At 39.7% G+C, this 144,179-nt stretch overlaps 8 protein-coding genes and 1 pseudogene across 18 annotated transcripts in view; 4 read left to right on the top strand and 5 right to left on the bottom strand.

Moving 5' to 3' along the window:
- LOC106822670 (cationic amino acid transporter 3-like) overlaps nucleotides 1-1,952 on the top strand; it is a 7,948-nt gene extending 5,996 nt beyond the window's left edge. The window contains exons 10-11 of the mRNA XM_014827951.3: nucleotides 1-98; nucleotides 250-1,952. The exon at nucleotides 1-98 is cut by the window's left edge and continues 11 nt beyond it. Coding sequence (XP_014683437.1) covers nucleotides 1-98; nucleotides 250-362 — 211 coding nt within the window. The 3' untranslated portion in view covers nucleotides 363-1,952. The remainder of the gene's footprint in view (nucleotides 99-249) is intronic.
- Nucleotides 1,953-11,185: 9,233 nt separating this feature from the next.
- Nucleotides 11,186-24,631, bottom strand: ZNF331 (zinc finger protein 331). 11 transcript variants are annotated; one of them, XM_070499555.1, is made up of 8 exons: nucleotides 24,416-24,620; nucleotides 23,302-23,374; nucleotides 22,225-22,337; nucleotides 19,822-19,956; nucleotides 19,485-19,665; nucleotides 16,827-16,911; nucleotides 15,446-15,572; nucleotides 11,186-12,989 (listed from the first exon to the last, which is right to left on the bottom strand). In XM_070499555.1, exons 6-8 carry the CDS (start codon nucleotides 16,833-16,835, stop codon nucleotides 11,668-11,670), a joined length of 1,458 nt encoding a protein of 485 aa, XP_070355656.1. In that variant the 5' UTR covers nucleotides 16,836-16,911; nucleotides 19,485-19,665; nucleotides 19,822-19,956; nucleotides 22,225-22,337; nucleotides 23,302-23,374; nucleotides 24,416-24,620; the 3' UTR covers nucleotides 11,186-11,667. The 11 variants fall into 11 exon arrangements, with proteins under 11 accessions (XP_070355656.1, XP_070355658.1, XP_070355659.1 ...); XM_070499557.1 differs by lacking the exon at nucleotides 19,822-19,956 and having other exon boundaries at nucleotides 19,485-19,668; XM_070499558.1 differs by lacking the exons at nucleotides 19,485-19,665; nucleotides 19,822-19,956 and having other exon boundaries at nucleotides 24,416-24,621.
- A 33,169-nt stretch (nucleotides 24,632-57,800) lies between these two features.
- On the top strand, nucleotides 57,801-58,715 carry LOC106822665 (vomeronasal type-1 receptor 4-like). The gene has a single exon (XM_014827945.1). The coding sequence runs from the start codon at nucleotides 57,801-57,803 to the stop codon at nucleotides 58,713-58,715; it is 915 nt and encodes a 304-aa protein (XP_014683431.1).
- Nucleotides 58,716-62,213: 3,498 nt separating this feature from the next.
- On the bottom strand, nucleotides 62,214-62,813 carry LOC139042153 (zinc finger protein 675-like). Its single transcript, XM_070498765.1, has one exon. The coding sequence runs from the start codon at nucleotides 62,811-62,813 to the stop codon at nucleotides 62,214-62,216; it is 600 nt and encodes a 199-aa protein (XP_070354866.1).
- A 13,222-nt stretch (nucleotides 62,814-76,035) lies between these two features.
- On the bottom strand, nucleotides 76,036-79,419 carry LOC106822621 (KRAB domain-containing protein 5). Its single transcript, XM_070498764.1, has 3 exons — nucleotides 79,405-79,419; nucleotides 76,726-76,852; nucleotides 76,036-76,202 (listed from the first exon to the last, which is right to left on the bottom strand). Exons 1-3 carry the CDS (start codon nucleotides 79,417-79,419, stop codon nucleotides 76,036-76,038), a joined length of 309 nt encoding a protein of 102 aa, XP_070354865.1.
- An 11,466-nt stretch (nucleotides 79,420-90,885) lies between these two features.
- LOC106822663 (vomeronasal type-1 receptor 4-like) lies at nucleotides 90,886-96,040 on the bottom strand. The gene has a single exon (XM_044759588.2). It carries the CDS (start codon nucleotides 93,077-93,079, stop codon nucleotides 92,150-92,152), a length of 930 nt encoding a protein of 309 aa, XP_044615523.1. The 5' UTR covers nucleotides 93,080-96,040; the 3' UTR covers nucleotides 90,886-92,149.
- Nucleotides 96,041-98,091: 2,051 nt separating this feature from the next.
- Nucleotides 98,092-106,580, top strand: LOC106822662 (vomeronasal type-1 receptor 4-like). The gene has a single exon (XM_070499561.1). The coding sequence runs from the start codon at nucleotides 103,849-103,851 to the stop codon at nucleotides 104,788-104,790; it is 942 nt and encodes a 313-aa protein (XP_070355662.1). The 5' UTR covers nucleotides 98,092-103,848; the 3' UTR covers nucleotides 104,791-106,580.
- Nucleotides 106,581-110,392: 3,812 nt separating this feature from the next.
- On the bottom strand, nucleotides 110,393-132,156 carry LOC106822660 (zinc finger protein 677-like). The gene is made up of 5 exons (XM_070499560.1): nucleotides 131,971-132,156; nucleotides 128,979-129,494; nucleotides 121,885-121,976; nucleotides 119,428-119,554; nucleotides 110,393-113,597 (listed from the first exon to the last, which is right to left on the bottom strand). Exons 2-5 carry the CDS (start codon nucleotides 128,995-128,997, stop codon nucleotides 112,288-112,290), a joined length of 1,548 nt encoding a protein of 515 aa, XP_070355661.1. The 5' UTR covers nucleotides 128,998-129,494; nucleotides 131,971-132,156; the 3' UTR covers nucleotides 110,393-112,287.
- A 172-nt stretch (nucleotides 132,157-132,328) lies between these two features.
- On the top strand, nucleotides 132,329-138,125 carry LOC139042152 (vomeronasal type-1 receptor 4-like; annotated as a pseudogene).
- The last annotated feature ends 6,054 nt before the right edge of the window (nucleotides 138,126-144,179 follow it).

Here is a 144,179-nt window from a genome sequence, read left to right as displayed (position 1 = left end):
GCCTGTCGTCCCACTGATGAGCATCTTTGTGAATGTTTACTTGATGATGCAGATGACCTTCAGGACCTGGGCCCAATTTGGTGTCTGGATGGTGATAGGTAAGCGGCTTTCTCAGGACAAGAGGCCTCTTGGGTGACTGAGCCAACCATCTTCCTACTATGTTTCCTCAAAACTGTCTCAGATGCCATAACAGGAGGCCTACTGAGAGGGTGCCTACTTTTCCATCTCACTGTCTCACTTCTCTACTAGGATTTGCCGTATACTTTGGATATGGGATCAGACACAGCTTGGAGAAGAACAGTGATGAACAGCCACCAGCTTTAAATTCCCAAGCTCTTGACAGAAACATCCCTAGTGCTTGAACGAGTTTAACCACAGGAAGTGGATGCTGGTGGAATCCTTCCATACCCGGGAGGGATCTTCTGGTTCAAGGAAAGGTTGGAGCCTGTGTGGGGCAGGAAGATGGGATGCCTTTAGAGCCCTGTGTTTATTGCCAGTGGACAGAATGCCTTTAATGTTGTATAATTTTAAGTAAGTTTTAAAAGCATAATAAACATAGAGAAAAGCACATGCTTTGTAAGAATGTGGCAAGATGAATTTTCACAAAGAAAGGACAACAATGTAACCAGCATCCAGAGGAAGAAATACAGTATGACTTGCACATAAGAAGCGCCTTCTTGTGCCTACTTCCAGTGAAAAGATCGTCAGATAGGAAGAAAGTGCAGGTTTCAACTATATCAAGACTTGTATCAAGAATTGCAATTTAAATATTAAGACACAAATAGGTTGGAAGGAAAGGAAAGGAAGAGAGACATCATGCAAACCATAACAAGAAAGCTGCCACAGCTCTATTAATGTCAGACAAAGACTTTAGGACAGGGTCTAAGAACAGATAAGAATCATTTCAAAATGGTAAAGTGAAATGATCATTTCTATTTCTCCTCAGCTTTACTGAAATATAAATGACATAGAACATTGTGTAAATGATCATTTCTCTTCACTTTTCTGTGGTAGACTCTTTTTGAGTTACGCAACAGAATTAATGAAGAAAAGTTCTAATTGGAAAAAAAATTAATAGATGGAAGAGGATTAACAGAATTAGAAAAATCACCATCTTGCAAGCCCTAATGAAATTACAGGGTTAGGAAACATTAATTAGTGGAGACTGAAACTATTAGGTGAAAGTTTGATGGAAAAAGTTGGTGTCACCTGATTAACATTCTTAACGTGCTAACGTGGGACAGGCAGATATGATGCCTGTGCTGATGCACTGTAATAGGCCATACAGAGCACTTGCCATGATACTTTCTTGATGAAAAATGGAATCAGAATGTAATCAAGCCTCTAGGTCAGCTATCAGTTCACAGAAGATAGGGGACAGTCACATATAAACCGAAAACAACAGTCAGCCAAAACCAGAACGTGGGCAATTCTCCAGGAAACAGAAGTGGTGCACTTTCTCTAACAATGAAATGACATGACCAGAACTGAAGAGACCATGGTTGTAGAGTAAATGCTATTTACCAGACACAGGAGCCAGATGCTGACATTTGGAGGAACAATCTACCATCTCTTTTGCCAGACAGAATTTGCCTTCTTTCCCCCGATTTCGTTAGGTGTGGTAACGGCACTGTGGTTATGTTTTAAATATTAAAGATGCATATATTAGTATTTAATGGTAAAACTATGTAAGACTTTGGATGTGCTTTAAAATACCTCAGCCAAGGGGGAAAAAAAAACAACCCTGTTTGGATTTGATTCAGAACAAACCATCCGTATAAAAACAAGACTGTTGTGAAAATCTGAATTAGAAGATATTAAGGAGTTAGTATAAACGTATAAGAAATATATACATTTTTAGGGGCTGGCCCCGTGGCCGAGTGGTTAAGTTTGCACACTCCGCTGCAGGCGGCCCAGTGTTTCGTCGGTTTGAATCTTGGGCGCGGACATGGCACTGCTCATCAAACCACGCTGAGGCAGCGTCCCACATGCCACAACTAGAAGGACCCGCAACTAAGAATATACAACTATGTACTGGGGGGCTTTGGGGAGAAAAAGGAAAAAATTAAAATCTTAAAAAAATATATATATATTTTTAAAGATTGGCACCTAACATCTGTTGCCAATATTCTTTTCTTCTTCTTCTCCCCAAAGCCCCCCAGTACATAGCTGTATATTCGGGTTGTTGGTCCTTCTGGCTCTGTTATGTGGGATGCTGCTTCAGCATGGCCTGATGAGTGGTGCCAGGTCCACACCCAGGATCGGAACCGGCGAAACCTGGGGCTGCTGAATCGGAGTGTGCGAACTTAACCACTTGGCCACAGGGTGGCCCCCTATAAGAAATATTCTTGTACAACAGTGGTTCCTGGAGGTCAGTAGTGTCTTGAGTAATGGTAATATGCTCCTCAAACATGAATATTAGATTTACTCACATGGATCTGGTGGGTGGCACTGCCTACAGTGGTCTCAGTGCTAAGTTCTGCAGGTACCAGCTGGTTTGCAATGGGTGGAGGAGTTCATAGGTGCTGAGAAAATAGGATGGAGAGTAGATGACTGATGCAAATTTAGCCAGAAGGAAAAGATGGTCCCAGCAGCAGTTTTCCTTCTGATTAATACCAGGTATGAATTAGCTGCTCCCATGTTCCAGCCACATATTAGGTGCTGGGAACACAGTGGTGATCTTGAGAGGCATAGTCACCCACGACAAGACAGGGTTACTCAGAGGTGATTCGATAGAATGGTCAAATGCTCAGATATATGTTCAGAATTTGTGGCTCCAAATTGAGGCCTACCTTTTAATGACTTATTGTTGGACCTGTCTGTGCCTTGGCATTTTCATCAGAACGTGGGGACAGTGATATCTGCAACCCAGGGCTGTCTCAGGATTTGCTCACACGTACAAAGCCCCCGTGTGGTGTCTTGCACATGGTGCACTCATCGTGGTCCCTTAGTGTAGGAGCTGACTTGATCTCTGAGGCGGGCTGGCTGTCTGGAGCTCAGTTTCACCATGCAGTATTGGTGTGACGGTGGGCAAGTTACTTAACCTCGCTGTATCTACATATCCTCATATGGAAAATTTTGGAAGAATGGGGCTACTTCCATCATAGCATTACTGAGTGTGAGTTTTTAAAAAATGACAGCAGGGGCAAGTAATGTGGATTTGGGTATCAGTGTGGTGCAAAGCAACTGAAAGGTCTTAAGAGATATAGGTAACGCCTTGACTTGTAGGTTAAAAATATGTTCAAGATTACTGTCCTAGGAGAACCAAAATGATGAGGGGTTGTGCTGAGGATGTGGATGTGATTAATTTGTTTAGTTTATGGAACACTTGAACATTGTAATGCTACAACTTAAATTGTTATTTTCCTTTTTACTTTCTGAAGATTTTCTCTGAAACCTTTCTCTGAGACATCTGTATCTAGTATTTATTCAAAAGTCACATTCTCAGGGAGACCTTCCCCGTATATCCTGAGAAAGAAAATCTCGAACCCTGCAGACACGCTCTAACTCCCTTCCCCTCTCCAGCTCCACCTCTCTTCTGTTTGCCTGTAAGGCTTGAGGCACAGTTGCACCCTAATTCTTCCTCTTTGTGTGTCTTCCATTAGAATCCCTGCTTGTGGGCGAGTGGGCTTAATTTCACAGCTGAGACTTTTGTCAAAGTATGTATATACTCTGATATTGTTTCCTTATTTGAAATTTCACAGTTGGCTAGTTCACTCATTACACAGCAGTTGAAAGAATATGAATTCTGTCTAGCAGAAGACAGATGGCAGATTGTTCCTTTAATGTAACCAAGTGCAACCAGATGTGAAAGTTTTCGATGGACTTGTCCCTCAGTTTCGCCTCATGGTACTAGCACAGCCTTCCCTCCCCCACCCTGCCAAAAAATCTCACAGAAAGTCAACGATCAATGTCATTTCCACTAAGGACCTCCTGAGAACAAGAGGAGGTTTTTTGGGAAAGGTGATATGTGTCCATGTATGTGTTATAGGAAAAATTTCACTTAATGGTATAAAAATTACCTTACAAGTGGAAATGTTAAAAGGCATATACATTTAAAAGTTTTGGTGAATATTGCCAAAGTGCAGTCCAGAATAGTGCTGTGCCAACATATATGGTGAGGGCTGACACTGACCCTGATATCAGTTTCCCTCCATTAAACCTAGCATATATGGGGTTAAAACCAAAACACTCATCCCCTGCTTACTCCCTGGCTTCCTGGCTCTAGAATCCACTATCATCCATGAGACAGACAGCACCAAGGACAAGCACCTGGATTCATTATCTCCTTCCTGCAAAGAGACACAGGCTGGTGGGAAAGCTGCTGACCAGCAAGGTCACGAGTCCCCTCCTCTCTGCAAGTAGTCTCAAGGCCAAAGACAGGCCAGTGGGAAAGCTCTGACCAGCAAGGCCATATGCTCCCCCTCCCCTGCCTAAAACCCCAAATAAAAACCCTTCCTTTTAGCTTTTCAGGTAGTTTTGCATTTCAGTGTTAGATGCCCTCTCTCCTTGCTCAGTGCTGTGCAGTAATAAAATTCCTACTTTCTCCCACTATATATGGTTGCTGTGCAACGGGTGAGCAAACTCACTTCAGGTTCGATATCAGGGCCAAACAAATAAGTTAAAATTTTCTAGTATCACATTAAAACAAAAAGAAACAGGCAAAATTAACTTTCATTATTTAGCCCAATATGTACCAAGTGCTATTTCAACATGTAATATTTTACTTTTATTTCTGGATGAAGTCTGTAAAACCCACCATGTATTTTACACTTATGTTACCAAATGTCCTGTGCTCATAGCTATATGTGGCCAATGGCTGCTATACTGGATAATGCTGTTCTAGAATTTTCTCCATGCTTACCAGTTGGTTAAATGCAGTGGTCAGGTAAGCTATGGTCTACGGCCCAGATCTTGCCTGCAGCTCTGTTTTGGTACAGCCTAGAAGTTAAGAGTGGTTTTTATTTTTAAAAAGTTCTAGAAAAAAAAAATGACACAGAGCATACGTGGCCTGCAAAGCCTCAAGTATTTACGACTTGACCCTTAAAACAAAAAGCTTGGCAACCTCCAGTTTGGTGTAACTGAATGTGCTCAGGTTTATTCTGTTTATCTGCTGCTATGTGGAGGTGTTCAAATTTGCCTTGGTTTTTGATGAGTTTCACTTAAGGCACATATGCCTAGAAGAGACTGGAAGTATCTTTAGTGATCTCTGGCTTCGCTTTGTCTAATTACTTTTTTTCTTAGTCTAGCTCAAAGTTTGTCAATTTTGTCTATCCTTTAAAGGAACCAATTTTTGGTTTCATTGATTCTTTGTATCATTTTTCTATTCTCTATTTCATTTTTGTCCATTCCAATCCTTTTTATTTTATTCCTTCTGTGAGCTTTGGGTTTTTTTTTTTTTTTTAAGATTGCCACCTGATCTAACATCTGTTGCCAATCTTTCTTCTTCTTCTTCTCCCCAAAGCCCCCAGTACATAGTTGTATATTCTGGTTATGGGTCCCTCTAGTTGTGGCATGTGGGATGCCACCGCAGCATGGCCTGACGAAGGGTACCACGTCTGCACCCAGGATCTGAACCAGTGAAGCCCTGGGCCGCCGAAGCAGGGTATGCGAACTTAACCACTCCCCCACAGGGCCAGCCCTTGCTTTTCTTTTTCTAGTTTTTTTTCTTTTTGAGGAAGATTAGCCCTGAGCTAACATCTGCCACCAATCCTCCTCTTTTTGCCGAGGAAGCCTGGCCCTGAGCTAACAATCCGTGCCCATCTTCCTCTACTTTATATGTGGGACACCTGCCACAGCATGTACATAGGTCCACACCCGGGATCCAAACCAGCGAACCCCAGGCTGCCAAAGCAGAACATGCGAACTTAACCACTGCACCACTGGGCCAGCCCCTTTTTCTAGTTTCTTACAGTGTACAGTTAGTTTATTGATTTGAGATCTTTCTTCTTTAATGTAGGCATTTACTACTAAAAATTTCCTTCTGAGCACAGCTTTCACTGAATCCCATAAGTCTTGATTTTCATTCTTAATGTAGTCTCCAATTTCCCTTTTCAATTTGTTGAGACTTGTTTTGTGGCCTAACATACGGTCCATCCTGGAGGATGTTCTGTGCGCACTAGAGAAGAATGTGTATTCTGTCGCTGGTGGAGTGTTCTGTGCATGTCTGTCAGGTCTAATGGTTTACAGCATCAAGTCCTTTATTTTTATCAATCTCCCATCTAGATGTTCTATCCACTATAGAAAGTGGGGTACTGAAATCTTTATTACTGTAGCTCTTGGCTCTTCAATTCCGTCAATGTTTACTTCATATATTTTGATGTTTTGTTTAGTGTATATAATTGCTAGATGAATTTTATTAATGTATGATGTTCTTCGTCTCTTGTAAAAGTTTTAGACTTAGACCCTATTTTGTCTGATACTAGTATAGTCACCCCAGCTCTTTAAAGTAATGATTCATGAGGAAGGACTTATTTCAGATATTTTGCTATTGGCCTTTTGTATGTCTTGTGCCTTTCTTGTTTCTCGTCTCCTCCATTACTGCCTCCTTTTGTGTTTATTTTTGTAGTGAAGTGTTTTGATTACCTTCTCATTTCCTTCTGTGTCTACATTTTTAAAGATATTTTCTTAATGGTTACCATGGGGATAATTGACACCCTAAATTTATAACTATGTAGTTTGAATTGACACCAACGTAGATTCAATGACACACAGAAACTGCTGCTACCTAGCTCCAACTCCTGCATGTTAGTGCCACAAATTACCTCTTCATACATTTTGTGCCCATTAACATAGAATAATTTTTTTTTCCTGAGGAAGATTAGCCCTGAGGTAACTACTGCCAATCCTCCTCTTTTTGCTGAGGAAGACTGGCCCTGATATAACATTCATGCCCATCTTCTTCTACTTTATACGTGGGACGCCTACCACAGCATGGCTTTTGCCAAGCAGTACCATGTCCGCACCCAGGATCTGAACTGGCAAACCCCAGGCTGCTGAGAAGCAAAATGTGCACACTTAACCACTGTGCCACTGGGCCCACCACTGACTGATAATTTTTTTATGTATTTATTTTTTTAAATCATGTGGGAAGAGATGTTACAAACAAGTGTAATGTTACTGGCTTTTATAATTGCCTATGTAGTTACTGTTTCTTTGTCTGTTTTCAAATTACTGTAGAGTGCCCTTTCATTTGAGCCTGAAGGACTCCCTTTGGCATTTCTTGTAGGGCAGGTCTGCTAGCAAGCAACTCCCTCACCTTTTATTTATCTAGGAATGTCTTAATTTCTGTTTCATTTTTTTTTTAAAGATTTTATTTTTTCCTTTTTCTCCCGAAAGCCCCCCTGTACATAGTTGTGTACTTTTAGTTGTGGGTCCTTCTAGTTGTGGCATGTGGATGCCACCTCAGCATGGCTTGATGAGCAGTGCCATGTCCTCGCCCAGGATCCGAACTGGCGAAACCCTTGGCTGCTGAAGAAGAGCATACGAACTTAACCACTCGGCCACGGGGCCGGCCCATTTCATTCTTGAAGGATAGCCTTGACAAAGAATTCTTGGTTGGCAGCTTTTTCTTTCAGTACTTTACATATATCATCCCTCCCTCTTTTGGTCTCCATGGTTTCTGATAAGATCCCATAAGTCCTTGCAACAGCTCCTCAGACATATCTTAAAGTATTACTATATCTATGGTGATATATTCAAGAAAGGGATCATTAATTAATGATTATTGAGGCTCAATAAAATTCATTCACTTAACAGACATTTCTTGACTGCCTACCATGTACATGGTACTGTTCAAAGGGTCAGGATTCAGAGGTGAGCAAGCCCAAAAAGATGACAGGATTCAAGAACTCACATTCTACTGGAGAGCACAGACAATAAAGCAGTAAACCAGTAAAAATTTCAGTTTGGGATACGCACCAGAAGCAAGTAACAGTATGTGATAGGGAGAACTGCATGGAGATGCCTTAAGCCTTATTTTCTCAAAAAAAAATGAGCCTGAAGCAAGGATTATGTGCTGACACTTTGTTGGGCAGTGAGAAAGAACTTGTTAGAACTACTGTGATGCCAGAGTGGCAGTCAATGGGGGACTACACTACTCAAAATGAGAAGGTTAACTGTCCAAAGAAAGCAGAGTTTGAAGGTTTTTAAATTTGAAATTGTGCAAGAAAGAGAACATTTCTTGCAAAAGGAGTGGAAGTTTGAGATAGAAATATGGAAGAGGCTGAAATGCTGACCTGGGACAGGCTACCAAGCAGGAAACGGAAACAATGGTTGAATAGCACATTAGTGGAAACCATGGCAATTTTCAGGCAAGCAACACCAAGCACTGGAAAAAAGAATCTGAATTGGGTGCAGAACACTAATGAAATAGTACAGTGTGCTGAAGCCCAAGAAGTGAGGACTAGACAGATACTTAAAAGTGTATATAAAGTATGGTATTAGAAATTATATATGGCATTAAAGTCACATATACTTATTTTTTGATGGACTATTGGAGAACATATCAACTGTTTTGTGTAAAATGGAAGTTGCAGGCAATTTCAGGACAAACTTTTGAGCACTAGTAAACAGAAAAGCAAGCCAGGCTGAGGTTGCAACATGTCATTAGCAACTTACCTTAATAAATCTCTGTTTCTATGGACCCCTTATCCCCGCCAAAATCCAGAATTTTATTGCTCTTTGTGATGGTAATTTTAAAACTGAAAAAGGACAGCAAGGCTTGAGAGGCCGCCCCCTGTCCCCTGCCCCTACACACACTCAGGTGGGGCGCCTCTGAAACCACGCCCTCACCTGAATGGTGCGTCCTGGCTCCTGCCCTGGTGCGGACAGCTGCTGACTCTGCCCGTGCAGCAGCTGGTCAACTTCCACGACAGCTCCTGATGTTCCTGTCGACGTCCTGAGCCCCACACTCTGCCTGCGAGCCTCAGGGGAGCTCCAGGGTGGGTATGAGGCGCAGCTGGCACCTGAGATGTTTGGAACCCACCTTGCTGTGGGGACAGTTTCCAGGACGGACTCATGAACCAGTCAGTCAGTGAGACCCCATTCTGCGAAACCTGTGCAAGTGTCTGGGAGATGTTTTCTTCCTGGTACCGCCAACTTTAAGAATGACGGATCCTGGCATGGTCAGGACCACTGTGTGCAGCCTCAGCATAAAAGCTACTCTAAGAAAGCAGAGACAAAACTCAGGGCAGACATCTAGGTTTTGTGCGAGCCCTGGGTCCACCTGAGGCTAAAGTCCCTGACACTCTGCATGAGTCAATCACTTCTTATTGTCTCTACTCTAAACCCTCTCAGGCTACTCTGAATTAGCTTTTTCTTTTTAAAGATTTTTTGTATTTTCCCTTTTTCTCCCAAAGCCCCCCAGTACATAGTTGTCTATTTTCAGTTGTGGGTTCTTCTAATTGTGGCATGTGGGATACCGCCTCAGCATGGCCTGATGCCATGTCCGCGCCCAGGATTCGAACTGGCGAAACCCTGGGCTGCCGAGGCAGAGTGCATGAACTTAACCACTTGGCCACGGGGCTGGCCCCCTGAATTAGGTTTTTGCTCCTTGAACTAAGAGTCCTGACTCACACACTCTCTTCCCCTATTTCCTTCTGTCCATCATCCCCGTCCATCCAGGTGGTGTCCCCACATCTCAGCTTTGTTCCCCAGACGACTGCCCAGCACGGCCTCTCTCCACGTGGCTTCCACCTTCTCACTTTTATCTCCACTGTGATCCTCACTGTCCTCTCCCTCCTCACACCTTTCAACTTCCTTTGGGTCCTCCTCTCCCTAACACTAATATTCCAAACTTCTCCTCACACGTCCTTCCCACCTCATACTCCTTCCCCTGCCCCCCCATCTCCCTGTTTATGCAGAAATGTTTGGAAGGACAGCACCCACCCATGTGTGCAGTCTGAAGCAGGAGGGGGTCCTGGGCTTGCTCTGGTTTTGGCATAGGGTCCACAGGAGAGGGGGTGCTAAGGAAGGTAACTCCTAATGAGGAAGATTATCAGGGGTACTGAAGCCTAGTCCAGAAAGACACCCAGCTCTGAAACCTGGGTCTGGCACCACACCCCCCAAACATGTTCATGTTCCCTCATTCTCTGCCTCCAGAGGACTAAGATCCTCAACCCAGCCCTACCACTATGGTATACATAACACAAGAACTAAGGAGGTTTAATGAAATATAAGCCTAACTCTGAGATTCTAGGTCCTTTGTCAGCCATAATAGGACACTGCTCTGGACTCGAGCACCATCGACCTCTCAGGCTACACTCATGAGCAGCGAAGCCCTCCTCCAGCTCTCAGAGGCTCCCTTCCTGCACGCTCCCCTTTTCTTTAGTCTCCCAGGACCTGTCCCCAAGCTGTTCCTTCCTCATGCACCAGGCTCTCTCCCACCCATCCCCAGCTTTTCAAACTCACTCCCATGGGCCCCAGTCCCCCACTCCCCCACCGCCATCCCTCCCCATATTCTCAGATCCCCACCCAGGGCTCCAGTCCTTTCCCCAACACAACCCATCCCCTTCACTCTAGGACTGACCCATCTTAAGACAGCTCAGGTCCCTCCTGAGTCTAACTGCTCCCTCCACTCTCCCAGGACTCAATCTCGGGCCTGTCTCCTTCCTAAGGACAAGTCCACTTGCCTCCCTGGAGCACCACATCCCAGTCCCTGCTGTGGGACTGCCAGGATCTGGAAGAGGTCAGTTTGCTGGCCCAGTTCCTTCCGGAACAGGTCATGTTTGAATGTCCAACAAACAGACCGGCTCTTCGCGATGTTAGTTTTAGCCATTCTGGTGAGCATCCAGTGACATCACATGGTGATTTTATTTTGCATTGCCTGGATGAGTAATCACGCTGAACACATTTTCACTGACTTACTGGCCATTTGGTGATCTTAAGTGCTTATGCAAGTCTGTCCCCTGCCCCTCCTTTAATTGATTTGTTTTTTCATTATTGAAGGGTTCTCTCTATTTCCTGTGTGAGTCCACTGTCAGTTGTATGTAGAGTGAGCATCTTCTGGTCTGCTTCCTGCTTTTCCACTACTTTCTTTTGTGTACCAAGAAACACTGTGCACCCCGAGACTGTGACAGTAATCTGTATTTTCTTCTAGAAGTTTGGTAGTCTTTTCTAAACTCATTGCGCCCACAGGGGTCTTCTTGTAATAATTCCCTACGAGCAACACTAATGGGAATAATGATTAAGAACAGCAGCAGCTACTGTTTATTGAGCTTACACGATATTCCAGAGACACTTTCAAGGAGGTTACATGTACCAAACTCAACCACAACAGCAGGAGCAGGTAGGTGTGCTTCTCCCCACTTCACAAATGACGCACAGGGGTAAGAGGTAATTTGCCCAGTGTCTCACAGGGAGGAGAGGTGGGATGGTGATAATGGTGGCGTATGGACCACGACAAAAGGCTTCCCCACAATACATCAGCACAGTTATTCCCTAGAATGAATCTGAAATGCGACAGAGATCGAATGGGACTGGAAAGCTTCTATGCATTTACTAAACTCATCTACCCAGTAAAAGAAATCTGCACTGAGTATGCTGTGATCGTTAAGAGTGATTTTCCCATTCTTGAAATTTGCCTTTAGCATGACTATTCTGATATTCGATAAGCAGAAGAGTGACCAGTGAAGGCTTTCTGATGTTAATTTATATCAAGAATTTTCCTCATGTTGTGGAAGGAAGGAATGTTGTGTAGGCCTCCGTACGCTCTTTGTATTCACAAGGCTTTTCAACAGTAGCAACCGTCTGATGTTCCCTAAGATGGTTTACATGGTTACACGCCTTTCCACACTCCTTACACTCATAGGGTTTCTCACCGGTATGAATTTTCTGATGCTGTGTAAGTTGATGGCCGTGACTAAAGGCCTTCCCACATTCTTTACATTCATATGGTTTCTCCCCTGTATGAATTCTCTCATGTTTAACAAGGCTTGACCCATAAATAAAGGCCTTTCCACATTCCTTACATTTATAAGGCGTTTCACCAGTGTGAATTCTCTCATGTTGAGTAAGGTGATAGCCACAATTAAAGGCCTTCCCACATTCTGTACATTTATATGGCTTCTCACCTGTATGAATTCTCTCATGTTTAACGAGACTCGAACCCCAACGAAAAGCCTTCCCACACTCCTTACATTCATGAGGTTTCTCACCGGTATGAATCTTCTGATGTTGAGTAAGATAATTGACACGAGTAAAGGCCTTCCCACATTCTTGGCATTCATAGGGCTTCTCACCGGTATGAATTCTCTTATGCTGAATGAGGCTCGAGCCACAAATAAAGGCCTTCCCACAGTCTTTGCATTCATAGGGTTTCTCACCACTATGAATTCTCTTATGTTGAATTAGTTTATACACGCGGCTAAAGGTCTTCCCACAGTCCTTGCATTCATAGTCTTTCTCGCCAGTGTGAAATCTCTGATGCTGAGTGAGTTCATCACCACGTCTAAAGGCCTTCCCACAGTCTTTACATTCATAGGGTTTCTCGCCCGTATGAATTCTCTTATGAATAACGAGACTTGAGCCCCATCGAAAGGCCTTCCCACAGTCCTTACATTCATAAGGCTTCTCACCAGTATGAATTTTCTGATGTTGAGTAAGTTGGTTACCCCAACGAAAGGCCTTTTTACATTCTTTACATTCATAGGGTTTCTCACCAGTGTGAATTTTCTGATGTTGGGTAAGTTGATAGCCACGACTAAAGGCCTTCCCACATTCCTTACATTCAAAGGAATTCTCCCTATTATGAAGTCTCTGATGCGGTCTAACAGAGGTATTTTCTCTGTAAGTGGGTGTTTTCCCATAGTTGACTATCATTTGATTGAAATATCCCTCTGGAGGGCCATGTGGTCCTTCAAACTCACCTTCACACATCCAGTCAACGCCAAGGGATTTACGTTTTCCATTTGAGTTCCATTTGGAAAAATTTATTTCATAAATGCCCTTTTCTATAGGTAAACTCTTGGTCTCATAGGGTGACTCCAAATCTGGAAAAAAATAACATATTTTGTTTCCTTTTAAGGAAAACAAAAACAACCCAACCTAACAACAAACCAAAAACTTCTCTAATAGACATAAAACCTATCTAGTGGAATAAATATGAGGCCCCCAGGGCTCCTGTTAAAATGTACAGTCCACATCCGGCACCACAATACTTAATGAGGAAACACTGCAGCCAGTCCTGCTAAAGTCAATTGAGGAAAAGGTACTGACTATTAGTCCTACTATTTTCTATCAGCTGACACTAGTAAGCAAAAGAAATCAGAGGGACAAATATCAAAAATAAAGATGAAAAAGAGCACAATTTGTAGGTGATGTGATGACATATGTGGAAAACTCAGGAAAATCAGATATAAAACTACTCGAAAAAATAAAAATACACAGATAGCTGTATATAAAATTAATATTCTGACATGGATATATGTACATGTAAGTAATATAATTAAAAGTAATTCTGGATAAAAAGACCCAACACTCAAAAGCAATAAAAACGACAGTGTGCAGGATTAAATTTAATAAAAATGTAAAACACCTAAGAGGAAAAGTTTAGAAAATCTGAGCATTGATAAGTATGGTAACTGCAAGGGACTGCAAAACATCAAATATATTTAGATCTCTGAGTTAGTAACGACACTAAAATGTGTTAAATGACCAACCTTGGAGCATGTGAGGAAACCTGCCCTTTATAATAAAAACTCATAATTTCTTCTTTAAAGAACAACCCTTCTTATCCAATATGGAGAGTGCCACTACATACCCAACTAGCAGATGGAGCAGGGTTCCTCTTTACAGAGTTACTGCAGTGGGTAAATGAAGAAGTGACAGGCTCTCACCGTTCTGAATCTCCAATGAAATATGAATCTAGGCAGAGTGACAGAGACTGCTAAGAGCACAGACGGCCATTGGAAGAACAGAGCAGCACCAGGAAGCAGTGGGCCCCAAATTAGATGAGAGGAAAAGAAAAAGAGCACTCGAAGCTAGGACACCCGCCAACTTTGAGGAACTACAAAGGGCACAGGATCACGTCATTGACACCCTTTCTACTCAAGGCGTGGTCCAGAGACCAGCAGCATCAGCAACACATGAAACGGATGAGACATGAGAAGAAAAACAAGCTGAAGAGGGTTGGGGTGAAGATCAAGCTCATGGTGGTGACCTCTCCCCCAGAGCCCTTGGGCAGACCTTTGTGGGAGCTTTCCAAATGTGTCAGGGGTGCGCCTGCTCCCTGCCTGGCTAGCCGCTCTAACACTGGCTCACCGTAGCCAGACTGGCTCTCACTCTCCCCTGCACTGTCTTCCTGCCTTTTCCCTCACGACCATCAAGGTGCTTTCCCCTTGCTTCCAAAAGACAAGTGCATCTGGCCTAGAAATGAAAGGTCCTGCTTTTAAAAAAAAAAGCCACATGACATAAAACTTAGGAAAAAACGCTAAGTACAAAAGTTTTTTGATTGAGCCTTAGTCAAAGAATTTACGACAACCTAAAGTCAAAATGATAAAGACTTCAGAAAAGAGAAAGGATTAAAGACCAAACAGGACCCCAGATAGGGAGTGGAAAGGTCTTATTCTTGAGGCCTTATCCCTGTAGGAGAGTGGAGCATGGTAGCTGACAGAATGGATTATGGGCCAGAATTCTCAGGTTCACTTCTTGCTTCTGCCTCCTCTGTCTGACCATGTCACTTCGTGCCCCAGCATACTCATCTACAAATCGGACATAACAATAGTGCCTATCTCATGAACTTGTGAGAATGAAACGACATGTATTTATACATACACAGACACACGGTGCTTAGAACGATTCCCGGTTTAGAGTAAACACAATATTAGCCATTAACATCATGGCTGTTTTTTCGCTAACAGAAAAATAAGAGATTTCCTGAGATGTTTACAAAAGATTATCATCCAATGTTTAACTCAAAGTTCACAGGTTCTAACTTTCCACCTCACTTCAGGTACACTGTGCAGGACATGGAATGTGCTCAGTTTGGTTTTACGTGGATTCTGTTCCTTCAATCCACCTCTACATCACACACACAGGCTGCTTTACTAGAGAAAATCAAGTCACCGTATTGAGCCGCTATCCCTACAGATGGGTCCCCAAAGTACCAGAGGCCCGACAGCAATTTGGCTGTAAACATGCCAAAGTAGGAAGCTTGGTTTCCTTGAAGGTGGCCATGAAATAAGTATTCCAGAACTCCAATTTGTCCTTTGTCATTATGGAAGAGAGGTAATTACAAGAAGGGCCAGACAAAGGTGGCAAGATCCCTGATGGATGAGGAGATGAAGGTGCGTAATGCCCATTTCCAACTCAACTAGGCTCAAAACACTCCTTGGGAACAGGAAGAAGAAATTAAACCAGGTTCTTGAAACACAGCCCTGATATTCACAGCGGAGGGAGCTGACATGGCAGGGGGCAGAGTCTGAGTTAGCGGAGGCAGGCGACTCACCCAGAGAGACCAAGTTACTGTAGTTCTCCAACATCACATCCCAGTACAGGTCCCTCTGCGTCGAGTCTAGACACGCCCACTCCTCCTGAGAGAAGTCTATGGCCACGTCGGAGAACGTCACCAAAGCCTGGAAACAGAAACCCACACGGCCCTGAGGAAATGCAAGGACGCAGTTCTAGGATGAAGGGAAGGAGAGGATGGGATACCCGCTGGGTAGGGTGGAGACAGAAAGTAGACTGACAGGCTGTGACTTGGGTGGGGGCAGAGAGGACATGACCGGGACTGAGGCAGAATCCCCACGTTACTGAAGGGCCCTATGGCTGCAGAGAAAACCCTGGACTTGTGAACCACCTCCGCCTGTCAGGAAACAGACAAAACAACCCGTTTTCCTCCTGTTGACAAGCACAGAGTCCGCTACATGCGTGCCTCATAAATCCTCAGCAAGCATAGATTCCTACAGCATCCTTTTCCCTTTATGGGGAAAGAAACAAATTCCGAGGGCTGTGTTTCCCAAACGTAATATGAGATCTCAAGTTCAAAAATGGGGTTTACATGTTCGAATGCTTTTGAGCCAGGTTCTCTCTTAAGCAGTCTCCCTTTCTCATGACGAAAGCATATTTTTATTCCATCGTACGGATGGGTTAGACTTAATTATTATGGTTTACACGTAGGTTGAAGACAACGTCCAAGTTGTCCCCTAGTTCTGGGAGCATATGCTCATCTGTCACTTGTACTGGCTGACCTGTTAATTGTTACCCTCCACCACCCTGCCTTTTCTTTGTTCCTGATTTAGAGGATGCTGACGTCAAATAATGCAGAAGCTTACAGAGGTCCGGCAGGTCTGTTCAACAATGAAATTTATGTCTTGGGTTCCCTGGTAAGAACATGATCTCTAAGTCCACAGGACCTCATCACGGCCCTATCTAACTCTAAAAGCTTCATAAAGTTGGAGCTCTCACCACACACTAAGACTCAGACCAAGAGACATGAACACCTTTCTTATCTGCTTAGAAAAAAAATTAGCGGAGAATTTTAGTTTTCTCTTGTGGTCAAATAGGACCAATGTCTCTAATGCATGAAACTGCAAACTCAACTCAAATATTTCTCCCAAGGCACTTTCTTCCTCCATTGTCCCAACAGTACTTGTGACAAAAAAGTGAGCACAAAGGAGATACTGCATAATCAGCTCAATGGTTAAGTGAGCACTGGCCACACAGCTGGGCATGGGGCTCCGTGGCATCATCGTTCACTGGAACAGGACGAACAGGGAGGCAGGTAATTAGACGGGATGTGCGTGGGCAGGAGGCTTTGGGATAATTCATAAACCATCAACAGGCCCTAATGACCACATTTCAAGAAGGAAAGAGAAATACATACTTACGTGAGCCATAGTTTTAGAATTCAGGAACTGATCAGTCCTTTTGGGATTTCCTTCACCAAAGACACAAAATCCAGAGAAGCCAGAACTAGACGAGGAAAAAGAATTATTAAAATAAGCACACCTTGGTCCCAAATGACTTTATACAACATTTTTCTCCTCCACCTATGCTTTTAAAGAAGTGCCCAGCTTCTTTCACCACAACACGCACACATAAACACAACACATCTGGAGAAGATGAAAAGGATTCTGGAACAAAACAGGCTCTCCCTGAAACCCCAGGAAACCTAGCTGCACAGACAGAGCAGAGGAGCTGGTATTATCTATGTTTTGCCTTGAAGTCAGATCGAGACACTTTAGGAGGAGGATTTCTGGCCAGCTCCCTGTTGGGGGCATGTATTACGAATCCGGCCTTGACTGTCTGGCCGTTGCTCTCAGCTCCTGAGAGGTAACCTACATCACACCTGATACGAATGTCTTTGTTCTGGGAAGGGGCTGGCCACATCCAATAGTCTCAGGGTGGCAGCTGACCACGCCAGAAAGACCAACCAGGTAATTCGGGTGGGGGCTTTTGATGACCCGGAGACCGAGATTAACAACTGGGCAATGAACCAATCAACTGTGCCTACATGATCAGTCAATCTATCATGCCTTTGGGATGAAGCCCCAGTGAGTTTCCCTGGGTGGCAATACTCTGAGCATCTTGTTGTACATCGATGTCAGCAGAAACACAAGCCCTGACTTGATATGGAGAGGACGCTGGAAGCACCCTGGTGGGAACCCTCCTGGACTTCGCCTTATGTGCTGTTTCCTTGGTTGACGGTAATCTGTATCCTTTCCCTGTAATTATCTGTAACCACGAGCAGCACAGCTCTCAGTGAGTGCTATGAGTCCTTCGAGTCCTGAATTACTGAACCTCAGGGTGGTTTCAGGAAACTTAACTTGCAGTTGGTCTCAGAACTGAGGGTGGTCTTGTGTGGAGACTGTGCCATTAAACCTCACAGTGTGGCCAACTCTGGGCAGAGGGACTGCGATCTGGACCTGAGACTAGGTGTGTTTAGGGTGCTCAGTCTCACTCTGAGCACATCCTGCTTATCGAAGGTGAAGAGGGGCTGCATCATTTAAACTCACACTTATTCTGTCCTCTAGATAGGGAGATGTCAGCTAAGACACGGCAGCTGGAAGGGGTGGAGAAGCAACTGCCCAGGCATCGTTCGGCACTCTGAGTCCAAAAAAGCTAACTACACAAATACATGCAGAATATCAGAGTAAAACATTGGTATCAGCAGTTATTAAATGCCAAGTTGGAAGAAATACGTAAAGAGATGAGAAACGTTTCAGATATATTGTGTAGGAAAAGCAAGCTACCAAAATGATACATTTGTAAAATGCTATATATAAATATATGTACACACATATATACATATATACATACATAAGATATATGAATATATCCATCTACACACACACACACACACACAGACAAGCCGAAAGACATCAATAGAAAGAGAGAGAGAAAAATAAAAATAGAGAGAGAGAAAAATTCTGGAAAGATCCTTTGTGCAGAAAAGACTTAAGAGAGTGGGTCTGAAATTACTATCCTTAGGCCTGCTTGCAAGACTGGCCCTTGGCTGGACTTCCAGATTGTTTCCACCACTTCCTAACTGATGACAGTGGCTCATTGTTCAGTGTTTTTTTTAAAGGAAGACTGGCCCTGAGCTAACACTTGTTGCCAATCTCTCTTTGTTTTCTTTTTCTCCTAAAAGACCCAGTACACAGTTGTACATCCTAGTTATAAACCCTTCTAGTTCTTCTATGTGGGATGCTGCCACAGCATGGCCTGATGAGCGGTGCTAGGTCCACACCCAGGACCTGAACTGGTGAACCTGGGGCTGCCAAAGTGGAGCATGCTAACTTAACCACTATGCCACGGGCCGGCCCCCTCACTGTTCTTAAATTGTTTGTACAATGCGGTTTATGCCGAACACCTGCTTTCCTCTGCGAGTCTGGAATTTTGTCATGTGTTAGGCACAGGGTGGCTATGTGACTGACCCCTGATAAAAACGCTGGACTTAGGCTCACAGGAGTTCCCTGGTAGACTGCACTGTCCATGTGCTGTCGTAACTCGCTGCTGGAGGAATTAAGCACACCCTGTGCAGCTGCACTGGGAGAGCACTCTTGGAAGCCTGTGGCTGGTTTCCTCTGGACGTTGTCCCATGCGCCTTTCCATTCACTGACTGTGCCACGTATCCTTTCGCTGTAATAAATCTTAGCCAGGAGCAGGACCATGTGTTGAATCCTGTGAGCCCATTTAGAGATCACTGAACCTGGTGGTGGTCTCGGTGACCCTGACACATCCTTTGACCTTGCTTTTCTTGTTTTAAGTATACGTCACTGGGCGTTTCAACAACAGCCATGCATTGACTGGACATATACAAATGTGTGTGCATTCTTTGAAATTTATTAAGAGGCAGCCACACTCTCAAAAGACAGAGAAACTTTCTCTCTCTTTTTTAAACAGTCTCCTCTTGATCTTACAGAAAAAGCTGAAACTATATTATCTTTGGACTATTTTACTGAATAACTTGTTTCCTTTCATTTCTCAACACCTAAACCAACTCTTTGATGTCTACATATTCCCACATATGCTGGAGCACTGACCAGAAAAAATGGCTAAAATTCCAAACGATGCCCTCGACGCTGGCAGTTGTCTTGAAGTTGCTTAGTTTTATGTCTTGATGGGAGGGTGGATTTGACTTTTGAGCTTGCCCTTCCAGCCACGATGTCCTGGAGACAACTGCTAAATCATCTTACCCTATTAGTCTTCACTTTGCATCCAACACTACTGGAAAAAACATGTCAGGTATAAAACTCAGGCAGTAAATTCCATTTATCTCCACACAGAGCCCGTGCCTTCAGAATTATCTGGTCATGACCTGACGTCAGTGGCTACCGGGGACATGATATCCCCTTCCTAGCACCTCTCAGGGCACGTCACCTGGAATCCTCCACAGGCTGTCTCGTGCTTCTTCCCTTCCTTGCTGGACTGTAAGTGATGCACAGGTAACAATGTCCTTCTAGTCCTCCTGTCATTCCAAGTACTAAGATCACAGGGTCAGGCATACTGCAGGTACTTAACAGAAGTAGGATTTTGACTCAAAATTCCACTTTTCCGAATTTATCCCAAAGAAACAGCTATAGCAGTATACAAATATATGTACAAGGAGGTTCAGAGAAATTTTTTTCTGGAACATGTTTTTTTTAATTGAGATAACTATAGATTCACATGCAGTTATAAGAAATAATACAGAGGGATCCTGTGTACCCTTTACCTGGTTTACCCCAAGGCTAACACACTGCAAAACTATAGCACAGTATCACCACCAGGGCATTGACATTGACACAGTTCATCAATTTTATTCAGATTTTCCAGAGAATCATTCTAAAAAATGAAAAAATAGAAATATAAATATGTCACAGTAGAGGGTAGATTAAATCAATTATGGTCTGCTATAATGGCATATAATACATTTACTTATAATAATATTGATTCATATTAATTGAGAAAGAAACTTAAGATGAATATCAAGTGAAGAAGGCGATTTAAAAGGTCTGCACAATTTGGGAGGAGAGGTCTTGGGAAGGTAAGAACAAGGCCCCGTGGTCTGACTTCTAGGATGTGATCTCAGCTCTGACAGTTACTAACCCCACAGGGTCTGTTCCCCCCAGGACAGACTGGGATAAAACTGGTACCTACCAGGTAGGACTGTCTCAACTATTAAGAAGATACGCTACATAAAACACAATAATACGGAACAATTATTTAATACAAGTTAGCTATTGTGATTGAAGATCAGTAACATTACACATTCCTTAATCTGTTTTCATAAAAGAAACTCAAGCCTGCTGTTTTCTTTTTAATGCTAAAATATGTGCTTCTCAAACCTGCTGAAAACTAAAAACTTTCAGAGCCTCTTAAGAATGAAGTTCTGTTTAATTAACAATATAAGCAAAAAAGAATTCTAAGGTGTATAAGGAGGAAATGTTCCCTCCTCACCAGCAGCAAGAAGGACAGACATGATTCTGCATCAAAAATCCAGCTCAAAGAACCTCAACTGAGAAGATGCCAACTTGAGAACATTAGTGAGAGGCTGAGTCTTGTCTTCTTTGTGATACGGGATATTTATGTGAACATTTTAAACTACTGCCATCCTATACTTTTCTCACGTATCTGCCCTCGGAAATGTTACTTGTACAGTCCACATTGGTACTGTCTCAGTGATTACTGTCACGTTCTGTGAGAGAAATATTAAAATCCTAGAGAATCCAATTCTGAAGGGCTGCCTTTCTTGATAATTTGTTGCCCTGGGATCAGTTCCAAATGATGCGTTTCTAATCCTTTCAGGTGTAAATATGGGAGAGATTTTTTCCAAAGCAAGAAGGGGATCACCGTGTGCCTCTCCCCACCCCGCATGCACACAGGTATAAGGGGACCCGTGGCTGAGCTGGATTTCTTTTATAAATGAAGATTTGGAGAGTCTCTGGCTCGTTTACAGGATCAATTAGCAGGATTCAATGCTCCAGAAACCAAACCACATATGTATGCTTAGCAGGGGAGGGGAGGGCTGGAAACATACATACCTGGATGGTACAGTTATGGGGAATTTTGAGTTTCTTCTTTATGAGCTTCTTAGGGGACGGAATTTTTTTGCAGCAAGCCGACATTAATCCCATTATAAGAAATATAACTTAAGGTAGCCCAAATTAAAAAAAAAAAATTAACAAAGAAAAGGACCACAGTTAAGGGGAAGCTGGTATATTGGTGCCATTAAGGGAACTTTGAATGGATAGGTTTGTGGTCAGCAGAACAACAGTCTCCCACAGAAGTCCATGTCCTCATCCTGGCACCTGTGAATATGTTACATTCCATAGCAAAGGGGCGTTAGGTTGCAGATGCACTTGAAGTCACTAATCAGCTGAGATTTACACAGGGAAACGATCCTGAATTATCCAGGTGGGCCCAATGTAATCACAAGAGTCCTTAAAAGCAGATGAGGGGGGTGAGAAGGAGAGCGAGTGAGATGTGATGACAGAAGCAGGGTTAGAGTAACCAGGCTCTGGTAATTGGAGTTCTGAAATATGCGGCTGTCACTCAGGGTGACACAGTCTTTGAAAAAAAGGAGTAACTGTACGGTGGAGAAAAGTGACAAACACCAGCTCAGCCAGGTGATCAAGGTCAACAACAATCATCAATCACATGGACAGCTACTCTTGCCATGATGGGAAGAAACTGGTGATTTACTTCTGTGATCTTCCAGTCCCACACCCCGAATCCCAGCCTAATCAGAGAAAAACATCAGATTCCAAGAGAGGGACATCCTACAAAATACCTGACCAGTACCTCTTAAAACTGTCAAGGTCATCAAAGCAAGGGAAGTCTGAGAAACTGTCACAGCCAAGAGGAGCTTAAGGAGACATGACAATGAAATGTAATGTGGTATCCTGGGTGGGATCCTGGAACAGACGAAGAACATTACATAAAAACTAAGGAAATCTGAATGGGCATTAGTTAACGATAATATAGGAAAATTGGCTCGTTAATTGCAACTAATATCCCATACTGACATAAGTTGCTGATAACAGGGGAACCTGGGTGCAGGGTATCTGAGAATTCTCTGTACTACCTCTGCAACTTTTCTGTAAATTTAAAACCATGCTAAAAAATAAAATCTATTAAAACAGAACAACAATATGCAACCATAGGTAGCCCACGAAGCGTAAAATATCTAATACCTGATCCTTTACAGAGAAAGTTTGCCAAACTCTGCTCTAGGTCCAAAACTCATACTCAGCATCAAACCATATTGCCTCTCACAGTTCATACAAAGATGCAGCTGAAACCAACTGAAACTGTCAGACCTCAAGCAACACCTGGCTGATACAACAAATTTCTGCTTATTAATTACTGAAAAACATCCCTGCCTTTGATGACAAAGACCTTTGCTCAAACCCCACTCTTAAAAGCCTCACAAAGCTGGTAACTTTGCCATTTACTGACTAAAACAATCAAACCTCCTTCTTTCTTACTGTGCTCTGAAAGTCAGGCCTGTGGAAAAGACCCAAGATAAGTAGCGTTTGACTCCACCTAAAAACTAAAAAATCCAAATCACACTCTAAAATAAAGCACAAACATCAACCTCCCAATAGAACCCTTCTTATACCATGAGTTTCTTAGAAAAGGAGGGAACATCGGGAGATGGGAACAATTTGCCAAATGAATATGTGAGCGCTCACTAGAGTGGGCTGGTCAACAGGAAGCACACTGGAGAATTCACCTGCGTGGCCCGTCACACCTCTTGGGAAGGAATTACTGAGAGAAATCGCTCTTAGGGAAGTCATTTGGGGCCAAAGAAAGCAAATATTCCTAAGTCCTGCACACTCAAATCATTTATTGAACAAAAAGGTAACTCATCTGAACCTTGATTTTAAGATGTGTAGCGATTCTTTCTCCTCCTCAGTCCACAGGATGCTTTTTCTGGAGGACGGCTGGCCTGGGGGAAAAAGGATAGAATGAGACACTAGGGCTTTGCTGGAGCACAGACTATATCAGAAAACACCCTCCAAGGCCACACCTGTCCCCGTGTCACATCTAAAACCAATCAGAAATAAGGGGGAACTGAGGCCTGGGTATTTCAGAGATTCCAGGGGACCAGGCTCTAGCAATCGGGGTTGTGAATTATGTAACTATGTCCCTACCCCCACCTCCAAGTCAGGGACCTCTCCCCTCCAAAAAAGGAGTCTTATTCCTGAGGCCCTTCCATCCTGTCATTCCGGGAGCCTGTATGGAGAGCCCTTCCAGCTCTCAAATTGCCATCTCAAGATCACGTCTGCGCCCTCCTTGGCCATTTTCATTACAGCGTTCAGGCTGACTTCCCTTTGGGGGCCATCGCGTCTACACAGGTGCACGGTTAGAAAGCGAAGGCAGAGGGAGCAGCCGGGACATCAGAGCTACGGCTACACTGTCACACACACCTGTGCTCACTCAATCCGTGGCCACACAATCACCCGAGCACAATCCCGGTCCAGTCGCAGCCGAACAATCGCACACACCGTTAGGAGACACACGTTGGCCGCGTCACACCCACTGACGCCCACGTCGGAGACACGGTGCCCGGCCCTGCCACCCCCGCAGCGCCCACGCGCGTGGAACTCACACGCAGCACAGCCGCGGAGCCACAGCCCGGCCGCGTCACCCCGGCAGACGCCCCCGCGCACGCGTGTCACCGCCACGGGGACGGGGCCCGGCTGCGCCACCCGCACACACACTCACGCGCAAGTGCGTCACAGCCACGGGGACAGGCCTGTCCCGTCACCCACCGACGCTCCCACGCACATTTCGTCCCGGGACACGGCCCGGCCCCCGGCCCTGACAGACACACAGACACATACACACACCCGCACACACGCTCGCACTTCTCTCCGCAGCCACAGGCCGAGGCTCCACTTCGGGCCTCCTCGCCCGGCGCGTCTCTGTCACCGCCATCCCGCGCCGCATCCCGCGCTAGCCCGGTCCTGGGATGCTAACAGCTCACCGGTTGGGGCCCAGCGACCAGCACACCGTCGGAAAGCAGCGAAAGGGTTGAGCTTAACTGACGACTACGTCTCGGGAAACGCGGAGCGCCCAAAAAAATCCTTCGCGCAGTAAGCGCGTCTCCCAGCATGCAACTGGGCGATTCCTAGGAGGGCCGAGCCTCGGAGACCTCTGGGAAATGTAGTCCAAAAACCCGGGAATCCAATGAGCTGGAAGCGCAGCGGCTCAGTTCTCCAGCATGCAACTCTACACGGCCTTAATACCGGTATGCCTCACAGACTTCTGGGAAACGTAGTTCAGAGTCAAGGAACAGCCAGAAGATGGGAGTCCGGCCGTGCTCCCAAGGTGCATTTCGGACCTTTCCAGAAGGTTGGCTTGGTCGCAACCTGTGTGATGTTACTTAATAAATTATTAAGTAGTTGATTTTAAGAGTAATTGAGACTTTTCCTTTAGATTATTTCGTTTTAAAAACCTTGTTTTTCTAATTCTGACATTACTTCTACATCTATTAACTGGAATATTTCTACACAGTAAGGCTTTCCCTTATAAAGTGAGACTATGTGGTTACATCTAATATTGATCTCGTTGTAAAGGCAGGATGTTTGCTTCTTTAATTAATACTTGCTAAAGTAATCAGTCATTTAAAAAAATACCTGGGGGCGGGCCCCGTGGCCGAGTGGTTAAGTTCGCGTACTCCACTGCAGGTGGCCCAGTGTTTCGTTGGTTCGAATCCTGGGTGCGGACATGGCACTGCTCACCAAGCCACGCTGCGGCAGCGTCCCACATGCCACAACTAGAAGGACCCACAACGAAGAATATACAACTATGTACCGGGGGTCTTTGGGGAGAAAAAGGAAAAAAAAATCTTAAAAAAAAATACCTGGAATGTTGATAAATAATTTTGGCCTTTTCTTTTTAGATTATTATTATGGAGCCATAGATTTTAATTGAATCAGTGTGCTTCAAATTACAGAAGTCAATATCCCTTGTATTGGTCCAAATGTTCACAATAGTAGCAATGATATCCTCTTTACAGTACTTTGTTTTCTTCTGATTTGATTCCATCAGTTACTGAAAATTTCCATGTTTTTGGAACTAGCCAGCTCTCCCAGGCTCACTTTATTCTTTCTCTATTCCAGATGTAAGATCAGCCACTTCTTCAAAGAGCCATGGTTCCTTTTGTTTGGAAATGACAATAGAGACACAATCTGGGTACTGTTGGGCTGACACTGCTTTTAGGCATTTTCAGTGGACAGAAGTAGGAAAAGAATGCTTGCGTTCCTGTTCTTATTTTCAAATCAATTTTAAACTTCTGGCTTTTTTCTCTCAATTTACTGAATCCCTTTTTTTTTTTTAAAGATGGGCACCTGAGCTAACACCCGTAGCCAATCTTTTGTTTTCTTCTCCTCCCTTATGCCCCCCAGTACACAGCTGTATATTCTAGTTGCAGGTCCTTCTAGTTCTGCTATGTGGGACCCTGCCTCAGCATGGCTTGATGAGTGCTGCCATGTCTGTGCCCAGGATCCGATCTGGTGAAACCCTGGCCCACCAAAGTGGAGCATGCAAACTCAACCACTTGGCCACCGGGCTGGCCCCTGAACCTTAACTTTGCTAACATCATTATTTCCTGTTGCCTACAATATAAAGGAAATACTTTCAAAATAACAATGGCAATGGTACTAAACATGGTATACAACTAAAGGAAATCTGAAATGTTCTTTGTAGTCCCGTTTTTTTGTTTTGGTGAGGAAGATTGGCCCTGAGCTAACATCTGTTGCCAATCTTCCTCCTTTTGCTTGAGGAAGACTGTCGCTGAGCTAACATCTGTGCCAATCTTCCTCAATTTTGTATGTGGGATGTTGCCACCACAGCATGGCTTCATGAGTGGTGTAGGTCTGTGCCTGTGATCTGAACCTGTGAACCCTGGGCTGCCGAAGCACAGTGCATGAACTTAACCACTATGCCATCGGCTGGCCCACGTTGTAATTCCTTTTGTCTTTAGAATGGATCCCATTAAGTGTGTGAAGTTAAGACACTGCATTGTTTCTTCGTCAGTGATGAACTATTTAAAAATGGTGTTGAGATGACAGGGTAGTTATTTGGAAAAAGAGGAAATTCATTCAATACCTCAAACTATATGTCAGAATGAGGTACAAAAGGATCAGAGATGTAAATGTAAAAAAACCCTCATAAACATGATAAAAATGTATTGTCTATAATATAGAAATAAGGAAACCTTTCTAACTATAACTCAAAATCCAGAAGTCATAAGAGACACATTTTAGTTAAACTGCTAAAAGCCAAGGCCAAAGAGAAAATCTTGAAAGCCGCAAGAGAGAAATGACTCATCACATAGAGGGGAGCAGCAATACGATTAATGCCTGGTACTTTATCAGAAACAGTAAACAAAAGGAGGCAGCGAAATAAAATATTCAAAGTACTAAAAGAATAAAAAAATCAAACAAGAATGCTATATCCAGTAAAACTATCATTAAAAAATGAAAGCAAAATAAAGACATTTCCAAAAGAACAGTATGAAAAGAACTTTTACAACTCACTAAGAAACGAACCCAATTAAAAAAGAAATAGGAAAAGGACCTGAATAGACATTTCACCAAAGAAGATTTATGAGTGGCTCATAAGCAAAAGAGAATATGCTCAATATCACTGGGCATTAGAAAAATGCAAATCAAAGCTATAACAAAATATCACACCTGCTAAAATACAAAAGAGTGAAAATATTGCTATGCAGGCTGTGGAGAAACTGGAGCCCTTATATAGTTCTGCTCAGAATGTAAAATAGTACAGCAACTTTCCATTATAAAAATCTATATAATTAAGGGAAATGCAGTATTGTCTAGGAGATTATGTTACAAATACTGACTGAAAAATAATCTGAATAACCAATTTTAATGTACAGATTAAAAGGGATTAGAAGCCTCTAAATCCTAATAAGGTCTGATCAATTTTAAGCCAGATATTGTTCCAAAGTGATTTTTCTTCTAAGGAAGAAAAATAAGTTTGTTCAATTATTCTATTAGGTTATTAAAATAAATGAACAAAATGAAAAAAAAGAGAATTTTAACTTGAATCTCCATTAAATACATAATATAAAAATATACATATGACTTTAGTCATTCAGATTTAGCCAGTTAGTAATTAACATTAGCCAAATTCAGTTTATTCTGGTAATTTAAAAAAGATTCAATATTACAACATTGACTGACGTTATACATTAAAATAAGACTTAAATAGAAAAAAATATTTGAGCACTGCAGTAAATCCTTGAATAAGATATTTGATAAATCATGATAAATATGAAATTTTAAAAATTCTTTTTGTGAAATGGAGTAAAGGAAATCTAAAACGGAGTCAGGAGGCCTCATGGGGGAGCTCTCATTACCACTCCAGGTCAATTACATACCCCAACAGGAGACACTACCTTGCATTCCCAGCAGGAAAGTGCCTCTACTTTACCACTCAAGCAGGAGAAAGGAAGATTTCTCCTTGCCTGGAAACAAGCCCAGCCAATGGGAACTGTTGCACCTTAGCCAATGAGAAGGCATCACCGCCTTGAACTCTCACTTTTCTCCAATGGACTTTCCTTCAAAACACCACCTCCCAGGTAACATTCCTCTCCTGTGTTTGTTGGACTTGCCTATAGTTTTTGCTATAGCATGCTTGTCCTGAATTGCAATTCTCTGCTACTTCTAAATAAACCCATTTTGCTGGTGAAATAACTGGCTGTTTTATTTTTACGGTCAATATTTTTAAGCAAGAACGTTTCAGCAAGCATTATAACCAGCAGTAAACACTGGGAGCATTTCCATGAAAGTGAGGTTGAGACTAGGGGCCGGGTCAGGGCTCTAGCCATTCACCACCGCACAGGATGCCTGAGCCAGGACCCAGAGAAAAAGCAAGAGAAGGAAACAAGAAGAGAGAATCAAATAGCTGGAACTATTACTCAAAGATGGCATGATTACAAACCTGAAAAAGCAGACCATTTATTTTAACTGTTAGGACTAACCAGAGAATTGAGGACGTAGGGCAAATCCTTAATATACTGACATCGATCTTTCTTCTTTAGTAGTGGTAATTAAAAAACAACACAAACAAACAAAAAGAGAAACAGCCTGCATCCCCATTAGCAAATAGACTGTGACCTCTTCTTACGAGGCATTTTCAGATTTGTGTGAAGAATCCATAAAACTTTACTGAAGGACATAAGAAAGACAGGATTAAAGACTGAACCACATCGTTATTGACATTGAACAGACACCATAAAGGAGCAAATGAAGGTGTTGAACATTAGGTGATCTGGTTAAACTAGTTTTCGTTAGTATAAAAGATAGTCAATATCCTTACTATTACGGGTTGAATCTTGTCCCCTCCAGAGAAGACATGTGGAAGTCCTAACTCCCAGTAACTCAGAGTGTGATCATATCTGGAAATAGGGTCATTGTCGATGGAATTAGTTAAGATGAGGTTATGCTGGAGTAGAACGGACCTCTAATTCAATATGACTTGTGTCCTTATAGAAAGAACACCATATGAAAAGACAATCACAGAAAGAACACCTTGTGAGGACGGAGGATTGGAGTGATGCATCTAGAAGCCAATGCACCTAAGATTGCCAGCAGGGGCTGGCCCGGTGGCACAGCCCTTAAGTGTGCATGTTCCGCTTTGGCAGCCCAGGGTTTGCTGGTTCGGACCCCGGGTGCGGACATGGCACTGCTTGGCAAGCCATGCTGTGGTAGGCATCCCACATATAAAGCAGAGGAAGATGGGCACGGATGTTAGCTCAGGGCCAGTCTTCCTCAGCAAAAAGATGAGGATTGGCAGTAGTTAGCCCAGGGCTAATCTTCCTCAAAAAAAAAAAAAAAAGATTGCGAGGAAACAACAGAAGCTACAAGAGGCAAGGCAGGATCCTCCCCTACAGGTTTCAGAGGGAAAGTGGCCCTGGCAACACCTTGATTTATTGGACTTCTAGCCTTCAACACTATGAGTCAATAAATTCCTGTGCTTTTAAGGCACCCAACTTGTAGCACTTTGTTATGACACCCCCAGGAAATGCAACCATGAAATAGTGTAAAGTTATTTACCAGACACTGAACAATACTTTCAACATATAATGACTACAAAAGCATTGAATCTCATCTGAACCTGACCCAATATATTTAAAAGGAAAAAGTAATTTGGAAATTGAAAAGTTAATAAATTTGGGATCAAATTTAAGTCAAATCTGAGGATACACGAATGGAATAAAGACGTCCCCTGCGTGGGAAGAACACTTTCCGGTGGGCCATTGGGACTGTAAACACACCACGACCAGCACCGTCATGGGATGAGCCTTGGGTTGGAAGAAGCACGAGGTTTCCTAGGACAGGAGCCTGTCACCCTGCCCAGTGGGGGACTCCCCGGGAGTAGTAACTGCGAAGGGGAGGCCAGGGGAGAGGCAGGTCCCGCCCCAGGAGAACGCGATGATGGGAGGCGCTGTCTCAGGACAGGGTGAGGTCTGCGGAATCCCAGGACCAGCAAGAGGGCAGCGACCCGGGCTGCACGTGGAGACGCGTCCCCCGATGCCAAGGGGCGGCCACCCGCCGGGGCGAAGGGCGCGAACCCACGTACCGAGGGAGGGCTTTACACGGCACAGGGATGGGTGAGGAGGGCCAGTGAGGGGTTTTCAGCAGGAAAACGACCAGGCAGGTGGTGTCCTCAAGGCCGGAAGGCAGAAAGGGAGCAGGGACGGGCCTTGGAGCCATTTTAACCGGTAACGGACGCGGATCCCAGGACTCGGAAGGTCTCACGGCGACACCAGGGCTCACCACAGTGAGAGGGACGAGAGCGTGCGGGGGTTTGAAAGTGCGCGGCGACCCCCAAACCCCAGCTGTGGGGACCTGCGGACTGAACGGCCGCCAAGCTCAAGCTTGAACCAGAAATGAATCTCCCTCAGCAGAGCGTGACCTCTGCTCCTCTGGATCCGCTTCCGGGTCTGCCGGAAACTGCGCGGACGCCAGTGCTGGAAGGTGCAGGGGGCGGGGCCTGGGCGGGGCCGTGGGCTGCGGGGGGCGGGGCCTGGGCCGTGGCCCGGGCTCGGCAGGGAGCATCTTGGAATCCGAGAGAAGCGGGTGTAGCCGTGGGGTCTGGAAAGGGGCGGGGCCTGAGCCTACCCTCCGAACCCCAGGCGTTTCAAGATCTGCGCTACGGAGCTGGAACGTCTGGGTTTGGATCCGTTTTTATTTAGTTGGTGTGATGTGGAGCAGAATTGCTTCCTGCCTCTTTTAAGTAAATGTTGCAGACAATTTAAGGTAGAAGCTTAGGGTGATGTGGGACACTTACGTTGGAAGTTGAGGTGTTTTCCTCTAAATAAGCTGAAAACGGTTTAAGTCAAAAGCTGTTTTTGCTAGCGGTGCGACACGTTTCCTGGGAACGAGAGAGACAAGCAGGGGCGCTGGGACCTGGGTGGGGCTGGGATGTAGGGCGGTGGTTTGATCCGGGAATATCTATAGCTTGGACAATTGGAATGGCTTATTTGATCAATCAAGGACTGGAGTTGGCTGTGAAGGGTATAGAAATTGCAGGGTGAAATGAAAAACTTTGCTTGTCCGGAATGTGCAATTTTATACCAACTTCCATCAGAACATAATTGCTATATCCATTTGCCATGGACCCGTAAGGCATAGACAAAACTCCGGGCTCAGGTTCAGGGTCGTTCGTGGGACAAGGACCTGGGCACGTGGGTGGAGGGGAATCTGATAATTTAGGCCACCAATCCATTGCTTTAAAACATTTTTTCTGACAATCTGGTGTGATATCGGCGTGTTAAATATCTTTAAAATAATTAACTCTATCCAAACAATGAAAAGAGAGCGTATTGTGTAAATTACGAAAGCATGAAAACAGATAGGGAGTATAATTCATATTAATACCGAAATGGCCCAAATTTTACATTTTCTTATAAAGCCACATCCTAATTCTTTTAAAACTTAAATATTCATAGGAACTCCACACAAAATATAACAAGATATATTCGAACTTGACAAGCACTGAAGTCCATAGGATTTTCCATATGGTCATCTAGGACAGTGCATCTCAAAAACCCTGATGTCAGCCACCTAGAGCAATTCCATCGGAATCTCTATTAATTTTTAAGCTCCTAGGTAGTTCTAAAGTGCTGTCACATTTGAGAAATAGCACTTAGGATGTCTTGAAGGAGATTCAGTCATGGACTGAGCTTGTCTGAAATTCACTTGAGTACAATCTTTGATCTGCAGGAAACCACAGGACGTTCCTCTCAGTCCAAGGTCATAGATGGTCTGTATAGAAATGTGACAGCCTGTTTTTTAACGGTTGCTTATGTCTACATCAGGAGCTGTAGGCTCCAAAGGGAAATTCAGAGAATAGAGAATTCTGAGTGCTGGGGTAGGAGAGCCCATCTTCCTGCCTCCACGTAAGAGGCCATCTACAGGGATTCCCTCCAATTGTGGAGTGGTTTAATATCAGTTACTGAGTGAGAGGCTATGAGGACAGAGGAAAGGGTAGTGTGTTTGGGGGACATTTTGAGACCTGGGTGGGCCTAGTTTCTCATGACTATGTTCTTCGTACCCAGGAGTGTCTTTTTTTGAATTCAATTAAAATTTTTTTGAGGAAGGTTGGTTCTGAGCTGTCATCTGTTGTCAGTTTTCCTCTTTTTGCTTGAAGAAGATTGTCGCTGAGCTCACGTCTGTGCCAGTCTTCCTCTATTTTATGTGGGACACTGCCATAGCATGGCTTGACTAGCAGTGCTAGGTCCGCGCCCAGGATCCGAACCTGTGAACCCTGGGCTACTGAAGCAGAGCACTCAAACTTAACCACTACGCCACCCGGCTGGCCCTTCTAAGGAGTGTCTTTTTAGGATTCCCAGAAGGGTATACTTCCAGTGCAATGTTTAATAAATAGAATGGGCAATCTTGTGCTTATTGGTGTTGTTCTTGACTTTAGTAGGACTCTCTCTAGTGCTTCCCAATGAATAGGCGAAGACTTTGTTTCATCAGGTTATCAAAGATCCACAAATTCCTAATTTTTAAGTGTTTTCACTTAACATCAATGCATGTTGAATTCTGCCAAATAGAGGTCTTTACATTGATGAACATTGTCGCAGAATTTTTATCTTTATCTCTATAAATATGATGAACTACATCACTATGGTCACTCTTGAGTTCCAGGAATAAACTGCACTTGGTTATCATTTACTTTTTTTTAAGGTTGGCACCTGAGCTAACATCTGTTGCCAATCTTCTCTTCTTTTTTTTTTTCTCCTTCTCCACAAAGGCCCCCAGTATATAGTTGTATATTCTAGTTGTGAGTGCCTCTGGTTGTGCTGTGTGGGATGCTGCCTCAGCGTGGCTTGATGAGCGGTGCCATGTCTGCGCCCAGGATCTGAGCCAGTGAAACCCTGGGCCTCCGAAGTGGAGCGAGCAAACTTCACCACTTGGCCACAGGGCCAGCCCCCGTTTACTGTTTTTTAATGGGCTGTTGCAATGCATTTGCTAGTATTCACTTTACATCTTTGCGTCTATAGACAGATGTAAAGTTTTTCTATTGTATTCTGTTTGGTACGATTTTGGAAGTTTTGGTATCTGTGTTCTATTTAATGTCCTAAATTATTTGGAAGTTTTACTTCTTTTTCAATGCCCTTGAATTGGATAGTTAGCATGGGCTTATCCAATCTTTAAAGTAATGGTAGAATTTCTGTGTTAAGCCATCTAATATTGGTGATTTTATTTGTGCAGGACACTTTTATAAACTTCTCCTTTCCTTCTGTCAATATTGTTCTGTGTCGACTTCCTATCTCTACTGGGATCAATATTGGTAAAGTATATTTTCCTGGAAAATGTTCATACTTTTAAGGTTTTCTAATTATTTGTTTTGGGTTATACAAATTAACCCAATTATTTCAATGATCAATTATTGACATCATGTTCTTCCCATGACTATTACTAAAGTAAAAATCCTTCTGAGGAATTTTGTGAGTGATTCCATTTCTCTGCCCATAACATAAAATATGGGGCAGCTCAGGGGTCTGAAGAGAGATTTTGGGTAGAAGGACTTCTCAGGGAAGCAGATAGTTCAGCAAGGCCAACATGCTACACAGCCAGTCCCTCAAGTGTCAGCCCTCAGGCTTTCCTGCTCTCTCCTGTGAGACCCTGTCTGCCCCCAGGGATCATGGGAAAGAACGAGCCTCTCCTAATCTCATCGGCCTCTTCATAAGTGTTCACTAGATACTTGTAATTGTTTCTGACAATTGGTAACTGGGACAAAGTTTTTCAAAAATATTCTCAGCTCCCCAAGGCTGCACTGTTATTGCTGCTATAGGTGAAAAGATAATTGCAGTTCTGAGGGGAGAGGTTACAGAATCACAACCCTGTACCTGAGGGTCTGTTTGCCTCCTTCTTATACACGCTTTGGCTGTTGTGATCATCACACTGAGCCCACAATCCTGAGAGCAGGAAAGAACTTGGTGAATATTTTCTATTTCACTCTGAAAGGCAGAGTCTGTGAGGGAAGGAGGACTTATCAGGAGACTGGGTAAGTGCTCATGTCTGGAAAAGCAATTCTTCTAGGGTAGAAACAGCTTCAGTGCCAAAGCCACACAGGAAGGAAGATAATTCTTGAGGCACGTGGAGACTGACCAGTGGCTCTAGACCCTATCTTAATCTTGGCTGCTCCTAATGTAATTTATTGCAATCTGTGTAGATTGTAGAGATTGATTTTTAATCTCTGCAACAATGAAATATATATAGATTCTTCAAGGAAATCTTCATTTAAAAAATCCTAGGGGCCAGCCTAGTGGTGTATTGGTTAAGTGTTTATGCTCTGCTTCAGTGGCTGGGGGTTCACAAGCTCGGATGAACCTATGCATCACTCATCAAGCCATGCTATGGCAGCATCCCATGTAAAAAATAGAAGATTGGCATAGATGTTAGCTCTGGACCAATCTTCCTCACCAAAAAACCCCCCACAAACCTATAGCATGGTGATTTGGAAATTATTTTGCTTATTATTCAATCTTCCCTGCAAGAAACAAGGAAACATTTCCAGGATTAGTAGATGTACTTCTAAAATAAATGTTTGCCTGTGATAATGGGTAAGATGGAGCTAATTGAATAATCTATTATATAGAATAGTAGCAGATATCGTTTTTTTTAACTTACTCTAGGTGTGTAATATGTTTAATAGAACTACCCAAAAATGGATGCTTGTGTGTTGACAAAAGCCTCTTGTGTCTGTTGATTATGGTAAGACAATTTTCCATCTGGAAGTCAGAGAAGGAACGTCCAAGGAAAAGATAGCTTCATGACTTTAGATTTTTCAATAGTAGAAAAAAAAGTCAGGGGCTTCAGTGGTTTCCAATATTAAATTATTTTGTGGTATTTTCTCTGGTTTCAAAAAATAGTTGTAATGCCACTCTCAGGCTTACTTCTCATCTTCCTACTATTTAAACTCACTCAGTGAGGAAATTTCTATACCTCTGTATTCATCTTTGTATAACCAGCATATGTTTTAATGTCTTTAGCAATTCTGACATTATTACAGTAGAGTCTTATTTAATAATCCTTCACTAACAGGCGTGTAGTCATGTGCTGTATATTTTCAACAATTTAGGGTCTCATGTCCAATGTTTTTTCTTCTGTTCATGTTTCATGTCCCATTACTTAGCACGTAATTATTCAGTTGTACACTTCCTCGTGGTGGGGAGGCAGAAGTCTCCTCTTTTTATTCCAACACGGAACCACCTGTGCATTCAATAACCTTCACTTTGTCTCAGATGGTTATTGTTTTAGGATTATGCTAAGATCAGGGCATCTATATTCTATCTGGATCTCTGAACATTTATAGGTGATATTTGCCTATGAAATAAGCAACCAGGCATAAGTGGTAAATTGCTACAAGCACAATTATAAAAGAAAGCACAATCTGTCTTTTTAGAAAATGAACAAAATATACACATGAAAATGCATTTGTGTGTGGAGTGTTAGAAAAACATAACTAAGTCTGAGGTTGTGCCAACAGAGCGATTAAGCTCATTGTCAGCTACTGAAGCTGCCCCTTATGAGAAAGAAGGTAAGCTAGTGGCAGATTTTAGAAACATCACTTAGCTTCTGTATGCCTAGGTCTCCTTGCCTGTAAAAGGGAAATTATATAACTCATATAGTTGTTGTAAAGTTATAAATAAAACATGAAGAACATCGTGTGCATAGATTTAGGTCTTAGCTAACAAGAAAATATTTAAAGCTAGCAAATCTCTTAGGGAAAGGAAAATATGTGTTAGTAAGAATTTATAAGTGGAAATTAATGGTCAGTGGAGAATATTGGATTTCACTTGCTAAGATAAGACAGCACTCATGTTTCTATGCAGGATCCTCTGACTATGAATGCATGTTCGTGGGGAAATGGCACAATTGCCACCAGGGATTTGATGATAGGAGTCGTGTTCTTATCACAGACTATATTTGGGATTTGGGGGAATTGCTCTCTTCATTATCGTTATATTTTCTTTTACTTCACTGGATGCAGAGCAAGGTCCACCAGCTTGATTCTCAAGCACCTAACTGTAGCCAACTCCTTAGTCATTGCCTTTAGAGGAGTCCCCCAGACAGCGGAAGCTTTTGGGTTGAAGATTTTCCTCAGTGATTTTGGGATGCAAACTTGTTTTTTATGTTCTCAGACTGGGCAGAGGTGTGTCCCTTGGCACCACTTGCCTCTTGAGTGTCTTCCAGGCCATCACCATCAGTCCTTGGAACTCCAGGTTGGCAGAACTTAAAGTACAAGTTCTCAGGTGCACTGGTCCCTGCATTACCGTGTTCTGGATCCTGTACATGCTGGTAAATATCGTTTTTCCTCTTTATGTGGCGGGTAAGTGGAATAACAAGACCATCACAAAGAAAAAAGATTTGGGATTCTGCTCTGGGATGTGGAATGACACGATCACGCAATCACTCCTTGCAGCAGTTTTAACCGCTCCTGATGTTGTGTGTTTGGGGCTCATGATCTGGGCCAGCATCTACATGGTTTTCACCCTGTACGGACATAAGCAGCGAGTCCAACACATTCACAGGAACGGCATCTCCCGCAGATCCTCCTCTGTGACTAGAGCCACCCAAAGCATCCTTGTTCTGGTGAGCACCTTTGTATCTTTTTACACCCTCTCCTCCATCTTTTCAATTGACTTGGCTCTTTCTGATCATCCTAGCTGGTGGCAGCTAAACATCACTGCTATGTTCGCCTTATGTTTCCCATCAGTCAGCCCCTTTCTTTTGAGTCATGAGTCCAAAGGACTCAGGATCTTCTCTGCCTCCTGCAGAAGGAATGCCTAATTCCATAAACTGTTTAGATAGCTGTAAATTTTATTTTCCTTGTTCTTTTTGCAATGTGCATACAATGAGTAACTCATTTCTTCCAGATGTTTAAGCACCAGAATGGGCATTCACAGAGAGAGTGTGAAAAATAGATGGAATCCATAATGTAGTAGGCACAGCAGGCACTAAACTAAATATTCTGTGAAATGCTTTTTGAATTTCCTTATTATTAAATGTTGCACTGGAGAAGCTTAGAGTCTAAGAATCCCTTAAAAATGGGGTATTTAATAAGTTGGAGATAATGGAAAGTTTATGAGTGTGTAGCTTTAAACCCAACAAATTAAAATTTACCTGGAATTAAAAGTGTGAGAAGAGTTTAGTAAAGTGGAAAAGAAGAGAAATCAATCAAGAACATGAGAAGGAAAAATGATTGCTCTGTGGCAAATGACCCTGGATAGAGCCGGAGACAAAATAATTTGTCACACACTGCGAGTTATTGAAGACCAGGTTGTGTGTCTTACCTCAGGTCTTGAAATAAAAAAACATATGTATATGTTTGGATATAGCTTTTTTTTTTGGTAGCGTATTTAAAAAATGCTTTTAGGTAAAAAATGGGCAGAATGCCCTGGTTGGGGCAATATGTGCAGGAAGCAGGTGAGGAGGTTTTAATAGAAATTCAACTCCGAGCTGATGAATATGACAGTCAGAAAAAAAGACTAGGTTTTTGGATTTTAGATGGCAGAACCTTCTGGATTAAGCAATGCTACCAATGAGCCTGCTGGGAAGACAGAGGCTTCAGAGTGGACTCCGTGTTCCCAACATGGGGTCATGGGTCTATGTGCAGGTGTGCACCATTGATAGAGGAGCTAAGGAGGAGGACTCTGGGGGTGAAGTCCACGGAGTTGTTTTGTTTGTGGAGGGGTGTTGCTCCTTTGAAATATCCAAGAGTATAAGACTTACAGAATCGAAACCTCAAATCGAGAATCCCATTCCTGGGAGAAGTCAGCACTGTCCACGACGACTCCACTGGGAGAGGAAAACTGGAAGCTTCTTGCTTTGGAGCTCTCCTGGACCCTGCCCTATGTGCCCCTTCCCTCGGCAGATTTTAATCTGTAGCTTTTCATTGTAATAAACCCTAACTATGAGTATAACAGTGTTCGGTGAGTTCTTTGAGTCCTTTTAGTTAATTATTAAATCTGATGGTGGTCTCGAGGGTTCCTGAATTCTGCAGTCACATTTAATATTAAGAATAAATAGTAGAAAAAAGAAACACCGATAGTGTAGAGATTTTAAAAACATCTTGAGACAAATATAATCAACCTTATACCAATAAATTAGAAAGTTAAAAATAAAAAGGTGATTTCTCTAAAATATCAAATATTAAACCTGAATTTAAAAGAATTGTAAAGGGGCTGGCCCTGTGGCAGAGTGGTTAAGTTTGCTTGCTCCACTTCTGAGACCCAGGGTTTCACTGGTTCAGATCCTGGGTGCGGACACAGCATCACTTATCAAGCCATGCTGAGGCGGTGTCCCACATGCCACAACCAGAAGGACCTACAACTAGAATATACAATTATGTACTGGGGGGCTTTGAGGAGAAGAAGAGGAAACAAACAAACAAAAGAGTTGTAAAGCAGGAAACCATAAATAGCATTTAAATACTGGAAACATTAACACAACTTTCTGGTTGCTTTTTAAATTCCTTTCTCCATATTTTCAAGGTTTGGGTAGGCATCTTTCAAATCTATTTTACAAAACAGAAAAGAAGAGAAATCTATTAGAAAGATTTTGTGACTATTATATCCTGATACCAAAAATTTTAAAATAAACCAAAATAATTTATTAATTTACATAAAAAATTCTTAATTAAAATATTAATTTTAATTATTATTATATTATATTATTATTATTTAATTAATTATTAGAAGGGTTTATTTCAGGAATACATGACATACCAATGAGAGGATCTACTAATGTGACCCAACAGATGAAACATTGGATGAGAAAACTGGTCACCGAGTAAATAGACTTTTGTCCTTGGAAGTTTTTTGATCAGTAAATTAACTTAGAAAACATACTCAATCAGAGAACATTTCATTTATTAACGATCACTACACATTACAATATAAGAGTAAATGAAAAAAATTTAATAGGTAACTAAATGTTTGTTGGATATTCAAAATTTAGGTTTTATAATTATCTTAGTGAATCCTTTCATTTCCTTACATTTATGTCTTTTTGATCATGAGCTTCTATTTCCTAATCTGATAACATAGTGATTTTCTGACATGTTCCATTGTATTTCAGAGAATCTAAATAGGTAAGGCTCATTATTTGCTGTGAAGCTAGGGTTAAGAGGAAAACTGAAGGTCTGCAGCCAAGCCTTGAGATGCCAGCAGACTTGGTAGGCAGTGGGGCTGCTACTTCATGAAAGACACTGACCCAAACCCACCTAGCAAAGCTGTTCCCAGATTTTTCTCCATCAGAAATTGTTCGATAATAGAAGCTTGTGGTTTTAAGCTGCTCAATTTAAGTATAATTTGTTGTGTAATAAAATATAGCTCACGCAACCTATGAGCCATCAATTCCACTTTTCAGAACCACCCCGATAATACTCACACATGTTCAAAATCCAGAAAGTACAATGATCTTTGTAGAAGCGTTGCGCATTCTAGACAACACAAAAACAAAACGTTTAAGTCTGAAATGAGAAAATATAGATAAACTGTGGTACATTCATACTTTTTAATGTTAGGAAATGTCTTCAAAAGTAGTCTTGATTAGTAAAAGCAATTGGTGGTATAATATTGCAATGTAATGTTTGTGTAAAATATTATCAAAAAGTAGCAGTGCACTGTATGTTATTACTCTATGTATTATCCTGCATCTGAAATGTGCGTAAGATGGTCTGGAAAGATATAGCTTGCACTGGTGATTGATTTATGCTGTACTAGGAAACTAGTATAGAACAAGGAATTATCAAGGAGAACCTGTTATCATCCATATTATTTTATGAAAATTTCCCTAATGTGTGCTGTGTATTTTATTAAACAATGTGAAAAAAAATTTGTTTTGGAACGTATTTCCTCATACTCTTAACTGTGATTCTCTCACTGGGTTATTTACTATAATTGATGGGGTGGGAAAACAAAGACTGTCAATTCCTACTTCTGGATTGTTGTGTTTTCTTCGTTTCTGACATTGTCTCACTAGAAGATTAAAATACACATCAATAAATAATGTAATTTTATCATGAAAAAATTGAGATGTTGATCATCTCAGGGGCATGAGCATCCTGAAAATCTCATCAGAAACTCAGAAGCAATTCCTGTCCCATGTTGATAACATTGACAACCATGGTATTCACAAACTTCCCTCCTGACAGCCCTACCTATGTGGTCACAACTGTGTACAGGGAAATTAGAGCACTAGCTCATTGTTACATCAACATAATCATCCCCAGAAACGGATTCCTTCCACAAAATGCTACTGGTTTCCTTCACAGGAGAGGTCTCTGGGAATTTCTGTCCTTGCCAAATTTCTTCTGTCAGCCTGAAAGGCCAGGTAAATATTAGGACACTCAGGCTACTTGACAGTAATGGTCCAGGTGGCATCTTGAGGGAGGAAGGTCAGTTATTCTCAGAGAATGATGTGGACATAGGCTCCCTTACACACATTGCACTCCTTCTTAGAGGGACCACCTAGTCCTTTAGGCAACCTCACTGATTCTCGTGAAACCACTATCTCACACCCATTGTGTTTACCTATGGCTGCACTTTCTCCTGAAAAAGTTCTTTACTGAAACAAGCCGCTTTTCTAGTGAGTGCCTGGATACTCTGATTTTTTCTCATAATAATATTCATAAAAATAAATTGAGAATTTATACTAAAATGCACTCTCATCTTTTTCACCCCTCACCTGTTATAAGATCTAACTCCCAGCCATGAAAACAGAGACTCAGTGAGATGGTGGATGGATGTCATGCAAGTGGCATCTGTTTCCTTTTATCAGGAGAAGAAGTCTGAACACTTTTTTTTTTAATTTAAAATTTTTTTTTAAAATTTGTGAAAATAGCTTCTTGGTATGAGGAGATGATAAACAATGTAAATAGAAATAAATCAGTGTTTGGGGGCCAGCCTCCAATTCCGTGGCCCACTGTTTTCAGGTTCGGATCCCAGGGGTGGACCTGCTCCACTCATCAGCCATGCTGTGGAGGCATCCCACATACAAAGTAGAGGAAGATTGGCATAGATGTTAGCTCAGGGCTAATCTTGCTCACACTCACACAGACAAAGAAATAAATCAGTGTTTTGAAGGATGAACTGGAATGCCAATGGACAGAAGTTCTGCATTGTATACGAAGATGGGGCTGTGACAGTTGTTTCCGTGGATGCTAAGGTGTTGATTGCACACACAACTAAGATCAAGATTTAGCAGACTTTCGTATCTTTAGAGATTTAAGTTCATTATCCCATATGAGCATTCTGACAGAATGAAATTTCTGCTACCTGTAAAGTTGTGATCTGGCCAGCTCAGACTCCAGCCAATATCACCTTTAGAATTTCCACAAAAAAAGAGATATTAACTCAGGTATTTCAAATTAAAAATCTAAAGAGGATAAATGATGCTACCGAATATGTGAAAATCTAGTTTTACTATTTTTATTGTTCTATAAAAGAATAAATATCCCTATCAAATGTCTCTGGAAATACTGCAAAATTAATTTTTCATTATTTAAAAATCAAACCCACAGGGCTATCCCAGTGGCGTAGGGGTTAAGTTCACATGCTCCACATTGGCAGCCCAGTGTTCACGGGTTTGGATCCCGGGTGTAGACCTACATACCACTCATCAAGCCATGCTGCAGTGGCATCCCACATACAAAATAGAGGAAGGTTGGCACAGACGTTAGCTCAGCAACAATCTTCTTCAAGCAAAAAGAGGAGGATTGGCAATGGATGTTAGCTCAGGGCCGATCTTCCTCATCAAAAAAAAAAAAAAATCAAATCCAAGTATCTCCAAATGATGATACCTTTTGTGGCCTCAACAGCCAAACTGAACACAAAACATATGGAAATAGAAAACAAAAGCTTAGATTAAAATATTTTACAATTTTCAAGTTAAAATTATTTTTCCACATAAGTCTCAGAAGAAAGATAAAGAAAAATTGAATACAGTGAAAACATATATTTAGAAATTAATTACTGAAGCAAACACAGGATAATATCCAGTGCCTAGAACTGAGTCCAGGGCTACATTTCTGCTTCTTAGGTGACTGGGCAATACAAATAGAATTATGTTCTGATGAGAGTCAGTAGGAAATTGAGCATTCTGCACAAGCAGAGTTTTGCATTCCACATTTTACTCTTTGTCACCTACACAGACAAATGCAGTCCCTCCTCTTGGATAAATAAACTGTTCTAATTGGGGGAGACTCTAATGTTCTCAGATCCAATTGTTGCCTCATATTGGTCCTTCCCTGAGGTTCCTGAGCCCCCAGCACCTGGATGGCTGGCAGTCTCTTGCAGGCAGCTCACACCTCCATGGGATCACAAAGAGCTTTGAGTTAAATCATTTTCAATTTGTTAAGAAGAAAACATCTCAGCTTCCAATAGAAGTGGTCCACAAAACTCTAAGCTTTTACCTTACATTTTTGAAACATTTAACTTAAAATAGCTAGGAAGCAAGCCTGGTCTACTGTATACCAAAGAGGTTCAACCAGTGACAAACAGGGAGAATCAATGGTTGGTCAAGAGTGTGCTATTTAGTCGCTATGTACTTGTGAATTTTCTTGTTTTCTTGCTGTTACTGGTTTCTAGTTTCATTCTATTGTGGTTGAAAAAGATACTTGGTATGATTTTGATCTTCCTAAATTTGTTAAGACTTGTTTTGTGATCTAACACACAATCTATCCTGGAGAGCATTTTGTGTGCACTTGAGAAGAATATGTATTCTTCTGCTGTTTAGTGAAAAGTTCTTGATACATTCACTATGTTCACTTGGTCTGTAGTTTTGTTTCAAGTCCTTTGTTTCATTAGTGATTTTCTGTCTGGATGTTCTATCCATTATTGAAAGTGGGATACTGAATTCTCCTACTATATCATATTTCTGTCCCTTTTTCCTTTCAGATCTGTCACTATTTGTTTATTATACTTTGGTGTTCTGATGTTGGCTGCATACACATTTACAGTTATTGTATCTTCCTGTTGAATTGAACCTTTGTATCATTGTGAAATGGCTTTCTTCGTCTCTAGGGAGAGTTCTTGACTTAAAGTCTATCTCATCTGACATAAATACAGCCACTTCTGCTTTCTTTTGGTTACCATTTGCTTGGAATGTCTTTCTCCATCCTTTCACTTTCAGCCTATGTGTGTCTTTGAATCTGAAGTGAGTTTTTTTGTAGACAGAGTACAGTTAGATCTTGGTTTTTCCATCCAGCCACTCTGCATCTTTTCATTGGTGAGTTAAGTCCTCTGACATTTAAAATAATTATCGATAGGGAAGGATTTATTATGGCCTATTCCCTGGAGAGAGTGACCATCATGAAGCTGATGACCAACCCCAACTCTGTCTCTGATGCAGAGGCCATCACTGCATGCAAGACTTGTGGTTTCCTAGTGAAAGGAAAACAAGTTCCTGTTTGTTATGCTTGTATTACTGTTGGGAAGGCCCTTGACCCCTCCACTGGAACTTTGACTTGCCTCTCGAGGCTATCAGTCGTGCCTCACCGTTGTTGACATCTTCAGCATGACTGTCAGCTGACTCTGGCTACACCATTGCGACCCTTGGAACTAGTCCCTGTCACCTTTTATACTCTCTGGACCATATGTATTCTGACTTCTTAAGGCATGTCCTGATGGCTTATGATATTTATTCAGCTGGTTGAGTCTGAAACCCTTGGGTGCATTACTGAGGTCAATACTGGGGCTGGCCTTGTGGCGCAGAGGTTAAGTTCCCACGTTCCACTTCTCAGTGGCCTGGGGTTCACCAGTTCAGATCCAGGGTGCGGACATGGCACTGCTTGGCACACCATGCTGTGGTAGGCGTCCCACGTATAAAGTAGAGGAAGATGGGCATGGATGTTAGCTCAGGGCCAGTCTTCCTCAGTGAAAAGAGGATTGGCAGTAGTTAGCTCAGAGCTGATCTTCCTCAAAAAAAAAAAAAAATGAGGTCAGTACTGCTGGTTAGCCTGATCCTGCCACATGGAGTCCCATTGATGGTAATCTCAATCCAGTGATGAATGAAATTGATCTCAGGCTCTGTTGCCTGTGATTAATCAGAACATCCAGTGGAGTGGTGTATTTGTGGGAAAATTTTCCAAAAGCCAAAACAGTATAGAAATGAAGAGTGGATATCCATGGGATTTTCAAGTTTCTGCATCTTGTGGACAGAATCATTTATAGATTTTCTGCCTGTTTTCCCAAGGATATCTGTGTAGAAAACAGCCTTGGAAGGTAGATATAGTATCTCCTTCTGGGATAAAGAACAGATTTGTTTGCCATGCAGGAAAATAAATACAATGTTTTTGGGCAAATGCTGGGAAGGTGTGAGGCTTGGGAGGCAAAGGGAATCAATGCAAGTATTAGGCTTATGTTACTTTCTGTGCCATTAATAACAAAGTCCCTTCCTCTGACTCAGGAGTCTTGTATCTTCTAACTGCATCTGGGAAAACTGGGCTAACTTATTTGCTAGCAAATCAGGTAAAATCTTGAACTCTTCATACTTCCTGAAATTATCTGTATGTGTGATTATATACACATGTATAAACACTCACATATATACATACATATATACACACAAACACACTTCCACCCCCTCTTAATAGGTTGAATTTTGCTAAGAGAAGTCTCACATACTCTCTTAGCAAGGATGGGTTTAGGTGCGCAGGTAGGGTGTAAATTTTGGAAAGCAAATCGATCACTATAAACACGGTAAAAAATGTAAAATGTTGGGCAGGGAGGTGACCTTGGAGAAAGCAGAGAGTGATCAACAGGGTGGGACACTGCATAGTTGGAAAGGGAAGAGCTGAGAGTCCTTAATGACAGAGGAGCACAGAAGGGACTTTACAAGAAAAGCAATTACTATAAGAGGTTATTAAGTCATTTGCTATAGGGTATACTGACATCTCTCTCTCCATGTGTCATCTTACAGTGTCTTTAATAAAGGCCATATGGCTCACTGAACCTTCTTAAAAAAAAAACAAACAGATTCCTTTGTGAGGTAATTAAAAGGGGGACTGAATTCTCTGCTTGGGTTGGTAGATTTTGCAGGGAAAACTAAGTTTAGGATGGTAGAGATCCTGAGAGTGCAAATCTATTGGAATTAGTAAAAATGCCCGGGAAAACTTCAGACTTTTAAGGCCATAGATTTGATGGTGTCACACCTGAAATTTTTAAGGAGCGAAGCTATTCACAGGTGATATTTGGGTCACATGTGGATGAACATAAGTGGAAGAACTAGAGTGTCATTCCATAGCGTAGGTGAGATGTGATGAGAGGATGGAGATGGAAGGTAGGGAGGCCCAGAGAAGAGCAGGGCAATCATGTTGGGCCAGGAAGGAGTTAGTAGGAGAGAGACTGTGGGTTCTTTTCTCCTTTTGGTCTCCATCCTCACCCTTAAGAATGCTTCAGGATTGTTCCATTGCTCTGTGATGCAGGCGTGGAATTCCAGTGAGGATAATGCATTCTCAGTGCCAAGATTTCCGAGGCCACAGTGTGCCTCAGATGAAGAACTATTATTTTTTTTCTGGGGATGCTTGGCACACCATGGCTGAACTTAACGTGGATTCCATACAACATTGATCCCATTTTCTACTTCTTGTTTGTTCTGAGTTCCTCTTGTTTTTCTTCCTCCTACAAATGAATCTATCAATATTTGGGTGAATCAGAGACATACATCAGGTAAGGAATCCTAAACTCAATCCCCAGGATAGCCTGATCTTTGCCTGTTCTTCTTCCCACTTTATTCCTGGACACATTTCTAAGATCTGAGTCCAGGCTGTGGTCCCTAGGGATGGAACAGGTCCCCCTGTGTTTGCTTTTTCAGGGATGGGTGAATCTAGCCCAAATCCCCATTGCTGTAGCAGAATTTTGGGGCATGACTGGGAGGACACCTGACACAGAGGAGGAGAAACGTACATTTTGGCCTCCATGTAGAAGCCCGCTGTCTGTGAACCACTCTTGTAGCAGAGGATCACACAGAACAGTGAACTAGGAATTTAAAGTCTTCCAGCCCGTACTGTGGTAGGAGCAGAAGAGAGAGTATGTTGATGCCATGAAAAGGGTGTATTCTGAAAACTCAGGAGTGACTTATCAAAATCATCTCATTTGAGTAGGAATCCCAAAGAAGGGGTAGGAAGAGGAGGAAGTGGCTGATTTTCAGGATGAATCTCAGGTTCCAGGTCAGTTGCAGTATCCTCCCTTTCTCCCAAAGAGACAAGTTTTGAGAACTTGTGATTGGTCTATTTAAATTGTCTATTTTTTATTCATTCTGTTTTGGGAGGTTGTATGATTCTAAGAATTTATCGATTTCTTCTGGGTTATCTAGTTTGTTGGCATATAGCTTTTCATGGTATTCTCTTATAATCCATTGTATTTCTGTGATGCCCATTGTAATTTCTCCTCTTTCATTTCTGATTTTATTTATTTGAGTCTTCTCTCTTTTTTTCTTAGTGAGTCTGGCTGAGGGTTTTGTCAATTTTACCTTCTCAGAGAAACAGCTCTTAGTTTCGTTGATCTTTTCTGTTGTTTCTTAGTCTCTATTTCATTTATTTCCACTCTAATTTTTATTATCTCCTTCCTTCTACTGAATTTGAGCTTTGTTTGTTCTTCATTTTCTAGTTCTTTCAGGTATAGGGTAAGCCTGTTTATTTGAGATTCTTTTCTTTGTTCAGGTAGGCCTGTATTGCTATAAATTTCCCTCTTAGTACCACTTTTGCTGCATCCCATAAGTTTGATATGTTGTATTTTCATTTGTCTCTAAATATTTTTTGATATCTCCTTTGATTTCTTCATTGATCAAATAGTTGCACAGTAGCGTGTTGCTTAGTCTCCATGATTTGTGACATTCCCAGCTTTTTTCTTGTAGTTGATTTCTAGTTTTGTAGTATTGTGGTCAGAAAATATCCTTGATATGATTTCAATCTTCTTAAATTTATTAAGGCTTGGTTTGTTTCCCAAAATGTGGTCTATCTTTGAGAATGGTCCATGTGCACTTGAGAAGAATGTGTATTTACCTGTTTTTGGATGGAGTGGTCTATATATATCTATTAAGTCCGTTTGGTGTAGTGTTTCATTTAAGGCCACTGTTTCCTTGTTGACTTTCTGTCTGGATGATCTATCCATTGATGTAAGTGGGGTGTTAAGGTCCCCAACTATTATTATGCTGCTGTCATTGTCTCTCTTTAGGTCTGTTAATAGTTGCTTTATATGCTTATATACTTTGTTGCTCCTGTGTTGGATGCAACAGAGATTGGATTGGTGGTTACTATAGGGGAAGGAAGGAGGGGGGAGGGCAAAAGGGGTGATTAAGCTCACATGTGAGGAGCTGGACTATAATTAGTTTTTGGGTGGTGAACATGATGTAATCTACACAGAATTCAAAATATATCACGATGTATATCTGAAAGCTATATATTGTTATAATCCAATGTTACTGCAATTACAAACATAATAATAAAAAATAACAAAATGAAAAAAAAGGTAGACAATGTGGAAATTAATAAAGAAACCTTAATTAAATTAGACTTGGGAAGCCTGTAGAGGGAGCTCTGACACACTATCACACTTCATCAGTTACAGCAAAAAGGATGAGATGGATGCTTGTATCTTGGACAGGAAGTAAAACTACCTTACTTCTGAAGGAAGATTTTTCTCTCACCTAGTAATCACCCAGCCAATTTGAAATGCTGTAGTTCAGCCATTGAGAAGCCTTTGTAGCCCCAAACTCTTACTTCCCCAAATGGATATTTTTTTTAGAACAGATCCCCTTTTCTTTCTAAAAGTAACTTTCCTCCTTATTTTGCCGTATTTGCCTCTGGTTTGCCATAGCATGCACATCCCAAATTGCAATTATTTTGGCTATTCCACAATAAAATTTTTTTGATGATAAAATAACAGATGAATTTGATTTTTAAATTGACACAGGGGAGACTTGATTCTATGTTTCTGTTGACTGATTTTGCCAAGAAGACTAAATTGAAGATAGTTGAGACCCTGAGACTATAAATACATAGAAATTATAAAAATTCCATAAAAGGGAATTAGGAGAACCTTAGACTTTCAAAGTCATGGAGTCAGTGGAGTCAGGCATGAAATTTTTGAGGAGTTCTGATAGGCACAGTTGATATTTGGGCTAGGTATGGATTAACATAAAGGGAAAAACTTGAGTTGTTATAAAATGTAGGTGAGATATAGTGAAATGATGGAGGTGGGAAGTAGGGAGGCCCAGAGAAGAGAGGGAAGACCATATTGGGTCAAGATGAGAGTAGCATCAGTTAGACCAGAGGTTAGGGCAGACTGTGGCTTCATCTTCCCCTTTTGGTCCCCTACTTTACCCTTAAGGATTCTTTGGGTCTGTTCCACTGCTCTGTGATGCAAGCATGGGATTCTAGTTATGAACACATGCTCTTAGTGTCCAGCTGTCTGAGCTTACATTGTACTTCCACAGATGAAAGTTTTTAGTGAGTAGAGTTAATACCATATGGCTAAGCTTATGCTCAATCCCATGCAGAATTAATTCTATTTTCTACATCCTGTTTGTTCTGGGGTTGCTTCTCTTTTTTGACCTTTGAGAAACAAATCTCTATTTATCAATATTTGGATAAATTAGAGATATTAATCAGGTGAAGGAATCCTATGTCTCGCCCACAGCATAGCATTCCTCTTACTTATTCCTCTTTCAACTTTACTAAATCAGTAATATTGGCATGGGGAGTTACCTTGAGATGGAGACTCTCAAGAGAGATGAGAACATCCTACTTCTAGAGAAGCTGGTTCGACAGAGCAAGGGTCCCAATGAAGATCAAAGCTTCTCTCCAAACCTAGAAGTGTATCTGCACAGGGTAAATGGCTTGAGGACAAATCCTAGTGTTTCTGTGCCTCTACAGGATCATTGACAGAGCACAGATCTGCTAGAAATCAGTGAATTGTGACATGTTCATCTGTCATTTGGTGTCATATTCTCAGGGCTAAGCCCGTGTGGAAGGTGTGGTTTGAAGAGAAATGCAGAGCCTGTGAAAGCCTTTGATCACCTGTGAATGATGAAGCTCTGGCCTCAGGGAGACGTTTCCTATCTGGCTGAACATGATGCTTCTGTGGGTCTGAAATTCAGTGCCTTTCCTCACTTACGTCCACTGACGGAATAATTTGGGCATCCTGTGTAGATAGGCATCTTTATTTTTAGTTTCTTAAAGAAAGAAGCAGACAGATTTTTTGTTCACATTCTAATTGGGGCTCAGGAGGAGCGATATCACTGAAAATGTCAGGGTAGGGAACCCTGGGGGTGTGCCCATCCTTAGAAACACTAAATCTGGTAAAACCTGTCAGAATTAACCTTATCAGAAGATGTGAGGTGTTTTTTTGTTTGTTTGTTTTTTTTACCAAATGTATTTATCTTTCATTGGAACTTTATCTTGGCATAGAATGTGAAGAATAAATTTTTTAATCTTTCTGATAGGAATATCACGTTCATAAATACAAGTATTAAAGATGTTAATCACATTCTAGTTTTATTTCTTATTAGCTCCTTATGCACCTTGGTATCTTTATGAATATTTATCTCCCCTGATTTATAAGTCTATTCATGAAACAAGACATGTCATAGAACTACCCACCCTCACCTTTTTTTTTTCCAGAATTTTTTCACTATCCTTATTTTTATTTTCATCTGTAAGATTTTACAGTCATATACCTAGTTACAGTAACTAACTGATGGTATCTGCGCTGAGGCCAAATTCAGTCTATACTTTAGATTAAGGACAATTGGTTTTAGTATATACTGAGTTTTCCTATGCAAGAACATGATGTGATTTTCCCTTGTTCATGTCTACTTGAATATATTTCAGGAATTTCTTCCATCCTTTTTCTTAGATATACCTTACATCTTTTGTTAGATTTTTCCTTGATAGCTTATTTTATTTTATTTTATCCTTTTGTAACTGCATCATCGTATGCATTTGTGAAATTATGATTCTTTGTCTATACGTAATCTGCTTTCTGTATATCAATGAACTATTCTATTCGTTTAATGAATTATTTTTGTAGTGTTTTTCTTTCAATCCCTTTGTGTTTCCAGATGTGTAATACTTTTCCCCTAACAGATTTTACTTCTTTGTTTCAAATCTTCTGCCACTTTAAATTTCTTTGGCTGTGCCTTCAATGCAATTCTAAATAATATAAGTGTTCGTGTCTGTTTTAGTTTTATTCCTGTCCTCAGTGCGAATCTTCCTACTTCAGCCTCATGATCAAGATGAAGACTTGTTTTGTCAAGTTAGGAAAGATCCTTCCGTCCCTAATTTTGAGGGTTTTAATAAACCGATGGTGAGTTCTGCCAATAGCTGCTTTCATATCTATGAACGTGATCTCCTGATTTTTTGTTTTGTATCTATAAATGTGATGAATTCTACCAATGGATTGTCTAATAGTACATCCCTCTTGAATCCCACATATAAACTGCACTTCACAACTGTTTTAATCTGAATCATGTCCTCAAAAAGATATGTTCAAATTCTCGTTCCCACCCACTGTGAGTAGGATCTTCCGGGAAGTTGCAGTGGGACTAGCTCTTACAGCCGCTCTTCTCCGCTCTTGGGAGATGTTCAAAACCTCAACTTTTTATCAAGAGGGAATTTTCGAGTTTGGTGATATACTAGTTGTCCTGAAATGTTCTTAGTACTTTGTAAAAAGATTTGAAAAACGCTGTGGACTCCTTTGAAATGGAAATTTACATTTCAATCTAAAGAGTAAATTACTTCAAAATGTAATTTTCTGAATATAATAAACAGTTCAAATTTAAACTAAGAAATTTATATCACCCAAGAAGGATATATGGAGTGTTTATTGTGACATAGGGTCATCTTCAAAGCTTGAAAATACCTAAATGTCTAAGGATTGCTGGACAGGTAAACAAACAGTGGGAAATCCACACCATGGAATCCCAGTCAGCAGTGAGAAGAAACAAGCTATTGAGATGTTCAGACAATATGGATGACTATCTAAGGCCTTACGCTGAGTGACAGGTCCCTTCCCTCCAGTCTGGGAGGGGAAGGAACATCCTTGGTCTCTGCTGGTGCCTTCCCGTGCCTGAACCGGCCCAAAGGCCATTATTCTGGGGAGTCTGGAAATACCTGACCCTGTGTCCACAGTACAGCAGCTGACAGGAGGAAAATGAGTTGCAGAGCTCACAGAAGACATCAGGCAGAGCTTCTGAGAGAAAAGAGAAAAACTGCTGTCAAATCAACCCTCCAGGTGGGCAATTTGCCCGTGACCTAAAACCAAAATACATGAGTCCTCTCTTCAGTAGGATTTTCCCTGTGACTTGGAAGACTCACACATTTCCTGTCCTGGTCAATCCTGGGGCTGCAGTTACTTCCCCAAACTCTGCAGCCAGGATCTGCTTCAGATGGTCTCTTATTCAAGGGTGGGTAATATTCTCTCTCTCTGTTGTAAAAAGATTTCTTGGAACTCTGTGATATCATTGAGAGGAAAATTAAAATTTGAATCTAAAGAATTATTGCAAAAATATAATTCTCAAAATATCTTAAACATTTACATTTTAAAATGAAAACCTTGATTCAAAAATAAAGGCTTTCATGACGTGTTTATTGCATTATGGAGTAATCTCTCTCCAAAGATGCATGTATATATACACATCCCTTCAAAGTGCAGAGGATGCGTATCCAACTCTCCTCCCGAATCCTTACACTCTCGCCTCCCTGACTTGAGGTAAAGGAGCCGCCATCTTCCCTCCGTTATACCACACTGCAAGTCACAGAGCCTCACACATTCTCGTCCAGAAACTCCGTAAACTTTCCTCTGAGTTTTTCCCCACACGTTTATGAATACTCATTGTGGTGAAAATTAGAATAGTCCTCCAGCTGGGTGGTGACCGCCTGTTAGGAATTTGGTCCATGAGTCAGAGCCCTCATTGACGCTGCTATTGAAAAATGCTCCTGTAGGCGCAGCACCTCTAAACTTGGATGAAATAAGGAACACACCTTCTAATAAAAATTCATCTAAATCATAATACAGCAAAGCTACAGATTGTTAACTTTTAGCTTTGCGAAGTCTAATCATAGTTGGTGGCATAGAGACCCTCTCTGTTCCAAAACTCCCTGCACCTAATTGGTGAATCCGAGGTCTTTTTGGTACCATTTGTCCCCAGCTGCCCCTTGGTTTCTGTGCCTCCTCCACATCCATAGCCCAGTTTCCTTATGACTCGTTCTCCTTTTATTCAGAGTCCTGATTCAACTTGATTTCATTTTTGATGTACACAATGTTGTACATATTTAATGTATACATCTTGATGAGTGTAGAGATACATATGCACTTACAAAATCGTCACCATTGCTACCAAATTAAGCCATTAACCTATCCATCACCTCCAAAAGTTTCCTTCTCCACTCTTATTATTATTATATTTTTGGTGATAAAGACACTTAATATAAGATCTACCCTCTTAGTAAAATTGTAAGTATGAAATACAGTGTTTTTAACTATAAGCACTATGTTGTACAGTGTTGGTACCACACAGATGTGTAGATACGTGGGACTTCCATATCTTGTGCAATTGAAACTTTGTACCTTTTGGCCGATACCTCTGTGGTTGGCCCTCCTTCCAGACTCTGGCAACCACCATTCCACTTTCTGCTTCTATGAATTTGATTATGATAGATTCGTCACATAAGTAGTACCATTTAGTATTTGTGTTATGTGTTTGGCTTATTTCACTTAACACAATGTCCTTGAGGTTCATTCATGTTGTGGCAAATGACAGAATTTCCTTATCTTTTTTGACTGAATAACATTCTATTGGAAATATATATACAGAGGAAGTATACATGTGTGGGAATACCTCTCACACATTTTCTGTCTCCATTCCCCTGTCAATTGCCATTTAAAATGCTTCCATATCTTGATTCTTGTTAGTAATGCTGCAATAAATCTGCGAGTACAGATAGCTCTTTGGGATTCTAATTTCAATTCCTTTGGTTCTATACTGAGAAGTGAGATTGATTGCTGGGTCATACTGTAGTTCCGTTTTAGGAGACTTGATAGTGTTTTCCATAGTGGCTGCAACAATTGACGTTTTCACCAACTGTGTACCCGCCTTCCCTTTCCTCCACATCCTCACCAGCATGTGCTATCGTTTGTGTTTTTTATAATAGCCATGCTGATAGGTGTGAGGTGGTATTTTGTTATGGTTTTGACTGGCATTTCCTTGATGATGAGTGATGTTGAGCACTTTCTCATAAACCAGCTGGAAATTTGAATGACATCCTTGGAGAAATATCTAATCGATTATGTTGCCAATTTTTTTAGTTATTTGTTTTTTGCAGCTGAGTTGTCATGAGATCCTTGTGTGCTTTGGATAGTACCCTCATATACAATATATGGTTTGCAAATATTTTTTCTATTCTACACTTTGCCTTTTCATTACGTTGACTGTTTCCTTGCTGTTCAGAAACTTCACCTTTTGCAGTTCCGTTTGTCTATTTTCATTTTCGTTGCTTGTATCATTTTGGTGTCATATCAATGAAATCATTTCCAATATCAAGATCACAAATCTTTCCCCCTATGTTTTCTTATAGGAGTTTTGGAGTTTCAGGTGTAAGTATTTAATCCATTTTGAGTGGATTTTTGTATATGGTGTGAGATAAGTGTCAAATTTTCTTCTTCTTCACATGGATATTCCACTTTCCCAACACCACATATTAAAAGGACTATCCTTTCCCAATTATGTATTTTTAGCAACCTCGTCAATCATCATTTAGCCATAAATGCATGGGCTTCTTTCTGGGCCCTCTCGTCTGTACCATTGGTCTTGAACTTTTTGTTAATGCCAATACCACACTGTTTTGATTATCCTAATTTTGAAATATATTTTGAAATGAGAAAGAAGAAACAGGGGTCCCTGGTGAGAGAATCACTGTGCTGCGTTTAGAGTCCTGGGTTTTGCCCCACTTACCATAAGTGTAAGAACAAAAGGAGACACTTCTTTTTCATAAATACAGGTCTACAGTTTCTTAGTTAAACACAAACTAACAGATACAGACTGGGATTTATTAGAACTGGAGTATACTTTCAGTCCTGCCTGTGTTGAATGTGTCAGCCTAACCTGCTACCTGACTCCATTGTACTAAGTTCCACAACTGACGAAATCCTTCCTTCACTCCTCACAGGCTACTGGAAAGACTGCATGGACCCAGAAAGAATGTGTGGATTTCTCTTCTTCATACTGGATGGACTGGATTTGAGGCAGAAATATACGCTGCTCCTGACTCACCCAGGGCAGCTCCACATTTCCCAACCCCATTTAAATGAGCGAGAGAAATATCACCAGTTTTGCTAGTGGGATAAAATTGGAAACAGAAGGAGGTCACTGTCATGTGCATTTCAACTGTCTTAGGGGGTTTTCTTTTTCTTTGCATTTAGCTCCTGGGATATTTGGGTTGTTTATGCCCCCAGGGCATGACTCCCCCATTCTGTCTAAACAGCTTTACCCAAATTTCTTCATCTCCCACAGCTAGTTGAGCATGAGTATTTTTAAAACTATGTTCTCAAGTGGCCTTATCAAACATTTTCTCCATCCTCAGTGTCACTGCTCTAGGTTCCAGAAAGTACAAGAATCTCTGTGTCCCCAAAGCATCTGGTCCTCAATGCTACTGAAAAATGCCCACATATCACAGGGTAGGGATTCCGCTGCCATGATCCTCAGAAATGTACTCATATGACCCAAGCCGCCATTTCATGCTTATCCCTCTTTGCTTATCAGACGACAGCAATCGAAGTTACTCTGACAGTAGGGGAAGATAAGGGAATATATATTTGTGTTTGTGTGTGTGTGTGTAGAGGTAGTAGTTGCAGGGGATTTTGAACATATGGCTCTAATCTCTGACTGGAAAGTTGGGAGGGTTTGTGTAGTGTAGGAAAGGAAAAGCAACTGTTTGGTAAGTAGAACTTTGACAAGAGTGGGATTAGCAAGGATCCCCCCAGTCTACCAGAACCCAAAGTTATCTATGGTGATGACCTGTCCTGATGACAGGCCTTTATTTTAAATTTCTTCTAGGCAGTTAGGGGGGAAAGGTCAAACTTCTTGCTGAGTCTGAGCCTTTATTGTCTTCAGCTCAAAATAATCCGTGCGCCGGAGTGGCGCATGTTGGGGTGGCCTGCCCTGAATCCCATCAATGGGAATCCCAGATGAAGTACAGATTTGTATTTTTAAAAAAGGATTAATTGTAACTCATATTTTATATGACTTCTTTATTTACAAAAGGAATAAATTTTGTGGAAATTTCAGCAAAAATGAAGTGTAAAGGCTGGTGGTAACCATTTAATGCCCTGGGGTTGAGAAAGTAGCATTGACTTATGTGAAAGTTATATGAACTGTAGAATCTGTTAAACCTTCCGATCCTTTCCTTTGGGATACACACATAAATTTCTATGGATATTGTTGAACTTAGACTTTCTATAACCACTGGGCAGAGGGTCAATATTAACTTATTTTACTAAAAAGTTGATCACTCAGACTTCCACATTAATTGGCATTGAGTTGTGCAAATAAATCCAGTAAGTTTTCCATCATGTTCTTCCTTTGACTCGTAGGGCTTTGAAAATCCTTCTAAGGTGCTTTGGTTCTACTTGCCTGCTCAGAATTTAAACGATGCTGACAATAAGTAGTCTGAAGTTTAGGAAAGAACACACTTTGCATAGAAAAACTTCTGAGGGGAGCAGAGAACTCAGCAAGACCCATGAGCTTCATTGCCAGTCCCTCGCGTGTCAACTCAGTATTTCCTGGGGCCTCCACGTGCAGCCCTGTCTGCCTCCATGGATCAAGTGCCTTTCAAAACACTGCAATTGTCTCTCTGGAAATAAGTAGTAGGTTGTAATTGCTTTTTGTACTTAACAACTCGGAAAAAGTTTTTGACAAATATCCTCAGTTCCCCAAGCCTGTCCCCCCATGGTGGTTGCAGTGGAAAAGATAATTGCTGTTGTAATTGGGAGTGAGGTCAGAGAATCACAAACCCATATCTAGTGGTCTGGCTGGCTGCCTCCCTCTAATCCAGGCACTGGCTGCCATGATCAGTACACTATATCCAGTATCCTCGAAGATGTCTGGTGAGGTTTTCTATTTCAATCTGAGAAGAAGAGTGTGCAAAGAAGGTGGGATATGAGGAGCCTGGGTAAGTGATCGTGGCAGAATGAAGGCATTCTTCAGGCTTTGAATCTGGTCTAGTGCCAAAGCCAGACAGGAAGGAGGAATAATTCTCAGGCATTGTCTGAGGTAGTAGGATCCTACACCAAACACTGCTGGCTCCTAATGTATTGTAGGGTAATCAACTATGACCTTGACTCTTGCTGTTTAATACAAGTGATAGTGAAACCTGACTTTTTAATGTATTAAGTACTGTTGTTCTGAAATCAGTCTGCTCTTCAGCCTAATTTACAGGAATCATAGATGACATTTTTAGGATTACTGCAGGTGTGCCCACAACACCTCTGTGCTTCTAAGAAAGAATAGGATGAATCTACAGGAATCGTGTAGTCCTGTTCGGGAGTGGTGTATCCAAATGGCAATTGTTGGGGTAGAAATGTTTTTTGTGACTCTGGGTGTATGAAGTGCTTAATGGAGGCAGTAATTTTTTCCTAGTGAAACCTCTGTGGTCTGTTCATTTTAATGAGACTGTTTTCCCTCTCAAAGAAACGGAATCAGTACTGAGGGAAAATATAAATGTATAATGAGGAGTTTCAGATAGCCACAGCCAGGCTCAAAGGTATCTTGTGATATTTTCTCTGTTTTAAAAATATTCTTCTATTACTTTAAAAAATGTATTATTCCAATTTAATAAAATGTAAAAGATTTTACACTTGACTGATTCCTTTTTGCGTGACTGTCTTGAAAATATAAGACAAATCTCACTACCTTGGTAATAGTTTTACTTTACTCACATATTTATAAATTCATGTGATCTGAAATTAGTAACTTTTTTCCATACAAGTTTATGACATTAGTAATTCATATAAAATAATTTATGGCACACTATCATATTCACCATTTATGTGATAGGTAGTACTGTCTTGTTCCTGGCACAAAAGCAAATGACTCTTTGTGTTGCCATTCTAATATTGAGCCAATCTTGTATTTATGAAATCTAGCTTGGTCATGAGACAGGTGTCCTTAGTATTACAATCAGAGCATCTACACTTAATTGCTACCTCAAAAGCTTTATGCACAATTGATATTGGCCAATGAAATAAATCTTTGCATATAAGTGAAACTTGTTACAACTGCAATGAAATAGTAAATTAACCACCAACTTCAAATATAATGACAAGTTATGAAAACAGCTAAATATCTATGCAGACTATTAGAAAGACTAAGTTCCTTTGTCAGTAGATTACAGCGATTAAACGTGCTTGCTTTGTTACCAGCCCAGCCAGGTTTAAGTCACATCCTGCCTGTAACTAGCATGTGAATTTAGTCAAAATGCTTAATGTCCCTGTATCTAAGTTCTGCTGCTCTTTAGAATGAAAATAATCGTAGTTCCTGGAAAATAGTAGGTTTGGGAAAAATGAAGAAGTGAGCCAGTACGTGTATAGCCTTCATAGACATGATTATGTCATCATACATGCTCTTTCAAAAGTTATACGTTCAATCCTTGGAGACCTCTTAGTAAAAGAACAACATTAAGTTAATATTTCTTCATGGGAACTAATGGTAAGTGGACAATATTGGATTTCAGTTGATATGATACAAGTAGCACATGCCTCATATTTCCACGCAGAACACTCTGGCTAAGAAGGCAAGTATCTTTCACGGACACCGGACAGGATGGCTACCAGAAATTTCGCAATACGTATGATCTTCTTATCAGAGAATATAGTTGGAATCCTGGGGAATGTCTCTCTTCTTTACCGTTATCTCTTCCTTCACTTCACGGGATGCAGGCTGAGGGGCAAAGACTTGATCGTTGAACATCTGCTGGTAGCCAACATCTTGGTCCTGCTCCCTACAGGAATCTCAGATACAATGATACCATTTGGGTGGAAAAATTTTCTCACTGATATTGAATGCAAACTTGTTTTCTATATTCACAGAGTGGCCAGGGGTGTGTCCATTGGCACCACCTGCCTTTTGAGTGTCTTCCAGGCCATCACCATTGGCATCCTGAGCACAAGGTGGGCAGAGCTTAGAGTGAAAGCTCCCAAGTACATTGGGTCTTCTATTTTCCTCTGCTGGGTCCTACAATTGATGATAAATATAATTTTTACTATGCGTGTGACTGGTAATTGGAGCAACAAAACCATCACAAAGAAAAAAGATTTGGGATTATGTTGTTCAGTATTTCATGGCAGAATTACAGTCTTACTGAATACAGGATTGTCATTATTTCCTGATGTTCTTTGTTTGGGGCTCATGATCTGGAGCAGTGGCTCCATGGTTTTCATCCTGTACAGGCACAAGCAGCAGGTCCAACACATTCATAGGAACCAAATCTCCCCTAGATCCTCTGCTGAAGCCAGAGCCACCCAAAGCATCCTTGTGTTGGTGAGCACTTTTGTGTCTCTGTACACTCTCTCTTCCATCTGTTTCTTGTATGTGACTCTTTCTGATAATCCCAGCCAGAACCTGGTGATCTTTATTGCACCAGTTACTGCATGTTTCCCAACTGTAAGCCCCTACATTCTCATGAGCCATGATCGCAGAGTATCCACATCTTTCCTGTCCTGGATAAGGAGTAGATAATCACATAATCTTATGAGAAATATGCAAATTCTCTTTGACTATTGTTCAGTTATGCATTTATTCATCCCCTTCTGAGTTCTAAACAACTATTAGACAGTCATTTCCAAGACAGTGGCAAACAAGGCAGGCTGAGATTATGCTCTGAGAGAAGCAATAAATCATAATGCAATTGTAAATGAACTATTGTGTAATTATCATGGAAATATCTATGTAAATAAAACTTTATTAATGCTTATAGGGCAGCGTCAGAATCTAGTCATTATTAAGCAGGAGTTCCTGAAACAATATGAGGATTACAGAAATGTCTTTGAATGCATAAATATCAATCTGAAATAAAACATTTACCCCAAAATAAATTAAGCATGGAATGTAGGTAAACCTCTATGAAACAAAGCACCGTGTGAAATGTTCATTCAAGAAAAAAGGAATTTCCCCACAGATTAATGAACACTGGGGGATTAAGCTGATGGGTCAATGCGGATTCAGAGAGTAGAGCTTTTGGACGCCTAAATATGAGTTCCTCACAGTTCATCTTTGGAGAGATGGTAGTCTTTTGAAGTGTGATGTTATGAAGTGACATTGGCAGACTTAAAATATTTTCATTTAGAAATGTCCAATTAGAACCAGAATAAGTGAAAGAGAGCACAGAAGTATGTTTCTGCCGATTTTCAAAAGACATCAGGTGAGTATTGATGATGAAACAAATATATACTGTCTGGGAAAGACTTGCATGGATTTTGAAATCTGTAAAAAGCAGTTTTCTCTCTAATAGGTATGGATGCTACTTGGGCATTTTGACAAGAAAGAGACTTCAGGATGCAAATACCATGTCTCTAACGTGGGGAAATAAGTTGATGGTGGCGATTTCCATTAAACTTGGAAGAGTAGAGGTGTAACCATTTTGAGGGGAAAACTCATAAATCCCATGGCTGAGATGCATATGTAGCAGGAATTACAATGAGGAGAAACAGAAGAACTGGGGACAATTAGGAAATGAAACAAGTAGATATATCCCCTAAATTTAAAGAGGCAGTTGTGCAGCCAGGGAACAGGTGTCTTCCTCAGATGCATAATTCAGTCAACTTCCCTTATCCATTTTCTGTCTCTTACCTGACACTACAACCACACTTCTATTGGAATATTTTTCTAACTATAGATTGACACCCGTCACTGTCCTGTGTGTTTGGTCACTTCACATAAATGTTAAAATGACTCCACGTCTTATGAAGTCTCCAAGTTTTCACCTGATGAAAACATCACAGAAAGTAACTTTGTCGATGTCCCTTATAAAAAGTGAAAAAATATTAACAAATGTTGAGTTGTGTTTTATTCCACTCAAGAAGAAATAGTATATATATTAATTTTTAAAAGATCAACTGAATATGCTAACTGTGGAATTACTCTTATCTTCAAATCAATTTCTAATCACCAATAAATTTAAGGAAAACCATTATTAAAATCCCTGAGCAGGTCATTTAAACAATAGTTCATAAACTTTGGAACAAATAAATCATGTAGTAAGTCATACATGATTAACAGGTAAGTAAAAAAAAGACAGGATTTGAAGGCGGAGATTCTCAAGCCAATAGAAATGAGGCTTGGGAGAAATTAACTCAATGTAGAGTAGACAAAATAGATTTCCATTGCCAATCTGAAAGTTTTCTAGTTTGTTAGTAAGTCACCAACAATTTTGAAATTACTTGTTTTGAGCCAGTATTTCCCTTTCTTTTGAAGTTATGTGTACACACACACACACAGACACACACTTCTCTCTCCTTTGCTCTCTTACTCCTAAAATATATATTCAGCTTAATATATTTACCTATTGCATTCAATATCTATCAGAATCATGAAAATCAACTTCTGTTCCATACGTGAAGGACATGTGTGAAGAAATTTACAGGGTCAAATTTTATAGTGATTCAGAATCCAAAAGTATGGCCCCAATTATGCCTGTGAGACTTTATTAAATAAGCATTTGTTAAATAGAGGACCTAAAGGATAGATGGTGAATTGTAGTTCAACGTCAAAAAAATTGAAGCAGAAAAGGTTATTACTCACAGGTCCTGGAAGAAGTACATGATAGGCCTTAAGAGCTCACAAGGTGAGGCCAAGGCAGGATGTACACAGAGACAGTAGCAGCGTTTAGGGCTCATGTCTTTATTATGATCTTTGGGTGGAGAAGTGGGTGGTGTCAGTTCAAGGACCTCCAGGCTGCTTGGCTACACAACACGAATGGCAAGGCAGCAATATCATGAAGTAGTTTAGCTAAACTCTCCACTGAATCTTTACTATAACCTTTAAAATGTCCCAGTAGCTACAAAAAGGAGGAAAAGGAACAAGACATACATTGTGGGAAACATAATTTCAAATTATTTGACTTTAGGGCAACTAGGTAAAAATGATTAGTAGTGATGTTTCACTGCAGTATCATAGACGTTATTGTTATCATCTCTTGCCTATGCCCTTAAATAAAGTGGGAGAGGTTAATCGTGGTGTGATAAGATCTCATTCATTTCACATGAGTTTTAACACATTAAAAACCATTTTTATTTATTAAAATATAGTAAGTTCATACATAGTCTTAATAAAGCATTTCAAAATCCACTGTATGATCCCTGGTTAAAATACAGATTACAAGCATTGAAAAAGAGTTCTTGTTCTTCTAATACAAGGATCTGAGAATCAGCTTCTTTTTATGATTTCCAATACTGTGTCTAATTATGCAGGAAACATAGATGTACATTAACTTTATGTCCTTTTAGGGAAAGGTTAGTGTAGTTCTCTCAGACATCTGTAAAGATTTCTTTATTTCAACCATGTCGACTAATATTTATCACTTCGATCTATTGCTATGATAAAGAGATTGGGATTTCAATAAACTCACAGTGTTCGTATCTTTAAAAAGCAATTGGTAAAACTCTTTAAAATTCAGAATGTTCCTGTGTCTTATCTTCATACAAAGAATGATGTCCTGAACACCTACCTAATGGTGACATATCAATGTGATAAGTCAAGCAAAAGCAGAAACTGCAATAACTCCATTTATGTTTTCTTCATACATTGTACCTTACAGCGTCCTTAATTTTCTATGGAAAGGAAATATGATGAATCCCACCTAGTTTACAAGGGTCTCTCATATCAGTGAGGCAGCAGACAGCAATCACTTCATTTCACAAATAAACTAGGAATAAAGACATAGTGTGAAATGATATGAAATTTGAACTGCCATAACTTTGACTTTTAAAAAATTCCCAAGTATTGTCAATACGAAAAGATACATACATCATTGGCATACATGTCAAAACATATATCCCCTTGATTATTTGAAACATACTAATTAATTAACTAAATGTTGTAACTTTGGATAATTCTGAATAAATATTTTGATATAGAGTACTATCTGAAACTACTATTGACTGCTTTTTACTATGAATTCTGATAATGTTTTAGGTCTTCAAATAAACACTGTCACAAATTTTTACATAATTCAAGATTTTACTTCCCAGTATGAACTTTCTGATGGTTTCTAAACTGTATATTTTTTACAAAGGTCTTTCCACATGTAATACATTTGTAGGGTTTCTCTCCAGTATGAAGTCTCTGATGTTGTGTGAGGTTTGAACACTGGTTAAAAGCCTTGCCACATTCTATACATTTGTATGGGTTCTCTCCAGTATGAATTCTCTGATGTCGAGTAAGGCATGAGTACTGCTTGAAGGCTTTGCCGCATTCTTTACATTTGTAAGGTTTCCCTCCAGTATGAACTCTCCAATGTTGAGTAAGATTTGAGCAGTTGTTAAAGGCTTTGCCACATTCTTTACATTTGTAAGGTTTCTCTCCAGTATGAATTCTCTGATGTATAGTGAAGTTTGAGTACCGGTTGAAGGCTTTCCCACATTCTTTACATTTGTATGGTCTCTCTTCAGTATGGATTTTCTTACGTCTTTTTAGAGTTGATGATTGATGAAAGACTTTCCCACAGTGATTACATGTGTTTGGTTCTGCTTCAGCATGATAACTCTGGTTTTGAGTAAGTCTTGAAGACTGATAAATAGCTTTGCCACATTTACTATATTTGCAAGTCGTTGCTCTCATATGGATTCTCTGATGTGAAATAACTTTTGACAACAAGCCATGGGTGTCATGAGAAGACACAGCTGAAATATATCAAATAAAAATTATGAAATTTCTCCACTCAGAAAATATACTTTATAATTTTATGCAAACATGACAAACCATAATGGGATTAAGCCCAAATGGGAGAATCACCACCTAATATCAGCAGTGAAAACAGAGATACTGTGCATGATACCATAGAAATGAAAGTAATTAGGAGCCTACAATGAATACTTATACACAGAAAAAATTTGACACTTAGAAAAACATGGATTTCTAGAAAGATACAATGTATTTAGACCTTAAATGAAGGAATAAAAAAATCACAACAAACATAAAACTAACAACTTGACTAAAACAGTAAAATAAAAGTACCTCTGACAAAAAGGTGCTCTGGAACACATCAATTCACTAAACCATTCTAGCAACATTTAAAGAGAAATGAACACCAATTCTGTACAAACATATTCAAAGAGTGAAGAGGAGAGAAATTAACAAAACACTTTTTATGAGGCTAGCATTTCCTGATATCAGAGCCAAACACAGACACTATAAATAACAATGCAAGCCAATATCTGTGATGAACATTGATGCACAAATCCTCAAAAAACACCAGCAAACTGAAATAGAAACACATTAATATTACCACACACCATATGCAAGTACCACGTCTTCCTGGATCTCAAGGGAGTTTCAACATACAGAAATCAAAACAAGGAAGATCGCATTAACAGAATGAAGGTCAACACTACTGTTAATATCAAAAGATGTAGAAAAAGAAAATGACAGTATTCAACACAGTTTTATGATAAAAACACTCAAATGACGAATCAAAGGAGAATACCTGAATATAATGAATTTCACATATGAAAAGCTGAGAGTTAACATCATACTGATTAGTGGAAGACTGAAAGCTCTTCTCGTATAATGAGGAAGAAGGCAAGGATGCCCAATCTCATCACTATGATTTGACATAGAACTAAATATCCTGGCCAGAACAAGTAGGTAAAAAAATGATATCAGAGGCATGCAAATCAGAAAGCAAGATGTAAAATCATGTGTGTTGACAGATGAAAGGTTCTTATATGTAGAAAACTCTAAAGAATCCCCATTAAATAAAATAGAGAATTCATCAACGAATTTAACAAGATGTAGAATACAAAATTAATACACAAAGATGTGTTGAATTTCCTTACAGTAAAAGGGAATAATGGAAAAGAAATTATGAGTGCAATTACATTTCTAATAGCATCAATGAGAACAAAATATTTACGTGTTAACTTAAAGAAGGAGGAGAAAGAGTTGTATGATTTAAACAAGAAAATATAGCTGGAGGTAATTAGAGAATAAAATAAATAAATGGAAACATATGCCATGTTCCTGGTCTGTAATCCTTAATATTGTTAAGCTGTCAATTCTGCCCAAGACGATCTACAGATTGAAAGCAATCCATAGCAAAATCTGAAAGACATTTTTGGCAGAAATAGAAAAGTCCATCGTAAAATTTCTATGGGTTGTCACACTGGATATCCAAAACATTCTTGAAAAGGAAACATAAAAGTGGAAGCATCATACTTCCTGATTTTAAAACACAGTACAAAGCTATAGTTTTCAAAGAAATGTAGTATGGACATAAAGACAGACGTAGAATGATGGAACAGAAGAGAGAGTCCAGAGGTAAGCTCTCATGTACACAATCAAATGAACTTCAATGATGGTGCATATACCACAGTGGGGAAAGGACAATCTCTTAAACAAATAATCTTGGGAAAATTAGATGTCCAAATTTGAAAGAATGAAGTCAGACTCTTACCTAACACTACCTCCAAACATTAATTCAAAAACAGATTGAAGATTTAAACATCACACCTATAACTATAAATCTCCTAGATGGAAACATAAGGAAAAGGTTCCATGACATTTGATTTGGCAATGATTTCTTGGTTGTGACACCAAAAGCACAGGCACAAAAAAGCAAACATAGTCAAATGGGATTCCATCAAATGTGTAAACTTGTGCATATTAAAGGAGACATTCAATGGCAGGAAAAGGAAACATATGGAATGGGAGAAAATTTTTGCAAAGCATATATCTGATAAGTAGAGGATATCCAGAATATATAAACAACTCCTACAAAACAACAACATCAAAAATAATTAACATGAATATTAAATGGGCAAAGGGTTGAATAGGCATCTCAGAAGATATACAATTGTACAGAAGACATGTGAAAGATGCTAAAATCAGTAATCAGGGGCTAGCACCATGACAAAGTGTTTAAGTTTGCACACTCCACTTCAGCGGCCCAGGGTTTCACCGGTTCAGGTCCTGGGCATGGACCTAGCACCACTCATCAAGCCATGCTGAGGCAGCATCCCACATAGCAGAGCCAGAAGGAACTACAACTAGGATATAGAACTATTAACCGGGGAGCTTTGGGAAGAAGAAAAACAGAGCGAAGATTGGCAACAGATGTTAGCTCAGGTGCCAATCTTTAAAAAAAAAAATCAGTCATCATTAGAGATATACAAATCAAAACCAGAATTATGTATGACCTCGCATCATTAGGATGACAACTAATAAACCAAAAAGAAAGGAAATGCTGGCAAGGATGTGGAGAAAAAGGAACAGTGAAGTTGGTACCAAGATGGGAGTGTAGGTGAACTCCGAACTAACCTCCTCTCATGAACTCAACCAAGTTACAACTATTCTTGGAAAACTTCAGCCTAACAGAGAACTGAACACTGGATAAAAAGAATAACCATAACAAGGGACAGTCCTGACTGAGGCAGAAGAGGCAGAAATTCCTTTTTGGAGAGAAAAATGGCACCTGATGAGATGTGGAGCTTCAAGGCCAGCCAGGAGCAATTCTATCATACGAAGCCTTCACTGTAGGAGTGGGGACCTGAGTGGGGGAGTGTTACCACTATAAGCATCCTTTGAACTCAGCACAACTGAGATGAGTGTCATAATATCTGGCTTTGCTGGCTATTGACTACAATAGTGAATACCCCTAGAAAAGCTATCAGACATCAGCAGAAATAATCCAGCTCTTAAAGGGCCCATGCACAAATTCACCCATTTCAGAAAGCAACCTAAAATCAACAGAAAGAAAGGTGCACAGCCCTTTGCTGAAAACAGACTCACCTGATAGACTCTGGATGCATTTTGGTGAGGGGTGAGACCTCTCCAGGGACTGAGACATTGGTGGCAGCCATTACTGTGACCTAGTAAGATGTGCTGACACTGATGATGCCAGAAGCTATTGGAATATATCTTCTGGCCTGATCACCCAGGGACTGCCCTACCTACTAGAGCACTGATTTAATCCAGCTTAGCCAATGCAGGCAGTCCACCATAGCGACTGGCCCTACCCGACAGCAGGCCACCAGGCATCCTTTCAGCCTGCATAGACTGGGTGCCTGGATCCTCTGCAGGCTGGTGAATGGGTCCACTTCTGTGGGGAAGAACATGCATGAGGAGTGTGTAGAGTGTGTGGGGCATTGGTCAAATGTGTGGGGGCATTTGCAGTGGGGTTGATGTGTCCACTCCAAGGGGTTGGGACCTGTGCAAGGGCAGGACTGTATTGATGGTGGGTGTGGACCTGTGGGCCTGGGGATTATCAGTGGCAGAAGATCTGTACTACTCAAACAGCTACATGAGAGATCAGCCTCACCTTCTAAATCCTTCGTCCAGCCCCACACAGCTGCAATGCTGAGAGAGCTGAGAATAGCCTTGCAGGCTGGAGTTCCATAACAATGGTAAGCCCTTGAGCCTAGCAACCAGCCATGCCAGGGGCTTACTCATTTAATAGAAAAACTGCAGCAGAAATGTGATGTTAGACATTGCAAACAGCTGTCCTGGGGCTCTACTATCTCAATCAAGTGACTGATAGATCCATACCAGTCACGTGCAGCTGAGAATTACAATCAACTGGCCACAGGGACAGCCCAGACTCCCTGGGAACCTACAGCAAGAGAAACCCTGCCATCCAAGAAGGACACATTTAGCCCACCATGTATCACTCTTGGAACATTGGGAACTGATGACAAGAGGGAAGTGCACTGCTCGGCCTCCAAACTCGTTTCTTACATAAGGCCACTTCTCCAAGATAAAGAGATGTACCTCACCCACCTAATAGGTAGATAGAAGCACAAATAAAGAGACTAAATGGGGAGGGAAAGGAATGCATTCAAACAAAGGAACAGGGCAAAACAAATAAATGAAACAGACATAAACAATTTATCTGACAAGCAGTTCAAGCAAAAACGCATAAGGATGCTCACTGATCTTGGGAGAAAAATGGATGAACACAGTGAACACATCAACAAAGAATTGGAAAAATATAAAAAGAACCAATCAAAAATGAAGAATACAATACTGGAAATGAAAAATTCTCTAGAGGGTTCAATAGCAGAGTAGATGATACAGAAGAATGGATCAGTGAGCTGGATGAGCAACTTGAGAAAATCACCCAAGCTGAACAGATCAAAGAAAAAAGAATTAAAAGAATGAGAACAGTCTAAGGGAATTCTGGGAGACTATCAAGCACACTAACCTTCAAGTTATAGGTGTCTCAGAAGGAGAAGAGAGAAACAAAGGGGCAGAAAATCTACTTGAAGAAATAATAGCTGAAAACTTTCTGAACCCAATAAAGGAAACAGACTTCCAAAGAGAGGAAGTGCAGAGAGCACCAAACAAGATAAACACAAAGAGGCCAACATCAAGACACATTACAAGTAAAATGTCCAAAATTAAAGATAAAGAGAGAATCCTAAATGCTGTAAGAGAAAGGCAACTAGTGACATACAAAGGAAATCCCATAAGACTGTCAGCTGACTTCTCAGTAAAAACCTTCTAGGCTAGACGGGAGTGGCACAATATATTTAAACGGCTGAAAGGAAAAAATCACAGACAAGAACACTCTACCTGGCAAGGTTATCATTCAGAATGGAAGGAGAAAGAGTTTCCCAGAGAAGCAAAAGATAAAGGAATTTATCACCAAGAAACCAGTTTTACAAGAAATGTTAAAAGAACTTATTTAACTGGGAAAGAGAAGACTACAAAGAAGAAGCAGCAAATTATCATTAAAAACGCAATAAAGTCACTGCTAAAGGCCAAAAAACAGTAAAAGTAGCAGATCAATCACCTATGAAGATAATATGAAGGTGAAAAGACAAAAGTACTAAAATTACTTATTTGTATGATAAGAGGATAATAGATACACACACATGAAATAAGAGGTTAGATATGCCATCAAAACCAAACCTCACAGGAGGTAACTAAAAGAGTAGAGTTTTTAGAAGGAAGTCAAACTAAAGAGACCGTCAACTCAATTCAGATAGCTATATACGTAGATCATTATACATGAACGTCATGGTAATCAAAAACGGGACCCCGATAATAAGTACACAAATAATTAAGAGAAAAGAATCCAAACATAATACTAAAGAAAGCCAACAAACCACAAGGGAAGAGTGCAAGACAAGAAGAAAGGAACCAAGAACTCCTAAAACACACAGAAAAAAAGTTAGGAAAATGCCAATAGATACATACATATCAATAACTACTTTAAATGTCAATGGACTAAATGCTCCAATCAAAAGGCATAAGGTGGCAGATTGGATAAAAATAACAAGAGCCATATATATGCTGCATACCAGAGACATGTTTCAGAGCTAAAACCCTCACAAACTGAAAGTGAAAGGATGGAAAAAGTTACTCCATGCAACCGCAATGAAAGCAAAGCTGGGGTAGCAATATTTATCTCAAACAAAATAGACTTTAAAATGAAAACTGTAACAAGAGACAAGGGAGGGCACTAGAAAACAATTAAAGGAACAATCCAAGAAGAGGATATAACACTTGTAAATATCTATGGACTGAACATAGGAGCACCTAGCTATATATAAATATAGATATAGACAAAGCAATTATTAACAGACATAAAAGGGGAAATAGATGGTAACACAATAATAGTCGGGGACTTTAACTCTCCACCTACACTGCTGGATAGATCATCCAAACACAAGATCAATAAGGAAACATTGGCCTTAAATGATATATTGTACCAGTTGGGCTTAGTAGACATATACAGAACATTCCATCGAAAAACTGAAGAATACTCATTCTTTTCAAAAACACATGGAACACTCTCCAGGAGTGATCACATATTAGGCCACAAAACAAGTCTTAATAAATTTAAGAAGTTCGAAATAAGACCAAGTATCTTTTCTTACCAGAAAGGTATGAAATTAGAAATTCACTACAGAAAGAAAATCAGAAAAGCCACAAACATGTGAAGATTAAGAAAAATGCTACTGAACAATGATGAGTCAATGAAGAAATTAAAAGAAATAAAAAAAAATCCTGGAGACAAATAAAATGAAACTATGACATGATAAAATCTATGGGATATACCAAAAGTGTTTCTAAGAGGGAAGTTTATAGCAATTAAGGCATACCTAAACAAACAAGAAAAATCTCAAACAATGTAACAGTGCACCTATAAAGACTGGAAAAAGGACAACAAACAAAGCCCAAAATCAGGGGAAGGAAGGAAATAATAAATCAGAGCAGAAATAAATGAAATAGAGACTATAAAAAAATAGAAACAAATTAATGAAACTAAGAGCTGGTTCTTTGAAAAGATAAGCAAGTTGAGAAACCTTTGGCTAGACTCACCAAGACAAAAATAGAAGGCTCAAATAAATAAAATCACAAATGAAAGAGGAGAACGTCCAATGGACACCCTAGAAATACAAAAGATAAGAGAATACTATGAAAAGCTATGCACCAACAAGTTGGATAATCTAGAAGAAATGGATAAATGCTTAGAATCATATAACATTCCAAAACTTAATCAAAAAGAAATAGAGAATCTGAATAGATCAATCACAAGTAAGGAGATTGAAAGTCTTATCAAAAACCTCCCAAAAAATAAAAGTCCAGGACCAGAAGGCTTTCCTGGTGAATTCTGACAAATATTCAAAGAAGACTTAATGCTTATCCTTCTCAAACTCTTCCCAAAAATTGAAGGGGTGGGGAAACTTTCTAACTTGCTGTTCTACACTAGCCTGATACCAAAACCAGCGAAGGACAGCACACAAAAAAGAAAATTACAGGCCAATATCAGTAATGAACATCCATGCAAATATTTTCAAAAAACTACTAGCAAACAAAATACAACAATACATTAAACAGATCACAAACCATGACCAAGCTGGATTTATTTCCGGGATGCAGGGATAGACCAACATCTGCAAAACAATCAACATGATACAAAACATTAACCAAATGAAGAATAAAAGTCACAGGAGCATCTCAATAGATGCAGAGAAAGCATTTGACAAGATATAGCACCCATTTATGATAAAAAGAAACTCTGAATAAAATAGGTTTAGAAGGAGAGTACCTTAATATAATAAAGGTCATATATGACAAACCCACAGCTAATATCATTCGCAATGAGGAAAAATTGAAAGCTATCCCTCTAAGAAAGAATACTCACTTTCACTAGTCTTATTTAACATAGTATTGGAAGTGTTAGCTAGAGAAATCAGGCAAGAAAAAGAAATAAAAGGATCCAAACTGGAAAGGAAGAAGTGAAACTGTCACTAATTGCAGATACATGATATTCTATAGAGAAAACCCTAAAGAATCCACTAAAAAACTTTCAGAAATAATAAATGAATATGGTTAAGCTGCAGGATACAAAATCAAACAAAAATCACTTCTGTTTCCATACACTAACAACGATGTAGCAGAAAGATATATTAAGAACATAATCCCATTTAGAATTGCAACAAAAAGAATAAAATATCTAGGAATAAACTTAACCAAAGAAGTGAAAGATTTGTACACTGAAAACTATCAAACATTGTTGAAAGAAATAACTTACTTAAAATGTCCATACTTCCTAAAGCAATCTACATATTCAGTGCAATCTCTATCAAGGTTCCAATAATACTTTTCACAGAAATATAACAAAGATTTCTCAAATTTATATGGAACAACAAAAGACCCAGAATAGCCAAAGGAATCCTAAGAACAAAGAAAAAAGCTACATGTATCATACTCCTTGATTTCAAAATATTCTACAAAGCTATAGTAAAAAAAACCAGCATGGTCCCATCATGCAAACAGACACACAGATCAAGGGAACAGAATCGAGGGCCCAGAAATAAACCTACACATTTACGGACAGCGAATATTTGACAAGGGAGCCAAAAGCATACATTGGACAAGGTAAATTCTCTTCAATAAATGGTGCTGCGAAAAGTAGACAGTCAAATGCAAAATGATGAATGTATACCACTATCTTACAGCATATGCAAAAATTAACTCAAAATGGATTGAAGACTTGAATGTAAGACCTGGAACCATTAAACTTCTTCAAGAAAACATAGGCAGTACGCTCTTCAACATCAGTCTTAGCAGCATATTTTCAAGCACCATGTCTGATCGGGCAAGGAAAACAAAAGGAAAAATAAACAAATGGGACTACATCAGATTAAAAAGCTTCTGCACAGCAAAGGAAACCAACAAGAAAGAAAAAGACAACCTAACAACTTGGAGAAGACATTTGCAAACCATATATCTGATAAGGGGTTAATATCCAAAATATACAAAGAACTCATACATCTTGACAACAAAAATACTAAGAACCCAGTTAAAATAATGGGCAAAAGATGTGAACAGACAATTCTCCAGAGAAGATATACAGATGGGCAACAGTCACATGAAAAGAAGTTCGGCTTCATTAACTATCAGGGAAATGCAAATCAAAACTACAATGATATGGGGGCCAGCCTGGTGGCCCAGCAGTCAAGTTCACACATTCCACTTCACCAGCCCGGGGTTCGCCAGTTCAGATCCCGGGTGCGACCCTACACACTGTTTGTCAAGCCATGCTATGGCAGGTATCCCACATATAAAGTAGAGGAAGATGGGCATGGATGTTAGCTCAGGGCCGGTCTTCCTCAGCAAAAAGAGGAGGATTGGCGACAGACGTTAGCTCAGGGCTAATTTTCCTCAAAAATCCCTACAATGGGAAGGGCCCACGGCCTAGTGGTTAAGTTTGCGCCCTCTGCTTCATCAGCTCACAGATTCACAGATTCAGATCCTGGGCGTGGACATGGCACTGCTCATCAGGCCATGCTGAGGCTGCATCCCACACAGCACAACCAGAGATAATCACAACTAGAATATACAACCATGTACTGAGGGGCTTTGGGGAGAAGAATTAAAATAAAAGAGGAAGACTGGCAACGGTTGTTAGCTCAGGTGCCAATCTTTTAAAAAAGAGAAACTACAATGAGATATCACCTCACTCCCATCAGAATGGCTATAAATAACAGGACAAGAAACAACAAGTGTTGGAGAGGATATGGAGAGAAGGGAACCCTGATCCACTGCTGGTGGGAGTGCAAACTGGTACAGCCACTATGGAAAACAGTATGGAGATTCCTCAAAAATTAAAAATAGAGCTACCATATGATCCAGGTTTTCCACTACTGTTTATTTACCCAAAGAACACGAAAACACAAATGCATAAAGAGACATGCACCCCTATGCTCATTGCAGCATTATTCACAATAGCCAAGACTTGGAAGCAACTTAAGTACCCATCAAGGGATGAATAGATAAAGAAGATGTGGTATATATACACAATTTAACAGTACTCAGCCATAAGAAACGATGAAATCCGGCCATTTGTGACAACATAGATGGACCTTGAGGGTATTATGCTAAGTGAAATTAGTCAGAGGGAGAAAGTCAAATACCGTATGATCCCTCATAAGTAGAAGATTAAAATGACGACAAACAAACACACACAAACTGAGATTGGATTGGTGGTTACCAGAGGGGAAGTAGGGAGGGATGAGGGCGAAAAGGATGGTTAGGGACGTGTGTTGTGATGGATTATAATTAGTCTTTGGGTGGTGAACATGTAATCTACACAGAAACTGAAATATATAGTGACATATATCTGAAATTTGCATAATGTTATAAACCCGTGTTACCACAATAAAAAAAGAAAGAAACTGGAGAAAAATTAAAAAATAAATAAAAATTTAAAAAAAGAAATTGGAACGCTTATGCACCAATGGAGGAAATATAAAATGGTACAACCAGTATGAAGAACAGTATGGAGGTTTCTCACAAAATTAAAAATAGAATGAACATATGATCCAGCCATCCCACTTCTTGGCATAAATTCAAAAGAACTCACAAGAAGATCTGCAAGAGATATTTGCACACCATGGACATTGTAGCAGTAATCACAAAAGGCAATAATAGTTGGAAATAACCCAAATGTCCATGAATAGATTAATAGATACAGAAAATGTAGCATACACATACAATGGATTATTATGCATTCTTAAAAAACGAAAAGATCTTTCTCATGATACAACATGGATAAACCTTGAGGACAATGTGTTAAGTGAAATACATGATTCACAAAGAGAATGAAACTACATCACTCTAGTTATGTGAGTAACCTCATGTAGTCTTCCTCATAGAAAAAATAAAAAATGTGGAATGGTACTTTCCAGGTGCTTGTGGGAGAGGGAACAAGAAAGTGATTGCTTAGTGGTTAATAAGTCTGTTTTGCAAGATGGAAATTTCCAGAGATCAGTGGCAAAACAATGTGAATATAATTAACATTCCTGTGCTGTACAGTTAAAAATTATTACGATGCTAAATTTTATATGTTGTATTTTACCACAATTAAAAATTAAAAAATAATACTATCTAAAAGAGATGGACCTAAAAAGCTTTTCCAAAATTACCTTTAATTCAAAAAGTGTTTCTCTCACATGAAGAGAATATAAATTCAATGATAAAATGATGTGAAATCAAGACTACTTACTGAGGCAGGATAAAAGAACCATTGATCAATAACCAAGAAAAGAAATAAGATTAAAAAAAGAAATAAGAAAATATCTTATATTTCAGTATATAATTATAGTAATAAGTAATAAGACAGTAATATATTGCTCCTCTTATAATACAAAATTTAAAGGCTGTAGCCCATCACTCAGAAGAAAAAAAAGAAGCCCTTCATTTCTTATCTTATTTCAATATCTTATTTCTTTTTTTAATCTTATTTCTTTTCTTGGTTATTGATCAATGGTTCTTTTATCCTGCCTCAGTAAGTAGTCTTGATTTCACATCATTTTATCATTGAATTTATATTCTCTTCATGTGAGAGAAACACTTTTTGAATGGAAAACAGTATGGAGATTTCTCAAAAAAATTAAAAATATAAATACTGTATGACCCAGCCATTCCACTACCAGGTTTCTATCCAAAGAGCTTGAAATCAGCAATTCCAAAAGTCCCATGCACCCCTGTGTTCATTGCAGCATTATTTACAATAGCCAAGATGTGGAAGCAACCTAAGTGGCCATCAACTGATGATTGGATAAAGAAGATATGGTATATATATACAATGGAATACTACTCAGCCATAAAAAAGGATAAAATCGTCCCATTCACAACAACATGGATGGACCTTGAGGGTATTATGTTAAGTGAAATAAGCCAGATAGAGAAAGACAATCTCTGTATGACTCCACTCATAGGTGGAAGTTAAACATGTGGACAAAGAGAACAGATTAGTGGTTACCAGGGGAAAGGAGGGGTTGGGGGTGGGCATAAAGGGTGAACTTACTACAACATGACTGACAAACAATAATGTACAACTGAAATTTCACAAGGTTGTAAACTATCGTAATCCTAATAAAAAGTTAAAAAAAAAAAAAAGAAATAAGATAAATCATTAACTAAGTAGGGGTAATCGTTGTATAGATAAACCCTGACTCAATTATATTGGCAAAAGACATATAGTTGAGTCATATTTGAATTAAACTCCACATAGTCTTAAGCGTACTGAAATAACTGTCATTCATATCCAAAATATATAGATTAAAAAAAACAACTAATTTTCGGGAATATCTCATAAAAAAGGAAGCACCTTCTTATGGGATTGCAAAACAAGAATAAGAAAATTTATCCTCCCCATTTCTGAATACAACATAGATGTACGATTTTAGAAGAGTCCTTTTATGTATTTATCATTTTCAGCTGTGACTGTGCACCCATGAGGAGCGAGCACTTTGAATCATTGTCATGTGCAGCAGAAAAATGCATTACAATCATTCATAAAAATTTCTAACGGAAAATTTGAATGAATATGCATTTATATGTCCCTAGAAAAATTTATTATGACAGTAATATATTGCTCCTCTTATAATACAAAATTTAAAGGCTGTAGCCCATCACTCAGAAGAAAAAAAAAAGCCCTTCATTTCTAAATAAAGGAACAACATGAAACTTGTAATGTACACATAATATCACCGATATATAAGATATGAAAACTTTTGAATCTAAATTATAGATGAATTTGATATAGAACTAATAAGAAGATGAAATCTTCCAGGATCCAGTACTGGGAAGCTTCATACTAAACAAGATGAAATTACAAAATTTTTCTTATTAGGAAATAAAAATTTAGATTTTATTATATGATGGGCCATGTTCTAAGCTCCCCTATGGCATTAACTTCTTAAAAATTCTATGAGGTAAATAGACACATTAAACTATTTTACCTTTCGGAAATTGTAACATATAGACTTGAAATTTCTAATGTTTGTTCATACAAAGAAAAGAAAATATTGATGCGAATAGAGGATTACGTTTTTTGCATTTTAGGTAGGTGGTTTGAGCTGTGATGAAATTACTTGGTCTGACTTTTGTAGGGGTCATGTTGAAATCTCCATACGATTGGAAATTATAAGGCAGAAAACATATGGTATCTGTGCCCAGTGCTCTTGGCATTTCTGCACTCAATCCCAATATCTCCACCACTTCCCTCACACACTTCTGACATAAAGTAAAACCGAACTTTAAAGAAGGCGTAACATAGAGGCCCTCAGAAATGTGTTCAGATTCTCCCAGGGCCCCAAAGCAAGGAAAGGGCAGCCACATCATGCAGTCCTTCAGAGTTCAAGGAGGGGACTTGGCCTCTCACTGTCAATGTGATGGATGATCACTGGAGCGGAAGGAGAATCCTTTGAGTATTTAGGGCCATGACAAGAATTAGGCAGGAGATGTCCCTCTATGACAGCAATGGAAATAAACCTAGGATTCTCAAAAATATTTTCTATTGAAGTAGAGGTTCCCAAACCACGCTTTAAGATCTGGTCTCCTTCTTGACCTTTGCACCTTTCACCTGTATCATCTGCTTCATCCTTTCCCACCTACCTGGGTGTATGGCTATTTTCTTCTGTCTCTTCACCAACCAGGGATCTTTCTTCTGCTCCAAAAAAGTGACCAGCTCTGGCTTAGAGGCAATTAGACCTGGTCATTAGAAAAAAGAAACATAGGTTTGCTGGAGATTTTCCAATTCCCAATCCAGTATTGTGCTCAAGTGAGAAGGGAAGACACTGAAGAATACTAGAATATTCTAGAAAATAATTTCCCAAATTACATTTTTCTGACATCACCTTTACCACAGTACACAATACGTAAAATTTATTACAATTTTCACATCCTGAGTTCTGCTTCCAAATACTGAGTCAAAAATAAAGGTTGAAATTGGATTTTAAAATAAGAAAAACACTGCTTTCTAACACTGAGTTTATATAGTTATCAATAACATAGATTGAAGAATACAGGTCAACTCAAGAAAGGGGATGGTTAACATCACATTGAAACATCATGAAGCCTTTGTTTTCTACACAAACATCCCCCCATTATTTTCCATGAAAGCAGTGATGGAAGCTGTATCTTAGTCAGCCAAAGCTCAAAGGAAATACCCTACAAAGAAAGAAATCAAAACTCTGAGAGTGGATTATGAATTCTGGATGGTTATTATCCTCACCCAGGGAGAGCAGGTTCCTGCAGTTCTCCAGCATCACGTCCCTGTACAAGGCCCTCTGAGCGGGGTCCAGGCTTTCCCACTCCTCCTGAGAGAATTCAATGGCCACGTCCCTGAAGGTCAGCAGTTCCTGAAATGGAAAACACGCACACACACACATTTATTACATGGCTTTGGGCAGAGTTCATAGCTTGACCCAATAGGAAATGAGAGAATAAGGATTCAATTCTGACTTAGGAGAGTGATCTGAAAAATGCAATTGATAGTTTTTAACAAAGTAATGTTGGATAATATGATTTCTAACTGTGAGCAAAGAGGATGACGTATGATCCACAAAGCCACTTTAGAGACTACACTCCTGTGGTAAATTATAAAATTAAGGCATCAGCACAGGCATTTGTATTTTTGAGTGCTGTATTTATATCACGTAGGATAAGTTGTGAATATTTCTCACATGGAACACTGATAGTGAGTTAGAAGTATACTTCTCAAATTTTGACTGTTCCTCAATGAACGGGAGTTTTTTTTTCTTTTCTTTTTTTTTTTTTTTGAGGAAGATCAGCTCTGAGCTAACATCTGCTGCCGATCCTCCTCTTTTTGCTGAGGAAGACTGGCCCTGAGCTAACATCCGTGCCCATCTTCCTCTACTTTATATGTGGGACGCCTACCACAGCATGGCTTGATGAGCGGTGCCATGTCCGCACCCGGGATCTGAACCAGCGGACCCCGGGCTGCCAAAACGGAACGTGTGAACTCAACCGCTGTGCCACTGGGCCGGCCCCAACAGGAGATTTCTTAAAATGCAAATTCAGAATCCGGAGTTCTGGGATGTGACATGGGTTTCCTCATTTTTAATAATCTCATTTTTAACATTTGAGGGCAAAGTCGTTGTCACAAGGGCCACACATTGGAATAGCACAGAGGTAGAACAAGAAGCGAAGAATTTATGGATGACATTGAATTGAAAGAGTGGTGGAAATTGTAGGTTCTGTTACCATAATAAGTGTGGCAACAACAAACCTTTTTGAAAATCTACAATGTGCTAGATATCGTTGTAGCAGTATGTTATGTATCATCACAAGAACCACATAAATAATCTTCGAACAATAATGTTCTTCTTTTTGGAGAACGTCTTGTCAAATATCCGTTAAATGGTAGAGTCTGTCTGGGCTGTACTAAAATTTAATTTGAACTAGAATTTATTTCAACAAAACAGTCCAATGCACAGAGACAACTCTAATGTGTGTTTCCAGTGATTCTGTAACATAGAAGAGTAATAGAAACGTGTTAAAAAGGAAACAAAAAGAGGGGATCAAATAATGTGAGCATTTTATGCTCATGGGCACGCATACAAATGGGAACTACGGACACACTGAAAGTGATGGAGAAGAAAATCTTTGTTCAATGAAATCAAGATTATCCTCACTTGTATAAGTTCTATAAACCGATGTGTATTTTTTAAATGCATTAAGGAGACAACACAGAATGACACAAAGTAAGTTAGAGCTATTTTGGCTGTCTTATCACTCAAAATTTGCTTTTCATTTGTGTTGAGCTCTATTTTAGAAATTTAACACACTTGAACACAAATTACCATGATTCTTAAAATTTCTTTGAAAATAAAAACAGCTTATAAAGCAGAACACGTTTGTGACATGAATGTGAAATGAACTGGACTCCTAGAGAAGTGAGGTCTCATTGATTGTAACCTATCCTTACAAAAGCAAGTGTCTTCAGTAACCAAAGGCGAGAGCTTTCTTTTTTCAAAGCTAACTGAGCTAAGAAGCTAAGAAGAGACACTAAGAAGAAAAGGGAGTTTACAGATTAAACGTCATGGTTTATGCACATCTCTTGAAAAACCCCTCCAAGATCCTTACTGATGATAAAGGGAAAATATTAACTTTAATAAGGCAGAAATCTGGCAGAGAGAACCAAAACCAAGTGAAAATCAGGTGAAATGGGACAAACTGAAATCAGGTGACTGAAGCACACAGGACACATCATTACTGCTGTGATATTTTTGGCAAAAATAAGTAAGGAAATCATAATCTAAATTTGATTATGAAAAACCATCCCTTTTTTTTTGCAAATTTCAATCCACATGCAGCTCTCATGTTTTGTGACTCTAATAGCGCATTTAAATAGTAAGAGTTTCTAACCAATAGAGTAAGCAATTCTCTTCTAATTACTCTTTAAGAAGTTTGAGTTTTCCTGGGACACTAATGCCACCCTATTTAAAAGTGCATTTTGTTAATACTGTTCTACAAAGCTTATGTTGCATCCATATAGAAACTAAAACCTACATTTTCCCCTCTTTCACTGATATCTGAGCATCTGAACCCACCCCAATGGAATCTTGGGTATCAACACATTCCCACATGGATCTGTTACAAAGAAATATTTTCCTTAGTTAAAAGTCATTAATTCATTGTGAGAATTCTTCATGCTATATAGGGAGTTTGGATGCAAAGTATGAAGAAACGGGAGAGGTAGAGAGTAGGGGAGAACAATTCTAAAGAGTAGACCTTGACTATCATAAGAAGAGAAGGAAAAACTAAGTAGTTGGAAACAACCTCCCTGGGCAGAAACAGCAGAAGTAGTGAACTGAAAGTCTGCAGGTTCTAAACGCATGGCATTTCAGGAGAAGTGGACACAGCCACTGGCCGGGGATAGGACATTTACCTGAGAACCTGCCATCTCGTCCTCTTCCTCCTCCTGCTCTGGATTGTCTTCTCAGCTGATATTATGTTGAGGAATCACATCTGTGTCTTGAAAATATGCCTTCAAGGGTAAGCGCAGCCCTTTCATCTGCCCACACCCACAGCCAGAAGGGACTTGAAATGCTGAAAAGGCCACCCTTTCCCATCTTTGGTCACAGGAGAAATTCAAGAAAAATTAGTTCCTACAGGTAGACTAAACTGTGAGGTTTTCTATCCTATCTTCACTTGCTCTTCTCCTCAAACTGATGTCCAAAAATTCTGCTACAGATGGGGAATGTGGGCTGCACTGACCTCTGCTTCTAAATTCTTGTAGAGCAGACTCTTTTATCTCCCCTAGAACCGAATCCTGGGCTCAACTCTCACAAATACACACAGAAGACCTCATGCTTAATGCTGGCCTCACCTGGATCACTTAATTAAAACAATACTGACGCTCCCACCAAGGACAACAGACAGACCGTGGGGGAGGCCACAGGTGATGTTACTTCTTAACACTCCACATGTGATCCCAATGGAAAACCAGATAGGAACCAAATGGCTAAGCATTTCTTCTTATGTTTTTAAGTGCATACAGATCCCTTAGGGATGAGGACCCTATTCTAAGAAGTTATGAATCTGCAGGTTTGCAGTGGGACCCATGCAATGGCATCATGAACAAGTTCCCTGCTGCTGGTGACGCTCCTCTCCAGACTGGTTTTCAGTAGCACTGAGCTAGAGATATCAACACAGCACACCTGAGACCTCTGAGTAGTGTGAGTGTTTGGGGCAGGAATCTACAAAAGCTACGGGCCACTTGGGCCAGATTCTTTGGGGCTGAGCTCTTCCAGGAATGGGCTTGGCCACATGCTTACCCAGTGCACTTGCCTGGGGTGTAGAAGGCCTGGTGGGGATCATGAGGTGGCATCAGGGTTGTGTGAGGAGTCTGCCTTCAGTATTTTTCTGAAAGCTCTCCTGAGTCCTCAGACCCTTTTAGCCCACTCTCTTTCCGGGTGGCATGCAGATTCACAGGACAATCCAGCATGTGATGGCCCATCCCAGTTTTGTTTGAAATAGACCAAAAGTAGCGATGGAGGACTGATTAGCAGTTTGTGGTGGGAATTGATAAAAACTTTTGAAAATTATGCCATAATTTCACATTTAATAATATGCAAAGTAATTCATGGTGTATGTTAAGTAGTACAGATAACTGAATTAACAGATCAGATTTTCTTCCTCTGTTGCTTGTCTGTGCGTGTTCATGTTTTATAAATTTTGGTACCACAGTTTGTTCTTCACCCCCGAGCTCAGGTATTATATTTTCTTAATTGGGGAATTTATTTGGGTAATATGACAAATCAGATACAAAAGGACAGTAATATATAATAATCTTTTACATATTAATCAGAAACATATAAACAGTTTAATATAGTACTGCATTCTGAGCCAGGGGAAGGTAAGCCAATGAAATAAAACTGGAAGGAGAGAGAAATGAAGTGATACAGAATGGACATTCTGTGGTGAAATCAGGGCACTTTGGAACTTAGAATGGAGAAGCTGAGTTTGGGTGGCACATCTGACCACATGCAGCACACACGGCCCTCACTTTTCCCCGGCTATGCGGGACTTCTTGAGCCGACACACTTCCTCAGCAACAGAATTTTTGTTTTCCTCGTTCCCCCTGAGTATAATGGTCCTCCACTGTTCTTACATCCTCCATTGTTTGCCTCGATTATAATGCCCTGAAGTGTTTTTTTTTTTTTCATGTTAGACATCTTTAAAATAGTTGGATCCTTATGATTTATTTGCTTCTTTCTTTACTTGCTTTCTCTGTCTCCCACAGGCCTATGAGCTCAGGAAAAGCATGGATCTTCTCTCTCTTATTCACAGTATATACTCACATCAGAGCAGAAATCTTTAAAGCACATTGACTAAGGTAAATCTTAAGAAAAACATATCATTTTTCAAATATTCTTTGAGAGCACTGAATCTTTTCAAACATCTCACATAAGTGTTTCATGTTCCATACCCCAAAGTATATTTCTAGAAACCTTTTTTAAAGAATATTTTCAGGTTCGCAGCAAAATTGAGAGTGCGGTACAGAGACATCTCGGATACTTCCTGCTCCCACACATGCACACCCTTCTCTGTTGTCAGCATCCCCCACCAGAGTGGTACCTCTGTTACCATTGATGACTCTACATTAACACGTCACAAATACTCCAAGTCCACAGTTTACCTTATGGTTGACTCTTAGGGATGTATATCCCATGGGTTTGAACAAATGGATAATGACATGTATCCATCATCTTAGTGTCATAGATCATTTTCAGAGTCCTGAAAATCCCCTAGGCTCAGGCTATCCACTCCCCCTCCTCCACCAACCCCGGCAACCCAGATCTTTTTACTGTCTTATACATATGGCTTTACCAGAATATTATATAGTTGGAATCATACAACATAAAGACTTTCATGTTGGCTTCTTTCACTTAGTAATGTGCATATAAGGATTCTCCAAGTATTTTCATGGCTTGATAGCTTAACTTTTTTGTGCCAAATAGTACTCAGATTCTGGAATGTCTGAAATTTCCTGTGTACTTATGACCTCTGTACATGTCCTTAGTTGTTTTTTAATACATACCATAATACATACTGAGAATTTTTATCAAGAATGAGTTTTGTGTTTTACAAAAGTTACTTTTGCATCTTCTGATATGATCATATGATTTTTCTTCTTTAGGCTTTTGTGGTGGATATGACTATTTGATTTTAAGTGTTAAAACAGTCTTGCATCCCTGGGATAAATCTCACTTGGTCATGGTGTACAATCCTTTTAATACAATGGTGGATTTAATTTGCTAATATTTTGTTGAGAATTTTTGCATCTATGTTCCTTAGATATACTGGTCTGCAGTTTTCTTTATTAGTAATGTTTTTGTCTTGTCTAGGTTTGGATATTGTGGTTTTGGTGTCAGACATTGATTTGGGAATTCTCAGTCATTATTATTTCAAATATTTTCCATTCCTTTCTCTCTTTATTCTCCTTCTGGACTATCCATTACACATAGGTCACTCATTTATTAGTTGTCCCAAAGTCCCTTGGATATTTCGTTCTGTTTCTTTTTTTTTTCCAGCCCTATTTCTCTTTATTTTTTAGCTTTGGAGGTTTCTATTGATATGTCTTCAAGCTTAGAGATATTTTTCCTGCAATTTCCAGTCTGCTGATAAGCCTATCAAGCACATTCTTCATTCTGTTACTTAATTTTTTTTTATATCTCTAGCATTTCTTTTTGGGTCTTTATTAATATTTACATCTCTCTTCTTACATTGCCTATATTTTCTTGCATGCTCTTTATCCATCAGAGCTTTTAGCATATTAATCATAGTTGTCTTAAATTCCTGGATAAGAATTTTCCAACTTTTTAAGTTTTGCTTCCCTTTTGATTACTAATTCCATAGTCACATTGTTTCTCTCTTCTTCTTTTTCTGCTATAAGTATTCAAGTGAAATCAGGCTGCCTCTTCAACATGACTTTTAGGCATTTCCCCAGCCAAAGATCCAATTACATTGCTTACTAGGTGTATCCTGCACAAAACACTAAGACAGGAGCACAATTCAGCAACGCTCTCTGCCACATTATAACAATGATCACCTTTTCTCAAGTTTCCGATAACATTTCTCATTTCTCTCTGAGACTGCACAAGAATGGCCTTTAGAGTCCATATTTCTACCCCATTCTGCTCATGACCACGTACATATTTCCTAAGCATGAGGTTCTCTCTACGGTCTCGTCTCTTCCTTCTGACTTCTCACCAGCATCACCCTTCACAGATCTTTCATGGTGATGTAGGACTTTTCCTCATGCACTTCCAAACACTTTCAGAGTCTATCCATTGTTCAGTTCCGCTGTTCAGTACCACTTCCACATTTTTATGTTTCTTTACAAGTGTACCTGTACCTCTCAGTATCAATTTGTGACTTAGTTTTTTGGGTGGCTGCTAAAATAAACTATCAGAGACTGGGTAGTTTATAACGACAGATTTTATTTTCTCATCATGGCAGAGCCTGGGAAGTCCAAGATCAAGGCACCAGCAGATTGTGTCTGGTAAGAGCCCACTTCCTGGTTCATAGTCAGAGGCTCCTGGTTATGTACTCAAACAATGGGTCAAACAAAGGAGCTCTATGGGGATACTTTTATGAGGCCACAATTTCAGTTTATAAGGTCCCCGCCCTCATGACCGAATCACCTTCCAAATGTCCCCACTCCTAATACTATCAATATGGGACTTAGGTTTCAACATATGAAAATTGGATGGACATAAATATTCAGACCATGGCAGGGAGCAAACAGAAGATTACTTTTACTTTACTGCTGGAAGATTTCAACATGTAAGTTGGCTTGCATCATCCCAATAAACCTTAATTGGTAAGCAGAACTTTCGATGTTTTCATGTTTTATGAGCTACCTTTACTGTCAGACATGTGATAACACTTCTGAAGTAGGGATACTAAGACCAAGCCTTTTGAATTGCCAACAAGAAGAACATCATCTACACGTCAAAACTTTGGACATCAAAAGATAGAGGCACTCAGCCTAAATCCTCGAGCACCCACTGCTGGCAGATGTCAGGAGAGTTGGTCTCACTAATACTCCTTTACCTGCAGTTCTCCCTGGTGGGGATAAGTCCCTCTAAAACTTATAAGGCAAGCAAGTACAGTATATAACACATCATTTCTTACTAAAGATTTTGGAGGAGCAGAAACAACAGGATGTTGAGTTCACCCAAAGTGTTGTATCTTCATTGTGATGGTACATTCCTTTCCCAGTGTACAATATTCCCAAACACTATCCCTTATATGTGGGTTCTATTTTCCAAGGGAACACCAAGGATTTTACCATCTGAAGGAGTCAGGTGCTCTAGCAATATTATACCATCCCCTGGCAAGTAGGTAGGAGAATTCAAGGGGCTGTGGGAGGATACCGTGTGGAGCTTCTTAACATAATAGAGAGAATTCATTCCCTTTTGGCTCTTCTTCCTAAGACTCCTGCTGCTTTTTTTCGTAGCTGTCAGCATTTAGAGAGTGAGTAAGCTCAGGAGCTTCTCTCTTTTTGCCCATGAATGCAACCATGCCTAACCCTATAGACATTGATGCTTCCAGACTTTCCTGTACCTACTGTCCCCTCCATCCACGGCATCAGATAGAATAGTATGATGATGTGTGTACCTGTGCACAACATGCTATAAATGTTTCAGCTCTTCCCTTGCCCCAAATTTCCGAGAATTTATTTGGCTTTTTATTTAATGCTACTGAAGTCAGTGGATAAGCAGAAGGAGGGATCAGGACGCATCAAGGAAGAGAGTGACTGCACACAAAGTACCAGTGAGGTTCATTTCTGTTTAGTTCCAAGCAGCTTACAGACTATTTGCAGCTGAACTAATGACACTAAAAATGACATTGTTTTTGTAGTACAATATTTTATGCCATTGACTCTCTTTAAATATTCCTAATCTAGACAGAAGGATTCTGACCAATTCACAAAAGGGGATGGTTAAGGTCAAGACGAAACATCATGAAGATTTTCTCCTTTAAGCCAACCAACCTCCTTTATTTCCTTTAAAGCAGGGATAAGAAATTCACTCATGCACAGCAGAAACTCCGAAAAGACATTCTACAGATAAAACAATCTAAACCCTAAGCGTGGATTATAAATTCTGGAAGTTATCTTCCCCCAAGGAGACCAGGTTCCTGTAGATGTCTAACGTCATATCCCTGTACAGTTCCCACTGAACAAGGTCCAGGTGTTCCCACACATTGTGAGAAAAATCTATGGCAACATCCTGAATGTCAACAGACCCTGAAATAAATAACAGCTTTGTCAAGTGGGTATGAACAGAGTTTATTATCTGACCAAAGGTGAAAACAGAGATTTAAGAGAACTGGTTTGGACTTAGGTGAGTGATCTGAAATAAACAATTACATAATTTTCAAATAACATAGACCCAGAAAACTACTATGGATAATACACTTTAGGGAAGACAAAACATGTGATTAAGTCATCAACACAGTCATATATAAATATATGTAAATACGTATATTTGAGAGTGATATACATCATATGTTGCATTTATATCTTGTGGGAAACTCATTGTGAGTTGAAAGTACATTTTTTTCTCAAAATTTAACGTGTACAATAATAATCCGGAGATCATGTTACAATGGAGATTCTAATTGAGGAGTTCTGGGATGGGACCGGAGTTTCTGCATTTCTGTGAAGCTCTCCCCTTATGCTAATCCTCAGGTCCAAGGGCCACATTTTTTTTTTTTTTTTAAAGATTTTATTTTTTCCTTTTTCTCCCCAAAGCCCCCCGGTACATAGTTGTGTATTCTTCGTTGTGGGTTCCTCTAGTTGTGGCATGTGGGACGCTGCCTCAGCGTGGTCTGACGAGCAGTGCCATGTCCGCGCCCAGGATTCGAACCGACGAAACACTGGGCCGCCTGCAGCGGAGCGCGCGAACTTAACCACTCGGCCACGGGGCCAGCCCCTAAGGGCCACATTTTTTAAGAGCAAACAGGCAGAACCCAAGGGGAAGAACTCATGAAGGCTCTGAACTGAGAGTCTCACGGCAATTGTAGGTTCTCATCTAACAGCAACAATGACGGAACAATCCTTTCTGAGCATTTACTATATACTAAATATCATCCTATGAGTTTTTAATAAATTAATGCATAAAACCACACATAACATAGTCCATGAGAGCAATAACCTTATTTACCTTTTATAAGAATATTGGCCCAATATTCAGTAAATGATAGAGCCTGGCATTTAACCTAGTTTCTCTGACCTAGAATTTATCTAAAAGGAAGACACACACAAGGTCCATATATAGAGACAATCCTAAAATAATCATCACAGCAGAATTTGCTACTGAGAAGAGTAATGGAAACAATTTAAGGAGCTACCACTCCAGTTTGATCTAATAAGTTTTACATTTTAAGCACACACCCATATATTGAAAAAGTAACTATACCTGTTAAAAGTGACACGGTGGAAAAAATTTAATGTTATTGAAATGAAGAAATATTTTCAACTGCAAAACCTTATAAATATATTTGTGGATGAAGTGTTTTATGTCTTTTAAAAACACTAAGAAGACAAACACACAATGACTAATAGAAGAGTTTTTGTTTGTGATTGTGTACTTCACCGACAATTTTTATTTCATCTATCATTTGTGTTGAGTTATATTTTATAATTTTAACACATTGGAACATATGTTAATTACAGGATTATTTTCTTCTTCCAAAAATAAGCAAAGTCATAATGAAGAGTATGTCTGACGTGACTGCAATAAAATGAAAACTTACAGAACTTAGGCTTAACTCATGTAGAACCTCCACACGCAAAAGCCAATACCTCTCATAAACAAGAGTAAGAACCTATATTTTTCAAAGCAAACTACAAGTAGCGACAAACTCATCACAAAGGGAGTTTCCAAATTAAATGCCATGGTTTACGCACGTCACTTACTAAATCTCCCCAAAACTTTTATTAATAATTGGAAAAAATATTAACGATATAGAGGAGAAATCTGGCAGAGAGTACCTGAACCAAGAGAATGAAGTTAACATCAGCTGCAACGGGAAAAATTGATATCAGGTGCCTGAAGCATGCCAAAGGACACATCACCACTCCTGTGTTATTGTTGGCCAACAAAAAAGAAAGTAAATCATAACTTGAATCTAACCATAAGAAAACAGCAGCTTATGAAAATCTTAAGCCATATATAGCTCCAGTGTCCCATAATCTTTAGTGTGTTTTAAATAGTAAGTCTCTGTAGCATTCTAGTGAGCAAGGCTCTCTTCCTTTTTCAGAAATTTCTCAGTAATTCTGGGCCACACAGTCATCTTGTGTATTTGTGCATTTTCTTAATCTGAGTCTACAACAGAGCTGATGGAGCATCCAGATAGGATGTGAACATAAGATGTTTCTCCTTCACTGATATCCAAGGTCTTGACCCCAAAGACAATGGGAATCTTGAACATTAATGCCTCTCCCTCTTCATCTGTCACACTGGGAACATTTTCAATGGATGCAGGGCATTAAGTCATGGTGAGAATTGTTCATGTCATATAGGAAGCCACAATGGTGAGAATGGAGAGAAGGATCTGGCATATAGGAAAGACGTATTCTAAGGAGCTAACCTTGATTGTCATAGAAGAAAATAGGAGAAAAAAGTACTTGAAAAATTTGTTAAGTAGGATCATCAGAAGGAGAGATTTAAGGTTTACAATTTCTAAATACATGTCATTTCAGGAGGAAAAGAGGATGCCACCCCTGACCTGGGGCATGACTCTTACCTGAGAAGCTGCCATTTTCTCCTCTTCTTTTTCCTGCTCTGGGTTTCTTTCTTGGACTATATTATGCTGGGAAATCACATCAGCACCTGGAGAATATATTCTCAAAAGCACCAGCAGAGGCTCTTCACCAGCTGTCGCCATATCCACAGCCGAAGGACCTTGAAATGCAGGAAGTCCGCACTCTCCTCTCCTTTGTTTCAAGAAAGATTCAGGAACAATGAGCTCCAACATGGTGACCAATGCGTGATTTCTCCTTCCGTGTCTTTGGGGACCCTCCCCTCCCACAGATGTCCACTAATTGTATTACAGCATGGGCAATGTGGGTTACACTGACTTGCTTCTACTAAACACACAGAAAGCAGACACTGTTTCCACCCCTTGGACCAAAGCCTGCACTCCACTCTCACAAATTACCGGGAAGCCCTCATGCTTAACCTTAGCCTCATTTAACAATCAGCTGGTGAACTTAATTAAAACAACAATGGTTCTCCTACCCAAATGGAATCTGGGAGGAAGGACACAGGTGATGATCATTCATAACTCCATATGTGATCCTAATGAGACCCCTGGGTTGAGAAACAGTTAATATAAGTCTTGCTTCTCCAGCTTCAATATGCATACAGAGCTGGGAAAAGATGAATAGTATATCACGATTATATAGTATTTGCACCATACAGACAAAAGAATGTCAATGACATTTAATATTGATAAAGTCAGCACTGTAATCTGTATGGCTTGTTTGCAATGGTGTTACTATTGTGCTACACTCTCATAGCTACCTGGCTGTGTTCTTTAAATAATCCATATATATGTATATAAAGATATATATATGCATACAAAATTGTAAATACATACATATGTGTAGATTTGACTTGATTAATTTATGTTTGTGCTATTCTATTTTATGTAGATATTTATTATATAGACAAATATCACTTGTCAATGAAGATCCGAGTGTTAGCGGCTGGCCCCGTGCCCAGCGGTTAAGTTTATGTGATCCACTTTGGCGGCCTGGGGTTCACCGGATTGGATCCTGGGCATGGACCTACACACCACTCATCATGCCATGCTGTGGTAGCTTCCCACGTAGATGAACTAGAATTTCTTACAACCAGGATATACAACTATGTACTGGGGCTTTGTGGAGAAAAAAAAATAAGGAAGATTGGCAACAGATGTTAGCTCAGGGCCAATCTTCCTCAAAAAGAAAATGTAAATAGAACCTTTAAAAAAGAAGATTCAAGGGTCTTAATAAAATGTAGATGTGCTGAATAATTTTCCTTAACCAAATTGGGCTTACAGAATATGGATCAATATTTGGATAGCAATTCTATCCCTTTTTTGTCGATGAAACTAACCAGAGAAAATATGTATAATATTAGTTTTGCGCTAAGCTATGATATATAATGTTTAAATGGGATAAAATATTTTATAGTAGAAACTAATCACTAGAGAATATACAATTACATGTTTATTTAGAAAAAATAACTGAATATAACAAGTGATTTGGGAACGATAATAAAATACAGGACAATAATAAACAATGGAAGTAACACATTACATTTTGTACATTGACTAAATTGAAATGGGATAAACATGAGAATGACCCTGAAATTAACATTAGAGATTTTTTAACTGGACAGACATTACAAGACATTTTTAAGCCTGAAAAGTGCTGAAGTTCTTAATTTTTCTCCAGTCCATCCAGATGTCTCCTTCCCTAACTTTGCAAAGGGAGATTGTCCCACCTTGAGCAACAGACTACAGATGTTCTCAGGAGAGACATAACTACCATCTCCAATAACACATCAAGTCCAATAAGAGGAAAAGAATTACATTTCAGCAATGGCCAGTCAGTCACATTGTGTACACAGAGAGATGAATGATTCAGTTGTCTTCATCAAACTCGTTATCACATGCACAGGAATTTTGTGAAATAACTATAATAATCATGCAAGTTTCTCTGTGATTTCTGTAGAGCAGATTGAATAGCAGATTAATTTTGAATTACAGCCTTAAGGATCATAAAAATCAGACATCATTACTAATTGGAATAAACTCCAACAATCATCATCAAGAAAGGTTATATTAAAATATGCACACACAAATGCACACTTACCCCACACAAATATGCATGATCACAACATATGCACACATGTAAGGACATACAGGCACACATATACACACCTACACAAAACACAGAATTTAGTATATAAAAGAAAAAATTTAGAGTATAAAAAAAGTAAAGTTTAAAAATCTAATTATATTAGAAAAGAGCATTATATGTTTGTAAAATGATGTTATAATGAAGATACTAAATGTAATAAAACTACATAAAACACCTATACACTGAATACCTTAAACAATGTTCATTGCTACTGTAAAAGAAAATGATTTTATTAATAAAAATGAGGTACTATACACTAATGTTTTATTTCAATATTTACATTTTACAGAAATGTAAAGGCATGAGTTAATTAAATAGTATGAACAACTGATTAACAAATATGTATTTTGATATATATATATCGTGTAATTTTACTCACACTGTAAAACATTTCATAGCAAAATCTATCATGCCACATAATGCTGTATCTTGTGTAAAATGTATAGCATATTTATATTTTTATGATGTGAAAACATTAAATGAAAGGAAGCTAAAACTACACCTTAATAAGTTAACAATTAATTCAACTGCCCCAACTCCTTCGTGTATTGACTGGGCTTAGTGAGTCCTGTCCAAATAAGAGAGGACGGTAATGGACACATAGTAACTTCATTGTGGAGACCTGGAAAACACTACCTTCACTAACTGATCAAGGTTAACTCTCCAGTGATGTCATATTAACTGCATGAATCCTCTGATACATGACTTGATGACGTGAGATATTCTTATAAAAACCTATAAACCTACTCTAATCATGAGAAAAATATCAGATAAACCCAACTTTAGAGATATTCTAAAAAGTGCCTGACAAGTCTTCAAACCTGCCAAGGTGATGAAAACTTAGGAAACACCGAGAAACTGACATAAAGCAGAAGAGACTGGGGGTGGGGCAGTATGACTAAATACAGTATAAGGTATTCTGCAATGGATCCTGGAAGGAAAAAAAAGACATTAGTGTTAAAACTGGTGAAATGGAAGTCTGAGGTTTGGTTAAAAGTCATGTGCCAATGTTGTTTTTTTAGTTTTGTCAAATCTACCGTGGTGATTATGATGTTGACATCAGATAAAATGGATGAAGGGCATATGGAAACTCTATTATCTCTCTTCACTGCAAGTCTGAATTTATTCCAAAATAATATTTACATTAAAAATTTGAATTGTTTATAATTTGATCATAGAGAGTTACATTAAATTATTTAATATGTTTGATTTAATATACACTTTTTTTCAATGTGTCCACTGTGATCCCTTGGTGACTTCAAAAGCAATAAAATTCATTTCACAACAGATTCATGCCTTTTGCCTACAAATTGCTGCTTCTCTACTGCTCCAAGCTTGATGAAAGACTTCTCCACAAAATTGCTTCTTAAATTGGAAATATAGGAGACTACTTTAAGCCTGTTTCTTGTTAACAGAGCCAAGTGGCATCAAGACATAACAGGGACCAATCTGCCTTCTAAAGATCACCAAAGCCATTCACTGTGATGCCAGGAATGAAATGTCTGTTTAATGTTTGCTTCCCACCTGCACTCTTTTTAAACATCAGCCGACACATCTTCTTGTGTTTTCCTACGTCTCCTGCATTTCATTACTCCAGTGTTTACCTGAAGATATTTTAATATGCTAATCTTTCTCCATGAGCATTTTCATATTTCAAGTGATCACCACATCTCTTCGGATGTAAGGTATAATATTCACAATTTGGCCTCTAATACCTATAGTAACTAAAATCTAAATTTCCTTTCAGGTTTACTCCCAGAAAACTTGCATTATAATCCAGGGCCACTGTCTCCCACACAAGTTCATGAAGGAACAGAACACAGGCCAATTATGTTTATGAAACTCTCCTCAAAATCTCATGCCCAGTTAAATATTGGGAAAAATAATATCTCATAATAAAAGACGCACGCTCAAAGACATTTCCAGTATCTCTGCATTATTGTAGGACTAACTCTTTTTATTACTGATTAGACTCCAATCTTCTCTACTACAACCAGTAATAAAATACAGTTATATGGATACTTATATAATAATTATACAAGATTTCATTTACTATGACTATTATTATTTACTACTTAATTCTAGAGCAGGTTCTGTGCCTTCTTTTACAACTCTGCCTGCAATGAGACTGGCTTGTGATTGTGTGTGAGATTCTGCTGAGGTTGAGTAAATCAATGACTGAACATAGTGAACAACACACAGTTTATATTTTTCTGATGAGATGAGGTAATGGTGTATTTCTTCCAGCGCATGCACAGAAGTGCCCCGATGCACAGGGGTTACAACTCAAGAGAATATAGGAGCTGGTAGTTGGGAAACAAGAATTGATGAAGGCGGAGATGTTCACCAGCCACCTACTGCTCTGACCAGAAAGAGAAAAATAAATGTAAAAGATGGAGGAGAGAGTATAAAAAGATACAAAGGTGCTCACCAGGACAAGGATGGTTTGGGTAGCTCTGGTCTCAGGGGAGAATCTAGGTGAGATATTATTCCCATGAATGTGTTGGACCCTCTGCTTGTGCCTGCACAGAAGGAAAACCATGGAGAAACTGGCCCAGGTCATGAGTCCCAAACAAAAAACATCAGGGGTGGATATGAATACTGCATTCAGTAAGTGTTTGCTTTTGTCATGAAGGGTAGCTGAACAGTATTTAAAATCTATAGTTGTGATGTTTTTGTTACTCCATTTTTCAGTCACATGCATAGGCACTTGGATATTTACCAGCATGTTCAGGATCCAGCAGAGAATACTGGAAGGACCAATGTACTTTAAGGCTTTTACTTTAAGCTCTGCCAACCTGGAGTTCCTGGGACTGATGGTGATGGCCTGGAAGACACTCAAAAGACACGTGGTCCCAATGGACACACCTCTGGCCACTCTGTGAACATAGAAAACAACTTTGCATCCGAAATCATTGAGAAAATGTTTCAACCCAAAAGCTGCCATTGTGTCTGGGATTCCTCTTGAGAGAATGACCAAGGAGTTGGCTACAGTCAAGTGCCTGAAAATCAAACCTATGGATCTTGATCTACCTGCATTGAAGAGGGATATATAATGACACAACAGTGAGAAATTTCCCAGGATTCCAATAAGAATCTGGACCAGGAAGATTATTCCAATTTTCAGATCCATGGAAGTTGTTTGGTTATTTTCCAGAGCTCAATATTCACATATGCAAATAAAGGATTCTGCATGGAGACATGAGTTGTGTGCTACTGTTTTCAGGGAAAATTAAATCCAAAAATCTCCACTTCCCCTGAGAACTTATTTCTAATATATGTTTTTCTTTTGTTAAGAGATTTTTCAAGTCTGATATATTTATATAGCACTTACAATGTATGTGTCACTCTTTTTAACACTTCATTTTTAACATATTTAATATTTATAACTCTCTGAGTTTGGACCTAAGATTATTCTCCTTTTACAGACAAGGAGAATTTAGCTGAAAAGAGGTTAAAGGACTCAATTAAATGTCAGTAGAGTCAGGACATGAACCTAGTGGCCTGGTTGCAATGACATTGGAATTTACCATTGTGCTATAGTCACTCACATCTTATGTAATTTAAATAATCCAAATATACTTATATATTGTTATACTTGAAACTTGTATTTTATACTTAATTGTACTAATTATTTTGATGATGTAGCCTATTGATTAATATCACTTTTGAATGAACATTCAAAGGTCTTAATAAAATGTAGATACACTAAATAATTTTCCATTTACAAACTGACTTTTCAAAATATGGGTCAATATGGGTATAGTAACAAAATGAATCATATCATTTATTTTTCCAATGACATCTACCACATAAAATATTGCATAATATGTTTCTTTTACCTAAGCAATTGAGTTTGAAATTTAAATAAGTAATAAAATGTTTGAGGGTAGAAACGAATCTTAATTTTATATAATAAAACATAAAACAAGTACACGAAGTGGAATTTGAGACATGAAATCTTGTGCACTGAATAAATTCAAATAGGAGAAACACAAGATGAGCCTGAAAATGAAAATACTATAAACTAAAGAAAATATCTGAAGGCACATTTGAGCCTGAAAAATGCTAGAGTTTGTTCTGCTGTCTGCCTCTCTCAAGTATGAAGTTAACTTTTCCATAAAGTGTCCTTCACTAACTTCGTGACAGAAACGTGTCCCATATGATCAACAGACTGCAAGTATTTTCAGAAGAGACATAATTAGCACCCCCATTAAACACATCAAACTTAAGTAACAGAAAAATAATTATGCTTCGATCACACTGTTTACACGGCGATGAGCTTACTCGCTATCGCATGCACGGAACTTTTACTGAAATGACCACACAAATCATGGAAGTTTCTCTGTGGTTTCTACAGAACAAATTAATTTCTGAATTATAATCTTAAGGATCATAAAAACCAGAGTCTATTAATGCTTGGAATAAATTCCCACAATTGTCATCAGCCAGGATTACATTAAAATACGTTAGGAGCAGTTACAGATTGGCATAGGGTCTCAGACCTCCAGTCTTTCCACAAGTTCAGCCTGTGTCTCAGGAATTATTATTCTTTCCTGTGTCACTTTATTACTGAACAGTTTCCAACCCAGAAGAATCCCTTCCCCAGATATAAGCATTTACCCAGAACCTAACATGCCTCAGTACCATTTATAATCTGTGTCTCAAAGTGAAATAAAAAATACTCACTCAACTCTTTTCTGCTGCCAGGACAGTGGACCTGGTGTGACAGTCATGACACTCTCTGCCTGTGTGAGAGGGAAGCAGCCAGACCCTAAGATATGGGTTTGTGATTTTGTGACCTCAGCTCTCCACAGAACAGCAATTAGCACTTCACCTGTGCTTTCAATGACAGTGCACGATTGGGCAGTTAAAATTAACCTTAAAAAACCTTCTCCCAGTCCCCAATTCCCAGAAACAATTATAAGTTTCTAGTGAGCATCTCCAAAGAGAGAGGGTGAGCATTTTGGAGAAACATTTAACTTTTTCATGATACCTGGAGGCAGACAGAGTCTCACCTGATAGAAATAGAAAAGGTTTGAGATCTGACACGAGAGAATTGCAGTGAGGCATATGTATTTAGTTGGACCCTGCACTTCCCTGAGAAGTTCACTGTTTTTAAAGTATAATTGCCTATTTATCCTCGGGCTCCTGAACTACAAAATAAGGTAGGATATGAGCAGAGACATGTAATGATACAAAGAGCCTGAGAAGGATTTTTCAAGAAAAGACGAATGAAAGGAATAATATGATGTAATAAACGTAGATTAGAAATCATTAGAGAAGATTTGTACAATTCAGTGCAAATTAATTTGAAAGTCTAGTTGACATGGATATATCAAGGAACATATATTTTATGACATTGACCCCAGAAGAAGTACAAATTCTGAACTGAATAACGTCCAGAGAAGAAATAGCAATATTTAGAAGGGAACCTCACACACAAAAAACAGCACCAGCTAATATGGTTTATTCATTGCATTCTCCTACTGTTAAATATTAGACAAACCCATGCTCTCTAGGCTATTCAAGAGTATTGAAGAATAATGCTTCCAAATAACTTCCCAAAATCTTAGAGATTGCCATAAATATTTGAAAAATCTCACATATATCTAGGAGTGATAAATTATTAAACATATACTATTATAAAATATTGGCAAAAATAAAAGATTTAGCATGATCAAGTTCAGCTTATACAAGGTATGCCGTGGTTTACTTGTAGGAAATACATAAATATAATTTATTTTCTTAATTAAGATAAGGGAAGGACATATGATCATGCTACTAGATGAAAACAAAGCTTCTTTACAAAATTCTACAGGTGGTGATGATAAAAATAAGACAATACTATACTACTGGGCACGTTCTCCACTTCATAAAATAAATGTCACTGAGCTAGACAACTGTTCACCTACGATGTAATCTACACAGATTTTGAAATATATTATGATGTACACCTAAAATTTATATAATGTTATAAACCAATGTTACCACAATAAAAATAAATAAAAATAAAAAAATAAGGATAAAAGTAAATAAATAAAAAACAACAAAAAGAAAACTGTTCACCTAACTATAGGGGTATAATACATTAGCTCCCATTAAATTCAGAGGGAATTTAGTAAGTAAATTAGTAAGTAAATAATAATAATTATTAGAATATATAATATTTATATAATATACATTTATATAATATATAAGTTTATATAATATATAAAGTATATATATGAATACATTAAAATTTTATATAATTTATATTGTTATAATAAGATAATTATGTTTCTTGTATATAAAATATGTTTATATATAATATATAGTAAATACATATTATTATATATGTACATAATGATGTAATTATATATGTATAAATATATATAAATAATAAATTTATATAATAATGAAAAATTAGTAAGTAAATAAAATAATACTCATTTTATTGTATTGTTAATTGAGATTTCTTTCTGTTACAATTTGTATCTGATTACAATTTAATTTATATAAATACCTGTCTACGTTAGGCTAATGCTGTATTCAGTTAGATTGCTCTCTTATCTTGATTTTTGTAATATGTTTCCATTCACTTTTGAGTTTCCAAGATATATATTCCTATGTTCTACAGAAATAATAGGAAATAAAATCAATATCTCAAGGAGATATCTACGCCTCCATGTTCACTGCAGCATTATTTACAATAGCCAAGACACGGAAACAACCTAAATGTCCATCAACAAATGAATGGGTAAAGAAATTGTTGTTAGGGGCCCTCCCGGTGGCACAGCAGTTAAGTTCTCATGATCCACTTCAGCAGCCCGGGGTTCGCCAGTTCAGATCCTGGGTGAGGACCTATGCACGGCTTGTAGGGTCATGCTGTGACAGGTGCCCCACATATGGAGTAGGGGAGGATAGGCACGGATGTTGGCTCAGGGCCAGTCTTCCTCAGCAAGAGGAGGAGGATTGGCGGCAGATGTTAGCTCTTCCTCAAAAGAAAAAAAGAAATGGTTTTTGTACTTATGAAATGGAATATTATTCAGCCATAAAAAAGGAAATCCTGCCATTTGTGTCAACATGGACTGATCTTGAGGGCATTACACTAAGTGAAATAAGTCAGAGAAAGACAAATAAAACAGCACAGCTGCTGTGAAAAACACTATGGCAGTCCCTCAAACAATTAAACTTAGAATTATCATATGATTCAGCAATTCCACTTCTGGGTATATTTCTAAAAGAATTGAAAGCAGGGACTCAAACAGATATCTGCACACCAATTTTCATAGTAGCAATATTCACAGAAGCCAAAAGATAAAAAACAACCCAAATGTCCACAAGCAGATGAATGGATAAACAAAATGTTGTATATATATATATACATTGGAATATTATTCAGACTTTAAAAGGAAAGACATTCTGAAACAGGCTACATGGATGAATCTTGAAGACATTGTTCTAAGTTAAATAAACCAAAAACAAAAGGGCAAATATGGTATGATTCCACTTAGGTGAGGTGCCTAGAATAGTTAAATTCATAAAGACAGAAAGTTGCAGAGTGATTACCGGGGGCTAGAGGAAGGGTGGAGCGGGGAGTTAGTGTTTAATGGGCGCAGAGTTTCAGTTGGGGATGAAGAAAAAGTTCCGCACGTGGACAGTGATAATAGTTGAACAACACTGTGAATGTACTTGATGCCACTGCATTGTACATTTAAAAATGGTTATACTGGTAAATTCCATGTTATCTATATTTTACCACAATAAAAAAGAGAAAATGGACTTTTGCCTGTAGCCATGATGGAAAAACAGAAAGCAGATTTACCTTCTTGCTTGAAACAACAAATACAAAGGGAAACAGCACATGCAACATTGGTAGTCAAGAAACTGTACATCAGGAAATATAAGAAAATGATCCTTGATATCACTGAAGAATTTAATTTAATGGATGCAGAGTTTCAGTTGGGGATGACAAAAAATTCTGCAGATGGATAATGATAACAGTGGAACAAAAATTCCACACTGTGAGGAATTCATCCCAGCATATACCACCTTTTAGTTTAATGAAATATTAGCAAACAGAAGATAGTAATAGACTAATAATAAACACAGAGTTTCATGATACGGAATATATAGCTCCTAAATAGTCACACATAATAAAGATCAAAACATCAGCAGTGGCTTTGGAAATGAATAAGAAAATAGTGGACTACTCAATATTCATGGCTAGAAACAAATTTAATCATATCCCTCTTTATTTATTTACCTATTTATCTCTGTTTTACATGAATAAATACTAGATCCTCTACTAAAGATGTCAATTTCATCTTGCTGTTTTATTTTCTTAAAAATATTATTATATTTTGCAATTAACACTGCAAAGCCTGGAAGGGGATGTCCTGCCAGCTCTTTCCATCACAGAGTACCAGGTCCAGTAAACAGTCTGTCCTATCAGACCTACCATGGTCACATCCTATACCTGGTCTCCTCAGAAAAGGTTGTGACATGTTGTACACTATAAATCTTTCCTGCGGACATTTACTCGTATTTTCAATTTAAGAAGTTTTCAGGGTGATTTGATATGTCAGTTTTTGCCTCATGATCTCAAATTAGAATCTATCCATGATCAAGTTGTGAGTTGCCTGTAAATGAGTGAATTAATGAATGGGAGAAGTAGTTAGGGTTCTATAAATGAGTCAAAGATAGCCCCTGTGGGTCCCTTCTTCTTTCCTTCTCCACAATAGGATGGGAATGTTAGCCCAAAGCCCACTGGCACAAAACTCAAATTCTTCCACATTCCACTGCTTTAAATGTAGCCCAAATAAACATATTTTTAGCCATTTCAAGCTCTTTTACATACACTCAAAACCACACCCAACATCTGCTAAGCATGGGTAAGACAAACCCTGTAGCTATAATAAACCCCAAACTGCACCTGCACTTAAGAGCTCTCTAATTCAGAGGCTCTTTACCATGCTTCTGATCAGCATCACCTAGCCATTATGATTTCTAATTTCCTCTTCTTCCATGGGATGTCCATTATGCTATTCCCCTTCTGGGAGATGGCCTTGAGACACTGTAGAAGGTCTCTTGCTGGGAGGGACTCTCTTTCTCATGCAACCCTGTCCCAGAACTTGTTGTGTGTTCCTGCCTTTCTTGATCAACTCCCAAAGCCTAAGAATTATCACAATTAATGGCCTCCAAATAGCCCCAGTGACTCTTACCCTTCCATCCTCCATCCATCCCTACCTCTTCCGTTATCTCCTTTTGTGACATTCATCTGCCACTCTTGTCACCTTTAATCATTCCCGAGACCTTCACATGCCACTCCACATCCCTCTGATACTTCTAGACTTCTATATTGGCACCCATCTCCATCCCATGCCCTTTTTGACCTCAGTTCCTCCATGTCACCTATGACCCTGAGAACTGCAGAACTTCTAGAATGTAACGCCTCCGTGAAAACTTCTGCACTAAGACATGACCAAATTCTAGAATAGCTTCTAGCAGTATAAGGCCATGTTCCCCACAATTAAATGCCTCCCTGGAAAAGCTCAATGCTGCCAGAATAATTTTATGTTTATTCTAGCCAACACCTGATGATAGGCCCCTGATCTCCCCTTAGAGCATTTACTAAAAATTGCTTACAAATGTGAATATGTATCTTTTACAACTCAGGAATGTCTTCCTCCAGGAAGAATAGGGCCTCTGTCTCTCAGTCTCTGTGGGAGGACAGAATCCCAATTTTACCAATGCTCAGCTAGTAACCATGGGACTTAATTGCATTTACAATGACCAACCTTTGTAACGTTTCACTTCTCTGACTTGACCAAGCCCCCACTCATCCCCCTCCCTCATTCTCCTTTTAAAACAGCCAATCACTTTTGCACAAATCAGACTGGAGCTGAGCTCTGTCCTCTACTATTCACATTACCAAATAAAATCTGCTTTCACCACTTTAATGTCTGGCCGTGTTGTTTGACATCTCCATTCCAGGGATGTTGGCCAAACCTTCTTTCCTGCCATTGCCCCAGCACCCATCATCCTCTGGGTCCTCCTTCATGATCATCTGAATTCCCAACCATTGGGTTTCCCCCACTTTCCACAACCACCATGATTATCCCAACCCTATAATCCTGCCCTTTTCCCCCAGGACCTTCAGCCCATTCATGTTCACTATCTTTCCTAACTCCCTAAATAGCTTTGCTCCCATTTTGCCTCCTGGTGCCCATTATTCCTCCAGCACCTGCTCCTCTTCTTACCCTCCATCTCAGCCTTGGACCACCACATACCTCACCCATTATCCTCCTCCAACTCCCCTCCTCTTCAACTCCTTATAGACATTAAATTTCCTGGGCTTTTAATCCCTTCCTGCTCTGCATTCACCTTAGTCCATTATTTCACCATACCCATAATCCCCTTTGTGTCCATGATGCCCTACACCCCTAACACCTGCAGTATCCAATATCTCCTGTAGCCTTAACTTCCTTACACACAGGATCACCTTGTACCCTTAAACTCACCAGTGCACCTTAATCCCTCTGCGAGATTAACCAATTTGTAACTTGAACGCTCTGTCCTCTTTCCCATTTCACATTTCCAGGCTCTCTGCATCCCTGAATTCTCCCTAGGCTACCCTTTCTTGTACTCTCATTCTTTTCCTGCTCTATCTACACACCTGTGCACTGTCACTCCCCCAATACTCTGTTTTGCTCTGTCTTAAACAAAAGTGGTGATGCTCATATCACTGTTTACATTTTGGACATTGTAATACCATCCTCATGAGTTAGTACAGAGTTGAAAGGATTATAAGAGGTGAATTGATAAAAGAGGTCTAGAAGTGCCACGATTTCATTCATATATGATCACAATATCAAGACAAGCACACATATACTGTGTGAGTTTGATTTTTTGAATGAAATTGAGACTGTGTGAGTTTGCATGTGTCTGCATCATACTGAGTGTGTATTAATGTGAGTGTGTATTTCTATACTATAAGTCTATGGATGAGTGTTTGTGGTGGATGTGTATGTAAGGATGCACGTGCATAATTATGCGTGTATCTGACTGCATATCTATTTGAGTGTGCATGCATATGTGTTTGCATCTGTGTGTAGGTGTGTCATTGTGTGTTTGTTGGGTTGATGGGTGGGTATATTAGGAGCTCTCCACCATTATGGATATTAGGAGCTCTAATATCTGACTTGGATATTGAGAGACAATGGAGAATGGATCCAGATCAAATGTGGATTTCTTTGTAAGAACACCAGACATTTGATTTGAATTAACCTTTTATATTTCTTGATTAATTACAAAAGTCATCAGTGTTCATTACTGAAAATTCAGGAAAAACAAGTGTAGGGGACTAAGGGAAACCATTCAATACTCTTGAACTGAGTAAGTAGCATTCATTGGCTTATCTGATATTTAAAGTAATGACCTTTGAAAGCATCACATCCCAGTACTTTCATTAGTGCAAGTCTTATAAACGTCTCCCTTTCTATGGTTATTGTTCTGTTCAGACCTCCCATCACCACTGAGTGCTCAATATCAGTAAAATATATTTTTCTACAGTTTCCACATCATTTAGACTTCCAAATTAGTTGTCTATGATTCTTGACTTCATGTTCTTCTGTTTACTGTATCTTTGAAAATCCTTCTCAGTTACTTTGTTTCTGTTTCTTCATTCACAATTTAACTTATGGCATGGCTTAGTGTTATGAAGTTTAGGAAAGAATCACCTTAGTGGGGAAGGATCACTCAGGGAAGCAGAGCATCCAGTAACACACATGTGCTTGGTTGCCTGTCCTTCATGAGTCACACTTCAGCATTTTCTGCTCCTCCATGTGAGACCCTGTCTGATCCCCAAATCTTGAAAAAGTTAAGTCTTTCCCAATACGTAAACGGTCTCTTTGGGAATGCTAATTAGAAACTTTTAATTGGCTTTAGTAATTAGCAACTGGGAAAAAGTTTTCCAGAAATGTTCTCAGCTGCCCAAGCCCATCCTGTCAATGCCACTACAGATGACATAATAATTGAACTTCTATGGGGAGGTGAGCTCACACAATCACAAACCCATATCTGAGGGTCTGGCTCCCTCCCTCTCACACACGTATGGAAGGTAATGATCTTCACACTGAGCTCACTGTCCAGACAGAAGGATGGAGACTGGTGAGTATTTTCTACTTCAGTCTGAGAGGCAGAGTCTGTAAGGGAAGCAGGCATTTCAGAAATCTGAGTTAGTGATCATACTGGAAACTGGGATGCTTTGGGGACTGAAGCTAATCCAGTGTGAAAACCGCACAGGAAGAAGAAATCATTCCTGAGGCATGAGCTGAACTACTAAAGAGAAACATGGGTCCTAGACATCCTAACCACTCTCCAAGGGCTTCATATGTAATTTGATGTAACCCTCACTGAGAGCGATTGCTGATGTTTAACACAAATGATTAGAAAATCTGATTTTGAAGGTGCTGGAGGACTGTAGTTCTGAAATCAATTGCCCTCAGCCTACATTACAGGACCCATAGACAAAGTTGCTAGAATTGCTAGGGGTGCACTGTAATCTTTCCATGCTTGAAATAAAGAGTAGGGTGAATCCACAGGAATCATCTAATCCAATGATGAAACAGTGTACTTGAACGGAAATTGCTGGAATAGAAATGTTTTCTCTCTTGGAATATGAAGTGTTTAATGGAGACAGGAATGGTATCTCTACTGAAAACATCCTTTGTCACTGTTTGTAAGATAGTTTCCTTCTTTAAGTTAGGGAAGCAGCATTTAAGGAAAAGGCGGCTGTAATTCTACGATTCAGACAGACATTGTCAGACTCAAATGCATCTTGTGATTTATTCTCAGGTTTAAAAATATTCTAATATAAATCCAAAAATCTAAAATTTAAATTTATAAAATGTGCAAAACTTCGCCCCTTACATCTATTTTGTATGTGTGTCTTACATAGGAATATTTTTCACAAACCTTACCTCACTGCTAGTAGTTTTCCTTAAGTCAGATGTGAATGAATAGATATTATATGATCTGAAACTAGTAATAATTCAGTTGCTAGCCCTAAATGATATTATACTGTATTAGTGTTGCATGTTCCATAGTTTAGGGCAGGACTTGAGCTTGTTCAATTATTTCTGTAATAGTTGCTATGGTACTTTTCTTCCTGGCATCAAGGCAAAGACATCCTTCTGTTGCCATCCTAATATTGAGCAATTCTTGAATTCATTAAATCCAACTTGGTTATGGGGCGGGATTCTCCAGTATCATACTGCGATCAGCGCATCTACATTTCTCTAAGATCTCTAATCTTTACTCAAGGCTGATATTGTCCCATAGAATAAATCTTTGCACATAAATTGAAACTCGAAACAACCAAAATTGAAAAATAATATACCAGCAATGTAAGTTAAAATGACAAGGTCTAAAAACAAAACTAAATATATAACTAAATTATTCAAAGAATAGGGCTAACTTAGCTAGCATAGCATAATGTTATATAGCATGATGGTTAAATGCTGTCTTTGCAACCAGCACAGCCAGGTTAATTTCCTATTTTGCCCCTAAACAAACTGTGAATTTAAACAAACACTTAACCTCTCTGTGCCTATGTTCTCCTCGTCTTTACAATAAAAGTAATTGCAATGCCTGTGTCATAGATTTATGAAAAGAAAAAAAAGTTACCTCATGTATGGCCTTCATAGAAACTGTCCATACATAGTAAGTGCTCTTAAAGCGTGCAACTCGTAAACTCATGATAATAAAGGAAAAAATTTAAATACTTTTTACAGGGAAACTAGTGGTAAATGGAGAGTATTAAATTTCAGTTGACATGATAAATGAAGCTGGTGCATCATATTCCCATGCAGGATGCTCTGGCTCTGAAGAAGATATCAGTCAGTGCAAGCCGGCAGAATGACATCCAAGGATGTGGCAATAGGAATGATCTTCTTAACGCAAAGTGTATTTGGAATCCTTGGGAATTTCTCTCTTCTTTACCATTATATCTTCCTTCACTCCACGGGGAGCAGATTAAGGTCCACAGATCTGATTATTAAGCACCTGATTGTAGCCAACTCTTTAGTCCTCCTCTCTAAAGGAGTCCCCCAGACAATGGCAGCTTTTGGTTTGAAAGATTTCTTCAATGATATCAGATGCAAACTTGTTTTCTATCTTCATAGAGTGGGTAGGGGTGTGTCCATTGGCAGCACCTGCCTCTTGAGTATCTTCCAGGCCATCATGATCAGCCCCAGATACTCTATATGGGCAGAACTTAAAGTGAAAGCTTCCAAGCACATTGGCTCCTGTATTTTCTCGTGCTGGATCCTGCATATGCTGGTAAATATAATTTTTCCTATGTATGTGACTGGCATATGGAACAAAACAAACATCACAATGAAAAAGGATTTGGGTGACTGTTCTGGGGTAAGTAATAACAAAATCACACTATCACTACATGCAGCATTGTTATCATTCCCTGATGTTTTCTGTTTGGGGCTCATGCTCTGGGCCAGTGCCAACATGATTTTAATCCTGTACAGACACAAGCAGAAGGTCCAACACATTCATAGGACTGACATCTCCCTCAGATCGTCCCCTGAGTCCAGAGCTACCCAGAGCATCCTTGTTCTGGTGAGCACCTTTGTATCATTTTACACTCTCTCCTCCATCTTCCAAGTCTGTATTACTCTTCTTAATAATCCCGGTCAGTTGTTAGTAAACATCACTGCCTTAATCAATGGATGCTTCCCAACCATCAGCCCCTTTGTTCTCATGCGTCACGGCTTCAGTGTATACAGGCTGTGCTTTGTCTGGATAAGGAATACAAAATCTCCTAATCTTATCACAAATATGTAAACTTACACTTTTGTACAATGCTCAGTTGTGCATTCATTCATCCTCAAAGTTGCAAGCACAATTGGTGAAACAGTCATATTACAGGAAAATGGTGAACAAGACAGACTGAAGTTCTGTCCAGTAATAAACCATAAATAGTAATAGTAATTGTAATAAAATGTTAATTATTATATACTTATATAACATTTTAATAATGTTTGTGGTGGAGTCATTCAGTGTCTATGAAATAATAAAGCAGTAAGTCCTGGTACAATCTGGATATCATATGAAAGTCTTCGAGTGTATAACTTTCAGTTTGATATAATAAATTTATCCAGAAATTAAGCATGGAATTTCTGGAAAAGTTCTAGGTAGAAGGAATGGCATATGAAATGGTCATTCAAGAAACTGAAGGAAAAATGTTCTCAGGGAATAATGAAGTAGTATGTGGTGAAGCTGAAGGGCAATCAGTTTCAGATAGTATATGTATTGGGGGCCAGCCATGAAATGTGTATGTTACATCTTTATACAGATGGCGGTCATTTGAAATATAATTATATGGAAGGAGATAAGCATATTTAAATTTTTCATGTATAAATGGCCAGATAAAACTAGAGTGGGACAAAAAAAGAGAGCGCAAAGCTGTTTGGGCTGAGTTTTTAAAAACATCAGGTGAGTTTTGACAATTTAAACAGACATGATGTCTGGGATAAAATGGCATGGGTTTTGGAATGGGTAGAAGATGGGTGTTTCTGGATAATGTGAAGATGCCCATTGGCCATGTTGGAAACAAAGAGCTTTGGGGGAGCACACTCAAGTCAATGACATGAGTAATTAAGTGGAGCTTTTCACTAAACTTGGAGCAGAAGAGGAACAGTCATTTAGAGGGGCGGAAGTCACAAATCCTTTTTGTTTATGTGCTCTTCGTAGCAGGTGGTTTTCCACAGGAGGAAATTAGTTATTTCTCAGGTAGAGGAAAAATTTAAAAACCGCTATCTCTGTATTTATAATAGGAAGCTGATGTAAAGAACTAAAGATTCAATAATTTGAAAAGCAAAATAATTCACTTCATATATTATATATTGATATATTAAACTTTGCAGCACAAGAGAAGCACATATTGTTAGCCCACAAGATACATTTAGAAATACTTACCGTATATTAGACCACAAATCAAGATGCAAAGAGCACGTATACTATAGCATATATGTGTGTCTACATTATGTCTATGTGTGTGGTGTGTTATTACTCAGATCATGTTTGTTACTCATCAAGTAATAGTACTGGAAAATTGTACCTTAATGAATGTGATAATAGTAATGCTTACCATAATTATAATAATGACAACCTACTTCAAATTTAAAGTCTATTATATGGTCAAGTGGGCTGTTTAATAGGTTAAAATGTGTATATTTCATTATTTTACTTTAATCCTAATGTTTTAACTATATCTCTTGAAAAAAATATCCAAGTAGGGGCGGGCCCGGTGGCACAGCGGTTACGTTTGCACATTCCACTTCAGCGGCCCGGGGTTCACCTGTTTGGATCCCAGGTGTGGACATGGCACCACTTGGCAAGCCATGCTGTGGTAGGCATCCCACATATAAAACAGAGGAAGATGGGCACGGATGTTAGCTCAGGGCCAGTCTTCCTCAGCAAAAAGAGGAGGATTGGCAGATGTTAGCTCAAGGCTAATCTTCCACACACACACAAAAATACAATTAAATAGAGTCAAACAATCTTAGACATTAATAAGAGCAATTACTCTACATATTTATGTTAAACATAGTAGTGGATATAGCTGGGATTATATTTACCAATTTATTGTATGTTCTTCATTAGTCGTCTATTTTCTGATTTTTTCTATCTTATGCGTTAATTTTTAATAATCTATATTTACCCCTTTACTTAGGAGGCTTTATACTTAGTATATCTTAGTTTTTAACCTAGAAATTATGGCATAGTTTTTTTTTAAAGGTATGCTTTTTTTGGTGAGGAAGATTGGCCCTGGGCTAACATCTGTTGCCAATCTTCCTTTTTTTTTTTTCTTCTCTCTCCAAAGCCCCAGTACATAGTTGTATATCCTAGCTGTAAGTCATTCAAGTTCTTCCATGTGGGATGCCACCACAGCATGGCCCGATGAGCGGTGTGTAGGTCCTCACCCAGGATCCAAACCATTGGACCCTGGGCCACTGAAGCAGAGCACAAGAACTTAGCCTCTCGGCCACGGGGCCGACGCCTATAGCATACTTTCAAACACAAATTACAGTATTATTTAACATCTTTAATGTCTCTGTTGAGAACATAAGGACATGAAAATATTAATCTACTTACCTTCTCCCTAACTTTTAAAGGTGGTGATAAGTATCAAAGACACACGTATAGGTCTTCAGTACCTAGAACAATGAAATATCGCAAACTAAATACGCCTCTGTCTATAGTTCACAATACAGAAATTTGTCAGCCCACAATTGCCTCCCTGTGCCCCTTCCAGTTACTACATCCAACGGTAAATAGTCTGACATCTAATAGGAGAGATCACTTTCACCTGTTTGGTGCTTTATATAAATGAATCCATACAGAATGAAATCTTCTGTTGGCTTTTTTTTCACTTTTCACTCCACATGTTGTTTGTGAACTGTTTATCATCACATGTTGTGAGTGATTTATTAACATTAGTTCCATTGTGTGAATTCTGACAATTTAACAGGATCCCATTCTGTGAATATCTAACAATAAATTTAATCAACCCACTCTTGATGCATACGTGGATTTTCAGTTTGGGGCTATATTATGAACAGTACTACTGCTATGTAAATTCTACAACTGATGTTTTGGTGACAAAGTACAAATTTCTGTTGTTATATGTGTAGTAGCAGATTTCATGGGGTCATATGCTTACTTCTTCTCAGCTTTGTAAATACTGCCAAGTACTTTTCAAAATGTACCAATTTTCCCAACCATCAGCATTTATATGAGGTTGCATATTCATCCATTCTTCAGGGTGGAGTGAAGGTAGAGTGTTCGTGAAACAAACTCCCCTGGCACTTGCCATTAGTAGATGGGTGAGGCTATAGCCCATTGGCCACTATCCTCCGATGTCAACGTTTTCACTATAGAGATGATGTGCTCTTTGTTGGAAAGTTAGAAACGCTGAGTCTCAACAGGCCTGTCTAGGACGTTCCCTCTGCGCCTAGGCAAGGCTGATGAAATATGACAAGTTCAGTCTTCTTTTCCATTTAAAGTTTATTTGATTTATGTGGGCAGATACTATACTAAATCATTCCACCAGTAAAGAAAAATAAACTCGTGTCTCTTTCAACCCCTCACACCAAAATTGAGGTCTGGCCCCTTAATAGACTTCTAGAGTATTGAAGACAATGTGAGTCTCTGTGCTTGACTGCCAACTAGTTTCTGGCAAAGGCAAGCAGCCTCCATCTAGAAGATGCCCTTGGGGTTTGGACTCAGGTTTGACACAACTAACAGGTGAACTGCTCTTGAAAAGCAGCGATTAGCTTGCTACTGAGCTTTTTTCAAAACTGGAGACTAATCCATGGAAGCCTTGCGACTGTCTGGTCTGATAGTCACATTTTGATACGAGGCAACTTGGCCTGCACCATCTTAGCTTTACAGGAATAAGTCGTATCCGGAGCCTAAAATAAAGCCCCTGGCGATATGATGCCCTCACTTATCCAGGAGTCCCCTAAATGCCTGGCCTTGGTTCAGGGATGGTTCAGCCAAACTGAAACCTAGTGGTGTCCACTGGGCCGAGTGGATGTTTAGCCTCAATGCTGAACACGAGGAAATGAAAGCAGATGTGGTTGCTTTACTCAGTGGTTCGAATCCAGGATCTTGCGGTATTGCCCGTGAGAAAGCTGTCTGACCTGCCACTTGGAATACTATAGACTGGCAGACTAAGGGCGACTATCTTTGGGTCTGCAAATTGCAGAAACAAACTTACAAAACTGTCCGGGTCACTCATTTAGAAGCCAGCGGTAAGGGCACGTTCATCGAAGAAACCAACTGTAATCATGCTGCTGATCAAGCCTGTTCAGACTATGATGGAATGCTCCACTCACGGTCCTTCTGAAGGTGACCGTTTGTCTCATGTTGGTGGAGTCCCTCACCTGTTTATCCCCAACTTTATAACAGTCCCTTTATCCTGCACCCTTCAGCTTTCCTTCATCTTTCATTCCCCATGAATTCTCTCCCATGTCAACCCCAGGCTGAACTGCAGCCCTGGGATTGCATCAGCTATGTTAGGAAAAGGATATGGGAAAGAAGGGGACAGGATGAATCAGCTTTGACTCAGCAGGTGTCATGTTACCTCACTTTTTCTTCTTCTTCTTTTTCAGGCAAACTCTCCAAGTTGGGAAAATAGGCCAGGTTACAGAGGGTGAAGGTAGGAGTACAGGGATGATGTGGGAGGCCCAGGAAGACTTTTTGGGGAGTAGACTCTTACATGATTAGACTGAGAATCTCCTGAATTAGGACGCAAAGTTACGTGGCCTATAATAGGAAGGCTAACAGACAGTGTTTCTATTTATGATTTCACAGGAAGGTCCCCCGTGAGCCTCAAAATATCCAACTGAGATTTGCAGAGCAGTTGCCATCTCAAAGGGGCAATCTGAGACCTACAATGGTTAAACAACTTGTCCAAACTCAGGACCCAGAAATTCTATCACCAAACCCAACTAATAATCCTCACACTACACCAGAACCAATCCTCATACCCAGCTTCTTGTCTCCCAATGTCTTCAAAAAGATCCCCATTGCTGCTTCTAGAAATGTCTGTGTCTGCATGTGTATTTCATTTCAGGGACTATAACATTCACCAGTACGTCCAGAAAATTCTCTTAGAAGCACTGTGGATGCCTGGACCCTGATAACAGAGCTTACGTGCAGGGAAATGATATATTAGAGAATTACAGAAAACTGGTCTTCCTGCATAAGGATGACTTCCCTCCATAACGCAGGACTTGTTCTCATGCATCTCTGCTTTTTCCATGGTGGGTCTCTCAAGAGCCTGTGTTTCAAATGACTGTTTCTGATCCCCATTCTTAAGGGAAAGACTGGAGCTTTTGTTGATTCAGAAATTAAAAAACCACAGCGGTCCTTCTGGACATCAGTCTTCCCCTTTCTTCAGACGATCTGCTCACTTCATGCAGGATTGGTGGACGTTCCAGAAGTAAATACCCACCAACCCATAATACAGCAAACACTTTAAACATCCAACTTTCTAGTTCTAACCCTGTGCTCTTGATTCAGGATGTCTTGGAAGTGGAGTAGATCCATATTATGTAGGATGTAGGAATCTGTATTTAAAATACCCTTTAAACGTTCAGAAGGAGGCAACGAGCAGACAGTTTTTTTTTTTTTTTTTAAAGATTTTATTTTTTCCTTTTTCTCCCCAAAGCCCCCCGGTACATAGTTGTGTATTCTTCGTTGTGGGTTCCTCTAGTTGTGGCATGTGGGACGCTGCCTCAGTGTGGTCTGACGAGCAGTGCCATGTCCGCGCCCAGGATTCGAACCGACGAAACACTGGGCCGCCTGCAGCGGAGCGCGCGAACCTAACCACTCGGCCACGGGGCCAGCCCCAACGAGCAGACAGTTTTAAGAAATATTTTTAGATTCATTTATAATATCCTTTATTCTCATACAAACAAAGAGCTGTATTTGAATTTTGTAAAACCCATAGCACACCTTGTTGCCTTTTTTAAACTTTTATTTTGAAATTGTTACAAATGCATAGGAAGGTGCTAAGACAGTACAGAAGAGGCCCTTGTAACCTTCACCGAGTTTTCTCCAATAGCGACATCTTACATAAACATCCTACAGTAGTACTCTGTGAACACAGTTAACACATTTGCATCCAAAATCTTTGAGAAAAATGTTTCTACCAAAAAGCTGTCACTGTCCTGGAGATTCTTAGCTAGATGATGACTAATTGGCTATAAGCAGGTGCTTGACAATCAAACCTGTGGACCTTAAACCTTCACCTACTGAAGTAAAGGAAGATATGATGGTAAAGAAGAGAGCCACTTCCCAGAATTCTAATCAATTCAATCTAATTGCCAAAAATAGAGGCCATCTTGTAGTTCCCAATGATGGACATTTTTCTTCTGGGGAATACTGAATGCGAACCTGAAGCATGGGCTAAATTTATCATTTCAACCAAAATCCGATATTCTCCACTTACTGTTAGCTCCCAGTGAGAAATATTTACTTACACTTTACTTTCATTAAGGGCATTCCAAGAGTTGAACGTGTAACATAAGAATCACCACTATGAAGGCCGGTAACATCTTTATTCTTCACAAATCTCAAAGGTGGGAACCACTATTTTTATTCTAAACAGGAGGAGAACTTATGCAGAGTGCAAAGTGATCTCACTAAATTCACATCTTGGTTACTAGTAGATTAGGGACTTAAATTTAGTAGAGATGGTAACAAAGTATAGCATTTAACCACCATGATACACTGGAAAAGCTAGTTAGCCATGTTCTTCCAATAATCTAGATTTAGTTGTTTTCATAACTTGTCATTATATTTTAGCTTAGTGGCATGTTACAATTTTGGCTGTGACAAGTTTCCATTTATGTGTAAAGATTTATTCTATATGCCAATACCAAATATGTATAAAGGTTTTGAGATACTAAAAAAATGCAGCTGCTCTGATTATAAGATAGTACACAAGATTCCACTTCATGACCAAGAATGGACTTAATGACTGCAAGGTTGGCTCAATATTAGCAGGCAAACAGAGAAACTCATTTCTTTTTATGCCAGGAACAAAACAGAGTGACACGTATTCCCAGAATTACTGAAGTCTCATAGGATACCCTTAAGTTTGGTAGCTAAAACACTAACATGCAATTAAAGCAAGATTGCAGGATACAAGGTTAATTTACTAAAATTGACTGCCTTCCTATTTTCCAGGAATGAATAAGTGGAATAGAAAATTAAAAATATGCCATTTGCATTAGGACCCCAAAAAAAAAAGTTCCTTCACAGACACCATCATGGCAACACATGAAAGATCTGTGATGAAGACATCTAACATCAATAAGAGATTTTGAACCTTGGGTTGAATGTCAATAATGCAGCCTTACCAAGAAATCTAAAAGAATAAAAATATATAATCTGAAGGTAAGTGGGCTTTTCCACCGAGCTCCTAGGTCCTTCAACACCCATCATCTCATGAATTTTGAATGATTTTGACTTTCAATTACTTGGCAGAGTGTTAACATTTTATTTGATTCATCTTCAAGAGGGACTGGACTTAATTCTCCCTAGTAAGACTGTCTGATACACAGTACACAGTGAAACCTGCTTAGACAATTTACCACACTCATTCTATTCCTAAGAGTTTTCTCCAGTATGGTATCTTTGGCGAATCCTGAGGCAAGGCCTCGCTGGCCTCAAGTACTGACTACCTTCTTTTGTAAGGTTTCCTTCCAGTATGAGTTCCTTCACGACTCCAAAGGTGTAAACATTTAATAAAAGCTTTACCACACTCTACATCTGTATCCTCACTCCATGTATATTCTGGTGTCTACTGAGGCTCGAGTACTGCTTAAAGGCTTTGCCACATTCATGACATTTGTAAGGCTTCTCCCCAGTATGAATTCTTTGATGAACTATAAGGCTTGAATTCTGACTAAAGGCCTTGCCACATACTGTACATTTATATGGTTTCTCTCCAGTATGAATTTTCTTATGTTGAGTAAGATTTGAACTCCCGGTGAAGGCTTTGCCACACTCATTACATTTGTAAGGCTTCTCTCCAGTGTGAATCCTCTCATGACCCCAAAGGTGTGAACGTGTGGTAAAATCCTTACCACATTCGTTACATTTGTAAGGTTTCTCTCCAGTATGGATTCTCTTGTGTTGAGCAAGATTTGAACGCTCAGAAAAGGCTTTGCCACACTCATTACATTTGTAAGGTTTCTCTCCAGTATGAATTCGCTCATGACTCCAAAGGTGTGAACGTATCATAAAATCCTTACCACACACATTACATTTATATGGTTTCTCCCCAGTATGAATTCTCTGATGCCTTGTGAGGTTTGAGAACCTGTTAAAGGCTCTGCCACACTCATTACATTTGTAAGGTCTCTCATCAGAATGAATTCTTTGGTGATTAGCTAAGGTTGAGCAGTGGCTAAAAGCCTTCCCACACTCATTACACTTGTAAGGTTTTTCTCTAACGCGTGTTTTCTGGTGTTCTGTGAGCAATGCAGGATGCATAAAAACCTTCCCATATTTACCACAAATATTAGTTTTGACACTAGGAGGAAGTCTTTGAAGTGGTGAAACTGAAGAACAATTGTTGATGGACTTCTCAACTTGATGATGTTCATAAATTTTCTCTTCAGTTTGAAATCTCCGCAGTTCAGCCAGATGTGAATGAAAGCTCAGTCCAAGCCTGTTTTTCAAACATTTCATATACTTGTTTCCTGAACAGCCTATGTCATTTTTTAGTTCCTTATTCCTTATATATGACTTGTCATGTTTGTAATATTGAGACATACTTTTTCTTACAGAAACATTCTGCTTTACAGGGAAATTATTCCAGGATTTATGATGTTGTAGATCTCTTCTACCAGTGAGATTTTTGTAATGGCTTCTAGGCACGCCTTCATAATTCTTTTCTTCATATACCCACTGACTCTCAAATTTGTGCATATTTTGCTGGACTTCCCTGAAATCAAAATCATCAAAACTCTGGCATACGTGTCTTTCCGAAATAGATGTTTGGAATAATTCTCCATTATTAATGTCCTCTTTTGATGATAGTTCTTTGATAAAACATCTAGTAGAAATATCTGTAAGATACAAATTATCAAAGGCTTCCTATTAACTCGAGTTGTAAGATGGGTATTTTATGTTAAAAAATATAATCTTACACCAAAAGTAAAACTCATAATGAACAGAGTTATCAAGCTTCTCAACCAAGGTCTGCAAATGTTTACAAACACAAAGGATATGATTCCTCAATAAAGAAAGGGTGATGACATGTAATTCAAATTCCTTTCCGGGAAGCCTACTTTCAAATGCTCTCTGATCAAAAGTTATTATAGTCCTGACAGAAGGGCAATTTTTCACACCAACTCAAAGGAGGAATATAGGTATCTCATATTTGGGGAAAAAAACATACGGAAGCTAATTACTGATTATTTATTGTACACACCATAAAAAAAACTGCTTTTAGAACAACAAAATATTCTTGTAAACACCTAATATAAAACTAAATCCATGCATAATAGACATACTGCAATGTTAACAATTAGTATACTGTGGTTATATTAAATGATAGATGCTAAAAATTAATTATCTGTCAATCATAATAAAAAGCAATAAATATTTTAACAACCTAAGACAACTGCAGTAGTAAATAATAATTATTTACATTTACACATACATATGTATATATATAGTTTGTGGAATTCTAAGAAATTCACCCATAAGAACAAAATGAAGAATTTATATTTCAGAAGTAGAACATAATACGAGCACTGGAAAATATGTTGAAAACCACTGATTTTGAAATAAGAGGTTCAGGTAAATAAGTAATATGATAGAAATTAACAATGGGGAAATGTAACATCAAAAATGTCAAAGCAGGGAACTCCAAATGTACCTCCCTCTACAAAAGCAGGAAATGAACAAAAACCGTGAGAATCAACTTTACGAGAACTCTGGAAACTAATGAAAGGATTCCGGAAACCAAGAACATTCTTAACCAAGAATAAGAGAGCTGTTTTAATTTACCCTGACCCCATCCCATTCCTCAGCTAGGCAGTGGCCTTGAAGATGTCAGCCCTCAAGTTTGTATAGTTTTCTAGAACCAGAGGGGACAGAATGGACCTTATAAAGAATTGTGGCTGTTTTTCTTGTTCTGCCTGCTGGGTCCCTGAAGGACTGGTTCAAAGTGGTTGCCTTTATTTGGCCTACCTCAGAACTCTACCTAGGTAGAGGTGCTAAACAAGGGGCATTTGTCAGAAACATTTAAAGATAAATATAGTAGCCACTGCTACCTAGGGCAAGAAATAACAATTGGGGCAAACAACGGACAAACTGAAAACTCCAAGAAAAAACTGGAAAGTGAGCTGCATTGTGGAATAAGGACTTTCAAAATCCCTATAAAATACAGGAAATCTAGATGTTTACAAGCATGCCCTGGACCGGGCACATGAGAAATGACCTAAGAAGCCCCTAAGCTTATACTGCCTATTGACCATCTGATTTTGTGCATGCAAGAAGTGAAGGCTAAGGCCGAGTTGTAAACTTCTTGCCTGAGTGTTTAAGGTATACCCCAACATACATCCTAACATACAGAGAAACACAGAGAGCTCAACTATAAAAAAATCCAAGTGGCTTTGTTCTGTTTGTGATTCCAAGTGATTAAGGAAATCTGTCAAATCATTAGCTGCCCAATAAGCTATTCAAAAACTTCAGTAGCCACACACAGCAAAGAAAACACACCACAGAAAATCAGTTGAAAAAAATACACAAACACACATCAGCAATCAAAGAAACAATAACATACCCTGGGGAGAGAGAAAATTATGATTTCCAAAGTTTCAACATACTCAAAATGTCCTGTTTTAAACAAAAAATTAAAAGCAGGCAAAGCAACAATCAAGTATGCCACATACAAACAATAAATAAATAAACTACAGAAATTATCCCTAAGGAAGCCCAAACTTTGGACACACTAAACAAGAACTTTAATAGATTATTTAACCTAAAGGGAATGATGGAGGGGCTGGCCCCGTGGCCGAGTGGTTAAGTTCGCGCGCTCCGCTTCAGGCGGCCCAGTGTTTCGTTAGTTCGAATCCTGGACGCGGACATGGCACTGCTCATCAGACCACGCTGAGGCAGCGTCCCACGTGCCACAACTAGAAGAACCCACAATGAAGAATGCACAACTATGTACCGGGGGGCTTTGGGGATAAAAAGGAAAAAATAAAATCTTTAAAAAAAAAATAATAAAAAAAATAAAGGGAATGATGGATATAGAATTAAAGGAAATCAGGAGAACAGTGTTTGAACAATAGAGGGAGATAGAGCTTATGAAAAGAAACTAAACACAAATTCCGGAGCTGAATGGTAAACTAATTGAAATGAAAAATTTCCCAGAGAGGGTCAACATCAGATTTGGGCAGAGAGAAGAAATGAATCAGTAAACTTGAGGAGAGATCACTTGAAATTACCAAGTCTGAGCAGTAGAAAGAAAAAAGACTGACTATAAATGAATGGAGTCCAAGAGACCTGTAGGATATCATCAAGTAGACCGACATATGAACAATGGGAGTCCCAAAGTTGGGGGGGGGGAGAAAGAAAAAGAGGAGGCAGAAAGAATACTGGAAGAAATATGGTCAAAAATTTCATAAATGTGAATAAAGACATGGATCTACAAATCTAAGAACTCAATGAACAGAAAGGAGGATGAACTCAAAGGGATCCACACTACAAAAACTTACAATCAAACTGTTGAAAGAAAAAGGCAAAAAGAGAACCTTGAAAGCAGCAAGGGAGAAAATATTCATCATATAGAAAGGATCCACAATAAGATTAACAGTTGATTTCTCAGCCAAAACCATGGAGTCCAGAGAAAATGGGGTGACATAGCTAAATTGTTGACAGAGACAAAAAAACTCAACCAATTCTATCTCTAGCAAAATTGTCAGTTAAAAATGAGGGAGAAACTAAGAGTTCCAAGATAAACAAAACGTTACGGAGTTCCTTACAAACAAGACCTGCCTTCTATGAAATAAAAGAAGAAAACACTTTTTAATTCATTTTATGAGACCAGCATTACTCTGATACCAAAGCCAGACAGATATCACAAGAAAACTACAGATCAATATCCCTTATGTACAGATATGCAAAAATCCTCAGCAAAATACCAGCCAACTGAATACACAGCATATTAAGATTATATACCTTAAACCAGCATCTGGGACTTATTCCAAGAATCCAAAGGTGGATGGTTCAATATAATAACCAACATTAAGAGTAAGAAGAAGAAAAAAACACTACCAACACTACCTAATTATCTCATTGTAAGATGAATATATATTTGAAAAAAATCCAGAATCTTTCAGGATAAAAATGCTCAGCATACTAAACAGAGAACTAAACTTCCTCAACCTGACAAAGACCATTTATAGAAAACCCACAGCTAATACAGTCTACGGAGAAAGAATAAAAAGCTTTCCTCCTGAGATAAGGAATAAACCATGCCCACTTTCACCACTGCTGCCGAACACTGTAGTGAAGTTCTACTCAGAGCAATTAGGCAAGAAAAAGGAACAGAAAACATACAAATTGGAGAAGAAAAAGAAAAGCTATCTCTATGTGCAGATGACACAATCCTACATATAGAAAATTCCATAAAATACGTACATACAAACCTACTAGTGTTATAAAGGACGTCAGCAAAACTGTAGGATATAGTATCAATACACAAAAACCAGTTGTGTTTCTATACACAATAATGAACAATCTCAAAAGGAAACTTAAAAAATAATTCCAGCCATAACATCCAAAGAATAAAATACCTAAAAATTTAAATTTAACCAAGGAGGTGCAAGATACGAGACCGAAAACCACAAAACAGTGTTGATAGAAATTAAAGACCTAAATAAATGGAAAGTAATTCCATACTTATGAATTGGAAGATTTCGTATTTTTAAGATGGTAATAGTCACCAAAGTGGTCTACAGAGTCTATGTAAACACTATCAAAATTCCAAGAAACTTTCATGGAGAAATACAAAAGGAGGTGAAATTTATAAGGAACTGGAAAGGGCCCTAAACAGTTAAGATAGTATTGAAAAAATTATGAAATGTACAAAATAGATAAATCCATAGAGACAGAAGGCAGACTGGAAGTTTCCAGGGACTGAGGACAGAAAACAACATGGACAAACTGCTTACTGGGTAACGCATGCTAACGTGCAGTGATGGAAAACTTGCGGAACTAGATATAGGCGGCGGTTGCACAACTGGCAAATATACTAAATGCCATGAATTGTTCACTTAAAAATGGCTAATTTTATGTTACGTGAATTCCACTGAATAATTTTTTTTAAATAATCTAAGTGATGAATTTCACAACATATTTTAAAAACAGACATTTACCAATTTTGATATGTCAAAATTTTGAGGCTGCCTCCTTATATTATATAAGAATAATAGTGTCTCTTAGGCTAGCCTCCTCTAATTATCTAAAATCCTATCATTGGATCTCTTAACATAATCCCTACATAGAAGAGACATGAAGTGAATGGTGCTCTTACTATATCTATCTGTACATAGATCGTTATCATGAATAAAGAAAAATTAATGTACACTTGTCCAAAATTAATAAACTCTCACTTCAACAGATCACCAGGAGAACACAAATAGCCTTAATAGGCATACGATCAAGAGGAAGGAATGACTTCTAAAGAAGGCGGTATTATTAGCAGCAGTTAAGTGTAGAAACAACTTTCGGCAGTTCCATGAGATCTATGAGATCCATGAGCAAGGCGGCTGTGCAGAGATGATCAGCAACATAAGAAGCCAAGAACAGCCACAGGACAACAGGAGACCACTGGGATATGGGTCAAGAAAGACAGCTGAACTTTACATAGAATTCAGGTTAAAATGCAAGATGGGGAACAAAACAGTCTTCACGGGTTAACTGAAAACTGCAATTTCCAGAACATTAGAAATTTTGTGGAAAACAGTATCATAAGCAACAGGGAATAAAAAGTACATGCAGCGCAAGAAATTGGCTGTGTTTCCTATACAATAAAATTTGATATTTAAATATTAGTTTAGTATAAGAAGAGTTATACCACACATCTAGACAGGGAGACGATTTATTACAATAAAGAATTTAAACCAAAATATAAATATCTATGAAATCTATATAAAACACAAGTTATGTTTAGAAAACTTAAAATATACCATAGAAAAACCAAAGTATCCTATATAACAAATCTTGGCCTATCAAACTATACCATCATTCTGTCAGTTATCAAACTATGGCAGCTGCATGTTGTTGTGGCGCTGAAAGCTATGCCAATGGTATTTCAAAAACCAGCAGGGTTACCCGAGGTGGCCAGGTTTCAGCAGCTTCCTAAGGCAGACTAGGAAGAAGCACCTGGCCACCCACTTCTGAAAAGATGGCCATGAAAACACTATTAATAGCAGTGGAGCATTGTCTGATATTGTGCCAGAAGATGAGAGGATCACACAAAAAAGAATGGTCAGGGATCCACTCTGCTGTCTAAACAGGGTCATTAGCAGGCAGAATCAATTTGATGGCACTAACAAGAAAAAAATTTAAAGATAAAGATATCTACCTCTTTTCCAAAAACTACTGAATCAAAAGTATGGGAGTAAAACCAGGCAACCAGATGTTTTACAGTCTTGCTTTAAGGTTTTGTGCTTACTCAACTTGTAGAACCCCACTAACTAGCATGAAGTGGGCAGATCACCTGATGGGAAAGTTTAAAATCCAGAAATTGCATTACACAGCTTTTCATTTCTGAATCAACACAGCTTCAATCTCAGTTAAGGAAGGCAGGGGTTCCCAAGAGACTCACAAGAGAAAATGCCATGAGACCCAAGGGCAGATTCTGGAGGAAGTTGTCCTCACCCAGGGAGAGCAGGTTCCTGTAGTTCTCCAGCATCACGTCCCTGTACAAGGCCCTCTGAGCGGGGTCCAGGCATTCCCACTCCTCCTGAGAGAACTCGATGGCCACGTCCCTGAACGTCAGCAGTTCCTGAAATGAAAACACGTTTTGCGAAGAGGCCATCAGGAGAGTTCTTATCTTCACAAAAATGAGAGGAGAAAGGTCTAAGAGTCAATTACACAGAAATGAGCATTCTGACAGAGCCACAAAGGAGAAGTCTGAGCAAGTCATATCTCCTTAATTTTGCTTTGTTACAATTCTCCATCAGAAGACACGATATCCACTAAATCACTGAATTTTACTGGATTTAAAATCAATCGACTTTAAAATTTGTGCATGATAAAAAAAAACATACACACTGTATTGCATATTTGAAAGTTTCTAAAAGAGTAGATCTTAAAAGTTGTCATCACAAGAAAAAACTTTGTAACTATGTATGGTGATGGATGTTAACTAGACTTATCATGGTGATCATTTCACAACATATACAAATACTGAATCACTGTGTGGTAGACCTGAAATTAATATAATGTTGTATGTCAATTATACCTCAATAAAAAAATATTAAAAAAAAGTTATACAATTTGCCAGAAGTAAAAACATGAGTCTTCAGTAAAAAGTTAAGTACTGCTCCAGATTCGAGACATATGGACCTCTCTGGTATACTGTGATAATATCTTCATATCCAACAATCATATTAAATGAAGCTCTCCATCGAGGTATAAGAGTAGTCACAGAAAGAATACAGTTTGGAATTTCAATGTCAATATCTGGGTAACCAAAAGGACAAAATCCAACATACAAAACCTGAAAATGAGGGAAAAGGAAGTTGATATTCAGACGTTCCTTTGAGTAACTTATATACTAGGAACCAAAGAAAATTTTAGGAATGTGTTTTTCACTTTGGGGTGAATACAAGATGAGAATTTCATGAATTATCATATAAGATCATAAAGAAATAATGGTACAGAATGAAACATGACCTTCTGGATTTGGACAAAGAGGAATGATATCTCAGTCCTGTTTGCTCGCCTCCCACTGACACATTCATGTAACAGAGTGAACAAATGCAGAAGCACCAGCATTGGAGTTAGGAATATTACCTGTCACTGGAATGATCTTCTAGCCACTAAATTACTAAAGGGAGTCCTAAAGGACAATAGTGGTCCAGGGAGAAAAGGGGTACGAGATTTGTATCATCTCCATTATGCACCTGAACCTAGAGACTTAACTAAAGTTCTCATTTGAAAGGAAGGGGAAAAAATATATATACATACAAAAATGAAAATAATTCAACAAAAGGTCATTTATATACAAGTTCTAGATATTATGATCAATATGCCAACTGCAATCTAATTTCTAGACGAGCTACAGCATGAGTAGTGTCTTCAGAGATGAGAAAGTTCACAGCAGCTTCAATGAAAGGGGAGAAGTGAAAAACTAGAATGATGATGGTAACGTAACTCAAACTTTTGAAGACTTCTCACATGACAGGCATTACTCTAAATGTTTTTTAAGTATTAACTCATTTAACAACATAGCATCTAACTAGAAAAAGATTTGTTCCCACCTTACAGAGGACGCAACTTTGTCACAGACACTCTAAAACTCACCACAGCCCAAATAATTAATAAATGGCAGAGCCAGCACCTGACCCAGGTGGTAGCACTTTAGACTGGAACTACACCATCACATGGTTAAGTAATACACATAACATTAAAAGTACATCCACAGAGGGTTTCCTGAGAAAATTTGAAAAAAGTTCCAGGCTAATCAAAATGGACCTAGAAAAAAGGTCAATGTATACACACATGCACACACACAATGAGTTATTCTTCTTACTGCTATTAACTCATTGACCTGGTAGTGCAGGGAAAAAACTTAAGTCCAAGGAAAACATGTAAGACACCCTTTCAAAGGTTAAAAAAACTTATTTTTGAAATGATATCTTTTATACACACCACAGGTTCCTGCTCACATACACACGTGCGCACAAACATATACACTGAAATTAACCGAAATAGAAGTAGTAGCCTCTAAATGACATATTTTGGGTAAATCTCTATTATCTATCATCTTTTATTCATGTGCACGTCAGCATTTTTGGTACAAAGAATATGTATAAATTGTACTAAATTTAAATAAGATTGGCAACATTATTCTATATTAGCCTACTTACCAAAACAAAAAGCTGCAAACAGTGAAAAAATGTACAAAAAACACTTAACTTTGATCTCCATTAACACATATATGTAAAAATAGGAGACAGAATCTATATGGAGATGAGAGGAGACAGAGAAGGTCCTGGGGCGAGTGCCAGCAAACGTCTCAGGCGGGACACTTCCGAGAGAGAGAGATTAAGTTCAAATGGCCACTCAAGAAGGAGAAGACAGAACAATGAATTGAGACTATGACTTTACCTGAGAAAGCGTCATTCCTGACTCCTCCTTCTTTCCTCTTCTTCCTCCTCCGGGCTTCTTTCTCAGGCAAAGTGAATCTTGAGATGTCAATCCTGAGTGTCAGAAATGTGCTACTTATTAATGCTCAGAGTCAACACACTTACCCACATGGGGAGCACATCATGATGTAATGACATTCTTCTGCTGCCCACTGCCACAGGAGGGATTCAGGGACAGTAAACTCCTACACAGAGACCAACAAGTGACTTTTTTGACCCCTTTATTCAGAACTCACTCCCCTCCTGGTGAAGCCCTCACATCAGCTGCAGTGGGGAGCTGAGCTGGACTGATCTCCCCTTCAGGACACCGACCATGGCCTGATCAAGGCCCAAGGCTCAAACCTCTCTCCGGATTAGGGACTGCTTTGGGTCCTCAGAAACGGATGATCTAGAGCCCTGGCGTTCCCTGCTGGATACAGATCGGAATGACGTGGGGGAACTTTAAACATTCTTGAGGCTGGGCCCCATCCCCCTGACCACAGGAAGGGAACTCTCTGGGGACTGGGTACAAGAGGGATCTGCAAAACGCCTCAACAAAGCAATGTGAAGACAAGATGGTGCGCCACTGAGAGCAGGCAAGGCCAGCACATGTCGCACCTTGTGATTCTGCTCTCTCCCAGGGCCCTGTCCCCTGTATCCAGACAGTGGAAGGGGAAGGAGCAGAGAGAAAAAGGCAGAGCAGGCATTCTAGGCTAGGGCTTGGGTAAGGGGGTGGCTGGAATGTTAAATGGAGTGTCAGAGAAGGCTCCACTGAGAAGGGGGGTGGCTATCAGAACAAAAACCAGAGGAAGGAAGTTCACTATGCATTTGAGGAGTCAGAGTTCTAGGCAGAGGGCCCAACCTTAGGAAAGACCTGAGGCAGTGGTGACCCTGTCCCCAGGAAAAGCAAAGACATCTGTGTGGCTCAGCTGCAGTGAGGGAAGAGGAGACAAGCAGAAGACGAGCTCACAGAGGTAGTGGAAGAAGCAGATAGGGAGGCCCCGGTCTTCAAACCTTGTTCTCCCCTATCCCAAGAGCATTTTGGAAATCATGTATTCCTTCAACCATCTTAACTTAACATCTAATTCTTTCTTTAACTTACTTAAAACACCTATAAATAATGTAGTATACTATATATCTCAAAAACATGCCAAGATGGTCGCCTAAGCCCCAGGCGGTAGGGCACTGATCTTAACTGAGATGTGGAGGACGGCAGGGGGAACACAATTAGGGAGTTCAGGGGGTCGTTTTTGGACATTTTCAGGTGGAGATGCCCATGAAACGTCCCAGCAGAGATGTCAAGGATACAGCTGGACAACAGGAGTCTGGAGTTCAGGGGTGAGGTCTGAACTGGAGATGTGGAACAGGGAGATGTCAAGGTGTTTAAAGTCATGAGATAGGATGATATAAAGAGTCACTGGGTAAAGAAGATGTGGTGCATATATATATATATATATATATATACACACACACACACACACATAAACAATGGAATACTACTCAGCCAAGAAAAAAAAGACACAATCGTGCCATTTGCAACAACATGGAAGAACTTGAGGGTATGATGTTAAGCGAAATAAGCCAGACAGAGAAAGACAAATGTTGCATGATTTCTCTCATATGTAGAAGATAACAGATACACGGATAAAGAGAACAGATTAGTGGTTACCAGAGGAGAAGGGGGTTAGAGGTAGGCAAAAGGAGTAAAGGGATACATATGTATGGTGATGGACAAAAATTAGACTATTAGGGGTGAGCACAATAAAGTGTATTCAGAAGCTGATAAATAATAATGTACACTCGAAATTACACAATGTTATAAATGATTACGATCTCAATAGAATTACTGGAACAAAAAAAAAGTCACTGAGTGCAGAAAGAGAAGAGAGGAGGGCCAAGACTAAGCTATGGGGTACTCCCATAATTAGAGACTAGGAAGTTGAGGGAAAACCAGCAGAAGAAACTGAGAAGTGAACAGGGAGGGGAGAAGGAAACTGAAACAGACAGATAAATGATAGGTAAGATTCAGTTTTAAGTAGTAGAATGTCCTGAAGGCCAGGAAAAAAAGTGCTTAAAGGAAGAGGGAGTGATCGACTGTTCAACGTGTTGTTGATAGACTAAGATGCCAACTGTGAATTAACCAGTGGATTTAGAAATGGGAGGACATTACTGCCTCTGACAAGTATCAGTGGAATGGTAGATGGGAAAACTTGATTGGATGGGGTTCAAGCGACAACTGGAGGCAAGAATTGAAAACAGAGTACAAACAAGTTTTTAGTGCATTTTGTTCTGAAATGAAGCATAGAAGGGTTGTTATCAAAGGAGACAATGTAGTTAAGAGGATTTTTTATTTTAAAGATGAGAGAATATAGTGACCAAAAAGGCTCTGTTTCATTTTGTTTTGTTCAAGTTGGACTATACCACCATCTGAGTGTGATGACCAAAATAATTTTGGTAAAAATTAGAGGTAAAAACTGATGACGTGGTGGCAGAAGGATGCAGTGTCATTCTGAGACTGTGAGGGGTTCTGGGAACAAATGCACAATCGGAAGGTGGGGGACAGCTAGGTTCAAGGACAGACTATTGCCAGAGAACAGTGAAGAAGACAGACAACCCAGGTGGCCCAGCAAGAAGATGTCTTCCCACTGCTTCCAGGTACTCAGAAAAGTGAAGATGGGAAAGGCAGAGCTGGACTTCTGAGGGCAGAATAGGCCAAGAGGGAAATTCCAGAGGAACTGGGCCCAGAATCTGAAGTGAGACCAGTCAACTAGGGTTTATGTTTTCCTCGAGCTGAGAGGGGGACAGACACAAAACAGGCAGAGTTGGATGAGACGACGGTGTGCAGGAGAAGCAAGGAGGTGGAGGGTATGTGAGAAAATGATTACATCAGTCCTTTGTTTGGGGGCATTTGACTTGCGTGGCTATTAGTAACTGGAAGGTTTAGTTGTCTCCATCTTTTAAAATAATCTGGATTATGTACGAGAGTATATGCCATTGGTTTATAATTTTAATCCCTGGTGCAGAGAGAACAAAGCGTGGCCTATAGTAGAGGCTCCATATGCACTGAATGAATGATTGAAGGCCTCTGGCGTAGGCTTCACCCTGGGGGCTGATGTTAAAATGGCTGTGCTTAAAATGGTCTTCTCACAAGTTAGGGGGAAGCTGGCGAGGGGCGGCAGAGGAGGGCGGAGCCAGGAGTCCCTCACTGAGACCACTCTCCTCACCCAGAGCAAGTGGGAAGGGCACAGGTAAGAAATCTAGTGAGCTGAATCTGTGCGATAGCTGACTTGGGCTGAGCGCACCCACAATGACAATAAAGGAGCCTGAATTCTGCAGAAAGAGGAACGTCCTCCTGGCCACTGAGACCCACAGATGGACACTTTCCTGGCATCTAAGATTTCTGACTTTGCAAAGACATTTGGCTTAAATATTCACAGCCCCAAATCCTGGTTTGATTCACTCTAAGATTCTACAGACTGATGAAACAGCAGGAAGTGTGTGAACACCACAGCAAAGGAGAAGTTGGAAGACTTGAGCAAGGGGAGAAAGGAGAGGCACAAACAGACAAAAGGAGCTTTCTTCATCAGGTCACCTGGTGGGGAAAGCCCCTACTTTGCCATTTCAGAAAAGATAAAGGACCAAGGCGGTATTGTGTACATCGGGTGAAGGTGTGCACTCAGTGGAAAGACTCCTTTCTCTAAATGTGATCCCATTTTATCACCCCCTCTCTAGTGGCTGCTGAGCACAGGGTCACAAGGTGATGACAAGCAGAGCTTCTCCTTGCTCCAGCTCAGAAGTCTCCCTCCCATTATTTGGGCTTTAAAGCCCTGTAAGGGCAAATAAAAATCCAATAATAATGAAAATAGTAACAAAATTACCTGTGCTACAAAAAAGGAGAGAGACTTTCCTTCTCTTTTATTGGAGCATTTACTAAAAACAAACAAAAAAACCCTTGCAATTATAAATTCTTTGTCTGCTCCATAAGCCTCTAGCCAGTTTTATGGCCCAAGAATGTTTTTCTCAAGGATCTGGGAGCCATCTCTTTGAAATGTAAATACCAAAAAAAACTGTGCCCCCCATCTCCCAGTCCAGGTACGAAGGTACAAGCTTCACTTAGGTACCTGTCACCTAGTTGTAAATCTACCTGCTGTCACATACTTTCTATGAGAAGTTTTATTTTTCCTTTGAATGAAGACAATTAGCTAACACAAAATGGCCACTGCAATTACCAGGCTAATATAGTAATTGACAAATAGTGCTGAGAAATAGTGCTGTCAAGTCCTCTTACTTGAGGACTAATAAGCATTTATCTTGAGAACATGTACAAAATAGGTTGCATCTGCTTGGCTATAAAAAAGGGTGAGCTTTCTTTCTGCCTTTGCAAACTCTTGGCGGATCCCTTATGATGTGTATCATACTTAGGTTTAATGCTTATTCAATAATAAAACTCTTTCTTTCCCTTCAACTCTTGTGGAGAGGTTTTCTGAGTGGTGGAAAATATCGTTTTTTTTAGTTTTAGTTTTATCCTAGTTTTTAGACGTATTTTCTCAATGCCCCCAGTGTTTGTGTTCCTGCCTTCAAACCCTACCAGGACCTATGACCTCCCACCTGTTAGAGAAATACCTTTGTTCCATATTTAATTTAAAACATCTTGTCCCCTTCCTCCTCGACTACCCTGGGACTGTGTGTGTGCCTGCGTGCATATGTGTGTGTGTGTTTGTGTGTGTGTTGGGAAGGGCAGAGAGAGGCCACTACAGAGAAACCAGCACTGGCCTGGCAGCCATGAAGTCATAGCTGCAGCTTTTCCTCAAGTACAGTCCCAAGGATGAGGCTATGGGCTGCGGATCACTGCAGCTGTGTCTGCCCTCTGATTCCTGGGACAAGGTGCATGAATAGTCAGAGGCCCTCACAGCCTCTCCCCAGTTGTGCCCAGTCACCCACAGTAAGTGCTCTCTAACAAAAACCTGCCACCTGAGCCTTCAGCACCACTACTTCTGCCGTGGACACTCTTACAAGTTCCCATGGGGTCTGACGCACTCCCTAGAGACCCCACAATGACCCCTCTATTCTGCTGCGAAATCCCACATCTCATTCCAGGACCCAACTAATTCAGGCTTGTATGATGGAATAATAAACAAAAAGATGCCTAAGGACCTGTAACACCATATTTTCACCCACGATGACCCCACCCCATATGCAACTACTTTCGTAATCTACTAAATAAAATGGAAGATGTCTCTAATGATGCATGTACTCCAATGGGATCCCCACATTTCCCACAGAAGCGCCCCAAATTGTCATTCACATTTTGTAAAATGCATGTAAAACTTTCTTGACGTGCAACCCAACAGTGAGATTCCCTCTAATATACAAAAATTATCCCCCAAAAGATTTATGAGATTTTCCCTATAATTCCTCTATGGGTTGCACAACAAATCTTGTACCCACAAATGACCTCAGAGGAGTCACTGTGTGGAGTGGATGGTGTGGTACTCCTCCTGGATCGACCTCCTCAGGACCAAGGCCCCCATCCCCTCGCAGACTGGAGGATAAAGGGCCAGAGTCATGATGACTAAGGAACAAGGGTAAGAGGAGGGACAAAGACCTGAGAGAGAAAAGGTTCCGGAGTTTGGGAACAGAGAAAAGTCAAATGTGACTCGGGCAGAGTGAGCCATGAGAAGAGGGTGAGCTCCCCGGAGGAGGACAGAGACACTGGCAGAGGACCGGGTGACATACAGCTATGTGGCCTAGGTGAGGAGCCTAGATTTTTTTGGAGGGGGTGGGAATGGTGGGGGGTGGTAAAATACACATATCATAAAAATTACTATTTTAACCTTATATTAGTGTACAGTTTGGTGACAGTAAGTACATTCACATTGCTGTGTAACCATCACCACCATCCATCTCCAGAACTTTTTCATCTTCCCAAAACTCTGTACCACGAAAGAGTAATTGCCCTCCCTGTCCTAGCTCCTGGCAACCACCACTCTACTTTCTGTATCTATGAATGTGACCACTCCAGGCACCTCATATAAGTAGAATACTACAATATTTGACCTTTTGTGTATTTCCAATGTTTGTGCGTATTATGGATTGTTTTAAAATTTTCCTTTTTAAGGCTGAATAATGTTCCATTGGATGAATATACCACATTGTGTTTATCCATTCAACCTTCAATGGATATTTGGGCTGTTTTTTTATCTTCTGACTATTGTGAAGGATGCCGCTATGAACATGGGTATACAAATACCTGTATGGGTCTCTGCTTTCAATTTCTTTGGGCATATACCCAGAAGTGGGACTGCTCGATCATATGGTAATTCTTTGACTATCTATTTGAGAAAATCACCATACTGTTTTCCACGGCTGCTACATCATTTCACATCCTTACAAGCAATGCAGTGTTTCAATTTCTCCACCTTCACGCTAACGTTTGCTATTTTCTGGGGTTTTTATGATACTAATCATTTCAATGAGTGCGAAGTGGTAGTTCACTGTGGTTTTGATTTGTATTTCTGTAAAAATTAGTGATGTTGAGCGTCTTTTCATGACTTTATTGGGCATCTATATAACCTCTTTAGAGAAATGTCTATAAGTCTTGTGCCTATTTCTTAATGGTTATGTTTCTGTTGGTGAGTTGGAGGAGTTCTTTACATATTCTGATAATAATCCTTCATCACATATATTATTCACAAATATTTTCTCCTATTCCATGCGCTGCCTTTTCACTCTATTGATAGTGTTCTTTGACACACTAAGTTTTTTTTTTTGCTGAGAAAGATTCACCCTGAGCTAACATCTGTTGCCAATCTTCCTGTCTCTTTTTCTCTTCTCCTCTCCAAAGCCCCAGTACACAGCCATATATTCTAGTTGCAGGTCCTTCTAGTTCTTCTGTGTGAGCCACCCCCACAGCATGGCTACTGACAGACCGGTGGTATGGTTCTGCACCCAGGAGGTGAACCTGGGCCGTCAAAGAGGAGTGTGCTGACCTTTAACCACTAGGCCATCAGGGCTGGCTCTGATGCACAAAGTTCTTGATTTTGATGAAGCCCATTTATCTATTTTTTCCTTTCTTACCTGTGCTTTCTGGCGTCATATCCAGGAGCCTGGATTTGTCCTGAGAGTGACAGGAAGCCAGTGAAGTGTTTAATGTCAGCGATTCATGTGGTCTACTTCAGATTTACTCCTGAGGCAGACAGAGAACTCAGGGAGACAGTCTCTGATTCTGAGCCTATGCTCTGCCTCTTTCCTAGTAGTTTTCATCACTCTTGTTGGGCTGGGACTCTTCTAAGCTTCTAATTACAACTGGTCACCCTCTTGTACAAAAATGCAACATAGACACACATGCGGTACTGCCAATCATTTCAGGGATCACTGTCATTCAGAATTCCTGGTCTTGTACATCATCTCCATGTTGCAGGTGGTTCACTGAGGCCCAGAAGGTCATTCGACCAAGTTGCCTTGAGAACATCTGAGTTGAGTGAGAACCGTGTGTAAGCGAATTATGAAAGGGTGGCCTAGATGAGGCAGTGGGCAGTCTGTCCTTTTCATCTCACTCCTTTCTTAAAAATTTTAGGATCACCTTCAATATGCCTGAGCAAAAGAAATTTTTGTGGTTTTAATCACATTGATCCCAAGTATTTACTTCTTCTTTTCCAGGACATTACAGTGAAATATTTAAAAAATATAAAATGATGAACACATATGTTTTGATGCTGAAAACTCTGAAAAAGAGTTAGCTATGGAAATAAGCTCAGGGCACATTTCTTTACCATGAACAGATGGGCTGTTAGGACAAAGTTTCAAGTCAACCCAGCCCATCTTTCAACATTTTCAGAAAAGGGTCAGAGACTTGAGAGAATCATCTACTTTGTACTTCACAGCTCACTAATTTGGTAAATCACAGAAAGGGAAGAAAAGAAGCTGTTGAATATCAGTCTAACTCATTAAACTAGGCTCTGACTGTGAAGATCACAGACATCCTTACCAAGTGCACTTGAAATAGTCTAAAATTATTTACTAAGCACCAAAGAATATTCCAACATAAGATAAGGATAGAAAGAATACAAGCTTATAATCTGAATTAGACACAAATATTTAAAATGGAAAACAATTTAGGATTTTTTTTTAATCTAATGACTTCTGAGGTCAAAGTTTTAAAAAAATTGAGACTACCTCATGTTTACAAAAGAGTGATAAGAGCTAGTTATGAGATGTCACCAAAGCTTATTTCAAAAGTTAGTAATTATTTACAGAAATGCAAAAATTCAATATACTAAGATTTATCTCAATAGGCTTAAAAAAATGAGTTAAAGGTAAGAGAGAGAGAAAGAAAAAAGAAAATCCATTTAACAGGAAAAAAAGCAACACTTTTAATATTTTTTAAAAAGCATCACATAGTGGGAGACTCAGTAATTTCTGTCCCAGTTGACCTCCCTCATGCCATCCCAGGGAAAAAGAGCGTGATTGCTTTCCTGGCCTCCCCTTTGCCCTCACCGTTTCTACAAGGCCCCCGATCCCCCTGTGCAAGAGGTGACCTGCTCTGTGACCCCTGTCATCTGACTGAGACAAGTCTCTCTCTGGGTGAATAAGGGCTGCAAATGAAGCTACCCTGTGATGCAAATAGGTATAAAATGCACAAGCCTCATAAACAGGAGTTTGGCAATCCTCATCCTCATCTGTATAACTGACACAATTAAGCACATTTTGAATTAAAACCATTATAAAGCCACAAGTCAACAAACATACCACAACTTAATCATCCATATCTCAATATCTCATCACCCATCCTCATCTGAGGTCCCCTTCTTTCTCCACTCTTACATATTTCCCTCTGTCCACCTGTTTCTGTCTCTTTCCTTCAGTGTTCGCCAGTGCTTTTCCTTCTGTGTTTTCCCTCAGTTTCTGCTCATTTGGTTTCCGCTCTCTCCTCCTCTGCTTTCTCCCCTTCTCTCGATTCCTTTCCCTATACTACTTACTCCCTGAAACTCCCGAAACGTATTTCACTGTCAGTTGCTCTATTTCACTTTCAGTTGCTCTATTTCACTGTCAGTTGCTCTTTCTCACCAATCTTTCTGATTGTTCCCCATCTCCCTATATTTCTCCCTCTTCCTCTCCCATCTCCGTGTCCCCTCTGCTCTCCCTGCCACATTCTTTCTTTCCTGTTACACCCCCTCTGCTCCAATTCACTGGCACCCCCAGCTCCCTAAGCTCTCTTGGTGCTTTTTCTCCCTCTGCTGTCTCCCCATCCCTCCTTTCTGTCCCTGCACTCGGGTCCCCCAACTCTTTTCTTCTAACCACTCTTTCTGTCTGAAGAGCCTGCCCTTTGCTGTCCCCACTTCTGCTCACCAAGGGCCCCTCCTCCCGATCTGCCTCCCCTTTATCTCTCTGGAGCTCCTCCCTTTCCTCTGGCATTTCTGTATTTTCTTCTCTCTTGCCTCACACTCTGTTTCTTTCCAGGTCCCTCCCACATCCTCTATTTTGCCATCTGTTTATGGGCCCCTCACTGATCTTTTCTCCCTCCCACTTTTCTATTTCTCCGTCATACTCCCTGTCTCTCTTTCTCCGGATCCCCTCACCCCCTCGTCCTGCCGCTTTCCTGGCCTCCCCTTCGCCCTCATCGCTTCCACAAGGCCCCGATCCCCGTGCGGAGGAGGTGACCTTAACTTGCGACCCCTGTCGTCTTCCGTCCTAAATCCCACCCCACTGAAAAGCATGCTCGTCCAGGATATCGGGCGTCTTATTCCATGAGAGGGGCTCTCGAGAGGGCAGTGGAGTCTGCAGAATGCCAGGGCGGGAATCCGGCCTCTAAGGGCCGAGGCGCAAAGCGTTTCAATCCATCTCACAAGTCCATCTCCCAAGACTTTAAAGGCGCGGGGTGGGAGGGGCGGTCCGTGGACGGTTTTAAGCAGGAAAACAACGCGGACAGTGGGGTCTACGTGGCCCGAAGGGCGAAACACCACAGGCGGGGACGCCCTCCGAAAGATTTGAACCGGAAACGAATGCGGACCCCGACCCGGCAGCGAAGAGGCCAGGGTTTGGGACGTCTCACCGCGACGCTGGGACTTACCGCGGATAGGAGAGGCGGATCCGGGGATTTTAACGCCCGTAGCGACCCCCAGACCCCACGCGTGTAGGAGTGTGGGCTGACACACTCAGGTTTGAAGCAGAAACAGCGAAACCCACATACGCCAGGGCGACCTTCCCTCGGCGCCAGCCGCTTCCGGGTCTGCAAGGAACTGCGCATGCGCGCTGCGGGAGAGGGGCGGCTGGGCGGAGCGCTTCCGGCAATGGGCGGGGCGTGAGCAGTTGCCAGAGCGGGCGGGGTCGCCGGGGGAGGCGGGGTCGCCGGGGGAGGCGGGGTCGCCGGGGGAGGCGGGGTCGCCGAGGGAGGCGGGGTCGCCGGGAGGGCTGGAGGAGGCTGGGACATGGCGACGGCGGGGGCGGGGCCCACCTGTCTGAGTTTGGAACTGTTTGGATTTAGTTGGTGTCCTGTGGAGCGGGGCTGCTCCCTGCCCACTAAAGTTGATGTTTCAAATTATTTAATGTGAAAGCTTGGAGTTGATGAGCCACTTTGTGGGAAGCTCAGATGTTTACTTTTTAACAAGTTGAAATCGGTTTCAGTGAAAAACTGTTTTGCGAAGGGATAGAGAAGTTTCTCCTGGGAGACAGGAGAGCGGGTCTCCGCAGTCTGGAAACCTGGAGCTGGATATGGAGTTGATGAGGGGGCATGGTTCGATCCAAGAATGTCTCCTGCAATTGGAATTTAATTAAACAGCTTAATTAAGCAAGGAGTCCACTTGTCTTGTGAAGGGAATGTAAATTTGAATGTGCGATGCAAAACACTACCTGTGTGAAAGGTGCCCTTTCTTAGGGAGTTCAATCAGAACATTATATCCATTTCTATTCCCCATTCATCCTGGCTCTGTCCTGGGCTCAGTTCCAGAGACTTTCACAGGGACAAGACCTGGGCTGTGGGAGGTGGAGGGATCAGGCATGTGATAATTTAGGTCACCAAGTATTTCTTTAAAAAAGTAATAATAATAACATTAAAAATAGACGTAAGTTGTGTTGTTCTTTATACTTGTATTTATTCCACAGTTGAGAAGAGTGATAAACTCAAACAACTTTGAGATAAACTATGACATCATAATTCGTTTGTCAAAATTTCTAAATATAATTTCAAATTCATTTTACATTTATCCAAGAGTAAGTAGAAAGAGTATTTTTTATAAAATCTTGTTTTATATTTTAGCTCTTTTGTTGGTTTTTATTTCTGATTTATCTGTCAGGTGTGGGTAATAAACTCTGTAATTGTATATATTCATTGGAAGACAATTGAATTTTTTTCAGCCAAAGAATACTTTGCAATATTTCCAGGGGTGTTTGATAAGGATGCCTTTTATATGAACCCTAAAGAAAGTAAGGTTAGATTATCACATTTCCAGTGGTCTCATTCATACTTTCAATATATATATATATTTTTTTGAGGAAGATTAGCCCTGAGGTAACATCTGACGCCAATCCTCCTCTTTTTGCTGAGGAAGACTGGCCCTGAGCTCACATCCGTGCCCATCTTCCTCTACTTTATATGTGGGATGCCTGCCACAGCATAGCTTGCCAAGCAGTGCCATGTCAGCACCTGGGATCCAAACCAGCGAACCCCAGTCCACCAAGGCCGAATGTGGAACTTAATCGCTGTGCCACCAGGCCTGCCCCTATACTTTCAATAATTTTTAAGGCAATATTCTAGAGTTAATATTTATATTGAAATATGTTTCTTTTACATTCCTACCTGTGGAAGATTTCTCCCCAGTTAGAATTTCTTGATGAGATAAAGGCATTTTGGATAAAAAGTTTTTAATTTGTATTAAATTTATAAGGTTTCACTGCAGTGTACATTATGTGATATTTCATAAGTTTAAACATTGCTTATAGCCTTTTGATGTTCATTACATTTGAATTACCTAATATTCAGTAAGGCTTGAACACCATTGCTCAGAAAAGTTGTAAGATTTCATTCCAAAATTAATATTCTGATGATCCCTCCAGGATGGAATTTTGGATAAGAACATTGCCACACACCTTGTTTTTTTTTAAGATTTCTCTTAGGTATTTATTTACTGATGTTTAGTAATGTTTGACTCTTGGTTAAATAGATTGCCCTATTCATTATAGTTTTAAGATCTTCCCCAGTATGAATTTCTGCTGATTAATCCTTTTGAAATTCACTACATTTATGAAGTTTTTTCTAATATATAGCTATGTTATTTTGTCATCAATGAAGAATGAATCAAAACCTTGCCATCTTTATTCAAAATGTTGACTTTGACACTAGGAAGGACTCTTTCAAGTTGTAAAACTAAGGAAACATTTTGACAGATTTCTTAACTTGATTGCATTTATAACACGCCTCCTCAGTTTTAAATCTCTACAGTTCACCCAGATAATCCTATTATCAAATCATTCCATGCATTTGTTTCCTGATAATTTAAAAAAATACAGTGTTGGGGATCTTAGAAGGCAGATTATGTAGATTATGCTATATTATACAATATTGTCCACCAGCCATGTTGGCACAAAAGAGATTTCAGTATGGACTCCCACATTCACAAGCAAATAAATGAGTGGATGGTGGAACGTTTCATCAACCTCAGAACAGTTGGACAGAAGCCTTTTATAAGGTGAAAGTCATGAATTTTGTTTATGGGGAGTTTTGTTGTTTGTAAAGTTTACAAGACAGTGAAATGAACATATTCACCAAAAAAGAGGATATATCCTCAAAGAAGATTTTGACATATATCTCCCTGTAATATCACATAAAACAGATGAAAATTATTAAAGATTATTAAAGAATTCAAAATTGGTAGAGTTCAAAAATTGGAAACACACAGGAACTCATTTGACTTTAAAAAACCTAATCACTTCTACATAAATTGCAGTGGAGTTCAACTTTGTCCCCTACTGTCAACAGTTACTGAATAAAAATCTGCTTTCACCACTTTAATGTCTGGCAGTGTTTATCTTTGACATCGCCTTTCCAGGGATGTCAGCCAAACCTTCTTGCTTTCCATTGCCCCAGCACCCTTCATCCTCTCTGTCCTCCTTCACTCTCACCTGAATTCCCAGCCTTCGGGTTTCCTCAGCTTCCCATGAGCTCCATGATTATCCCAAACCTATAATCCTGCCCTTCTCTCCCAAGCTCTTCAGCCCACTCTTGTCCACTATCCTCCCTAGCTTCCTTCACAGCCTTGCTCCCATTTGGCCCCCCAGTGCTCAATATCCTTCCAGCTCCAGCTCTCATTATGACCCTCACTATGCCTTGCACCACCAGGTAGCCACCCATTATTCTCCATCTCTCCTTTTCTTCAACTCCTCATAGACATTAACTTTCCTGAGCCTTTCACCCATTCCTGCTCCTTATCCACCTTTGCCCATTATCTCACACATCCATTATCCCTTTTGTTCCCATGACACCCTACACACCTAATATCCACAGCATCCACTATCTCATGTAGCCTTAACTTTCTTGCACACCATATGACCTAGTACCCTTAAACTGACCAGTACACCTTAATCCCTCTGTGACATTAAAAAAGTTGTGCCATTGAACCCTCTGTCCTTTTTGCCCTGTGGAAATTAATAAAAAAACTTTTAAAACATTGGGGTTGGAAAGGCCTATAAGAGGAGCTCTCAAGCCCTATCATCTATCATCAATTATACCAGACAGCAAGTGATAGCTTGCATCTTCAGCGAGAAGTACAACCACTTTACTAGCGAAGGAAGATTTCTCTCCCCACCTGACAACAGCCCAGCCAATAAGAAATGCCACAGCTCAGCCAATAGGAAGCCATTGTTGCCCTGAACTGTCACTCTCCCCTAATGGACTCTGGTTTAGAATAGCCCTTCCCTGCTCCCACTTTTTCGTCTATAAAAGTAAGCTCCCTTCCTTTGTGTTATGGGTTTGCCTGTGGTTCACCATAGCACATATGCTAAATTGCAATTCTATTGGCTATTCTCAAATAAACTCAATTTGAGGGTAAAATCACAGGCAAATTTGCTTTGAAGTTGACACCCTCATTTCATATTCCCACCTCTCCAGGATCTCTGCACCCCCATATTCTCCTTATGCCACTTTTTTCTCGTGCTCTCATTCTTGTCCTGCTCTATCACACACTTGTGCACTGTCACTACCCAACACTCTATTTTTCTAAGTGTCTTAACCTAAAGTGATGATGCTCATATCACTTTTTACATTATGGACATTGTAATATCATCCGCATGAGATGGTACAGGAAGGAGAATAAAAGGTAGATCAATAAACGAGGTCTGCAAATGCCTCTATTTCATTCATTTATGAACACAATATCAAGAAACATATGCATATGCTGACTACATAAGTTTGGGTTTTTTGAATGAAAATGAGTTTGAGTTTGCATGAGTACGAGTCATACAGAGTGTCTATTTCTATATAGTTACTCTGTGGATGAGTGTGGTAGAATGCATATGTGAGGATGTACTAAGTAGGGCTGTGTGTATGTGACTGTTTATTTCATTGTTTGATGTGTGTGATTGCATCATGGTGTGTTTATTGGGGTGGGTGTGTGTACTAGGGGCTGTCCACCGTTATGGTTCTAATAACTGAGTTAGATATTGAGAGACATTTGATAATTGACCTGGATCAAATGTGGAGTTCATTGTAGCAAAACCAAAGATTTAATTTGAATTCGTGTTTTATATTTTATGATTAATTACAAAAGCAATCAGCATTCATTACTAAAAATTTAGAAAAAACAAGTGTGTAGAAGTGTGGCAACCATTCAATGCTCTTGAACTAGGTAAGTAGTATTCATCAGCTTATCTTGTTAGTATAGCATGATGGTTAAATGCTCTGTCTTTACAATCAGTACAGCCAGATTAATTCCCTATTTTGCCCCTAAACAAACTGTGAATTTAAACAAACACTTAACCTCTCTGTTTTTACGTTCTCCTCATCTTTACAATGAAACTAATCGCAGTGTCTGCCTCATAGATTTATGAGGAAAAAGTTAACCTCATGTATAGCCTTCATGGAAGTTGTCCATACATAATAAATGCTCTTAAAGGTTACAAATTCAATTATGAAACGCGTGTTAATAAAAGGAAAACTATAAATATTTCTACAGGGAAACTAATGGTAAATGGGGAATATTGGATTTCAGTTGACATGGTAAATGAAGCCGGTGCATCATATTCCCATGCAGGATGCTCTGGCTCTGAAGAAGGTATCAGGCACTGCAAGCCGGCAGAGTGGCCTTCATGGATGTGGCAATAGGATTGATCTTATCACAGACTGTACTTGGAATCCTTGGAAATTTCTCTCTTCTTTACCATTATCTCTTCCTTTACTCCGCTGGACACAGGTTAAGCTCCACTGATTTGAATCTCAAACACTTGGTTGTAGCCAACTCTTTAGTCCTCCTCTCTAAAGGAGTCCCGTGGACAATGGCAGCTTTTGGTTTGAAAGATTTCCTCAATGATATGGGATACAAACTTGTTTTCTATCTTCACAGAGTGGGAATGGGTGCATCCATCAGCAACACCTACCTCTTGAGTATCTTCAAGGCCATCACCATCAGTCCTAGAAACTCCAGAGGGGCAGAACTTAAACAGAAATCTTCCAAGCACATTGGATCTTTTATTTTCTTGTGCTGGATCCTGCACCTGCTGGTAAATATAGTTTTTCCTATGTACATGACCGGCAAACGGAACAACAGAAACATCACAATGAAAACGGATTTCGAATACCGTTCTGGGGCACTTCATAACAAAATCACATAATCACTACATGCAGCATGGCTATCAATCTCTGAGGCTCTTGGCCAGTGGCTCCCATGCTTTCATCCTGTACAGACACATGCAGAGGGTTTGACACATTCATAGAACCAATGTCTCTTCCAAATCCTGCCTAGTCCAGAGCCACCCAAAGCATTCTTTCCCTGGTGATCACCTTTGTGTCATTTTACACTCTCACCATCATCTTCAAAGTCTGTATTGCTCTTTTTAATAATCCAAGTTGGTCATTACTGAACATCTCTTCCTTAATCAATGGGTGTTTCCCAACTGTCAATGTCAATCTATGGATGTTTCCCTTTCATTCTCATGAGCCATGACTTCAGTGTGCACAGGCTCTGCTTTGTCTGGATAAGGAATACAAAATCTCCTAATCTTACCAGAAATATATAAACTCATGTTTTTGTGTAATGTTTAGTTGTTTATTCACTCATCCTCACAGCTTTGCAAGCACAACTGTGAAACAGTCATATTAGAAGATAATGGTGAACAGGACAGACTATACCTCTGCCCAATGTGTTGTTAGTGCAGCCAAGTTGAATCCGATTCCTAGCAACCCTGTATATATCAGAGTGGAACCTTGCTCAATTTTTTTTTGGTGCCGTACTCTCACCTTTCAGCACTTTATCAGACAAGGCTCTATTGCTGTTTGTAGGTGTTCATGGCCAATTGTTTTGAAAGTAGGTGGCCAGGTCCTAATTCCTCATCTTGAAGTTCCACCGAAACCTGTCCACCATGGGTGATCATGCTGGTATGAGAAATACTGGTTGCATAGTTTTCAGCATGAGAGCAACGTGAAGCCACCACACTATGACAACTGACAGATGCCTAGTGTGGATACCCCTGAGAAAAAGAGAGTGCCGTGGCCCTGAGAGCACTGAGCCTTAACTACTAGCCCACCCTTCTTCTGAATAATAAATCATAAATAGTAACAGCAATTGTAAATGAAATATTATGTAATTATTATATAAATACTTATATTTTATTAATGTCTGTAGTGGAGTAGTTCAGTGTCTATGAAATAATAAAACAGTAGATCCTGACATAATCTGGATATTGTAAGGATGTCTTTGAGGGTATAACTTTCAATTTGGCATAATAAATTTACCCAGAAATTAACTGAGCATGGAATTTCTGGAAGAGTTCCAGGAAAAAGGAATAGCATGTGAGAGGATCATTCAAGAAACTGAAGAAAAAATTTTCTCATAGAATAATGAAGTATTATGGGGTGAAGTTGGAATGGAAATCAGTTTCAGATAGTGGATGTATTGGGGGCCAAGTTATGAAATTTGTATGTCACATTCTTATCGAGATGGTGGCCATTTGCATATAATTATAGAGAGGGAGATAAGCACATGTAATTTTGATTTTCATGCGGAAATGGCCAGATTGAACTGGAGTGGGGAAAAAAAGAGTACAACGATTTTTTTTTTTTTTGAGGAAGATTATCCCTGAGCTAACTACTGCCAATCCCCCTCTTTTTGCTGAGGAAGACTGGCCCTGAGCTAACATCCATGCCCATCTTCCTCTACTTTATACCTGGGACGCCTACCAAAGCATGGCTTTTGCCAAGCGGTGCCATATCCACACCCAGGATTTGAACCAGCCAACCCCAGGCTGCTGAGAAGCAGAACATGCGAACTTAACTGCTGTGCCACTGGCCGGCCCCTACAATGATGTTTTGGCTGATGTAAAAAATAAAAAAGGTGAGTTTTGACAATTTAGAAAGACATGATGTCTGGGATACAATAGCGTGGGTTTTGGCATCTGCAGAAAATAGGTTTTTCTGAATAACGTGAAGAAGCCAATGGCCGTGTTGTAAAGAAAGAGATTTGGGGGAGAACTCTCATGTCAGTTACATAAGTGGAGCTTTCACTAAACTTGGAGCAGCAGAGGAATAGTCATTTAGAGGGGGAAAGTCATGAATCCTTTTTGTTTGTGTGGAGTTTGTGGATTTCCAAGGGAGCAAAATAGTTATTTCTCAGGTATAGGAAACTTTTTAACATAGCTATCTCTGTATTTATATTATGAAAGTGATGTAGAGTATTAAGCTTTCAATAATTTCAAAAGCAAAAGAGTTAGTTTGACATAATGGATATAGACATATTGAAACTTGTGGCACAAAAATACAGTCATGCACCGCATAGTGATGTTTCAGTCAACAATGGACCACATATATGATGGTGGCCCCATGAGATTATAACGAAGCTGAAAAATGCCTATCACCTAGTGATGTTGTAGCTGGTGTAATGTCATTGCACAATGCATTTCCCACATGTTTTTGGTTATGCTGGTGTAAACAAACCTACTGTGCTGCCAGTTGTATAAAAATATACCACACGCAATTATGTATAGTATTTAATACTTGAAAATGATAATGAACAGCTATGTTACTGGTTTATGTATTTACTATACTATACTTTTTATCATTATTTTAGAGTGAACTCATCCGATTTATATTAAAAAGAGGTTACTGTAAAACAGTATGCAATGTTATGCTGGCAGTAGCCTCATACATCTCCTGTTTACCATGTCTCTTGATTGCAACATTTTCTCTTGTGCTTGATTCAGTTTTGTGTTATTTTGTTCATTATGGCCCCTAAGCATATAAAGTCTGCTACTAATATTGGCAGTAAGAGACCACATTGAATGATCTAGAAACAAAAAAAGTGATTAAGGATTACAAAGGTGGAAAATCCATGATGGTTATTGTTCACCAGTCAGGCATGTCCCATTCCACCATAGCTATGATCTTGAAGAACAAGAACAAAGTGATGAAAGCTATTAAAGGATCTGCTTTCATTGAAGACAATAAGAGTAAATGTTTGAAAAGGGCCTATAGCAGACTTGGAGAAACTTCTAATAGCCTAAATTGAAGGCCAGACACAGAAACACAACACTTTCAGCACCATGATGATCACAGCCAAAGCAAAAAGTTTGTGGTGTTGAAAGAAAAGGCTGGGCTTGACTATGAAGTTAATTTACTGCTAGCTCTGTGTGGTTTAAACAATTCAAGAATCACTGTTCATTACATAATGTGAAAGTGAGTGGTGAATCTGCAAGTGCTGATGTGAAGACAGCTGAGAATTTTTAGGAACTCTAGATAAGCTGACTGCAGAGGAAAATCACCTGCCAGAGCAAACATTCAATATAGATGAAACCTCCCTATTCTGGAAACAGATGCCTGAAAGGACTTTCATCCATAAGGAGACCAAGTCAATGCCAGGTTTAAAGCTTTTAAGGATAGGATAACAGTCTTGCTTGAGGGCAATGTTGCATGCAACAAATCAAAACCTTTTGTGGTTGAGAACCCCAGGCCTTCAAGCTTATCAATAAGCATGCACTGCCAGTGCAGTACAGAAGCAATAAGAAGTCATGGATGACCCAGCTCCTCTCCCAAGATGCCCTCCTGAATTGCTATGCCTGCAAAATGGAGAAGTATTGTTGGGAGTATAAGGTACCTTTCAAGATCTTGCTTTTGGTTGATAATGCTCCCGGACATCTTTTTTTGGTGATCTTCGTTCCCATATGCAAAGCAGTATTTCTCCCTCCAAACACCACCTCTTTGATCTAACCAATGGATCAAGAAGTTATAGCAGCTTTTAAGGCCTACTACCTGAGGAGGACCTTTGTCCAGGCTATTGCTGCAACTGAGGCAGACACTGACTCAATTCTGGAAGGATTACAATTTGACTGTATCAAGAACCTTGCTTGGGCTTGGTATGATGTCACCAAGGAGTGTATGAATGGTATCTGCGAGAAGATACACAAGAAACTTTGTCCATGACTTCAAAAGATTTGCCCAGGATGAGGAGGGTGCAAAAATCAACAAGGCTGTCATTGAGAGGCAAACAACTTTAACTTGGTTAGAGATGAGGATGACATGGAGGAGCTCCTAGAGGTAGTTCCTGAGGAGTTGACTAAAGAGGAGGAGTTGCACCTGGAACAAGAACACAGCTGAAGGAGAGGCAGGAGAAAAGGAAACTGCGGGAGAGGAAAAAGAACCCCCAAGAAAATTCACAGTGAAGTGTTAAGCAGGAGCTTTTCCAGACTTCAACGAGCTCCTTAAAAAGTTTGAAAATATGAACCCCAACACCAAAAGGTTTTCATTGATATAGAGGAATGTTCTTGGTGGATTCTCTTCTTACAAGCAAACCTATGATGGAAAAAAAATAAACAAATCAAGCAAACCATCATGAATATATTTCTGGAAAGAGTGATACCTCCTCATGAAGAGCCTCAGACAAGTCCTTCAGGAGGTGTTCCAGAAGGCATTGCTATCACAGGAGATGACAGCTTCATGCATGTTATTGCCTCTGAAGATCTTTGGGTGGGTCAAGATGTGGAGGTGGAAGACAGTGATAGCGATTCTGACCCTGTATAGGTCTAGGCTGTGTGTTTGTGTCTTAGTTTTTAACAAAAAAGTTTAAAAAGTAGAACCAATAAAAAATTAAAAATAGAAAAAAAAATCTTATAGAATCAGGGTATAAAAATATTTTTGTACAGCTCTTCAATGTGTTTGTGTTTTAAGCTGTGTTATTATGAGAGTCAAAAGTTAAAAAAAATAAAAAGTTTGTACAGTAAAAATGTTACAGTGAGCAAAGGTTAATTATTGAAGAAAATATATATATATTTTGAGGAAGATAGCCCTGAGCTAACATCTGCTGCCAATCCTCCTCTTTTTGCTGAGGAAGACTGGCCCTGAGCTAACATCCATACCTATCTTCCTCTATTTTATATCTTGGATGCCTGCCACAGCATGACAAGTGGCGCATAGGTCTGCACCCAGGATCCAAACTGGCGAGCCCCAGGCTGCCAAAGAGGAACATGCAAACTTAACCAGTGCACCAACAGGCTGGCCCCAAGATGTGTACAGTGTTTATAAAATCTACAGCAGTGCACAGTAATGTCTTAGGCCTTCACATTCACTCATTACTCCCTGACTCACCCAGAGCAACTTCCAATCTTGCAAATTCCTTTCATGGTGAATGCCCTCTTCAGGTGTACCATTTTTTATCTCTTACACCTTACTTTTACTGTATGTTTTCTGTGTTTAGATACACAAACACTTACCATTGTGTTACAGTTGCCTACAGTATTTCACAAAGGAACGTGCTGTGCGGGTTTGTAGCCTAGGAGCAATAGGCTATACTATATAGCCTCGGTGTGTAGTGGGCTCTCCCATCTAGGTTTGTGTAAGTACGCTCCATGATGTCTGCATGACAAAATTGCCTAATTATGCATTTCTCGGAATGTATCCCTGTCACTAAGCAACACACGACTGTATAATGACCTTGTCTTTTGTTAGCTTTTGATTCAAAGTCTTTTTCTGTCTGATGTAATTATAGCTACCCCTTCTCTGTCCTGGTTTCCACATGCATGGGCTATCTCTCCCCATCTCTTCACTTTGCGCCTACGTGTGTCCTTAAAGCTGAAGTCTCTTATAAGCAGCATATAGTTGGGTCTTTTTTTTTTTTATTCATTCAGCCATCCTATGTCTTTTGATTGGAGAATTCAATTTATTTATATTCAGACTAATAACCAGTAGGTAAGGACTTACTAATGCCGTATTATCAATTCTTCTCTGGCTGTTTTGTAGTTCCCTTGCTCCTTTCTTCCTCTCTTGATCCTTTAGGAGTTAATGATTTTCTAGAGTGGAATGCTTTGATTCTGTTTTATTTTTTTGTGTATAAACTGTAGATTTTTGCTTTGTGGTTATCGTGAGGCTAACATAAAACCTCTAATCAAAGTCTACTTTACACTAACTTCACTTTGATTGCAGACAAAAATTTTACAGCTTAATTCCCCACTCACAATTTATGTTTCTGATGCCACAATTTAACTCTATATTGTATATCCATTAACAAATATTGTAGTTGTAGTTATTTTTATTACTTTTGTCGTTTTTACTTGAGCTAAGTGATTAACACACCACTATATTACAGTATTATTCTGAATTTGACTATATAATTAATTCTACCAGTGTGTTATCTATTTTCATGTTACTAATTAGCATTCTTTCATTTCAGCTTGAAGTCTGATGTCTGAGCATTCTCAAACTTTCTCAATTTTTTTTGTAACTGAGCCATGCTTTTGTGTGTTTTTTTGCATTTCTCCTAACTTTTTGTTGAAAACTGCCATTGTAAATATTATAATTTGGAACTCTTGGAATCAGATTCTCCTCCTTCAGGATTTGTTTTTGTTGCTTGTTGTAGGTTGTAATTTGTTCACTGGCTCTTCCAAACCAATTTTATAAAGAATGTCTTCCTTACCACGTGTGGTCAATGTAGTCTTTCTTCTATCAGCTTAGTAGTCATACTGTGACTTGACAGAGCTTTCATTAAATGCCCGAACCCCCCCCCAAAAAAAAATAAAAGAGGAAAAAATAAATTACTGTGTTTCCAGAGCAACTCAGAGTTGTGACGCCCTTCAACACTTAGCCATGCT

The sequence above is a fragment of the Equus asinus genome, chromosome 26 (assembly GCF_041296235.1).
Source record: "Equus asinus isolate D_3611 breed Donkey chromosome 26, EquAss-T2T_v2, whole genome shotgun sequence".
Lineage (NCBI taxonomy): Eukaryota > Metazoa > Chordata > Mammalia > Perissodactyla > Equidae > Equus > Equus asinus.
Note: the sequence above shows the minus strand (reverse complement) of the source record. Positions and strands in the feature narration are given on the sequence as shown.

Coding starts and splice junctions, on each gene's coding strand:
- ZNF331 (XM_044759587.2), bottom strand. CDS start 24,378: ATGCGGCGCGGGATGGCGGTGACAGAGACGCGCCGGGCGAGGAGGCCC. Junction 16,912..23,301: donor CTACACATCTTAAAATCAAG/GTTCAGATGAGT, acceptor TTCCTCGTCTAG/TTCTGGCTTCTCTGGATTTT. Junction 15,573..16,826: donor ATTCTAAAACTATGGCTCAC/GTAAGTATGTAT, acceptor TTCTGTTTCCAG/GCTTTGGTGACGTTCTCCGA.
- LOC106822665 (XM_014827945.1), top strand. CDS start 57,801: ATGGCTACCAGAAATTTCGCAATACGTATGATCTTCTTATCAGAGAAT.
- LOC139042153 (XM_070498765.1), bottom strand. CDS start 62,813: ATGAGAGCAACGACTTGCAAATATAGTAAATGTGGCAAAGCTATTTAT.
- LOC106822621 (XM_070498764.1), bottom strand. Junction 76,203..76,725: donor CAGGAACCTGCTCTCCCTGG/GTGAGGATAATA, acceptor TCTAATGACCAG/GTCTAATTGCCTCTAAGCCA.
- LOC106822663 (XM_044759588.2), bottom strand. CDS start 93,079: ATGGATCTGAAAATTGGAATAATCTTCCTGGTCCAGATTCTTATTGGA.
- LOC106822662 (XM_070499561.1), top strand. CDS start 103,849: ATGACATCCAAGGATGTGGCAATAGGAATGATCTTCTTAACGCAAAGT.
- LOC106822660 (XM_070499560.1), bottom strand. Junction 119,555..121,884: donor CAGGAATGACGCTTTCTCAG/GTAAAGTCATAG, acceptor TTTTCATTTCAG/GAACTGCTGACGTTCAGGGA. Junction 113,598..119,427: donor CAGGAACCTGCTCTCCCTGG/GTGAGGACAACT, acceptor TGTATCTTACAG/ATATTTCTACTAGATGTTTT.